This window comes from Rhinolophus hipposideros (assembly GCF_964194185.1).
Source record: "Rhinolophus hipposideros genome assembly, chromosome: 11".
Classification (NCBI taxonomy): Eukaryota; Metazoa; Chordata; class Mammalia; order Chiroptera; family Rhinolophidae; genus Rhinolophus; species Rhinolophus hipposideros.
In genome coordinates this window covers 54,412,673-54,556,173 of record NC_138057.1, presented here as the reverse complement: position 1 = coordinate 54,556,173, position 143,501 = coordinate 54,412,673, and the positions used below count along the sequence as shown (strand labels likewise).

At 42.9% G+C, this 143,501-nt stretch overlaps 6 protein-coding genes and 1 pseudogene across 16 annotated transcripts; 4 read left to right on the top strand and 3 right to left on the bottom strand.

The window, feature by feature from the left end:
- Positions 1 to 467: 467 nt before the first annotated feature.
- Positions 468 to 24,169, top strand: TRIM14 (tripartite motif containing 14; the record flags this gene model as incomplete). The annotated part of the gene is made up of 7 exons (XM_081066699.1): positions 468 to 546; positions 675 to 931; positions 3,815 to 3,910; positions 11,169 to 11,402; positions 14,952 to 15,114; positions 18,344 to 18,436; positions 21,018 to 24,169. The coding sequence occupies 6 exons, from the start codon at positions 468 to 470 to the stop codon at positions 18,418 to 18,420; spliced, it is 906 nt and encodes a 301-aa protein (XP_080922825.1). The 3' UTR covers positions 18,421 to 18,436; positions 21,018 to 24,169.
- Positions 24,170 to 27,386: 3,217 nt separating this feature from the next.
- Positions 27,387 to 48,732, bottom strand: NANS (N-acetylneuraminate synthase). 2 transcript variants are annotated; one of them, XM_081066394.1, is made up of 6 exons: positions 48,518 to 48,732; positions 42,770 to 42,985; positions 33,550 to 33,649; positions 32,571 to 32,725; positions 29,467 to 29,733; positions 27,387 to 27,622 (listed from the first exon to the last, which is right to left on the bottom strand). In XM_081066394.1, exons 1-6 carry the CDS (start codon positions 48,647 to 48,649, stop codon positions 27,413 to 27,415), a joined length of 1,080 nt encoding a protein of 359 aa, XP_080922520.1. In that variant the 5' UTR covers positions 48,650 to 48,732; the 3' UTR covers positions 27,387 to 27,412. The 2 variants fall into 2 exon arrangements, with proteins under 2 accessions (XP_080922520.1, XP_080922521.1); XM_081066395.1 differs by having other exon boundaries at positions 27,388 to 27,622; positions 42,806 to 42,985.
- LOC308504892 (uncharacterized protein) lies at positions 41,154 to 41,683 on the top strand. Its single transcript, XM_081066396.1, has one exon. The coding sequence runs from the start codon at positions 41,306 to 41,308 to the stop codon at positions 41,540 to 41,542; it is 237 nt and encodes a 78-aa protein (XP_080922522.1). The 5' UTR covers positions 41,154 to 41,305; the 3' UTR covers positions 41,543 to 41,683.
- A 6,529-nt stretch (positions 48,733 to 55,261) lies between the features above and the next one.
- On the bottom strand, positions 55,262 to 79,741 carry ANP32B (acidic nuclear phosphoprotein 32 family member B). The gene is made up of 7 exons (XM_081065843.1): positions 79,344 to 79,741; positions 69,985 to 70,134; positions 66,604 to 66,726; positions 61,113 to 61,302; positions 58,908 to 59,032; positions 57,822 to 57,891; positions 55,262 to 55,839 (listed from the first exon to the last, which is right to left on the bottom strand). Exons 1-7 carry the CDS (start codon positions 79,395 to 79,397, stop codon positions 55,772 to 55,774), a joined length of 780 nt encoding a protein of 259 aa, XP_080921969.1. The 5' UTR covers positions 79,398 to 79,741; the 3' UTR covers positions 55,262 to 55,771.
- A 6,054-nt stretch (positions 79,742 to 85,795) lies between these two features.
- LOC308505040 (large ribosomal subunit protein eL15-like) lies at positions 85,796 to 93,959 on the bottom strand (annotated as a pseudogene). The gene is made up of 2 exons: positions 93,944 to 93,959; positions 85,796 to 86,417 (listed from the first exon to the last, which is right to left on the bottom strand). The product of its transcript is annotated as a large ribosomal subunit protein eL15-like (transcript).
- Positions 93,960 to 102,716: 8,757 nt separating this feature from the next.
- HEMGN (hemogen) lies at positions 102,717 to 117,263 on the top strand. The gene is made up of 5 exons (XM_081065842.1): positions 102,717 to 102,790; positions 108,245 to 108,370; positions 110,074 to 110,167; positions 114,121 to 115,142; positions 116,518 to 117,263. Exons 2-5 carry the CDS (start codon positions 108,292 to 108,294, stop codon positions 116,622 to 116,624), a joined length of 1,302 nt encoding a protein of 433 aa, XP_080921968.1. The 5' UTR covers positions 102,717 to 102,790; positions 108,245 to 108,291; the 3' UTR covers positions 116,625 to 117,263.
- A 3,723-nt stretch (positions 117,264 to 120,986) lies between these two features.
- On the top strand, positions 120,987 to 142,413 carry TRMO (tRNA methyltransferase O). Of its 9 annotated transcripts, none has more exons than XM_081067448.1 (6): positions 120,987 to 121,120; positions 126,083 to 126,257; positions 128,461 to 128,618; positions 131,307 to 131,972; positions 135,455 to 135,710; positions 140,704 to 142,413. In XM_081067448.1, the coding sequence occupies exons 1-6, from the start codon at positions 121,045 to 121,047 to the stop codon at positions 140,717 to 140,719; spliced, it is 1,347 nt and encodes a 448-aa protein (XP_080923574.1). In that variant the 5' UTR covers positions 120,987 to 121,044; the 3' UTR covers positions 140,720 to 142,413. The 9 variants fall into 9 exon arrangements, with proteins under 9 accessions (XP_080923574.1, XP_080923582.1, XP_080923578.1 ...); XM_081067456.1 differs by having other exon boundaries at positions 120,994 to 121,120; positions 131,307 to 131,567; XM_081067450.1 differs by having other exon boundaries at positions 121,107 to 121,165.
- The last annotated feature ends 1,088 nt before the right edge of the window (positions 142,414 to 143,501 follow it).

The following is a 143,501-nucleotide window of genomic DNA, read 5'->3' as shown; positions in this document are numbered from 1 at the left end:
AGCCAATTAGGAGTGTGAAAATTAATAAATGGAACCCTCATTTAAAAATGGACACAGGAGGCCAGAAGGGGGAGCCCTTAGACCCTACCTCTCCAAGTCAATCACAGACCAAAAATAGGAAGAATTATCAACTGGGGCCAACTGGAAGAGATGCGCCTTCCACGTGGTAGTAACCTCACTACTCCAGCAAGAGAAAGATTTCCTTCTTGCCCAGCAACTCAGCCAATGAGAAACTCACCACCCTGAACTCTCACTTTCCTCCAAGAGTCTTTCCTTCAAAACGGTTCCTCCCAACTCCCTCCTTTTTCTCTGTAGAGTAACATTCCTCTCTGCTTGTAGGACGTGATGGTATGCTGCAGCTTGCTTGTCCCTAATTGCAATGCCTCTGCTACTCCCAAATAAATGCATTTTGCTGGTAAAATAACTGGCTGTTTTAAGGTCTGCAGGTGCGAGCCCCCACTTCTGCTATGGCCACCTGTAGGCCAGATACAAAGCCGGAGACACCACGCCTGCTAAAAACGGCAGGGGCAGGAGAGCCCCCTGCTAGTGAGGAGGGTGGTGATGACGACGCAGCCCCTGCCCCTCCGCCTTGGCTGGCTGCCCTGCGAGAGCATGCGGGAGCGGGCGGGGCCCAGCCGCTCCGCCCCACCGCCCGGGTTTCGATTCCGCACCAGAGCTCCTCCCTGCGCCGCCGCCGCCCGAGACAGTGCAAGTGAATGGCGAGCGCGGCGGCGATAAGCCGGACACCTGGGGGGGCCGGTCCCACCGAGTCAGAGGGAGCGTGCGGCTGGCGCTGCCACGAGCACGGCGACGCGTGGCCGAGCTCTTCTGTCGCCGCTGTCGGTGCTGCGTGTGCGCGCTTTGCCCGGTGCTGGGCTCCCACAGGGGCCACCCAGGGCGCCTGGCGTTGGAAGAGGCGGCGCACGTGCAGGTGTGGACGCGGGGCGCGCTGGGCACGGGGCTGGGGGCTGGGGAGCCCGGGAGCAACGGGCGAGGAGGAACGTGCCCTGGCTCCAACTGCCAGTTCCCGTTAGACCTGGACACTCACAGGCGGCTGGGTGGTCACCTAGACCGCTGACCTGTGGTAAAGAAGGAGCAGCTGAAGTGTAAGGAAGGGCAAAGGCGAGCCAAGGCCAACTGCTAACCTTCAGAAGAGGTGGGTTTGGGGAGTGACAACTGGGGAGGCCCGGCTGGTACCCAGATAGCCTTGACGATGGCAGGTCCACCACACTGCCCTTGGGCTGGAAACAAATCTGCCTTTTTAACAAATATTAAACCCTCTCCCTATTGGAAAACTGCCGAGTAGCCTGGAAAGCCACGCAAACACCTCTGGATGTTTCTGTATTCTGGAGTTCACAGGAGGGGCTATGGACTGCCCGATTGCGCTGGGAGCAGATTAACTGTCACCTCAACCGACCCTGCCCTTGGACTGGAAGAAAATCTGCCTTTTAACAAAAATTAAAATCCCTCCCCATTAAAAAAACTGCCCTGTAGCCTGGAAAGCCACACAAACATCTCTGGATGTTTTCCTGGAGTTCAGAGAGGGGCTGTGGACTGCCTGATGGTGCTGGGAGCAGCCTCAACTGTCACCTCAACCGACGCCTCTCTGCCCCTCCCCCTCCCCACACTCCCATTGCACGTGCAGAACAACCACCCTGGTGGGAGCGAGGATCGCCATTTTATCGACAGGTGAAGTAAGGCTCTGGAGGTAGAGAGGCAGGCCTGAACCCGAGACTCCACCAGACTGCCTCCCACGGGGCCCATTCTATCCCGGGAGCCCTCATCCTTGCTTTTAATCTTAATAGTGGTGGAGGCTCTGGACTATTGGTCCAGCCTCGGGGCGGATTTGTTCTGTGGCTCGAGTCAAATCCCTCCGCCTCTCTGGGCTAGGCAGGCCCTCCTGTCACTGACAGATGTAGATTTCACCACTAAGGCCTCCAAGAAGTCTTCTATGATTAACCCCGCCCCACAATGAATGACCTTTCTCTTGCAAGGCATGACTTAACACCATCACATAGTGACATCCTTGGAGCTCCAAGGTGAGAATGGGCCCCATGAGGGCCAGTCCAGCAGTTGGAGTCCTGGGTTCAAGGCTGGCCTGTGCCTTTAAGGTCCTCCTTTTCTTATCTATAAAATGGCTGTAATAATAATAGCACCTGAAAAGGCTGTTTTCCAGAATTAAGAAGGGTGCTATCCAAAGATACGGCTTGTGGATCTTATAGGTAAGCCCACCACCTACCATTGGTACCCATTTTCTATCCACACCCCCACCCATTCACCTATTTGTTTATTGTTTATCTGTCATCCATCTGTTCGTTTGTTCATTCATTCATTCATTCATGAAACATCCATTCAGCACATACCTTGTGCCATAAGTCAAGAAATAGATCAATTCTTTTCTGACCTGGAGGAATTATCTGACTGATGGGGTGAGAACAGGGACAATACAGTTTGATAAGTATTGTAACTGGGACACCTGAGGCCGTGTTGAGTGGGAGCCAGATAAAAGACAACGTGAACCACGGACCAGAAGCCCACGAAGACTTCCTGGAGGAGGTGCCATTGGAACTGGCCTTGAAAGATGAGTAGGGTTTCACCAAGTACCAAGATAGGAGGAATACCCTGTGATTGGACGCTACAGGCACCAGGAGGCTGGGTTATCCTTGGCTGAGGGATGAGGGTTGGACTTGAAGACTTAGAAATCACAGTGGGGTAAGGATATGCTCCTGGAAGTTGAGGCTATGGCTTATACTTGGGTTACTATTGTGTCCCCACCCCCACACCCCACCTAGAATAAAACTGCACATAATAGCAAATGCTTGTTGGACATTAAAATAATAATAATAGCTTCATCTACTAGCACTTCCTGTCTGCCAATCACTACACCATGTACTTGGTGTACTTCTCATTCTCAACACCAACCCTGTGTGGTTATCCCCATATTTACAGCTGAAGAAATGAGGTTCAGAGAGGTGAGGTCACTTGCCCAGGTCACGTGGGACTCAGACCAGGAGGTCTCATCTGACTCTGGGGCTTGTATTCATTACTTGCTGAGTGGCTCCACCTCTCCACTTTGAAGTTGGCAGCCCCTGGTAATTCTGTTTGATTCAGCACACTTCTAGGTCACCCCCTGGTCCCTACCGGGGAGCCAGAAATGGAGCAGGCCTGCTCTCAGGAAGTTCCCAGTCAGCCCAGCAGCTGAACATAAGGCCAGTTGAATGAAGAATAAAATGGGGGGTAAGGTCCCATTAGTGGGAGGAAGGATCGCAGAGCAGGCCTTTGAAAAAATAGCAGGAAAGGGAGCCATTTCAGGTGGGAGGGAGCTTGGAGCACGAACCCCACAGAATTCTCACACATGCAGGTAGGTCTTCTGAACCCCAGTCCTGACCAAGGGCCACAGACCTCTGTGGAATGCAAGTTCCACAAGGGCAGCAACTAGAACAAGGCCTAGTATGTAATAGGTGCTCAGTTAATATTCACTCTAAGTGAAGGCTCTTTCCCTGCCCCCAAGCTGCTTGCCTGAAGGTCCTATTTGAGGGCTGGGAAAAGCAGGTCACAAGCAGGGTTTTCCCTGAAAAAGTGGGGGGCATTAAGGTTTGAAGAATCTCTGACATGGGCCTGTGAGGATCAGAGGGGCCCTAATCCCAGCTCATCTTCCAACTTGCCACTTGACTTTGGGCAAGTCACTTCACCTGAGTCTCAGATACCTCAGCTAAAACACAATACAGAGGTGACAGGAGATATGACCCCTGGGGAGACTTGTTATCTTGAAAGTGACAGTATTAAGACTGTTTCCTTAACTCCTCACATACAGAAACTCACCCAAGAATGTTTAAAGGAGCTGGAAACCAAGAAGCAGCAGCAAGTTGGCAACATAAGGCAGATAGAAGGCGCTGCTGAGAAGCTCAAGGCAAGTGGACATTTCTTCCTTACTCTAGTTGAGATGTCCACATTTCTCCTTGGACACAAGGTTCTCCCGAATACGGATGGAGCCAAGGAAAAATAAGAACCAACCTCAAGCAGATCAGGTTTGGTGGGGCCTGGGGCTTCTATAATTTAGGGGGCCCTTTTTGAGCCCAAGAACACAAAATGAGGTGCAAGACCCTGAAGGGGTCGTTGCTAGTGAGGGGCCTGCAGCTACTGTTTCATTAGCTTTATGGTGAGTCTGCCTCTGCCCAGTGCCCTAGCTTTGCCTCGGAACACCTCACAAAATGGAGGACCGGCCTTTTCTCCCACCAGGGCCAAGGCCACCCTCTTGAAGGGACTAGTCCTCCATCCCCCGCACACCTTAAACCAAGCAAAACACTGCTTAAGGAACATGAAAATTGCTCTTCAGGTTTCAGTGCTACGGTGAAAGTAGGCTTCTCCTTTCATCAAGATGTTTATTTAAATGGATTCCTTTGTGGGTTTTAAATGGGAAGTCGGGGCTGCTGTTATCGAGAGCTGCCATTTTGACTGTGAAAAAGTTGTTCAGTCTCTGGGGGCCTTTTATGTGAACTTGGCCAGTCCCTGCCCTTCTGAGCCTCAGCGCCCCTCCTCAAAGTGACGGCTGGGGTGGGACGCTCTCCCAGGGCCTGTCCCGCTGAGAGCTCTATGAACCCTTGACTGACCACCACAAGTCAGGCGGGGAGACCGACTCTGACCGTGGGAGTAGCTGGCACCCAGGTCTTCCTGAAGCCACGCCCACAGTGGGGGGAAGATGCCAAAGCCATGCCAAGCCACAGAATTGGCCTCCTGTTTGTCCAACATCCACTATCTGTAAGATGACTACAGACCCCAGGGTGCTGGGGACAGTTGTGGTTTACACCTGTGGCTCTGGCTTAATTATTAATAGTGTCCACCATGTCTTCAAGAGTAGAATTCCAGTCCCAGCAGATAAGTCAGTCAAAGGTGTGGAAACTGAAAGTTGGCACTTCCCAAAGAGATGGGGGAGGCACTTTGCACTGTTGAGCCAGAAGAACAGGGTCAGGGCACAGGTTCACTGTCTGCAAATCTCTGAGCTGATATAGTGTGAGGGCCCCCAAGACAAGAGTTAGGAGCCATGTGGAGAGCCTAAGGGGGCAGATTTCAGGTTAATCTAAGGTATGCTTTTCTTTCTTTTAATCTTCTCCCCAACTTTCAAACTTTTATTTTGAAATAATTACAAATTCATAGGAAGTTGCCAAGATAGTACAGAGAAGTTTTGTGTACTTTTCACCTGGTTTGCCCCAAGGGTGACATCTCACCTAACTACAGTACAGTTTCAAAACCAGAAAATTGACCAGGTGTGTATAAGTTCTATGTCAACTTATCACATGTGTAGATTCCGGTAACCGCCACGGTAGTCAAAATATGGAACTATTCCATCATGACTGAGATCTTCCTCGTGCTACACACATAATCACCCCGACCCCTGCCCCCAACAATCCCTAACTGCTGGCAGTCACTAAGTCTCTAGCTTTATACTCACAGCATTTGACAATTCATAAAAATGGAACCATACATTATGTGACCTTTTAAGACTTTTGTCAAAGTAATGCTCTTGAGATCCATCCAAGTTGTGGTATGTGTCAGTAGTTCATCTCTTTGTATTGCTGAATAACAATCCAGCAATCTAGAAGCTTGGACATAACCGCATTTGTTAGAACCATTCACCTATTTTGGGATATTTGAGTTGTTTCCAGTTTGGGGCTATTCGCAAAGCTGCTTTGTACAATTGTGTACAGGTCCTTGTGTGGACACAAAGTTTCATTTCTCTGGGATAAATGGCAAGGGCTAGTGCTAGGTTGTATGGTACTTAACATGTTGAGTTTTGTAAGAAACTGCCAAGCGATTTTCCAGAGTGGCTGTGCCACTTTACATTTGCACCAAATGTATTAGCACCAAGAGATCCAGTTTCTCTGCATGCTTGCCACATTTAGTGTTTTCACAAGTCTGTGTTTTTGCTGTTCTGTTAAGTGTGTAGTGATATCTCACCGAGGTCTTCATTTGCATTTCCCCAGCGGCTAGTGATGTTGACATCTATTTTATGTGCTCATTTGCCATCTGTATATTCTCTTTGCTGAAAGGTTCTTCATATCTTTTACCATTTCCAGATTCGATTGTTGGTTTCATTACTGTTAAGTTTTGAGAATTATCTGTATATTCTAGATAGGAGTCCTTTGTCAGATTTGTGGTTTGCAAACATTTTGTCCCATTCTCTTGTCTTTCATCGTGTTAACAGTCTCTTGCAGATTGAAAGTTTAATTTTAATTAAACTTTCAATCTGCAAGAGACTGTTAAATCCAGTTTATTAATTTCTTTTTTATGACGTACTTTTGATGTCATGTCTAAGAACTGTTTGCCCAGCACTAAGTCCCAAAGATTTCCTCCTTTGTTTTTTTCCCTAAATGTTTTATAATTTTACATTTAAGTCCATGATTCATTTTGAGTTAATTTTTGTATGAGATTTAGCTTGGAGTTCTTTTTTTTTCCTTATAGATTTCCAACACCATCACTCTCCACACCATTTGTTAAAAGACCATGCTTTCTTCATTGAATTCCTTTTGTCAAACATCAATGGGCTGTACTTGCGTGGGGCTATTTCTGGGCTCTCTGTTCTGTTCCATTGATCTATGACTCTGTCCCTCTACCAATACCACACAGTCTTGGTTACTGTAGCTGAGAATAACTTTTGAAATAACTGATGCTTCCCACTGTATTCTTTTTCAAAATTATTTTAGCTATTGCTTTTCCTTTGTCTTTCATTTAAATTTTAGAATAATCTTGTCATAGATACAAATGGTAGACTTAGTTGGGATTTTGATAGAAATTGTGTTAAGCCTGTATATCAAATTGGAGAGAATTGACATGACATCTTTTTTTTTTTTTTCTTTTTTTTTTTTGTTGAGAGCCCACTGGCCCATGTGGGAATCGAACCGGCAGCCTTTGGAGTTAGGAGCATGGAGCTCCAACCGCCTGTGCCACCCGGCCGGCCCAACATGACATCTTTATTAGGCTATCTTCCCACATCTTTACTAGGTTATCTTCCAATCCATGAACATGGCATGTCTCTTTATTTACTTAGGTCTTTGTTTTCTCTCATCAGCATTTTGTAGTTATCAGCATACAAATCCTGAATATGTTTTATTAAACTTACATCCAAATAGCCCTCAGAAAGTATTAAGAAAAATATAATTAGTGGCCAGCATTTTAAAGAGGAGTGGTATTTGTATAAAAAGTTAGACGTAGAAAAGTGGGAAGATGTGTCCACCCTAGGTCTACATTTCCACATGGGAGCTGTCAGAGCTGAGCAATGGACACTGTCATCAGAAGGGCTCGTGTTCCCCCAAATCCCGAACCCCGCCTGCCCACTCTCCTCATATGTGACCAGCCTGGCTCCTATTGGCATTTACATTTTAATTCCTGGTCAAGAAGTAGATTTTTTAAAATTCAGCCATAATTCTGCCGCTTCAGGACAACCAGTAGTCACGTTCTGAGATTTCTTTTTCCTGTGTACTATGTGCTTTTATATAGTTTGAGATGTATTCTATAGAGAATTCTAGTGTCAGATCCTCGGTCTGGAGGTGAGGCATGTGGTTCGTTTCCTTGTGTGACTTGTCATTTGTGTCATCCTCTTGCCTGTAGGTATTTTCCGTTGTGTCCCATATGCCCTGGGTTGTGCAAGTGCCCCTTCAGAGCACTGTGGCATGAGCGTCTCCAAGGGACCCACGAGTTTCAGTAGTTCCAAACCGGCAGTTGTCATGGGAATTTTTCAGTTTTGAGGTTCCGTTGTTTGGTTTGTTTGTTTTGCTAGTGACTCTCTTTTCGCCTATGACGGCAAAAAGATGGATGGCAAGTTTCCTTGCCCCGTCCCCAGGAGAGTGGGTAGAGTATTTCTGTACCTAGTTCATGTATGGAGCCATTCTCTGTGACTCTGGCTTGATGCAGGTGGCCAGCCCCCTTCCCACTCTCAGCTGAAATGGGCTCAGTGCCCCACGTGCCCTCCTGGACGAGCAGGCCCCAGTGTGCTCTCTCACACCAGCCCTCCTGGCTCACTCAGCTCAGCTCCTGCCCCTGGCTCTGACATGAGTTCCCTCTTTGCTTTGGGCACCTGAGGATTTCCTTTGTTGTTGTTTGTTTGATTGTGGGGTTGGTTTTGTTTTTGGGTTTTTTTTGAACTTGGTCAGATAATTTTAAATTTTACTCGTTTTATTTTTATGTGTTTGAAGTAGGAAAGGGGATTTTCCATGTCAGCTCCTTCTCCTATATGTGGGTTTTTTGTTGTTTGTTTAAGATCATAGCACATGCCTGTGTCATTGAAAGTTCTTTATCAATGTTTGTATTAGTAGCCATATATGCCATGTTGTGGATCTACCGTGATTCCTTAAGCCATTTTCCTAACGTTTAACGTTTAGATCATTTTCAATTTTTCATTGATATAAAATAACACTACAGTGAACATTTTTGGCACCTTGATTTATTTCCCTCAGGACATATTCCCAGAAGCGATGCATCTAGCTCAAGAGACTCGAATGTTTGTAAGGATTCTCGTGCATTCTGCCAAACTGTGGTAGGCACAGTTTGTGGCAGTGAGGTCTGGAGCAACCATGCTTGCTTGCATATTTGCTGTTCCACACTTGTTTACACAGAGGCAGTAGTAGGTAAAAGGCCATTCCCCTGTCATTTAATCCATAAAACAGCTTTGTAAATAAAGCCAGTAAAGTTCATACATGGTCCAGAGTCTGCTGTTCAAAAGTCAATGACCTGGCTTACCCAACCACTCCTTTTCAGGGACGATAAAAAAGGACTTGGTCCTTAATCCCCAGCCAACCCCTGTTAAACTATTTCCTCTGACATCTGTGTTAATAGGCTGTTTGCTTCCCCATCATGGCTCCTCAGGGGGCCAATACACGCACGTGTAAGGACAAGTCAACACTCTCCTGCTACCCTAACTTTTTACTGTGCATAGGCTGTCAGAGGTAAAAGGCCCTTAGTGATGGGAGCACCTAGGAAGAGGAAATAACTTATCATAGATCACCTAGGAAAGGAGAGGTGGACCTGGGGAATGGCTGTATCCCTCAAGGTCCACCCAGAAAGACAGAGCTACTTTGAGGGTATCAGACATGGCATGAAAGAGGCAGAGAAGCCAACCAGGGTGGCACCAGCAGGAAGCACCTTCATCCTTGGGCTGCACAAAGGGAGGAGGTGATATTAGCAGAGTGCAGGGTCCAGGGCCACCTAGGCAGGAGCTGGACCCAGAGCGGGCCTGTCCTGTGTGAGCAGCGGGGTGGAAGGGACTCAGGGATACAGCCATTTGTGGAGACACTGGTGGGAGGGATACCCTGGCTGTTCCCTTCCCCTCACCCTCTCACCTTACTTTAGTTCCTCCTCCCACTGACCAAACCCAGCCTGAAGGAGGGTCCTGGCCTGTAGAAGTCAGCCCTTCTGCCCTACAGAACTCATCTGGGGAAGGCCAGGAAACAGACATGAGGACATAGGGCTAGACTGGCACCCTGGGGAGTGTATAAACATCCTCGGTTCCTGGCTCTGTGCCTTTCCCTGTCACCCACCGAGTTGTAAGGACTGAACCACAACATGGGGCCGGGGACCAGCGGGAGCAGCCTTTGCCTGCCTGAGACTGGGAAGATAAGGACTCAGCCAGGCCTTGCCGTTGACCATGACGATGCCACTGGCTCCACCACCCTGCTGGGCACAACCATTTCTCTTCCTCCTGCTGCAGGCCCCTGCCACATATCAGAGTGCACAGACGTTATAGCAAATGTGGCCTGGGCAGGGCTGGAGAGTGCACCTCCTTTCCAGGTGGGACCCTTTGCCCCGAAAGGCGTCCATAGCAGGATGGTCCAAAGTCATACTGAGTTTTCCGCAGAACAGAGCTTTCCATTCTCCTCATAGTCTCCTCACCCTCTATGGGACCAGATGGGCCTCCAGGGGCCTGGTCAGAGGTGGATTCACACAGCAGCCAGCACTCCGTGTGCAAAATCCCTCAGCCTGCCATCCCCAGGGCTCGTCACGCTCAAGTTCTTTCTCTCCCACCATCCTTAGACCTTCCTCTGTCAGGCTGTCACTTAGCCCCAGCCCCAACCAGCCATGTCCAAACCCCAGCCCAGTTCAGCCTGGGATCCAGTTTCATTTTGAACGAGTACAACCTAAACCAGACAACATATTTCCTTGTTTCCTTGCCAGAATTCTCTCTTTCTCTTTCCCTCTTTTAATTTTTTTTCATTTTTTAACCATATTACCTAATCAGCTGTGTGTGCTTATAACTTAAGTTTCCTTGTGGGTATTTTCAAACAGTTATAATAATGTGTATTAAGTGCCATTAAGCTTAGTTTGTATATTCTTTACAGAGTGGATCTGTAGAAACTGCTTGGAACATAGCTTGGTTGGGAGGAGATGTAGATAGTTGCTCTCCTGGTTTCTATAGAAAGATCCTCCGTTTTCATATGTTACCTCCAAAATGTGCTTATAAATCAAGGGTTTGGGACACATTTTGTTTCTTCATTTAGTCATTCAACAAAGATATATTTGTGCCCAGGTTCATGGACCCATAGAAACCACACTGTTAATATAGACTAATTCCCAGGCTCACCCAAAGCCAACGTAGTCTATGTGGCATATGGGGATAAACTAGCCTCCGAACCCAACCGCTTGCCTAGAACATTGTATAGGAAACACAGACTTTGGGAGCCCATTCCCTGGATCCTGCTGAACCACACGTTCCTGCCCCACTAAGGAGAGAACACAGCATCCCAGGGCAGCCTGCCTGTCCCCCTGCTTACCAGGTGCCAGGCTTCATTTTCCATGTGAATTGTACAGATGTTTGGGCTGAGGAAAGAGGCTGGCCTTTGTATTGGGGTATGTTTTCAAATGATTTTCTTCCACATATTCAGATTTTTGTTTTATGTCTTTCGGGACAGTTTGATACTTTTCTTTTTCTAGATCTTTACAGTTTTTGTTGGGTTTATTTTTAGATATTTTACTGTTTTTTCCCCACTATTTAAAAAAGGATCTTTATTTCTCTACGCATTTTCCAATTGGTTATGACTGACACTTAGGAAAGCTTGAGATTTTATAAGTTGATCATGTACTTAACTGGCCACCTTGCTTTTTGATTTGATCATAGTTTTTTTGATGTTGATTATTCCCTGGTTGGCACTCAGATAATCTGCAACTGGTTTTCTTTTTAGGCTCATGCAGAGTCAAGTAAAACCTGGCTGGCGGGGAAATTCACTGAACTCAGATTACTACTTGATGAAGAGGAAATGCTGGTCAAGAAATTCATTGATAAAAAAACGGAGCTTACCCTCCAGGTGTACAGAGAGCAAATCCAGTCTTGTGGGGAGCAAATCGACCTCCTGAACAGCCTCTCCAACAAGGTCTGGAGTATCAGCCAGGAGCCCAATCCTGTACAGCTGCTGCAGGTAGGTATGCTGGGGTTTTGCCATCCCAGCTGCCACCGGCCTCCCGCATTTCATCTTGGTTTTTATGTTACTGAACACAGAATTTACACACTGAGTAAATACACAGAGAATTGCCTTGTCAGCACAGGGACTTTCTCGCTCCCCACAAAAGTGGTCAGAAAATATACATTGTTAGGAAGGTAATATACATCTTAGACTAGTGAAATAACATTTGCGGCCACCATTTTTGAGGGACTCTGTGTTCCAAGCACTTTATGTATCTTATCTCTAATATTTACTAAAAACTCTGCAAAGTGGGTGTTCTCACCCCATTTTATGAATGAGAAATTGAGGGTCAGGAAGGTGAAGTGACTTTTCTGGGGTCATACAGCTGGTAGGTGGCAGAGCTGGGATCAGAACCCAGGTCTGTCTGGCTCTAAAGCCATCATTACCCGGCCCTCTACCTGTATAGTCTTCACTGAGACACCCCTCCTGGAAAGGCAGATGTCCTGTCAGCTACTGAGCTGCATCACAGTTTGCTCATGATATTCCTTGGCTACTGGGTTCTGCTGTCGGCTAATAGCCCCTATGATGTTCATGCAATACTTAGTGAAAGTGTGTGTTGTGGGTGGAGTTCCTGTCTTCAGGGAATCATGGGAAAAACTCCTCTCTCCTGTGCAGCCACCTGTGCATTCGGATTGCTTTCCACTCAGGTAACTTCCTGTTTCCTTCTTTGCTATGGCTTCTCGGAAGCTCAGAACCAAATATATTCCAAAGAGTACGGCTGAGACTTTGTGGCATACAGTTTATGCCTCATCTCACTCTGGCTTCCAGATTATATTCTTACTGTGGTTTTCTCTTTGCTTCCTTTTTCTCACTGTAAGGAAAAATCTTGCAGTATTAGGTAACCTTTGTCAGATACCTTAAAGCCTTGTAGGACAAGACAGGTACAACTAAATAAAGGTGGCACTGAGTCTCTCCACAGTTTAGCATAGGCTCTGGCTGGAAAAGAAGACAAATCAGTCAATACAAAACCAGTCAAGCTTGTCCCTGGGGGATATTGCCTCTCTTGTGCCTTTATGTGGCCTTGGTCAACTCTACCTGTGTCTCATTGTTAGCTAACAAAAAATTAAACCTAACCAAAAATTAAACCTAACCAAAAATTCTGGGTAAGGTGCTCTTCTAGGCACAATGGATACTGTACTTTGATGCACAGAAGGGTACATTTGTTTGTTTCTTTTAAATAATGGTACCTTTTAGGGATAGCTAATGGATAGGGATGTTCCATGGAAAAGAAGGATATTCTTCCATCACAGTTTCAAGGCTCTGTCATCTTTTTTCTTTATTCTCTGGTGCCAAAGCTACTGATGGTAATCATTCCTTCCATTTGCTCTTTCATTTATTCATCAATATTCACTGAACAACCTGTTCTGTGCCAGGCCCCAGCTCAGCATGAATAGCTCATGGATGGGGAGACATGCTCAAAAACAGGTATTTGCTACCTCAACTGAGCTAGCAAAAGGGTGTCCAAGAAATGTCCAGCTCTATATAGGGGATCTGGGAAGATTTCTAGGAGGAGGTGACAGCCGGGTGTGGAAGGATGATGAGGTGCTCATTGGGAATATACAGAGGGACAAAGCAGAGAGGACATTCCCGGCAGAAAGGACACATGTGCATGTGAGAGCGTGGCAGGCTGAAGAACCACCAGGGTTCAGCCCAGTTGGAGGCGGGGCAGGGGTACCAGGGAGGGGAAGTTGGGAGATGAAGCTGGATGTGGAGGCCAGGGTTAGTTCATGAAGGGCCTTATGTACCTGGCCATGGTGTTTAGACTTTGTCCTGTAAAGAGATGGGGGCCAGGGGAGTGTTTTGAACCAAGGAATGCATGCTCAGGTTAATGCTTTGGAGAGGTCACTTTGGTGATAGCTTGGAGGATGGCCTAGGCAGGCAAGGACTAGAGGGTGGAATGGAAGTTAGGAGGAGACCACAGTGTCCAGGAGAGAGATGATGGTGGGCTGGACCAGTGAAGAGGCAGTGGAGAAGGGGACAAGAAGGCAGGTTTGAGAGATGCAACAGGATTGGTGATTGGAAGTGGGGGAATCCAAGAGGACGCCCGGTTTCTGTCTTGAGAGATGGGTGGCTAGGGGGCTGTTCTCTGAGTCTACAAAGGCAAAAAGCAGATGTGCTTAGTTTCATTCACTTATTTTAACCTAAATGTTTATTGCGAACCTACTATGTGTCAGGCCCTGGGCTAGTGCTGGAGTTTGGGGTTACCGGGTAGTGGCGTTTGTGCTTCATTGCCATCCTCAGTCCCACCCCACCCACCTGCCCTCTAAGCCACCCTCAGGCCACCCTCTGCCACCCTGGAGCTGCTCCCTGCCAAACCCCTCCACCCCCGCGCCCCGCCCAGTACTCTGACTCCCTGGCCAGCTCCACTCCACTCCTCTGATGTGATCTTAGCCGTGGTTCCCCACAAATTAGTTCTTACCCACCAAAATGAGGGTGGACTGCAGACCCGCAGCTTCCTAGGCTGGACGGGGCTGGGGTACCATCCCACAGCCACTTCCCAAGGTCCAGCATCCTGCCTGACAGGCCGCCTGTGCCAGGCCACCTCCCCCTCCTGACTCACCCATCCACCCACCCTGTCTTGAGCAGCACTGCCCACTAGGCCCTGCTCACCTAAGATAATCAGCCGTCTTCTAACTCTTTGTCCAGGACGGCTCTTCAGAAAGTGCAAACAGGGTTCTTAGCTGCAAACTAGAGAATCCACTCTAACTGTTGTAGGGAAGAAATGAGTTTATGAAAAAGTATTAGGCAGCTCGCAGGATCTCCAGGAGGGCCAGAAAGCCAGGGTGAAGACCAGGCAACAGGAGGGAAGTGCAGGCCACAGCACACTTGTGCTCCAGTGTAGACCCCACTGCTTCTCTGCTGGGCCAGACATCACAGCTCACACCAGCCCGTAGAGCCTCCGCCACCACTGTCCCCAACAGCTACACGCTGTGGTCACTACTTCACCCTCACTTCCACAAGCAAGTTTGGATTGGTGGTGCCTCCTGACATCCCTTCCCCGTGGGTGCAAAGGGGGCTGGGAGAGTGCGTTTTCTAGCTTGTACTTAGCAAAGCCACACTGAACACAGGAAAGGTATTTAAAAGGCAAAGAGGACAGGTCCCCACTGTGGTGGCCACACCCCCTCAGGCAGCATTCCAGCTGAACTTCCAGGGGCTCCTTCCCCTGGAAAACTGACCCCTCACTCTTTTTATCCCCCTGTACCTCAGGCAGACCTCTGTCATATTGCCTGTAAAGCTTCAGGGCCACTTGAGAGGTGATGTGCAACTTAAAGGCTGGGCAGTCAGACTGCCTCCTCCCTCTGCCGGGAATACTAACGCCTGGCTCAGAGAAGACCTCAGTGAACACGGAAAGCAGGAAGGGAGGCTAGCGCCGGCACTAAAGCCAGACGTCCACATCTTCTACCCCAGGGCCTGCGGCCTGGAGTGGGCCTTGTGCTTATTGGCTGGGTTTGTTTGTTCCTGGTGCCAAGGTGGAGCCACCTTGACCCCCGTGTGCCCTTGCAGGAGTTCATAGCCACTGAGCAAGAGATGCAGCAGCAGATGAGCTTGGGGGAGCTGTGCCACCCTGTGCCCCAATCCTTCGAGCCCATCAAGAGCTTCTTCAAGGGCCTCAAGGAAGACATGCAGAGCATGTTACAGAAGCCACTGGATGTTCGCTTGAAGGAAAGTAAGTCACCGTGTAACCAACTTCGGGACCCTTACTCCTCTAGTGCCTTTAGCCCAGAGACGACTGGGAAAATTGTGTGTCTCCCACACAGAGGCCCTTAGCTGGGCAGTCAAGGGCTCCTGGGTCTGGGCCCAGCCCACCTTTCCGAATTCACCTCCTACCTTCCTCAGACTATGCCTGCCTCTTGCAGCCACACTGCTGGGCTCCTGCCCCTCAGTTGCTCCTGGGATTCTGCCCCACCTCCACTTTGCCTGCTCTGGGGTCCCAGCTGAAATGGCCATCTCCCCCACTTCTTCCTCTGTCTGATCAAGTCCCACTATCCCTATGGGGCCAGCAGAGCTGTGCTTACCTGGGAAACCTTTCCATGCCACCTCAGGCTCATTCCCTCTCCCGGCAGTCTCCCCCTCTGCCCTTTCCTCCAGGGTCTGTACCATCTCCTGTCTGGGAGTGTTCATGAGCTGGATTCATGGACCCCGTTCCTGCCTCTTACAGATGCCTGAAGGTCAAGAACCACTTTGGGTTCAGCGCTGAGGTTCCCACAAGGCCTGACACAAAGCAAGTGTCAGAAATATCTATTCATCCATTCAATCATTCATTCATTCATTCATGCATTCATTCATCTCTGCTATTATGATTCATTCAGGACACTTGTGGAGCCCCAGTTATGTGCCCAGCACAGCTCCTGCTTTATGGTGCTTAGTCTTTTGGGGGTAAGACAGACAACAAATGAATATATGTCAGCAATAAATGCTCTGAAGAAAAATAAAGCAGGATAAGGAGAATAGAGGGTGGCTTCCCCATATTTTATATGTGGAAGTGAGGAAGGCCTCTCTGAGAAGGGGATATGTGAACTGACCTGAAAGGAGCCTTCTGCAACCCTCTGCAGAACCGAAGGCCTGGAGGCCTTAGTGGTCACATGCATGACTGGGGGCCAGACTGCCCGGGTTCCCATCCCAGGTCCACCACTTCTTAACCTGCCTAACTTTTCTATGCCTCTGTTTCCAGATCCATAACATAGAGACGATAATATAGGCCCCTCATAGGGTAGTTGTAAGGATTAAATGACTTCTTAAATGCAAAGTGCTTAGAATGGTGCTCTGGCATAATAAGCACTATGGAAGCTTTAGCTATTATTGTTGCTATTGCTGGGGTAAACAGCTTCGTCTTCTGTTCAGAAGGAACAGCATGTACCAAGGCCCGAAGTGAGGGAAGAACTTGTTGAGTTTTGGGCACAGAGAGGGGGCCAGACTAACTGGAGCACAGTGAGGAAGGGGAGAGTGGCCAGAGATGAGGTAGGAAGTTGGAAGCTATCTGTCAGATGGAGGCTGGCAGGGCAGGGCCAGCTCTGAAGATCAAGAGAAAAGGAGAAGGAAAGGGGCGGGAGGAAGCAAAGCAGAAATGCTTACAAGCACCCACTGAGCACCCTCCAGGAAATGGAGAGAGGTGAGGCCAGGCCCTGGCTGCAGAGGAGGCTGATTTCATGAGGTGCGTAGCAAAAGGAGACACAGCCAGGGGCTGCTCGCTCAGAGGAAGGAGAGAGCCATTCTGATGGGAAAAAATAATTACATCTCCTTGATATAATTAAGGAGACATAATTCCTTGGCTCCAGGAAGATTTAGGCTTGTCAGTATCCGGTGAGTGGGCATTGAAGTCTCCCCCCCACACCACCTCTGGCAAGAAGATACTCAGGTGGACCCAAAATGCACTTCACTCATATTTACCTTCTCAGTGGTCCATTCCCAAAGAACTGGCTGTGCTTGTTGAGTGCCTGATAACAGCTAACACTTGCTCTGCCAGGCATTGTTCTAAGCACTTGACACAGATTTATCCAGCAACTAACTGCTCACCCCTACCCTGTGTGGTAGGTGCCTTCATTATCCCGATTTTACTGATGAGGAAGCTGGGGCTCAGAGAAGTTAACTGACTTGCCCTACGTCACACAGCTGGTAGGGATAGAGACAATTCAAACAGAATCTGGTCCCAGGATGTTTTGTGATCCCCTGGAGTCTGCTTCCTCCCAGGCCATCGCCCCTCAGCCATCTTCAGATGAGGCCATCATTCTCACTATCGCAGCTAATACTCAGAGGTGCTGACTCCCAGAAAGGACCCAAGGAGAGAGGGACTAGAGAGGGACTAGCACTACTGCCCTTCCAGTGCCCCGCCCAACCTCTCTACCTGTTTGTTCCAGACATTGCAGGCTCAACAGGCCAAAATGGAATCCAGCATTCCTCCCCACCCCATCCCCCCAATCTGCTGCAGCTCAACTCTAATCTGCTCTTCATTCCCCAGTGCAGTAAACAGTAATGGCCTGGCACTCTGCCACTGCAGTATTTCCTGAGCCCAGCCCCTTCTCTATCCCTGTAGCCCCAGTTCAGACTTGAGCCTTCCCACAGGGCTTCTGCCTCCACTCTCACCCTGCCGGTCCATTCCTCACCCAGAGTTTTGGAAATTCTGCTCATGTCTATCCTCACGCAGACACCTTTCATGGCTCCCCACTGTGGACATGCCACTCCTAGCACCTGCCCTTTAATGTCTTTGCTTTTGCTGTACCCTCTTGTTGGGAAAACCTCCCATCCTTTTTCTGGATGTCCAAATTTCCTCACTCCTTTAGGTGTCAGCGGAGGTGCTTCCTCCTCCATGAAGCTTTCCCTGACCTCTCCAAGCCCCTGAGCCCTTCCGCTTCTCTTCTCTGTGACCTGGAGCACTCTCTGCCTTGAGTGGTAGCTCAAGTGAGCCCATTTCTCATCCCATTTACCTGACTGAGCTGTTGAAGACAGGGAACATGATTTGGGTTTCCGCTGAACTCTCTCTCACCTGAATGAGACCTGACTGTGACCTTTCTGAGGACTCAGCTTTAATTTCTTGTTTTCCATCTTTATTCTGGAATTTGCATTTCTGCCATGAGATTGCCCCCATCCTTGACCATTGAATACATAGTTGATTCTCAGGATGGCCCTGGAGCCTGCCATCTCCTCCCCGTGTTCAGGGCTCACTCACACTGACCTGCCATTGCTGAATTAACTTCAGACCCTGCAAAGTGTTTCTCCTTAGGTTTGAGCATTGTCCTAGGGTTTTCCTGTGGCTGTAAATTTGCATTTCCTACTTAAATTTGCCTATGATTCTGGGGAGAGATTATGTGAATCTCCAGTTTTGTAATATTTTTAGTATGTTTTATAATTTGTGCTGCTTGCATGAGCGCCAGGCACTCATTTCTTACAATTCTCTTCAGACATGAACTGCCAGCTCTCCAGCTCCTCCAGCACCACGCCGGATTCCTTGTTGAAAATAAGTCCCTCACCAGAGTGATCGCTCTTCTTAAAATGTAAGACCCAAAAGTGGAGAGGGTAGGGTGCATGGGTGGGTGGAGGTCACAGAAATGGAGGCCCTTTTTTCCTAAGAGACCCAACTTGTTTTTTTTAACTTTTCTTATTAGTTTTTTTTAATACAGAAATAACGTATGTTCATTGTAGAAAAATTAGAAAACAAAGGAAAGCAAAAATTTTTGCTTTCAATCAGGTAAAGAAAATCACTCATAAATTACTGGAGAGCTTTGGAAATTCTTCTGCTGATGTCTACCCTAGTAGACACGTAGTAATAGATAACTACTTTTATTTGTCCTTATAGCTTTCTTTGGCATATCTATATATAATGTATATATTTTTTACAAACATGGTGTCGTACTATACATACTGTTTCGTAATCTGTGGTTTCATTTACTGATATATTGTGAATATCTTTGTTCCCTTAAAAAAATTACACAGGTAATGCATATTTCTTGTAAAAAATTAGAAATTACAGATAGACAAAAAGAAAACAATTGCCTCCCACAGAGATAAATGCTGTTAATATTTTGGCATATATTCTTTTAGGTATTTTAAAGGCATATATGTGTACAGATTTTTTTAAAAGGATATTATAGATATTCTTCTGTAAGTTTATTTAACAGAATAGCTTGAACAATTTTCTATTTCTATATATTATTTTTAAAGGATGCACAATATTCCATTGAATGAATATGCTATATTTAACCAATCTCATAATGTTGGACATTCAGCCTGCTTTACATTTCCCTTCTATAACAACGCTGCAATAAATATCCTTTCTTATACATATTTGTTGAATTAATAAGTGAATGTATATAACTTAGCTCATTTTTGGATTATTTTTTAGGAGTAATTTCTCAAAGTGGAATTACTGGGCATGCATTTTTTTAAAGTAAACTTTAAGTGAAATATAAAGCACATAAAGAACAGTACACAAATCAAAGGGGGGCAGTTCAATGATTTTTTAAAAGTAAACATATTCTATAATCTCCTTCCGAAATGGACATTTCCAGCTTCCCAGATGCCTTCCTCATGCTGGCTCCTAGTCACTATCCCCCAAGGGGAGTCATTCTCCTGACTCCTAACAATGTAGATTAGTTTTGCCTGTTTTGAACCTTTATATAACTAATCATTCAGACTGTACACGTTGTGTCTTGCTTCTGTCACTCAATATTTGTGAGATTTATCCATATTATTGTGTGTAGCAGTAGTTTGTTCATTTTCACCACTGTATAGGATTCCGTTGTATGACTCGAGGACACTTTATAGATTGAAGGACATTTTGGATTGTTTCCATTTTTGCCTATTGTGAATAATGTTGCTATAAACATTCTTATGCATGTCTTTTGTTACACAAATGTATTCATTTCTGTTGGGTACTTACCCAGAAGTGGGAAAAAAGGATACCCACTACAACTACTTCTTTGCAACATTGTTCTACATGTCTTAGACAATGCCTTGAGGCAAGAAAAAGAAATGAAAGCTATAAGGATTGGAAAAAGGAAAAAAAGGATCACTATTCAGAGATGACATAATTATTTACCGAAAATCTAAAGTAATCTACAGATCAATTAGAATTACTAAGTGAATTTAGAACAGCTGCTGGATGTAATGTCAGTATACAGAAATCAATAATAGTATTACTATGTGTTGGCAATAAACAATTAGAAAATAAAAATTTAAAAAGTTATTTTCAATAACTTTTTTTAAAACTAGGAATAAATGTAACAAAATACATATAAAACCTCTCTACAGAAAACTCCAAAACTATTTTAGTATCTATTAAAATTGAACATCCACATACCTTACCATCTAGACCTTTTTTTAAAAAAATTTAGTGTGTACATATGTGGTTTAATGCAATGAGAACTGTTATTAAGAGTTTAATCACTACCACCAAATTGTCCTACTTGGCAATATTTACCAAAGACCTTAAAAATAATCATCCCCTTTGACCCAGCAATTCCACTTTTAGGAATATATAAATAAATAATCAGATACATAAAGATGTGATCATATTAGTGTTTTCAGAAGTTTTTTTTTAAAGCCTATTTTTTAAAAAAGGGAGGGTTAGGTTTAATTATAATGTACCCATACATCAGAATCTTAGGGTCGCCATTAAAATGCTGTTATGAAAGAACATTAATTGATGTGCTAAAATGTTCATAAATACATCAATAAATTTTAAAAGAGATTATCCAAGAGCATGTATAGTATGATACCAATGTTAAGAAAAGCTATAAAGCGGCAAGTAAAGAAAAAAATTGGAAGTGTGAACAGTGATGGGATTAATTTTTAATTTTGAGAAATGGGCAACATATTGCATGGTTCTAAATTAAAACGGTACAACGGGTGTACGGTAAAATTTCTTCTCCTCTCCGTGGTCCCCAAGCCACGTCCCCAGGGGCAATCGGGGTTAACAGGGTGGCTTTCCGTTTCCCCGGGGGCAATTTCGGAGCTTTACCGTTTTAGGTGGTGAACACCTGAGGGACGGCGGGAGCGAGCAGGGTTGGTCTCCCGGGGGCGGGGCGCCGCCCTGGCCCCGCCCACCGGGCTGCTGAGGTGTCCCCGCCCCCACAGATGCGCGGACGCCCACGCTGGAGCGGACCCGACGCACACGCGTCTGCGCCTCTCCGCCGACGGCCTGACGGTGCGCTGCGCTCTGCTGCCGTAAGCGCTACGACCCCGAGCGCTGCGCCTTCCACGACAGCCCGCGCCGCCGCCTGCGCCCCCGCCGCCACCCCGCCCGGCTGGCGTCTTCCTAGGTTACGAGGCCGGCCGGCGTCCTCTCCTTCCGCGACGTGCCGGCCGGCGTGAACCGCCTGCACACGTCCCGGGCGGCCTCCCAGGAAGCGCCCTAGCCGGCGCTGCGGCTCTGGTCCCCCCGACCCACAGGTGGCTGTGTCCCGCGGGCTCGCTAAGCACCCGCGTCGTCGCGCCCCCCGCCACGCCTCGCGCTTTAATAGTGCCGCAGCCAGGCCGGTCTCCACCGCGTCCTAAGCGCAGGTGCTCATCGGCCTCCCCCCACCAGAGCACGTACATCGCACGGCTTGTAGGCCAGCTTTCTGGACACACCCTGGGGGAGCCCCAAGCATCGCGACCGGCGACAATACGTTATCCCTAGTCTTGGATCTCCCCCTCATACAGCAGCCAGAACCTCCTGACACATCACAGATGCACAATAAATCACGCAGCCCCGACACTATCCAGTGTCCTTTGGATCTGCCACTTCCTCTGCCCTCTACTTCAGCTTGTCCAGGTCACCTCCCTTCGGAGCAGCTTCTAAACAGCTCCTGGCCTGCACCTCCTCCCACCTACAGCCAGAGTGACCTGCCTGCAACCTCAGCCTCAGAACCAGGACAAGGTCCCCAAGGCCCTTAGCGGGGCTAAAAAGCACTCACCTCACCTTAGCATTCAAGGCTTTTCTAGACTGCCCCTAAACCACTTCTCAGCTAGCTCTCACTGCTTCTCAGAGATACGACCTGTGTGTCACATAGTGCCACCTCTGCGCCTTTGGCGCTGTTCTCTCCCTGTGTCCCATACACATTTGCACAGGAAAGCCTCTCTTCTGTGCCTATCTCGGTCTTCCTCAGGGCTAACCCACCCTGAAAGGAAGTCTCCCCTAGAATACCTCACTATCAGAGCCACAAACCTGGGACCTATCCTTCCAAAAAGATTGGAAGCTTTCTAAGGGCAGTTGTGCCCTCTACTCTTCCCCACCCTGAAAAATTCACTGAGTCCCTCCCCCTCCCGTGAGTGCACAGTGACCAGCAGCTGGCTCTCATTGACTCGCAGAGCAGCTGGGCTGGGGGGGCGTCACAGATCACCCAGCCTGACCTTGTGCATTTGGGGAGACTAAGGTCCTGAAAGAAAGTTGCTTCGTCACCCACATCACCCACGGTGGTTAAGAGCTGGGCCACACCCCAGCCCACAGGCAGGGGTCTGATTTGCCCCATGGCCCCATCCTTCAGGGCCAGCCTTCATCCTGGGAGATTTTACTGCTTTTTCATTTCTCAGGGGATGTTGGGAAGAAATCAGCAGGTGACCAATGCGAAGTGTCTGCTGGCAACTGTCTTAGAATAAAAAGGAAAGGAGCTATGAGTGGGATTTGGGCGGCCTAGACACACTATGCTCCTCGGATTCCTTCAGATCCAGGCGTTGCCAAGGCAACCCACAGTGCCATGTGTCCCTCTAGCGCAGGGGTGGAGGCCTCCTTCCAGGGCCTCTGTCTCAGCTCCGAAGGTTCAGCATCCCGAATTGTCAAGTTCCCTAGACAGTTTTTAAGTTACACTGTATTAAAAGTATTTTGTTCAATTCTTGACAGGAGGGCAACAGTAGGGTGAAGAAAATGCAGCTGAATCTCTCTCCTTCAGCTGAATCTCCTTCATGGTCTAAACAGATTCTTAGTGCATTAGTTTGTTTGAACCATAAAAAACTGTGAATTTCCAATAGTTTTTCACCTAAAAATGGCACTTCCATATGGGGCAATGTAAGTAGAATACAGGGCAGAAGGGACCTCCAAAGTGCCTTTACTGCTAACCAAATTATTAAAAACTCGCGCTTGGACAGATGTCTAAGCACTGTGCTCTAGGAATCCTGAGGAAAGGGAACTTCTACTGTGGATGGCCCAGACCTGAATTCAGGCAGACGGCATTCCTGAGAGGAAGAGGGGTACACTTGACCCTACATCTCTGTTCATTCCTGCAAACCAAAACTTGTTCCCAGACCCACAGCCACAGGGGCTGAGGAATAGAATAGCCCTTGCTGTCTTTTGTCAGGTGCTGTTCTAATGTTTTACAACTATTAACTCATTTGATCTTCACATCCTCCCTAGGAAGGAGAAAGTTATCCCAACTTTACACATGGCAAAAATGAGACACACAAGTCAAGTCACACCGCTAATGGTGGCGCTGGGGTGTCTGCTCACGTCCAGCAGGCCACACTGGGCAATTGCTGCTGGTCTCCGGCCAGTACCTGCTCGCTCTAGCTCCTCTCAGTAGGCCAGGGAAGCTTTGCTTTGTTACCTAGTTACTCTGTGGGACCTGAGTCTACATTTGGATCACCTTTCTTGGGCTCTGAGAGGAGGTCTTATACCCAAACGGGTTTTGAGAGGCAGAGACAGAGCTGGATTATAAAGGGAGAAAATTGGGCTTTTATCAAATGCCTACTCTGCGCCAGCCAGAAAACTGGAGTTTTGGCCCACAATCGTGACCTCAGGCCAGTCACTTTTTACTTCTTGGGGCATCATCTGTAAAATGGAGGTAGTGACCCTACTTACCAGTGTTGTGAGGCTCAAGTGAGCCAAAGGATATGAACTTGCCTTAAAAACTGTGCTTTTGCTCAGGGGGCTCGCTCCAAACCCTTTGTAGTGTACTTTTTCTTCTAATAAACTGCTTTTTCACGACTTTAAAAAATAACAAAAGACCAAAAACTGTACAGAGCTGTGCCATGCCAGGATGTGCGAGCATCCCTAGCAGAATTCCTGTTGTGCTTAGTGCTGAGACAACTGATTGTCCTGGCTGCCATCTGCCAGTGGCGGGAGCCTCGTCGAATATTCTCAGCAGAGGACTGAGCTTCCTTGGGGTGCGTGTCTGTAAGGGTACTGAACACTTGCGCTTTCAGATTTGAATGTGTAGAAATTTCTTTATTGGAACAGCAAATTGCTTGCAGATATATTTAAATGAAAGCAATTTTCTAATATGTGATTCAATAAAATATAAGTATTGTCTGTTTTAACCATGGTCTTCATTGGGAGTTCACGTTGCTTCAGGGACACAGCACCTAGGCCTTGCTCATCTCCCACCCCCTCCACAAATTTCTTGCAGTGGTCAGCTGGTCCCTGATTGACTATCTCCAGAGATGTGGACTTCACCACTTCCGAAGATAACTAAGGTCTTGCTTCTGGAGAAACAAAACCTGAACCTCCCTCCCAGCTGTTTCTATCCAAGATAGTATAATGTAGCATTTGGCATTTTTTTTTTTAAAGATTTTATTGGGGAAGGGGAACAGGACTTTATTGAAGAACAGTATGTACTTCCAGGATTTTTTCCAAGTCAAGTTGTTGTCCTTTCAATCTTAGTTGTGGAGGGCGCATGTGGGGACAGAGTCCCAGAGAGCAGTTTCCAGGCTCTTGGCCTCACGTGGGAAGGTGCTGTCTCGGGTAGCAGATGGCCATCAGCTGTAACTAGCTGGCCGTCAGCTGTAACCAGTTAGCCATTGGCCACTGATATAAGTGCTGTGGCTGAGCTAGCAAGCGTGGATTGCAGCTGGCAAGGGGTTGGTTGGTTGGCAGAGAAGCAGACGGCGGATTGCGGATCATGTGGATCCTACTTCGTGTGTCTCGCCCGGCCACCAGGGAGACTATAGTGGTATGACTCCCCTATCTATGGCTCCGTGGGTGTTCCTTTTTGGCCTTACCATATCCTGCGTTCTTATGTGAGGTGCGGGAGCTGAGACCCTGCACGTCACCTTGCATGACAGCACAGCTAAGCTCCAGGTCCAGTCGCTGTTGTTAGTTGCAGGAGGCACAGCCCACCAACCCTTGCGGAAGTCAAACCGCAACCTTGTGGTTGAGAGGACATGCTCCACCCAACTGAGCCATCTGGCCACCCAGCAGCTCAGCGGCAGCTCATTGACTTCATTCTAGTTGGTGAGGGCGCAGCTCGCTGGCCCATGTGGGAATCGAACTGGCAGCCCTGTTGCCCAGAGCTCACAACTCTAACCAACTGAGCCATCCGTCCGCCCCACTTTTGGCATCTTTATGATCATCCTTTACCAACAATGCATACATCTTTTTGCCCTTACTGATTTTTACAGGTTTCAAGAATTCTCCCCTTGCCTATTGTACCATCTCTTCCATTTCTGCAATTCCACTTTGTCAGGAAGCAGGGGACAGTGGTGTCAGCATAGTGGGGGCAAAGCCTAGCAGAGGGCACACAGGTGGGCAGGGCCTGGTGGGCAGGAGTCCGTCTACAAGGAAGGGACAGCGTTATAGACGGGGCGTTAGGAGGGAGGATGTGTGAGAGTGGGGGGCCCAGCTCTGAGTCGACCATGTTCTGCTCAAAAGCCTTCCATGGCTCCCACTGCTTATAGAACAAAGTTAAAACTCAGCAGGCTTTTAAAGCTCTTGTTTCCTTCCCGACCACCTTCTAAATTCCTTCCTTCCTTTCCATGTGGCCATTCCCTGCTAGACCATCACTTGTTAGACCCTGGACACTGGACACTTCCCAAGCCTATGTACCCCATCCCACAATTCCTCTGGCAGTCACTTCTCAACCTGTAAGGTTGAACTAAAGTGCCACCTCCTCCAGGAGGCCTTCCTGGCCTCGCCTCCTCACCCTTCCCCACTCCCATAGCTCCCATGACTCTTGTAAAATATCTCAGCAATTCACACACATGGGATTCTGTTTGTGGATATAACTGCATCCGACAGGCTGTGAACTCTCCGACAGAGACCGTCTGCTGCCTCACTGTGGGCTCAGCACTGTATCTCCCACCTGGCAGGCGCTCAGGGATGTCTTCTAGAACTGAGCTTCCCAACCTGAACGGGCTAGAGGTATGCCGACATCAATCCTTCCACCCTCAGGGCAGTCCCGTACCTTACCCGCACATACCATAAACACAGGCTCTCATTTTCTCTCTGTGCCCTGGTGGGAAGTGTGTTCTACACAATGGCCCTCCTTCACAGTTCTTTCCAACAGTCCTCTACACAAAAGGCAGAGTTAAGATTTGTGACCTTAGGGGCTCTTCCATCTCTGAGCCTCACTGATTCCTGCTGTGTGAGGGACACCCACCAGAGGTTTACAGAGTAGCCTGGGCTGTTCTAACTTTCCCGAGATTCCTATCCCACCCCACCTACAAACAGGAGTGCTTTTCCAGAAACTGTTTGGGAATCGACCTGTGAGAGAGGTTCTACACTCACAAGAAGCTTCAAAAGGCTAATGTATGCATTTGAAAAGAGACTCAAACACTTTGAAATGAGACGAGTTATAGTAAACAAGGTCAGTAAACAAAGGTTAGGAATTGGAAAATACATTCGAAAAGAATTAATCTCTATTGATTCAAAGAACAAAGGGGAATATAACGTGGGATCTCTGTGAAAAGTTCAAGGAAGTAAAAGCGATCTTTTTTATTAGCTGGGTTTATTATTTCGTTATGGATTATAGAAGGACTGGTTTCAGCATTACCACCATATTCAGAGTCGCCACAACCTACAAATACACCAAGCCCCACATTCCCCATCTCCTTTACGTGGCTCTATTTTTCCCCCCCATTGCACATGTCACCTTTATCAGACTGATTTACTTACTATGTGCTTGGTTTATTGTGCACCTGTCCCCATCTGAATGGAAGTTCCATGAGGAAGGGATAGGGGCTATATTCTCAAGACCTAAATGAAGCAGGGCCTGGCACATAGTAGGCCCTCCATATCTGTTGAAATAAGGAATGAATATCATTTCCCTCTCTTTCCTCCCAGAGATATGAGTACTTTGGGCATTTCTCTGCCTGCAAGACCCTTTGACCAACCCTTGCTCTAATACCAAATGATCACCATAGAGCTAACTGGACAGAGTCCCAGGGTGGGCAGGGAATAGGGAATGGAGAGAGACAGCTGGAGGTCTGGAAAGGAGATTTTAGGTCATTTGTGTTGGCTTTGTGGGCAGTTAGAATGAAGGCTTAAAGGAGAGGACTCATACAGCCAGTGCTCGGCCCTCTGGCATCCACACAACTGGAGGGTGATGATTTGCTTTTGAGCCCACCTCCCCTTCTGGGCCCGCCAACCTGAAGCAGAGGTAGTGGTATTTTCTCTTGTATCCCTCCAACAGGTCTGACACAGGGCATGGCCCCCAAATGTCTGCTGTCTATTAGTGGTTGAAAGCCAGGTCTCTGGAGACCACCACTCCTGCCCCACCTCACCCAGACATACCCAACAGTACCAGCAAGGCAATTCAGAATTCAGAGAATGGCACTTTATTTTAAGACTTGATTTTTTTGCCATGATTTTCTACGGATTCTTCCATGATGGTGTCATCTTCTTCTACAGTGACCAGGACCTTCTTGCCCACCAGACTAAAGATGTCTTCAGGAGGGTAGCCTTTGGGCTCACCCACCTTCACAGTGAGCATGTCCAGTGTTAGAATGGTGCCTTCTGGAATTTTCACTTTGGCTACCACAGACTTGCCCAGCTGTGGATAAAATGAAGACTCAGTGCCAGTCTCACAAAAGGAACTAGTGCACATTGCTTTATACCCAAGATCCCTGATCAATGTTCACAAGGTACATTGAGAACAGGGACTAAATTCTCCCCCTCGGTTCACGGAGTAGCATCTCACACTGGAAGGGACTCAGCCAACGTAGGGTGGACTCAGACTCAGAAGAGGGGCCTTCACGATAAAGTGCAAAGGAAAGGGCTCAGATAATGTCACCAAACAGAGTCAGGTCCATATCCCAGTCAGCTGGTCCCCAGCTGTGGCTGGGTTTCTCTGTAAAATGGGAACTAACAGTGCCTCTACTTGTCAGACGACAATAAGGATTGGTAATAATCTGTATAACCTACCTGGAACACAGAACGCTCCTGGTAAGTGAAAATTATGTCATTTACTTTTGTCATCATTTAGTTCATTCAAGATCTCATTTTAAACATGGGGAAACTGAGGCTCACCGAGGGCAGGCACGTTGGCCAAGGCCGCAGGGAGCTGGGATGAGAACCTAGGATTCCTCATTCCTGCCCACTGCTCTCAAGGGACATGAATATAGCAGTCACCTTGCTCAGTAAAATAGGAATATGGAGGGCTCACAGGATGGTAAGTACAACCGCTATTCAGAAGACAGGAAAAGGGGCCTCCTAGGATGGACAGGACAGGCAGGCGAGCAGACTGAAGGATACCTGAAGCTCACGACCAGCATTTCTACGTCTTGTCCGTAATGTTGGTAAATTATCTATTAGATTATGCTACAGCGTCCCTATCAGGGCCAAGGAATCAATTCTGGAATTTAGTGCCAGGACAAAATGTCTGTCCATGGATGATTATCAGATTACGCATCCTGTTATATTTCACTGTTTGCTCGGGAAGCCAGGAGACTCAGAACCAAATTAAACGCGCAACTCTCATCTGGTTTCTGGTATAATTCTCTCCCCTTTTCCTCTATCAAGGAGTTTGTTTCTTTTGGCTATGACTGTAATTTCCTGAGGCATATGCAGCTTTGATTGGAGGGGAGTGAGTGGGTCCCCACTAGGATAAAAGACGACAGCATTCCCCATGCACGCTTGATGGCTGACCTCTGCCTCGACCCAGCCAGCGTGCAGCAGACTAGGCGTGTGCACTCCTGGCAACCCGGGACGCCTGGCTTTATGACTCAGAGGCCAAGGTCCGTCCAGGCCCAAGCTTCCGAGAAGCCGACATGGTTAGTGTGCCAGGCAGTGAGCCTCAGCGTTTCCTCTGTGTGAAGGTCCATGCTACACAGCTTAAACGGCTCCTGAAGGAATAGTCGCATCACCTCCCACCAACCCACCCCCTGCAACAACCCGTTGCCACCAGCCACCAATCAACCCCAAGACAAGCTGCTGCCGCCAGCCACCCACCAACGCCAAGACAACCCACTGCCCCCATTTACCAAGTGCCTCCCCCGATTAGGGATCCCTCGACATATCACAGGCCCTTCTCCCCCTGCCTCACAGAAGCCCTGAATGTTTCTCAAGACTTACCCTACTTCAAGGGACCCCAGACTTGACTTGCGTGCTTCATAAGGCCCTGGACACCACCATCCCCTTACATCTCCTGGAGTCTAGAAACTGGGGCCACAGGCTTCACAGACTTAGTCAGAAATTATAAGATGATCCTAGGTGGTCAGGGGAACTGCTACAGTCGCCTGAAAGGACACGTTTCTCCCGCTGCTAATCTGAGCCCAGAGAGACTCAGCAGGTTGGAGCAGGCCTGGGCTCAGGCAGGGCTGGTCCTGACTACCGGGCAGGGAAGCCCACTACAGCCCCTCAGAGCAGTGGAGCCTGGCACGGTCAAGCGGCACCCACCTTCTCGTTGCAGGCTCTCTCACAAGGCAGCAGCTGCTTGATGGGGGAGCCCATGGCCTTCTCCACGAGGCGCACAGACCGCACCAGCTCAGCCAGCTCTCCAGGCTCCAGTGAGGCTGAGTGGTCACTCCCCTTCCAGGTCTTGTCCAAAGTTATATGACGCTCCAAAACCTTGGCCCCCAGAGCCACTGCAGCCACAGATATTGCTATGCCGGTTTCGTGCCCAGAATACCCTATGGGAATGTCAGGAAAGACCTTCTGATATTCCTTTAAAACAAAAAGAAAAGATTAACTACTGTGGTGCTTGATGCGTCTATTCCAGAGCCAGGCAGACCTGGGTTAGAGTCCAGTTTAGCCGCTCACCATCTGTGCAACTGCAAGCAAGATACTGGGCTCCCCGGGCCTCTCCTCACTGGGGATAACACTACCTGCCGAGGGCTGCTGTAAATTCGTGAAAAGCACTCAGCACACTGTAAATGCCCCCAAAATAATGGCTATTGTTATCAAGAATGCATTTTAAGAATGTTTCACACTGTGCAAACCGCCAGGAATGACAGCAGAGCTATAGGCGAATGCCTAAACTCATCCAAAAAGCACCTGTCACATTTAATTAGCCTGAGCTGCTGAAAGCAAGTGTGTTATATGCACAAATATCACCATCAATAATATATACAGCCCAGTCTCCGAACAATCCTTTGGTGGAAATGGTAAATAATTAATTTGTTATCTATAATTCACTGAATGCAACAAAAGACATGCTAAGTTGAGTGAGCCTTGTCAGTGAGGGTGACCAGAAAGCTTAAGTACAGTAGAAAGACCCAGATGGGGTTTAATAAAAGATGAGGACAGCTGAGTGGCAAAGGTCTTGAAAAGCAGGCTTACGGGACGAGATGCACAAGGGAATGCACGTTGCTGGGTTGGAGGCTTCAAACCGCTGTGATATGGTGGGGTGGGCCCGAGGTGGGGAGGGCTGGCAACTTATAATGCTCACTGTGCCCTGGTATGAAGAGAGCAGGCATGACTGCATGTCGGGGCTGGTGGGGGGAAAGGGAAGGAAAGCGGGACCATGCTGCACAGAGAAAGAAAATCAAGAAAAGTATTTGGAGTCACAGATACTACATTGTTGATTATGGTTATCTCTGTGGGATGGGGTTACAGAGGATGTTTACTTTCTATGTTCCGTAATACAAAGCTGTTTGAATTTCTAAAAATCATTTAAATTTAAAAAATAACATTATTTCGAGGTGGCTAGAAATAGAGAAGACTATCAACTGGGAGGGATAGAAAGTTTAAGCAAAAAGATCTGTCAGTTTTCAAAAAAAGGTTAATTTTTTAAAGTTAAATATGAAGACTTCATAACAACATGTACAAAAGCTTACATTATCACAAAAAATGTCAAATACTGTACTGAAAGGAAAATATGAAACCGGTTAATTGCAATTTCAGGATTATGTGTGTATATGAGGTCAGATAATTAAGTTCACAAACTTAATTGTCACACCTCGTATATACATATATTTAGATTGTCACACCTCGTATATACATATATTTAGAATTACACTAATATTACTATAATGTTTTTGTATGATAATTACATACATACATTCCTAATTAAGTTAAGTTTCAGATGCTACCAGGAGAAACTGATAGAGCTGGCTTGAGCCAGTAAGAGACAAAGGACTCCAGTCCCAGCTTTGCCACCGAGCTACTGTGAGATCCCAGGCGAGTAAGTTCTTTTCCCTTTGGGACTAGACTTCACCATCTACAAACTGATTGAATTTGAGTAGACAAATCCTGGGCAAGGAAAAGCTCCCTCAAGGCTGTCATTCCAACCAGTTCCCTCAAGGCCATCACTGTAACTAGTCTGAGCCTCAGGGATGCTCAGAATTAGAAAATAACAGAGCTGGCACATAACACAGAGCAGAAAAAGCCAGAAGTTTCACAAAGGTCTCCTACAATTCAATATGAAAAAAACCAAAAAGATATTTTACACCAATGTTCCTAACAGCATTATTCACAACATCCAAAAGGTGGACACATCCACAATGTATATCAACTGATGGATAAACAAAATGTGGTATATGTACACAATGGACTGTTACTCAGCCTTAAAAAGGAATGAAGTGATGCCACATACTATATAACATGGATGAACCTTGAAGACATGCTAAGTGAAAGAAGGTGACATAAAAGGACCAATACTGTATGATTCCACCTATATGACGTACCTAGAGCAGTCAAATATATAAAGACAGAATGGTGTCTGCCAGGTGCGGAGGGAGGGAGAAATGGGCAGTTAGTATTTACTGGGTGGATTTTCAGTTTGGGATGATGACGTTCTGGAGATGGACGGTGGTGGTGGTGGCACAACGTGGATGTACTTACCGCCACTGAACTGTCCACCTACACATGGCTAGGATGGTACATCTCACGTTACGTGCATTTTACCAAACATACAAAAAAAGACAATGCACTAAGAAAGGGTGTAGGCCAGCAATTCACAGAAGAGGAACCTCTGATGGCCGTTACACATGAGCAAAGAAAATGAATATCCAAAACTGTAAGATTCCACCTTAAACTCTAGTATATGTGCTGCCGAAGCGAGCACAAACCTTAAACTCTAAACTGTGCAAAATTAAGATTGGTTTTAAGAACATTTAATGAATAATCACCCTCTTTAGAATGTATCTGCTCCCTGAGCTTCACAGTTGGTTCTAACTTGATTGTATAACTGCAAGATTGTCACAGGGTGCTCCAATTAAAGCACGTCAAGGGCGGGGGTGGGGGGGGGTGAGGGATGAGGGTAAGGGGATCAAATATACGGTGATGGAAGGAGAACTGACTCTGGGTGGTGAACACACAATGTGTATTATAGATGATGTAATACAGAATTGTACACCTGAAATCTACGTAACTTTACCAACAATTGTCACCCCAATAAACTTTAATTAAAAAAACAAAACAAAAACAAACAAAAAACCAAAGCACATCAAGGGTGGTCAGAATTTTGGCTGTAGAAAGGCAACATTTTCCCCACAGTACATAGTCCAATAAAAGCCATTTTGCAGCGGCCCAAGGAGATAACGGCCCTCCCGCCAGCTCACCGCGATGATGCGCAGGTTGACGTCCTCTGGCAGGAGCGGGTATGCACTGGTGCACTGCAGGAAGCAGAAGTTGGGGTTGAGGGGCTTCACAATCCGATAGACTTGCTTCATGGTGTCCATCGACTGCATCCCGCTGGAGATCACCATTGGGCGGCCTGAGTGACCCAACACCAACACCACCGTCACTTTCTCTTTAGGGGTTCTGAGTCTCCCTCAAGCACACCCCAACTGCTGGTCTCATCATTCAACTGACCTCCACAAACATCTCTCAAACACTGTGCCAGCCACTGTGGAGGAACAGAGGTGAGCTTGGTGGGTTCCTGCCCTCGACCGTGGTTATTGTAGACGCCCCTCACCCGCCAACACTATCATCTAGCGAAGTGAACTGAATGAAGGAGTCCGAGGAATTTCATACTCCTCAGAGAAAGAGGAGCATCTCGTTGGATTAAGAGGTGGGGTAGGGTCAGTACAGACCCCAGATTAAAGAGCACGACTGTGTGTGAGGCCCACGGCTGCCACTTACTGGCTGTGAGGTCTCAGACGCCTCATCTATGACGTAAGTCTAAAGCATCATAATTATATGAGCTGCTTCAGTCCCCGGTGGTTGTGAGAATCAAATGAGATCATTCGTGTTGTAAAACCACCTTACCAACTATAATGTGCAGACATTAGATAGTACACCTACAGAAGAGTTCTCAAAGACAGAGCTTCCTCTAATACGTTTTATACATAGTGTCATATCCTCAATTTCATAAAATGTGTTATAAATTAAAACTAATGTTTAATTACATTCTTGTAACCACTGTCATCCTTAATTTCTTCCCTTTCCAGTCAGCACATGAAAAAGTAGAAGTACATGTCAATTGAAAAGAGATTTCTAAATAAAGTCTGTTTTCATGAGACTCCTTCAGTTAACACTAAAGAAATAAAAACATGGTTTGGACTCCCCCAGATTTTATGACAACAATTAAGCACTCACCTTTTTTGGCTGTCTTTTCCAGATAAGGAAAATTGTTAGTGTCCCCAGATCCAACTTTGAAAAATGGAACATTCAGTTCATGCAGAAACTCAACTGCCATCTACAAAAATCAAAGGAGCTTTTTTCACCTCTGTTCAAAATCACTGCCCTCAAGACTGGCGAGGAGCCACATAGAAACAGGAAATCCCCTCCTCACACCAGCAAGAGGGACTGAGTGCTCCCAACAACGTTTGAAAGCAGTCCAAGATTTCATTCAAATTCAAACGTTCTTTCATTCACAGCCACCCATCCATTTGTCCAGCAAACATTGTATGCTGGCCCTCGCTGGCTACTCAAACTGGAAAAGAATCAGAACCCTGGCCAGATCTTCCCCAGGGGCCTGGGGCCCCAGGGCCTAGTGAACAAATGCAAACGGGTCAGGACCTAATCTTGACCCAGAAAACCAGGCAGTGAAGGCAAGTGAGAAAATGAACACCCCTCAAAGGCCTTACCCTTTACACAGGACCAAAAGCCAGGAAGAAAGGCCATTTCAGTCCTTGCCAAAAGTGGGAAAAACGGAGCATTTTCTGGCCCAGCCCTGACACAGTGATCCAGAGCTGGCCAGGCCCGTCAAATCCAAGCCCTTTCAGACCTCAAACCATGCCACCCCCGGAAAAAAGGACGCTCAGTCGCTCTTTGCGTTGACATCACATCACGGCTTGAGGTCACCTATCTAGGGCCTTCCACTCTCCTTATCTGGGAGTCATCAGTAAGACTCAGGAGACTGGCAAGTGTCAGCAAGCGCAGGCTGAAGGAAATCGGACCACTTACAGTTTAAAGAGTAAAATCTCGGTTTGCTGGCAAAGTACAAGAACCTGAAAAACTACCACTTACTACTATTTTTAAAAAATTGAAGTTGAAAATCAGAAGTGGAGAGAATCAATGTCCTGGAATGTTCCCACACATCTAAGTTGTTCTATCTATTCCTAGAATACTGCCTAGGTTTCAGAAGTGAGTCTGGAAGACGTGATGAGCTAGGTCAGTGCTTTTCATGCTTTAAATTCAGCACACGAATCTCCCAGGGATCTCATTCGAATGAAATGCAAACTCTGACTGAATGTCTAGGGTAGGGCCCGAGAGTCTGCATTTCTAGTAAGTTCCTGGGCAATGCCAAGGCTGCTGCTCTGTGAATCACCCTCTGAGGAGCAAGGAGCTAGGTTACCATGCCTGAAAATCCAAAGGGCACCGGGGTGTCAAGGAACAGTGTGAGAAGGTCATTCTGCCACAGGCTCTTTAAATCAACCCCCTGGGGCCTGAGCTTCGTCCATCTTCCTAGCAGGTGACGAACTACTCCAATCACGGTGGCTGCACTCAGAAGATAATTTTCCTCCCATGTAAGTCCTGTAATAATGTATCTGTTAGAGCTGCTGGAGATCCATATAGAGAGGTGAACCAGCCGACGAACAGTTCAATGGCAGTTTGCAACCCCCTTTGTCCAAGAGACGCTGACCAGTGTGGCCCGAGCGCCACTTACCTCCAAGTGTGCTAAGCCACCTTCGCTGCAGTTCTTGCTGACTCCTCCCTTCTACTTATCTCTTCCCCTTCCGTATTTTTCTAGCTCACTCTCTCCTGTTTATGTGTCTCACACTGTTAAGCAGCCCTAGAATGGAACTGAAAAACATTGTTTAAATGTTTATTGAACAAAGTCAAATTTTCTCACCCTTTTCACGCTATCTGGCAGATAAAGAAAGTATTTTCTATTTTCAGAGGGCTAGGTCTGAAAATATTTTCAGAGGGAAACCCCTATGTTAAGTTTTCTTCTATATAATTTTCAATTTGTGAGAGGGTGGCTCCTGATGGAAAAGTCCCCAAGGGCATACAGAGATGTATAAGCCCACTCAGGAGAGGTGCAGAGCGAGCAGGGGCAAGGAAGGATCAAATGCAGAAAAAACACTTCATAAAAGCTTACCTATGGAAGTTGTAAAATCCACACTTTTCAAGTGAGGAAAAAGGGGCAAATCCCTGCTGGGAAGCAATAGACAGACTCGCATCATTTTGCAGTCTTCCTGGGGAACCATCCCCACCTAGTGGCCATTCAGAAAACTGTCATTTCAGATTGATCTCTGAAGAGGGCGCCAACTTCAGTCTTGGGGTGATGCTAGCCTTCCCTGCCGGGCCCCGCTCCAGTGGCTGCATCAGCTCCAGTGGCCCCCTTCTTTCTGTGGGCTCCTTGGCTTCCCCTAGAGCTGCCCACCCAGCTGTCCATTCCCTTTCTAGCTAGGGATGCGACGCAGCCAGGCAGCCTCTCAATGTCCCCTCCCACCCACCCCACAGCAAAAGGCCTGAAAGGAATTGGCCCGAAAAGAACTTAGCCAGTATGACCCTCCCTAGGCTTTCAACTGGGTGAAATACACAGAAAAGGGTCCCACCAGAAAACTGGTTTGGGTGAAATGCTACATTGCCAGAGCTCCCTCTTACAGGGTCCCAGTAAATACACTTGTCCAGCTTTTTCTACCCCAGTGTTTCCCAAGCTTTTCAATTCAGAACTCTTGTTTATTTGGGGGGAGGGGCTTTATTGATTCTAAATTCATTAATGAAGATTGACAATGTGTGCCCAGAATCCCCTTTCCATTTCATGTCCTGTGAGAAACTTTGGGGCCCGCTGATCTAAGAGGTAACAGAAGAGAGGAGCTGGGATTTTTCTAAAGCCCCTTCCACTCCCCTTAGTTTTGGGATCTTGTAGGAAAGGAAACAGAAGCCCATGGTGATGACTGGGAGAAGAAGGGGTGCTGGAGAGCTGCTCAGGGTGAGGAATGAAGAGAGGGGGAGCTGCCCTCAGCCCATGCCCTTAGAGTGCACCACGCCTTGGGGGAAGGAGCAGGGAAGGGCGCGGAAGGGGGGCCCACTGCAGTGCTGGGAAAGGAAAGGAAAGGAGGAGGAAAGAGGGTACACTGGAGGTGGTGCTGGGAGGGCAGCTCTCCTAGGATGGGCCACTTGTGTGTGAGGGCAGCGCGTCTTTCAGGGCCACCTCCATGGTCAGCCTCCATGGGCTTTCTGAACAGAACTCTCCACTAACACCAAAGGCTCTGCTCGGTTCAGCCCAGGTCCACATACCCTGTGCAGCTTCTGACCAGGTGTCCTGAGGGTCTGCCACACCCTTACCTTTCCTTAGCAAACAAAGAACACCCTAGGACAGCATGCAGAGTGGAGAAAAGAAGCACTTATGTCCATAAGGAAATTAGGGTGGCTAAATACCCAAAGCCACTTGCCAGGTAAACACGGAACAAGGGACCAACCCACTTTTAACGGCTGGGCAGACAGGACATGCAAGTTCAGCAAAAGGGCCTGGCTGGCAAAGCAAATTAACTCTTGTAAAGGCTCTTAAGAATGCATTTCCCCTCACTGCCTGTGCCCAAGTCAGTCAGGAGACCAGCTGGGAACAAATGGCATTCCTAGGACAGAGGAGTCTCCCTGCCCAGGTCGTGTAGAGCAGAAAAACCCCAGAGGGTTCTAAGTAACAGAAGAGCCATCAAGCAGTGGACGCAGGTCTTGCACTACCCTTGGACCCCACAGTCTTATCTCACTGAATCCTACCACAGCCCTGTGGGTGGGCATCTTTATTACCCCATTTTTACGGAAGGGACGTCTGAGGCTCAGAGGTTACACGATGAGCCCCAGCCCACATAGTAAGTGTCAGCACTTGGACCTGAACTCGTATGGCTGCACAGCACACATTCTATACACCAAACAGAAGTGCTTCCTGGGAAGCCAAAGGGGTACAGGCAAAGAAGCGGCCCCCAACTCCCAACACCTAGGCTCCTGTCGATCTCCTAACTGCTCCTGCTTCTCACCTTGAAGCCACCTGGGAACACATAACCTAAAGTGACTTTTCCTAAGCAGCCTCACAGATGCAAGAAGGTGCCTTCTCTCCTGAGTCCGCATTTGGGAGCTCAGGTGCCTGGGGACATGGACTGAGCAGGAAAGTCCTCACTCCAGGTGTTAAGTCACTGTAGTGATGTCTCCTCTGGTCCTACGATGGCTCAGCACATCAGAGCTGGGAGAGATTTTGGACAGTGGTTTGTTCACATCCATAGGAGGAAATGGTAGGCCCAGAGCAGGGACGGGACTTGCAAGCTCACACTTAGATTAACGTAGAGCAGAGCAGGGCAAGAAGCCAGATGTCCCGACCCTCGGCCTAGGTTGTTTTCCTCAACTATAGCTATTGTTTGCTGAGTGCTGGCTGTGCGCTATGCTTCATAGGAATGCTCACATTTAATCCTCCTAACAACCTTATAAGATGGGCTCAGGTACTAACCAACTTGACAGTTGAAGAAACGGAAGCACGAAGAGGTTCAATAACCTCCACATGACACCACGACACACCAGAATGACAAGCAGAACCTTACTTAAACTCAACATCTGACCCCAGAGTCCATGCACTTGACCAGTGGACAGCACAGCCTGGGGGTGCGCCATTCTGCATGGGGCCCCACGTTTTGGTGTTTACACTCGTAAAAATTACTAAGGACTCTACAGAGCTTTTGTTTATGTAGATTCTTCGTTCTGTAATTATAGTTTCCCACGTAGCTATAAGACATAACACAGACAGATCATAAGTACACTCCACCCAGTAACCCCCAATGGTAACATCTTACAAAACTACCAGGAAAGTGACACCGACAGAGTCCACTGATCTTATTCAGATGTCACTGATACGCGCTACAACATGGATGAACCTGGAAAATATGATGCTGTGGGAAAGAAGCCGGTCACAAAGGTCCACCCAGAGTCTGATCCTATTTATATGCACTGTCCAGAACAGGCAAATTTGCAGACAGAAAACAGGTTAGCGCTTACCTTGGGCTGGGAGAATTAGAATGTGGAATGACTGCTAATGGGTACAGTTTTTCCTTTTGGGGGTCTAAAACTGTGTTGATGGTCACACAACTCTGTGAATATACTAAAACTTTAATTGCATACTTTAATTGCGTGAATTGTACGGTATGTCAATAAAACTGTCATGAGGCAAACAAGAACATACCGCACACCTTTCATTAACCACTGGCAGAGGAACGCTGTCATCACACATTACAGCCCCTGGAAAATGCCACTATACACTTGCGAGAGAGAGGCAGTGAAAAAGGCAAATAACATTTGAGCATCACAAAGATATTTGGGCCTTGGGGACCTTCTGACAGGTCTCATGAATTCCTGAACCACTTTGAGAACCACGGCCATACTCTTTGGTTTGTTTATTTTTTGTTATTTTGGTTTGTTATTGTTTTTAGCTGTCACTGCAGTGAAATTCCCGGATGACGTTTCTTCCATTTCTTCTTACTTTGGACTCAATGCTAGGTATGGTCAGGTTTTAGGAAAACAGTGTCTTGAGGAAGCAACTATATGGTGTGTGTGTGGGGGAATCACTAAACCACTGAGACTAATTATTTTTAACACACAGGTCAGGACTTAGTCCTCCAAAGGAAAGTGGTTCTCAAAGTAATTACTCTGGGAAAGGCTGTACACTTATTCCCAAGACAATACGAGGGGTCCAACTGTACCCTTCCTTGGAAATTCCCTCTAGAGCCCGCTTATGGCTCCTGCAAGACAATCTGTCTCCTTAATGACTCATTAGTAAATCAGTTCATATCAAAAGTTTTGCCCAGGAATTTTAAGTCTACTCACATTTGGCACAAGAACAATTAGTAGTTTCCTAAACCCAAACCTGCCCTGTATGGATGAGGATTTGGTTGTCCCTGAGTGTCTGAGTCCTACAGGCAGTTGCCAAAGAGAAATCCCACAAGGTTCGGAACCCAATGGTACTCAAAACAAGCAAGTAATGAAAACAATGCCATATCCTGGGTATGAACTTCCTTCTAGCAAGGTATTTACTAAGCACATACTATGGGCCGACACTGTGCCAGGATCTGGGGTCACGGTGGTGAACACACAGACCAGAGAGGATCCTGCCCTGAGCCGTGTGCTTTACATATATGGTCTCACCTACTCCACAGGATAAGCCTGCATACTGGGTGTTTTTATTGTACCCCCGTGCCCTTTACCTATGAGGAAACAGGCGTGGAGAGATGCAAGAAGAGTGTGGTCAGGAGGGCAGGCTCTACAGACCACCTGAGTCCACATGGGTCCACATCAGCCTCTGCTGATCAGTAGCTATCAACACCATCTCTGTGCTTTACTTTCCTCATCTGTGAAATGGGGATAACAACTGTCCTCTCTCAAGGGGTTGTTAAGAGGAATAAAGGAGTTGATACACTAAAAACACCTAGCACAGAACTTGGTGTATCAGAAACACTCAAGAAATGTTCAAGATTCTTATTCTTGATCACTCAGCTAGTTAATGACAGAACCAGAAACAACACCTACCTCTTTCTGATCCTAAGACCCACATTCTTTGCTATTTAACCTTTTTTTGACTTACAGATCCTTTCAGGATCTGATAAAAGCCACTAGCTCTTTAGTTTGGCTCATTCATTCATTCTACTACACGCCAGGCACTGGGGACGTGTGGGACTAACAGTCAGCTAGGAAGGAGCGACAGTTAACACATCCTTACAGAAGCAAAGAGCACCAGGAGAACGTAACAGGGCGGTGGCGGCCTGCACCAAGCAGGGCCACAGGAAGAATTCCCGCAGGAAGTACTATGTAAGGTAGCATCAGAAAAATGCCCTGTTCCAGGATGCTTGGCTCCCAGGCCACGAAGCCTGAATTCCATCCTGCTGTCCTCCAGTCGACCAGCACTGTGAAAGAACAGTAGGTCTTTGAAAGAACAATATAGATAGATCACTATTTAATCAGAGGCAAACCTTCTGATTTGTCTGTTAAAAAACAATTCTCTTTCTTTAGAGGACACCGTACACAATCTCAGAAACTCTCCCAGGCTGTGAGTAGCACAGTGACATCCCTGAAATATCTTTTTGGGCTGTCGGTTTTGTTGTGGACACCTACGTGACTTACCCATTCCCTTCTGATGTGTCACCACTTCGTACTGACTTTGGGCAAACCCAGTTCTCAGATTTGGAACTGGACATGGAGTGAGGCCCCTGGCTGACCATTTCAATTGCTTAAAAACCAGCAATAGCTTTAAGCAACCTCTTTAGGTAGGTTTTCCTAAAGAATCTGTCCCTTTGTCCCTGGGGCAGCTCTCAGGCCCAGAGACTATCTAGCAGCTACCAATGTAAGAGCGGCAAAGACAAGAGGGGAAGCCCAAAGCTCTGCTAAGTGCTGGGAAGCCACACACACCAGGACTGACGCCCAGGTGGTAGCTGAGGGACAGTAGAAAGCTGAGCCAGGCTTCACATCTGCCTTCAAAACCCCTTCCCAGCTGTGTGACACTGTACAGACTTCCCAGCCCTTTTGAGCCTCCGTTTCTTCATCTGTGAAATGGGGCACAGCAAGGATAAACCATATTACTGTATGTGAAGACATTTTGTAAACTGTAACATATAATTAAAAGTAGGAAATTATGATCGTTAAACATACAACTGGATCTGAAGAATGTCATGCTTATCAATCCTGTGAATGAAGGAATGAATTTAGACTACAGAACAGAAGCCTAGACTTGTCAAGTTTCCCAGAGGCCCAGGTTCTCTGCCATGCCACCCATTTTTAAACTACCAATGGCCTACGCTAAACTTATGCTTCTTTGGACTCAATTTACAGACATATTTTGGGATTGGAACTGTGGCACAAAGGGTCAGACGCCTAGAGAATGAACTGGGGTCACTTAAAATATTCTGGTTGATTAAAAGAGCCACACACAATGATCCCACCTCCCCCCAGCCTCCGTATGATGCCAGCACCCCACATGGGGGGTCCTCCCATGATGCCAATGATGGGCCCTCCTCCTCCTGGGATGATGCCTGTGGGACCTGCTCCTGGAATGAGGCCACCAATGGGAGGCCACATGCCAATGATGCCAGGGCCCCCAATGATGAGACCTCCTGCCCGTCCCATGATGGTACCCACTCGGCCAGGAATGACTCGACCAGACAGATAAGGAAAGAGGGGAGCCTCTTTCTAACAGTTCTATATGACTTGTTCTATTTTGCCAGGAGCTCACGGTGCTGGGACTCTGGGTTTCCTAATAGCATGACAAGGAAGACTCGCTCCCCCTTTCCTATCAAAGAGAATAGTTTTGGAAGGGTGTAGTGGGACAAAAAAAGCAATTTTCATTTGTATTGTGAAATGTGAAAATAAAATTGTCAACTCTTTTAAAAAAAAAAAAAAAAGAGCCACACAAATGTTCTTAGGTTTCATCTAGTGATCCATTTCTGCAAAGTTTATTATTTATAAGCATAAAAAACTGAAAGTAACCTGCATGTCCAAAAGTAGAGAAATGGTTAGGTACATTCTAAATCTTCAAAATAAATATTACACTGCCATTAAAATCTTTAAGCATGTGGGGAGTTGTATGTCAATTAGATCTCAAAAAAGCTGGAAAAAAAATCAAGCTATGGGTAAAAGCTTGTGGTACAATGTGAACTGGGAAAAGCATACGTGGAACTAAATATTCACAAATATAAAAACCAGGTAATAAAATAGCATATAAAAAGACCTCAGGAGGAAATAAATAAAAAGAGATACCATGTAGGGATTATGGGTCACTTTCCTCCCCTTTATCCTGTTTTCTAAACTTTCTGTGGTATTCTTTTTACAATTAAAAATGTTTTACATTTTAAAAAAAGAGCACATGAAGGAATCTTGAAGGGGCAGGTCACAGAGCAGATGGAACCCGAGACCTGGCACCAGCTAGACTCTTCCAGGATGTCAGCATGGCCATCCTGTGTGCCACTCCCTTCTGGATGACGCCAATGCCACCTCACGCAAATCAGCCAAGGCCATTCAGCAAGGGTAAACACCTGTCAGGACTGACTTTTCCTGACTCCAGGCCACTTCTCACTGAGGGAAAACTGGCCCAGTGGGGGTCTGCCACAAGCTTGAGGGACTCAGATTCCGGAGTGGCTGCGCTTTACTCCCGGACATAAGTTGTTTGGAAAACTATGGTGCTCTTCCCACAAACTCTCCTCGGGCCGCTGCTGCCTCTGGCCTTCCATTTAGCTGGGTGTTTATCTGATTAATGCCATGGGTAGCTCTAGGTCCAGAAAGCACAGAAAAATCTAAAGTGAGCAAGTGCTGGAGCTGGTTCTAAGCCAAAAGCCAGCAGACCACCCGCTGCCCCTTGGGTCTGCTAAAGTGGCCAATGGCAGAGAGACAGAGGGCTCACCTCATCCATGCCAGAAGCAGTAAAGAAGATGCCAACCTCCTCGGCGTATCTCTGCAGCTCCTTGTATTGGGCATGGCTGAATTCCAGGTGGCGTTTGTGCTCCCCATACGTCTTCCCCCAGGAATGCTGCGAAGTATACGGCCTCTCCAAGGCTTTCCGATTAAACTTGTACTCCAGCTCACTCTTCTGGAACTTGGCACAATCAGCCCCGCACTCCTGCAACACAGATTAGGGCTCTTTTCAATGACCTGTCGTGGATTCTCAAAGAGAAGAGAAATGTTGGGGCAACTGCTATGACATCATTATCTTTAAAAACAACACTGATTTACAGAGGTGTTAAGAACCTCCAAACACAAGGAACAGGAGAAGCAAAAAGTCTGAAAGGAAGCAAAGGTCAGGAATGGGGCTTTTCCCTTAAAAGGAAAAAAGGCAATGCGGCTTTTTAGGGAGCTTTGTTTTATGTTGTAATATTAAAAATAATTAATAAAACAATTTAGGAAGCTATTAAGTTGTGTAACTAAGCAGAGGATAGTCAAATGAACCCTGGACTAGAATTTAGGAGAAAAAACCCAGAATCTGTCCCTAACTTTTGCATAAATCACTTCCTGTCTCTGGACTCAGTTTCTTTATCTATACAAATAACTGGTTTGGGCTAGCTCCAGGACCTATAACTGTTCTGAGGAGCCCCTTACCAGGGCAGGAAACAAAGGAATAATTCTGCTTTTAGCCATTTTGCACTTGTGCTTTACTGCATGATATCTTGTTTGAACAAGAGGTTCTGGGGTAAAAAGCAAATAAACGAAACTTAGAAATGCCCCAGCCTGACTGAACAGAAGCTATAACAGAAAAGCTGGATTGTCTAGCTATAAAAGCTATAATTCTATTGCCACTCAGCCTCCAATCTCTCAAAATTGTTTTTAAAAAACACTCAATAGAAACATTAAGGAAACTCCTCTAATATCTCAGTTTCCTGACACTTCTGTACACACAGAGGTATTCATACTGTTCAGAACCTTGACTCCAGAAATGTTTGCGCTAAGAGTGCTGCTTCCACTCCTGGGAAAATCACAAGATGGCATAGTCAGGACTTGACACTGGAAAGCAGTTCAAAGAACCTTAGAACTGAAAGTGACATTGGGTAACACAGTTCTCATTGTCTAGATGAAGATCCCAAGGCTCAGAGTGAGCTGACCAGAGGGCACAATGAGTCTCCAGCAGAGCCAGCCACCGCTTTCCAAAAGGCTGCAGACCATATGTATCCTAGCCCAAGCCTGCAGCCTGGACGCAGGCTACGCCCAGACCTCCAGCAAGCTAAGGTGGAGGTCTTCACAGTGTCCCTCAGGCTCCCTTGGCTGCTCACCTTTATCTCAAGAAGTAAACTTAACCCTCAAGAAGTTAAAAAGCTTGTCTTCATCTGGGCAAATCTTCCCTGTACAGGAAGATGATAAAAGTGAAGGAGCAGATACTACTAAAGACAACATAAAGGTCAGATAAAAGTCTACTACATTCCACAGGACAGCAGGGGTAACCTGAGAATGGGTTCCCCTTTTTCTCTTTTCAGCTTCTTTCCTAAAAATGAGTGATTTCCTTATCTGTATCATGCTATGGTGAATTCCAGATTCAGAAAAACACAATTACTGTCTCTGTTTTACTATTATACTCGTGGTTTCTTTGTTCAAGGTTTTACTTCTCTACTGGCAAAAAAACAAGCAGCAGAACTCCAGGACGAGCCAAGGTGTGATGCTCCTTTTGCATCAAAATTTGAAAGTTAAAAGTATATTCAGCTGGCAAATCTCTAATTATAATAAGCTTTCTTTTAATATATACAATAAGCTTTGTTTTAATAAAAATAATTGAATGAACTCAACTTTTAAAATCGCAAACACATTCATTATATAGCCTGTACATAACACACTGGACAACTAACTTGAAAATGTGACTCCATTTGGCAACTAAGACAAAAAAAAAAAAGAATCCTAAAACATAAACATTTCAAAAAATTCCACTAATTTAAATTTAAAATTTACATATTGTAAAACAAATGAAACTGAAGTCTGGAGAGGAAAAGTCACCTGCCCAAGATTATTCAGCTAGTAAATGATATCTGATTCTTGTCCAGTGCTTTCTACTATAACTTATCCTCAACCTCTTCATTCTTCTCTCCCCGAAGAACAATCTTTCAAAATCAAAAGAGGAAAAGAGAAAAAAATGTAAATTTATTTCCATGTCTTTAACACCTCTAGGTATTTTTACAACTTCAGCATTCAGAGGGTACACCTCAGAAAAACAGGTTGTTCCTTTAATGAAGAGCAGGAATTTCCCCTTAGAAAACAATGTTACAATATAAAACCCAGAGCCCAGTGGCTAGGAGCAAAGCTCTGAAATCCATTATTCACTGGATGTGTGCCCTTGGACAAGTCACTTGTCTTCTCTGAGCCTTTTAAAATGAGACCAACAGCATCCGCACCATTGTAAGAATTAAGTGAGATGGTACATGTAAAGCACTTAGCCCAATTAGCTGATGGATAAGCACTAAAAAATGTTAGCAACTGTTACTCTTTAAAGGTATTTTTATGATTCAGTAGGTGCCATAAAAGCAGTTAGTCCTGAAAGAGTAAGATAAAACCTAATCATGAACAGTTACAGTCATCCAAGGGGATATTTTTTGAGAAATGTCTCCCTCGGCAATTTCACCTTTGTGTGAACAGCATAGAGTGTACTTACACAAACCTAGATGGCACAGCCTACTTTATACCCAGGTGTAGCCCCTTGCTTGCTCCTTGGCTACAAGCCTATACAGCGTGTTACTGTACAAAACAACACAAGAGCAAATCAAGCACAAGATAAAATGATGCAATCAAGAAACAAGATAAAAAAAAACCACAAATAGATGTACGAAGCTGCTGCTGGCACAGCACACGTTTACAGCAAACTTTTAAAAAATAGGTATAAAGAATATGCTCTACAATAATGATAAGAAGTATAGTAAACACAAAAACCAGTGATGTAACCATTTATTATCAAGTATTATGTACTGTACATAATGGTGCTATACAGCTGACCCTTGAACGACATGGGTTTAAACTACGTGGGTCCACTTACATGCAGAATTTTTTCAATAAATATACAGTCAGCCCTCTCTATCCCTAGGTTTTGCATCCACGGACTCAACCAAGCCACAGACGAGGAGGGCTGACTATGTGCATTGTTCCTCCATTTTTAAATAGGGGATGCGAATATCCAGAATGTTGGTATCAGCGGGGGTCCTGGAACCAATCCCCTGTGGATACGGAGAGTCACTTAAGTTTTGTGAGAAGTCAAAAGTTATACTTAGATTTTTGACTGCAGCGGGGTGGGAGTGGGGGACTAACTTCACGTTGTTCAAGGGTCAACTGTACTTTTATGTAACTAGTTGAGCAGGTTTATTTACACCAGCATCACCACAAACATATAAGTAGCATTGCCCTATGACATTAGAATGGCTACAGTGTCACTAGGCAATACGAATTTCTCAGCTCCATCATAAACTCGCGGGACCACTGCTGCATCTCTTTGACCCAAACATCGTTATGTGGAACATGACAGTATTGAACCTCATGTGCCCAGTACTATGCTATGAGCTTTACATGAGTTATCTCATTTGATCCTTACAACTCTTAGGCAAGTACTGTTATTATCAAGTCTGGTTTTCAAATGAGGCACTGAGACTCACAGAGAGTAAGTCACTCGCCTACGTTCACATAACTGGTAAGTGCTGGAGTCAAAATTTGAACGCAGTGTCCCGGCCTTTGAACAGTTCACATTCCAAACACAACAAATGGCAGGGGAGAGAGACCACAGCAACTTCCAGAACTTCCAAAAATTCCGGGAAGTAATTCAGTGTCACTGGAAGATGTGTAAGATGAAAAATGACAGGTAGGAAGGGGCCAGGTCATCAAGGTCTTGAAGGCTATGTTAAAGGTGAGGAAAGTGAAGACAGAGAAAAATAATATGGAGTCATTTTAACCAAACCGCTAAATTATTAGTATTATAAAGGTTGACGCATGAGGAAAATGATTTTTTTTCCTATCTTCAATTGCCTGGGAACTTAAATTTTTGAACTTTCCAGTCCTGCATCAATACCTAGAGATACGAGGTGTGATCAAAAAATACAGTGAATGTTTAAATTACAAACTTGATTACAGTAAAAGACACATTGTAATTAATCCCCCTCAAAATACTCCCCCTCACATGGAACACACTTATCCCATCGTTCTTGCCACTTTCTGAAGCAATTCTGGAAGTCCTCTTTCCTCAGTGTTTTTAGTTGTGCTGTTGTAGCTGCCTCAATGTCCTGAATTGATTCAAAACCTTTACCTTTCATGGTCATTTTGACTCTGGGGAAGAGCCAGAAGTCACAGGGTACCAGATCTCACGAATAGATGGATGAGGACACACTATGTTTTTATTTGACAGAAATTGCTGTACCGGAAGTGATATGTGGCACGGAGCCTTTCCATTGTGATCCCAAAATACGGTGAATGCTGCTGCCAAGGGCCATCCAACGGAAAGGCAGGAAAGGCAGGGATCTTCAATACGGGAAGCAGCATGTCAAACGTTAGTAACAGTGTGTGACAAGTTTCAACTTGTTTGGTGCAGTCAGTCGGGTGTGAACTACAGTTGCGAGAAGGTGTGTTTTAAAGTGTGACATAAATCATCCTCCACCATGACAACACTCTGTGGCACACATCGCTTCTGGTACATGGCAATTTCTGTCAAATAAAAACATTACGGTGTGTCCTCATCCACTTTATTCACCAGATCTGGCACCATGCGACCTCTGGCTCTTCCCCAAATTCAAAATGATTCAGGACATCGAGGCAGCCAAGACAGTGCAACTAAAGACACAAAAAAAGGACTTTCAAAACTGCTTCAGAAAGTGTCAAGAATGATGGGATAAGTGTGCTCAAAATGAGGGGGAGTATTATGAGGGGGATTAATGGCAATGTATCTTTTACTGTAATATTTTTTTTTATTTAAACATTCACCGTATTGTTTAATCACACCTTGTACAGTGGTTCGTTGGGTCAATGCCGACATACATCAAACCTGCAGATAACTCGCTGACTATTCCCTAAAGGATTTAGGACATGACCAGACTTCCTGGCATCCATCACCCAGACAACCTGACATCCAACTGACGTGTCCCGGTCCACGCCAAGTGCTAAGGCTGCAGGACTGATTATTCTCAAGGATGTGACTTTACTATAAGAACCCTTAACTTTCCTTTCTTCTTTGGAACACGTCTGGGTTTTTGCCTAAGTGCGTTTCCAAACTCCAAGACCCTTGATGTATTTGATTTATTCCAAGACCCGTGAATAAATCTTTGTCATTTATTTCTAGCCAAAGCCTCCTGACTCTTTCTGAATACGCTGGAGAAGGGCTACAACTCTACCTACAGGTAATTGGGAGCCACTGAAGGTGCCAGGCAGGGGTACGACCTGATCAAATCTGTATTTTAGGAAGATCATTCTGCCACCAAGAAGGGACGGTCGGGGAGGCAACTGCAAGTCAGGGTGGAGGGATGAAAAAGAGAATTGGAAAGATTGTGAACCGGCTCTGGCAAGCTAGAGGCAGAGGGAAGTGGTCCCGGCTCCCCGCGGCCCCGCCCCTGTACAGAGCCGGGTGGCGGGACCCCCTCTCCCAGGCCGGCCGCCCCCAGGCCCCGCACCCTTCCGGCTTGCTGCTCCTCCAGGGCGCTCCCCTCACCTTGGCCATACGGATCATGCGCTTGGCCACGTCCAGGTCGCCCTGATGGTTTTGGCCGATCTCGGCAATGATGAAGCACGGGTGCTGCCCGCCCACCCAGCGCCCAGGACACAGCTCCAGTTCCAGCGGCATTGCCCCGTTTGGCTCTGGCCGCCGCCGCCTCTGCTCAGTTCAGTCCGCAGCTCTGCAGGCGCTCACGTCGACCGCGCCACGTCAGCCCGCGGCCTCTGCGCAGCCAATCCTTGGGCCCCGCCTCTCTCCCGCCAGCCAATCGGGGCAGGAGGCGGAGCTACCCGTTAGGAGGGCGGTAGCGCGGGAGGAGGGCGCCCGGCGTTGTCTCGGGCTGGGCGTGTTGGCTCGCCGTGGGGAAGCGTGGTTCGGGACCGTCGCAGGATCTAGACGGGTACCGGTGAACAAACATTCCCCGAGGAAGGCTGACGGCTGCCCTCGCGGGGCGTAGTCTAAGTCTAGCTTCCAAGGGCGTGGGGACAGCGCGCCCTACAGTGTAATGGAAAGAAACGGATTCTGGATTGAGAATTACGGTGCGGAGCCCAGCCCAGCCCCTGCCAGTAACCAGCTCTTGATCATGAACACGTTAGTCTTTCTGAATGTCATTTGCCCTTTTCTCTGCAGCGGGAAAATTATATAGAACCCACCTCACAAGGGGAAGAAGTGTAGCAAACCTTGATCACAGTGCTTGGACTTCAGTTAGCTTTCCGTAAGTGGTCGCTTTTCCTAGTATGGGAGAGGCAACAGGTTCACCAAGTTCCCCTTTGTCCAACGTCATTCGGAAAGCCAAAGCGGAGCTGGGGACTAGGACCCTGGATTGCTTCCCAGCCTAGGAACCCAACTATGTTGGGTTGCAGACAACGTTGAGAAATAAAAGCCAGCTTGAAGGAAAAAGTAATAATATTGATTCCCAGCTTGACTTACCAGAACTGATGAGAAAACTAACAAGAAGAGAGGAGGAGGCACCTCTGGGTGGAAGGTGAGAAGGGTAGGTTCTGGACACGTTGATATAAATATGCGGGTGACACTGCCCACCAGGCAGGAGGAAAGGCAGGCCTGAAGCTCACAGTAGAGGTCTGGGCAGGAGAGAGAGATCTGGGAGCCATGCTGAGTAAGGAAAAGACCAAGGATGGGTTGGAGTGCTGAAGGAGAGAGTGTGCAGAGGGATGAGCCTTGTGCAGCTGCCCTGGAAGGAATGGAGAAAGGGACAAGAAGCAGGTGACATTGTGTGCTGAGAAGGGGAGACTTACAGGGTCAAAGGCCCATAGTCCAGGAGACTGAAGAGAATGAGCAAGAACTTGGTGGGACGTGGGGGCCGCTGTTGATAGCAGATTTGGTGGCCAAGGGAAAGTGAGGAAACAGAAGGGGTGAAAACGGATCTTTTCTTGGGAAAGTTCAGTTGTTAAAAGCATACGGAAATGGATCCTGGGCTAGAGGAGGTCTTAGAGTTGAGGGTTTCTGAAGAAGTGCATATTTGGAGGCCAGGTGGAAGCAATCAGTGGAAAGAAAGAGATTGCAGCAGAGTTTATGCACCCTTGTGGGTGTGCTAGACTAGATGGCATGTGCTGTAAGTCTCTCAAGTTTAAATGGCCTTTCACACCTGGCTAAGGCTCAGCAACAGACCTTGATTACGGAGAAAATGAAATCCAACAGCAAAATAACTCAGTCACTTTGGGCTAAAGAAACCATTACGGTTTTGCTTAATGAGTGAATAAGTGGAAATTAAAGGGAAAAAAGGAAAAATTATGCTTAAAAATACAATTATCCCACAATAGCAAGTTAGGCTGATGTTATTTGTGATTAAATAAGAGCTTTCAGTAAATTGAAGTAGTACTGCTTTACCTTACTATATAGTAAGGAGGAAAGATTGCAATTTTCATTCCACTCTTGTTCTTTTGAAAGTCAGTTTCTGGTGCTTTCTGTTGCTTTTCCTGCTTGTATAGTGAATCAGTGTTCAATCTGTCGAAATGCATGAGAGCATGTGGGAAGATCTCTAAAAGAAATTAAAACACCAATGAGGGATTTTTTATTGGCAGGAGAGGGCAAGGAAGAACTCAGCTTTGGAGAAACTAGGGTATCCAGAGTGCTGGGTCACGGGGATCAAGGTAGGGGATGGAGACTCAGTTCTCAGACCTGAGACCCTGGGGCCTGGGGCCCCTGTAGCCAGCCTGACTGTGCTAAGCCTCTCCTGAAGTTGGCTCCTCCAAAGCCTTCTCCGACCAAGGACTCCAGCCTAATTTTTGCCATTCTGTGCTCCAGCTACACTGAACTAGTTTGAGTTCCACTAAAGGATAATGTCCTCTCACCTCCAGGCCTCGGCACAGGCTGTTTCCTCAGCGTGCACACTCCCCATGCCTCTACCCCCCCCACACACTGAGCCATGCTGGGCCACCTTTTGCAGGTCCTTCAGCCTAGAAGTCACTTCCTTTCAGAATCTTCTCTGATCTCCCTAACCTTCTCTGGGCTGCCATAGGAACCTCTTCTTCAACTACTTATTACCCTTAATGGTGACTGCCTCTTGTTCGTCGTTCCCTCTAGATTGTGACCTCCTTTGGGTCAGGAAGCATCCGGAGCACTTACTCAGCACTAAACCCAGAGCAAAGCCCTAGTGATGCAATGGTAAACCAGACAGACGAGGCCTCTGCCCTTACGTGGCTTACAGCCACGTACTGCAACTGTCCTACGGGGCCAGGAGCTCCTCGAGAGCAGGCTCTGCACTGTTTTCTAGGGTCTCCTAGCACCAAGCACAGGATTCCTTCACACTTAGTAGGTCCCAATAAACATTTTCTGAATGAGCAAGTACAGAAAAGACGACAGCGAAGAGTTAGGCCTAACTGACTTCATGTTTACTCCTCCAGACACATTCAATCTCTTAGCGGAACATAACTATTCCCTGAAGTTAGCTTTCTGGAAAATTTCTCTGAGGAAGAAGTGAAGTATTGAAACTCCCCAACCCAAGTGGTAGTTGTCAGCAGTTGCCAGACCCCTAAGCGTTTCATGGTTCCAAACCCTGAAAGCTTTAGCTGGTCTCACTGTGTCCTGACCTCTGCAACCAAGTCTTGTCAGCCAGCATCTATTTGCTCCCAGATTGAAGACGAAGAAACAGGTCCACTCATTTCCTCATCAGTACGGAGTCAGGAGCCAGAAGGCCCTAAGGAGGTACATCTGGCTAAGAGCCAAAACTGGCCGTGGGCAGAGCTGGACTGGCAGTCCCAGCCAGGCACTTACTGGCTACGTGACTGTGTAAGGTCCTTCACCTCTAAATCCGTTTCCACATCTGTAAAATGGGGATTACAGAGTATTATTTTGTAGGGGGTTTGAAGATTTAAAAAGAATCCTCAACAAATGGCCATCTGGTCCCTTCCTGATTCGAAGCAGATATTCATCCCACTCATGCCAATGTGAGACAGTAATGCTACTTCCCAGAATGACTAGTCGGACTAGTAAAGCCAATTTACTATTCCTACTGCAGTTTTTAGAAAATACTTCATTCACCGTCCTGGGGGTGCAGCCCCCACTTAGCCTTGTCCAGATAACTGTAACAGCCTCATTCGTCTCCTGCTACAGGTCTATCTGTATCCTTTTTATTCTGTCAGCCCAAAGCACAGCTGACATATTTCCCACCATATCAAATCCTTACCTACTGCTCCGGAGGGCTGAGGTAACTGGAAGTAGCACCCCTGTTGCTGGTTAGAACTTGGGGATGTACCCCACTCCAATTTATACAGCTGGAACAGAGCTGCATGCTCACTTATTTTCAGATGAGGAACTAGAAGCTCATAATAGGGAAGTGACTCAGGAAGGTCAAACACTAGCCAGTGGACAGGCTAGGGCTAGCTCTCTGGATTGTTTGAGGCCTCCCTCGCAACTCCACTCCTGCTTTTCCAGGGCTGAGATGGGGTGATGCCACAATGAACACACACACCCCGAACTCCTCGTGGCCCAGGGTGAAGCCCTTTAATCAGAGTAACACTAAGGGTCATTTTCTTTTCCCTGTATACCCTCCCCAACACTACTGCGACAAATTATCAAGTACGCGGTCAGATTGTGAAGCTGACCTAATTGGCTCTGGGAAGAACTTCTACACTTGCTGCAATCTTGGTGGTTTTCCTGCAGAGCAACTGTTTGGCTGGCCAAAGCGTAAGTGGGCTGGTAACTTGACTCCCCTCTTCAAACTGTCAACACAGCGGTATCATCAGCCTCATTAAAATTGATGTCAGCACAACTTGACAGGGCTGGAGAGAAGGGAAGGTCACAGCCTGAGGGTAGAACCTTTGTGATGTCTCACCTTTCTCAGGTGGTAGGATAGTGTAGCCCCAATAGAAATGCCAGAAATGGGAAGGATTGATGCTGCTGTACCTATCCTCATGTGACTAGTTAAGAGTCCTGGTGGCATTGAAGGGGCTGGGGGGCAAGCGTCTTACACAAGACGGTCTGCATGTCCATAAGAAGTGTCAGTCAATTTTCAGTTCCAGGGTTCCTGTAGGAGTGAATTCAACGTAAGAGTACAGAGTTGGAAATAGCCCCCGTTTCTAGGCTAGGTTCTTTCACTTCACCAGCACTAGTCCCTCTCCTGTGTCTGTTTCCCCATCTCCACAATGAGCAATGGTTCCAACCTTTTTATTATGAAAGGACAAACAAACGCTTCAAATGCAATCACAATATTCCAACCTACCACACAGGAACAGAGTAATTGCTGTAGCTGAAGGGCAGGGGTATGTGTGGAGATGCCTCCACTGAGCAGGAAGAATCAAGTCAGTACTAGTCATCCAGCCCATCATGGCTCCTACCCGGCTCAGACATTTCGTAACTCAAATACCCATTGCAGAAGCTGGAGGCAAAGCCAGTCAGTGAACGTCTCCTTCAGATGGGAGACAACTCCAGAAATATGACCTGTTCTGTGACCTCATCACCAAAAAGTTTGCTTCTTCAAAAATTTAAAAACTGTCTAGTCAAGAGCAGCTGAGCCTCAAGGACCTCTCCAAGGACAGAATGTCACAGGCTTTTGGAAAACGTAACTTTAAAAGAAAAACATGACAGAAATGAAAATCTGACTTTGTAATTCCCTAGACATCCTCACTGGCTACGTGTAGTAAGTAGGTCAAGCTGACATTTTACAAAGTGAATGTCCAAGGTTTGACCTTCAAGGCCTTTTAGGATGAAGTTCCAAATCATTGCTCACCCCTCACCTGCCATTCGTCTATTTTCATTATCCTCCAGTCAAACTTGCCTGTTTGATTATAAATGTACTCAGCAATTCCCTACCTCTGCTCATGTTCCTCCCTTTCTCCACTGCCATTTCTAAACCTTGTATTTGCATGTACAGCTCAAATACTTTCCTTTCTAGGAAACTTCCCATCCTCCTAGTTGGAAGTCACCTTCCCAGCCTCTGAATTATCCACTTACTGGACCTCTTGTCCTGGGTCCTAGTAAAAATCACCGCTGTGTCTGTTCTCTTCCCTCCTAGCTACTGAGCACCCAAGGGCTGGCCTGTTTCTATTCCAACCCCCTCCCCTTGCCCAGCCAGGAGCCTCACATCCTAGGTGCTTGGCAGATACTGGAAAGTTCTGTAAACTTGAAAAAAAAGGAAAAATAATCATCCAAAGTTAGCTTGGTATTTGACAACATCTACAAAACCCAAGGACACTTAGGCTACAGAAATTACTCTATGACGTATTGAATGTTTGCCAAATGAGAAATAAGGCCTGTGGTTGGGGAAAATAAATACCTGTTAAAAGAGAAATTAAATCCAATTTTTTTGAATTTTCTTTGCAAAAAACAAACTCCACTTTAAAAGACTAGAAATTTCAATTTTAAAGATGTTTTAGAGGTTCTAATGACACTATGTAACTTTTTCTAGACATAAATTCAAATTAGATTCCTATTTTTAACATAGCTTTTACACACACAAAAAAACCCCTCATAGCAGCTTATAGCTAAGATTTACTAAAACAATCCTCAAATCTTCCACTACAAAAATATTGACAATGCAGTCACATATCTATTAAATGGCTGAGCTACTGAATACACAGACTGCAGAATATCTTACCCTTCCCCCGAATCCCTTTAAGATCTGTAAGAATAGAGAAAATTTCCATCCTCTGGAAAAACTGAGCTGACCTCAAGCAGTGCCTACCTACTCCGTGGCAAGGCTTTGCACATGTCATTCCTCAGCATGCCTGTCTTCGTAACAAACCATACTGTTTACCCATCAGTCAAACCCTACATATTTCAGCCTTGGTGCAAAGCCCATTTTTTTCTTTAGACCTTCCAGTCAGTGAGGGTCACAGACCATCAGTACTGGAAGAGACTTCAGAAGCCATTTGGTCACACCCCCTCAATTTTACAGACTGGGTGATCCAGAGGTCAACACAAGGTCACCCAGGAAATCAGTAGCAGGTCCAGAACTAGAACTCAGATCTCCTGGGACTCAGGGTAAGGTCTTTTCTTCTATATTACCCTCTTTTCCTTAATTCATTTGAATCTAACATTTTTATTGGCTTTCAGGGGCTCCAGAGCACTGACTTTCAAACATTATTTTAAAAGTCTATCTCATTTATTCTCACAGTCATCAAGAATGAGGATTAAATTTAAATGCTCAAAAATCATTTACACTTGTGCATTTCCCCTCAATAAATACTAATATAAAAATGCCAAAGAAACCAGTTCTTAAGTGTGTTTTAACATGAGCTTACAATTAAAGTCTAATTTAAAAATGTATGCATACAACTAGGCTTTACCAAAGAGGAACGTGTTTATTTCTCTTAAATTCTTAAAAATACTTTGGCAGTTGTCACATATAATGTCCTAAACATAAAAAAAATTAATTAAAAAGAAAAGCATGAAAAAAACAGACCCAAAATGTTAAGATTTTATTTACAAAGCTTCTTTGTTGTACAGAAAGTAAAAATGCTGTTACAATCTTGGTGTAACTGGTAGCCACAGATGGTTGACTCACCAATCACAGCTATCCACGCTACAGCAAGAGTCTTACACAAAAACCTAACAACGCTTACAATTTTGTTGGGTGAAGTTCCCAAACTTGGTGGTGGATTTCCAAGAGGGACTAAATGGAGGAAGGCGGAATGTCACAGGAACTATTCTTTGGCTCTTTGGGTGGGTGGGTGTCCTGGGGTTTGTATCACAGCTACCTCTTTTTTTTTTTTTTTTTAAACAGCTACCAAATCCAGATGAGCAGTCCAACCAATACTGAACAGTTCTTTTTTTGTAGGTTATTTGGGGGTCTTAATCATCTTCTCCTTCATCATCTGTTTCTCTCTTCCTCTTTTCACCTTTCCCACTTTCTTCTTCCTCTGTACAATAACAAAAACTCAGTTGGAGACAATTGGAAAGGTTATTGCTAAGGGAGGTTAACAACAATGAATTTTTTGATGGTTGGGAGATTAAGGCTTGATCAGATTAATAGACTGTTAATTAGAAGTATTAATTATAAAAAGCATAAATAGTGACCACAGAACGAAGAAGGGCAAAATGCATCTCAAATCACAGTAGTTAATCCAGTTTTCTCAATTGTAAGTTGGCAGTCTTCCAAATGTTTCTTACACTTGGTTGGTCTCAACAATGAGATTACATTAGCAGTTATCAAAATGCACAGCAAGGATTTTGGGGTTAGTGAGCCTGTTTTTTGACCCATGCTTGCTAACAATTGATCTTGGGCAGGCCACCTAACCTCTTTAAGCCTGTTTCCTTGTTTGTAAAATTGGGAAAATGGTACTAACTTGAGAGTGTTATTTGGAGGATTAAGTGTGATAACACCAAGTATTTAGCCTAGAACATGGCAAGACACAAATTGTAGCAAGGGAATATTAACTAAAAAGGATTTCTTAGACTCCTCAGGTTTAACACAGAGTTTAACACCTATACATCTGTTTTTTTCAACTAGTAAAAAATTCATGGCTATTTCTAAGAAATTAACTAAATCTGTGTCAAATTATGCTCTAAAAAGCTCCTTGAAGGTAGAAACCAGGTCGTAAGGATTGTTCTATCAGTGTAAATTTAGTCCAGTGCCTGACACAGAGAGCAGATGCTGAGAAAGTACAAACCAATGGAAAGCAGAGCAAACAACCTGGTACTCTGAAACCAACCAAGCATGGGAATTTGTACTCTCAATGAATAATAAATAAATAGATGTTTCACTGGTATTGTTTGTGGCGGGGAAAAGAATAACACTAGTAAGATTAGAAAAGTACTATTTATGTATCCTGCAAAAAATTATAATCCAATTAAGATTATTTTTTTTTAAATGAAAGAATTCCAAACACAGAAACCTCAATCCTGGCAGTAACCCAAACAGTGGGGTTTAAAAACACAATTCCAGTGTGGGGACTGAGGACAGGGTCTCTTTCCCTCAGGCACCATTAATCACTGTATAGCAGGTGAGCTGTGTAGTCACACAGCAACCTAGCAGTCTGTCCCCTCCAATCTTTCCTTAGGGAAAGGTGACCCTGTGGGATTGTCCCTCATTGGGGTTGAGTTTATACTACCCTAAGTCTCCATGTTTGGTCCTTGTAAGCAGGGTCTGCAGTCAAAGACGGGTAAGATTTCTCACGGGAGAAACAACCTAAGCCAGACGGGACCCCCCTAGGACCCCCATGAGCCAATGTAAAGTTAGGAGGTAGCTGTGCCCCTTCTTCTGAGAAGCTGCTGACACATGCCTCAACTGTTGTCCTTTACCCTCAGGTGTAATGGACCCATTAGAACAATAACATCTCACCCCTCCTGTTTGGCTCATGGGATAATCTTATCTTGTGAGACTTGTTCCCCCAGGGATTGTATGCACCACACCGTGGTCATTTGGGGGATGGTATGCATCGGTTGCTTTGGGACGATTATGGGATTTGGAATGAATGATTATTGTGTGGTGTAAGAGTTTCGCAGACCCTGCCCCTAATCATGTGATGTCTATTGTGAAAAATCAATAAATACCCACGGTGACCCGATTTGGGGCTCCAGTCCCTTGAGGCTGTGAGTCCCTTGGTCCTCTGTGATTTAACTATATTTGAGTCTCTGTCTCTTTATGATAGTTTAACCCTCGCCGCCTCCCTCGCCTTCCCACGGCTTGTGTTGTGCAGGACGCAACAGAGCTGCACCAGCATATGTGCACCGACAGGGCTATACAAGTAAGCGCCTGTGAAAAACACTAGGGCAAAGGGCATTTCATGTTCTTCTCAGTGGTTCTAAATTCTGAATTAATAGACTGTGCCCGCTCCCCCCGACCCCGGCCCGCACCGCCAATTTTCAGCTGAGGAAGACAAAGCGCATGCATCAGACCCACCTTCATCCTCATCCTCGTCTTCATCGTCTTCGTCTTCATCAACTTCTCCATCATGTCCAAATTCCTCTTCCTAAAGAATGGTAAATAGCATACCATTATTAAATTCTGCCACGTTGAGAAGTACAAAAAATATACAATTTCCCAATAAATGTGACAGTCCATCAAGGAGAAAACTGAAATGTTATTTTATCTACTTTGATGTTCTGAGATCGGTGGGTTTTTCTTATAAGCTTAATTTAAAATTTTCTTTAAAAATTGCTATTCAGAAGTAAGCATTTTATTGGCCAGAAGTATTTAATTAGCATACAACTTATAACAGATAACTCAAGAAATGACTTAAAAATCTTGATTTTCAGTGCAGATTTGGACAAAGATTTCTACATTACCATTCCTATAAAAAGCTTCTTTCAGGAATTTTATTTCATTAAACACCTATGAGATTATACAAATGCTCAGCTTCATTTCTGTGCTAAAAAAATAACACGATTTTTGATGACGTCTAACTTTCTTCAGCTGTTTTCACAAACCTCCTTGTGGGTCAAAGTTAAGTCACTCCTTTCTCCTGTTCTTCTGTGGCATTCAGCTCCTCAGAGATACTGTATTACTAGGTGTCCCATTAAACTAGACTACCTGCTCTTTCAGGGCAGGGCCTTATTTTTTACTTAACTCCATCCCCAGCTCTCTAACACAAGAGACATATATTTACCGAATTAAACTGAATATACAAGAACAAGTTCAGACTTGGTAAACATACCTTTCCTTTGAATACAAGAAAGGGGCAGACATACGAGTACCTTCAGTTTCTAGTTTTCTCACCCTACTGAATACATACTCAACTCGTTAGTTCCTCCCAAAGTTAAAGGGTCAAAATGTATGTTGCAGAGTCAAGCACTGTGTCTAGTTAGCATTCAGTAAACATTCCATGTAGTATTTATTAAAAGGGGTACAAGAGCTCAATTAATCAGACTGGTATTACTATGTTTACAAGGACACTAATTTCTTCATAAGGCCTTTTCCTTTTTTTTTTTTTTTAAATCTACACTTTTAAGTTAAATAGGAAGCAGGGCAGCAAACAGCTGCACTGACCTCCCCACTGACTTCATCTTCATCATCTTCCCCTTCCACGTCTTCATCTTCGTCTTCATCCTCTTCGTCATCAAACTCTTCCTCCTCACCATCCTCATCCTCCTCGTCCTCCTCATCTTCTCCTTCTGAAAATAGTCCAAAAGGAATTAATTACATACCCTTGGTGTCCCATGGGCGCACCTGCTAAGGTGCTGGGGAACTAGGGCTTGGTCCATACATAGGACAAGCGCTGGGCTACACCAGTGTCAGGGGAACCATGGACCACAGTCACCCTCTTTCTCCCAAGCTGCTGCAGCTCAGTCCCTTGGTCCAGGAGTCCCCTAAAATCTGGAGCCCAGGACTCCTGGTGGACTAGATGTACCCTACAGTACTTACTGATGAAACGATGCCATGTCTGGGATTCGCTTCTAAGGGAGGAAGGGGTGTATATGTATAAAACAAGATCAGCCATGAACCACTCATTGTTGAAGCTCAGTCACGGGAACATGAAAGTTAGTTTTACTATTATTTCTACCTCTGTCTATGTCTAAAAATTTCCATAGTAAAAAGTTACAGAAATGAAACAAAACAAAAAACCCTCCTTCTCTGAAGTAAGGGTACGCACAAAGCCAGCCCCAAACCTGGGAGCCCCACTAATAACTCTACGGAGGCGGGAGGCAGGACCCCTGCAGCCCGTCTCTACTCCATTTGGTGCAGGCCTCCCCTCAAGCGGCTCTTACCTCACCCAGTCCCGGAGCTTGCTGTTCTCTCCTGCCTCATGGCCTCTGCACGTTCTTCCCTCTGCTCTGCTTGCCTGACACTGACTCAACCTTTGAGTCTCAGTTAAAAAATCACTTCTCAGGCCGACTTGCCAGCTCGTGCTCTCACACAAGCACCTGGTGCTTCTCCGTTACCACACACTTTGCTCACTTGTGATTATTCAGTTATGATTATCGAATATTTTCTTCTTAATAGACAGTAAGCTCCAAGAGGACAGGAACCATGTGGTTCCCCCCACCCCCTAAATTATTTCCCATAATGCCTGGCACATAAGAAATGCTCAAATATTTGTTGCCTTCACCTTCAGGAACTGCTCTCCAACCTCCAAAGAATTTCCTTTATAGACTCCTGCACATGTGGCTGTTCAACTTATTTAAGGTGAACTTAACTAGACAACAAAAGGCACGAAGGGTTTTCAGGAACAAATGAACATGTGGTGAGGGGAATAAATGACGTAAACATTTGGAACAAGTTGAGATGTCCTATTCTGTGTCCACTTTACCACCTCACATCCTGTCTCTTTCTGCCTTGTCTCAAATCTCCTGCAAAACGAAACTGTAAAAAAGCTTCTAGAACACTACACCAATAATTGCACCCAAGCTGCCTGATGTTTTTCCTCCTGCACTTTTCTTGATCACTTCTATCGTGTATTTTTATCTTTAAAGATAACTGGATGTAAAAAATGCTTGACCAAATGTCAAAAATAAAATTTATATTCTAATTCCATGTTATGGCCAGAAAATCATTTTCCTTATTAATGAAAAATGGAATCAAACATATAGTACTTTGAAATCATTACCTTCTTAAACTCTAGACTTATATTAAAGGCAGGACAGCTGTTTAATTCATATTTGGATCTAAGATGTACCAAGTACCTTTAAGTGTTGAGCCCTGTGAATAAAGAGAAAAAAAGCCAGTCCCTACCCAAGAAGACAATCAGAGCATAGTTGGCGGGGACACAAAGAGCAGAGGATGTGAAGTGCTATGAAGAGGTCAGCGAGGGGACGCTGTAGACGCACAGGAGCCGACCCAGATCATGGGTGTCGGGAAAGGCATCCTGGGAGTGCTGCTGAAAGTGAGTTTGTAAGGATAAGGAGGCGGTAACCGAAAAAGGGGAAGAGCTAGGAGGAAGACAGGAGACATGAAACTGGGACCCCTTTAGTAAACCGTAAACCACAAGTACTTCAACGGGTTGAAGAAGCTCATGATCTCTAGGCTCCAAATTCAAGACTGAGTGGCTAACAAACCATTTTGATTTAGAATCATTTAAAGGTTTCAATGTCCCAAGAGCTTATTAAAATTAAACAGAGGTCCTAGCTCCAAATTTAACGGAATGCCTTACATGCATGATATAAATTGTTTTTCTCAATGGCAAGAACATTCAGTAACTTTATCAGGACCCTTGAGAGGCAGAAAATAGGTTCACCAGCTGTGCTGCCCACTCACCTTCGTCATCCTCTTCTTCATCCACACCATCCACCTCGGCATCTGAGTCTGGCGCTTCTCCATCTTCTCGGTCGTAGCCATCCAGGTAGGTCAGCTGCGGCAGCAGCTTGAAGACGCTCTCTCGATAGTCGTTCAGATTAGTAACCTCACAGTTGAACAGATCCAGGCTTTTCAGACATTCCAACTTTTTCTGAAGAAAAGGATAAAAAAACACACCCCCTAAACCAAAGGAACATAAGCAACAAAACCCATCTCCGAAAAGAGGTAAAATTCTAGGCTCTGTATTCAATTAGCTACCACCCAACTCAGTTTTGTACATAGGATAACATTTCAAGTCCTTTGCACCCTTTATATTTGAGGCCGCTGGATTTTCACTAGTCCTTCCTTCCCTTCTACACCTACCCTTTTCAAAGAACTGTTTCTGGCAGCATCAGTCTTAAGAAATATGAATTTGAAAAAGTATTCATTAAAACGGAATCTTTTCATAGTATGAGACAAATCAAACAGAATTTAATAAATTTGGTTCAAAACTAAGTTTAAACATTTGAGTAATCAAATGGCCAATAAGAACTTGCTGGGTATCAAGTATAGTCTTCAATGCTCTGGGGTTAATAGTATGGAAAAAAATTCACCCATTCGACCAATCAACCAACTCAGTCTCAAGGTGTTTGAGATTTCTACTCGGGGACATAGATGTGAAACATCTATAACGGAATATAATAAAGTGCAAAGTGTGGTAATGCAGGTATTTTCTGAGAAGACAGGAGGAGTCAATACAGGCTGGGGCAAAGGAAGGGGGTCTCAAGAGTTCGAACTTCAGAAATAAAGAAACATTACACTCTTTTTTAATATTTGAGGAAACGATTAACACTATTACCAAACTTTTCAGACGTAAAATTCTTCTGATTTTACCATACCTTGAAACTTTGCTGCAATACTTCCTTTGTTTTGACTATCAGTTTCATCTAAAATATAGTTAAGATCTAAAATCCTGGCCTAAGAAAGTAGTCAAAGTGGATTGGAAAATGTCCATGTATTTTACTCAGATCTTCATTTGTTACATCAGTGTATTAGTACTTCAACCCCAGGTCTATTAAGTTTGATCAAGGGTAATGAAGAGACTGGAAGGGCAGAGATAGTATTACAGGCAAGTAGGGAGAAAGCAACAGGAGCAGACCCTCTCAGAGAGGACTGGGTGCAAGCATATAAAAAGCAAACACAAAATGTGAAATCTTATGTAGCCTGGTGCCTTTTAGAACAGGGGCAACAAGCCTGAAGGGCATATGCTATATAGCTTCATAAATGTCACTTTAAATGGTTCTGAAGCTTGGTGTCGTCTAACATAGTAATAATAAAAATATTAAGATCTTTGAATAAAATTGCAAAAAATAAAGGTTGCTTTTTAAAGGCTTTGATGCTTTACTGGGAAAGCTATTTCAACACTCACAAGGATCTCGGAAGAAATGCGGATGAAACAAAACCTTGTCTTCAGGGCTTGAGTTATCTGTGTAATTCTGACGAGTTATAAAATAATTTGAAAATCTTTGGTCTAAAGCAGGGCTTGGCAAAAGGGCCCATTCCAGCCCACAGCCTGCTTTTGTAAAATAAGCTTTACTAAACACAGCCACACTCATTTGTTTATATTATGTACGCCTTCTTTTGTGCTACAGTGGCAAAACTGAGTAGCTGCATGGCTGGCAAAGCCTAAAAGATCTATTATCAGGCCCTTTAGAGAAAAGCGTTGCCAACCATTAAAACTTACAGAATCTTCATCTATCTTCCTGGTCAAAGATGAAGTTCCCACATTTATTTTACTCTCACTGAGCAGCCCTTGGGAACACAAAGTAGGATTATAGCAACAAGGAACAGTACTTCTCCAAATACCAATTGTATGAAGATCCAAAGGTTTGTGCATCAAATAATGTGCTTATGTAAGTCACGCTTCTGAGGTCTTAAGAAAGCTATCCCCAGTCCTTCTCATCATAGGGAGAGCTGCTTTTATGTGTGTAGCTTTAGATTAGATTCCCCATTGGGCAGGCTCTGACCTCCAGAAGCCCAGGTATAAATTCTTGCCAAAGGCGGGGGGGTAGGGGGTCGGGAATGCTGAAATACTACCCCAGAAAACCAGGTAGCATACTGGGAACTCTTTTCTCTTCACAAAAAAGTTGACTCTATAACAGATAAGATACAACCACAGGTAAATTTAGGCAGCTTTCCCAAAGAGGCTCAGTCTAAAAATTCTTTGCTCAAAGGAATGAGCCATGTACTTCTCAAAATTATTCCCTAGGAATAAATGTACAAAAATGCATACAATCCCAGACCTTTAATGCTCTACAGTGCCCCAAGGTCTTTCTCTAGTTCTATTGACTATCCCACTATTCAGGGCCTCCAAGGCTCTGTTTCTGAAACTCTACAAATCTGTGAAGTTTTTGGCTACTACTTGAGAAAGGACCCATTATAATTCGGACATACTAGAAAACCAAGTGAAAGCAAATAAACAATACCACAAATAATTATAGTATCCTAGACTTGTTTAAAGTAGTAAAATTACATTTTGAGGCCCAAAATACACTACAAACAGATCATTCAGGATCCCAAGGTAATGTCTAAATACTGCTTAAAAAAACAACAACAAAAAACACACACAACTCTATCATACCAGAAATTTGGCCTAAAACTAATAGGCTAGCCATAATAAACATTAAACATTTTATTAACAATAATTTTGCTTGCCTTCTTAGAATTTAGAAAGGCTTTGGGGGATGGTTTGGATGGCCCAGGTCTCTTAAAAAAGGTGTCCAAGGAAGTTTGAATTGATGCCTTCTTTGTCTCTCGATTAATGTCCCTGTAGCAAGCAGAGGCATTCACAATCATTGCAGTGACTGTAAGTACTGGGCTCAATGTAGACGGTGCTCAAAATGTATGTGGTTAATGAGGATGAGGATGGTGTTTTTCCCCACTGAAAAATACTTTCAGAAGTAAAAATGGATTCAACATTTCCCCCCTTCACCTTCTACTGTTTTATTTGATTCCATGGTCTAACTTCAGGAGAACTACCTAGCACCGCCAGGAATCTGAGTAGCAAGTTCAGAGAAGGGCAGGAACTCAGGCTTTTCCAGCTAGCCCTGGATGTGCAGTGCTGTGGCTCTGTCATAGGCTAATCAAGTGTGTGACTCTGGACAATGGATGCAGCCTCTCCCAAGCCTCAGCTTCCTCATATGTAAAATGAGGGCCATGCTACTTCTATCCACTTTGTAAAAATATTCTTGGAAGGTTACTAATGACCTAACATATATAAAATACCCATTACACTGTATAATACATAGTAGATCCTCCAAAAATGTTAAATACAATAGTGATCATTTTTCCTTCTTCACTGTCCCAGGGGACTGAGACTTTCACAGCCACCAAAGGGCCCTTATCCACCACTGACCGGACCAGGAACAGCCAAGAAAACAGCTCCCGCACAATTCTTGCTTTTGCTCTGCATCTGTGTGTTAGGGCACTGACAAAGGCTTCTGATGAAGTATCAAAGAGGCCCGAGGTTGCCAGGAGAATTCGGGAATAGCTGGTAATCTTAGTTTGGAAAAATACTGCTTGGTACTCTGTTCTAGAAAAAAGGGGTTCCTGTGCTTACAGTAACCCTGAATTGGCAGGCCTGTCATTAACACATAGACAATAAAGGTTTAATGTAGCCATCTGACTGGGAGGGAGATCATCAGCACGTAATGTGGTGATCCTATTGGAATTCCCAGCTTAGATCAACTTGGCTATGGAATAAATTTGTAGGTAAAAAGAAAACAAGTTCCAAGAGCACTGGAAAGAATGGTGGACTTGGATTTGAATCCCTACTCTGCTATTTGTCCAGTGCCACTGAGTAATTACTTAAGCTTTCTAAAGTCGGTTTCCTCATCTCTAAAAGGACAGTCTTTTTCTCTCCTCTGGATTATATGGGATACAATGTGTAAATGTTAATGGCCTTGAATACAGCAAAACTCATTAAGTGTTTGCTTAAACATTGTAAATGGGGATTAGTTTAGAGGAAGATAGAACTTGTAAAAATGAGGGAGCCTAAGTATCTGAATGTATCTATCATAGAAAAAAGGGGAAAATTCATAGAGCAAAGGGGAGAAACAGGCTCAACATTTATGAGAAATATGAGTTAAGTGTGGTCCACTTAGTGATTCTGCAAATGATTAAATCTACACTGGAGCAGTGGCTCAATTATTCATTAGGAGAGAAAAGACCCTATAATTCTGACAAGAAATCCTTCACTAAAGTCACAATTTAACTCTTATCTTCCCTTGCAAATATCAACAGAACATTCTACACAACTGATGTGAAATTCAAATATTGTAATATATTGTGACATCAGAAAAGACAGACAGCAGAAGATGCCTTACTTATCATGCTCTTGGGTTCTGCTCTTCTGGATCCTGAAAGACGGTTCCTATCTGCTATATAATCTCCCAATTAATGGTTGCAAGTTAAGTCAAATAGAAATATTGACTTTATGTATACCAATAAAAACAGAAAGAAGCTATAGACTTCTTTGTGTAGTATGAACAGATTTGAATTCCATTAGTCTCATTAAAATGGAATTCTACCTGTATGCCAAATTTATAGTATGTCATATTTAAGGAAAGCATCATTTAACAATCATGAATTCATAGAAATTTCCAGATGGCAGCCAAAAGAACAGCCTGGGGGCTGCCCCACACCCCGCAGTAATCCCTGTCTCCAGAAGCTCTTTCCTGGCCACTACAACTTCCACATGGACTGGACCCCCAGTAGCACAGCGTCCCAACTTATAAAGCAAAATAAGTGCATCACCTTTTTATTCTCAGAACTAAGTGAGGTAAGTAAGGCATGGATTACTGTCCCTGCTTCACAAGTAAGGAAACTGAGGCCCAGAGAGAAGAAACAATTTGCCCAATGTCACACAGCAAGTCTATAACCCAATTGGCACTTGAATTTAACTTTCCATAGCTTATCTCAGTATGTAAGACTGAGGAGGATTTTGGGGTTCCCATGCAAAACGTGGGATCCAGCTAGAGCACAAAATCATGAATCAGAAGACCTAAAATTTACTGAACCTGTCTTTGGACTTCTGTTCCACCTACAATTCAGATATGCCACCTAATAAATAGCTTTTTCTGTGAAAGTATAGAATAGCCTGGCCGGTTTGGGAAAAAGTTTTTAAGATAAATTTTTAATTTCATAAATAAACAAAACGCTAAAAAAGACAAAAGAAAAGAATTCCCCTTTGAAGGAAGCCACCACAGTATCAGACAGGAAGAATCAAGTCACAGGAACACACATAACTACAGAGGCCCTGATCTTTAAAACTGGACTACGCCTATAAAAACTATTATAATAAAAAGTCACCACTTTCTCAATTATTATTTCCAATCATTTCCCTCACTATAAAGAAATATGAAAATGAAAATGAATCCAATAAGTCCTGGATTCTAAATTCTCAATTACTTACCAAAGGTTCCAAGGTGCTGATATCTTTCAGTTTATTTCCACTTAAATTTAGATGTGTGAGATTTGGAAGTTTTTCTGCCAACATGTCCAGACACCCATAGATTCTATTGTCACTGAGCTCAAGCTACAAGAGAATGCACACAGCACAAACACAAATACAAAGAGAAACATACATCATTAAGGTGTTCTAAAGAGCAAATATAGTTCTTAAATACTTATCAAAGATCTCTTTTTATCAGGGCATTTATGTTCATTTTGTTTGATTAAACCCAAACAGTTTACAGATCCCAGCAACATTTCACAGGAGAGACAGGATAGGATGAGAAGAGTTGTTTTCTTAACCAGCTGCTAATTATAAGTTTGCTCGAGAACTGGCCCCTGATATCAGTGAATAATACATTTTCTCACCTGAAAAGTAGGTCAAAGCAAATTAGAATTCTTTGAGAAGTTGTTAACTCTATACCTGCCAGGAAAGATAAACGGCCCGGCTTATTTTATGTGCTAAGCAAAACTTGCTATGCCCACTTGAAATCTAATGTAGTTCTGTAAATGCTGATACACTGTGGGGTTCTACATCTGGAAGCCACCAGGAAATGTTGCTTTGAAGTCTACTGGAGTGGTACAGGTCCCAAAACAAGCCCTTAAAAGAAGGTCCATGACCTGAGGAAAAGGAGTGGGGCAATAGCTTCAGGGCTGACACAACCAACTCCCCGGAGGCCACTTTTTGCATAAACCTGGCCTTTATAAGAACCTACTCTAATTTCTTAGCTGCAGGTCAAGTAGCACAGCAAGTGGTGTGCCAATAAAGGAGTGAGCCTTCAGCAAGAAATATTAGAATCTTAGAGTGAAAGAAACTGGAGCCTGAAAAAATTAGATGGTTGAGAGCATCTAATTCAAACTTATCATTTTGCAGATGAGAAAACTTAGGCCCTCATAGCTGGTTTAAATTCCCTATTTTAAATGCCAACAACAATGATAACTGTATCTAATCCTTACATAGTTAAATGCCAGGCACTGTTTGAAGCACTAGAAATACATGAACGCACTTGATTTCATCATAGGGGTAGGTAGAATTATTACCCCCATTGACAGATGAGGAAAATTAAATACAAAGAGACTATGTAACAAGCCCAAAACCACATAGCTGCTAGTGGTGGACCTACGATTTCAAGCTGGGCAGGCTAGCTTCAGAAGAATCCATGCCTTCCCCACTATGCTACGTACCCAGAAGAGCATGAAAACGTCATGAAATTTAGTCTATGGCATGCAATGAAATTAACATATGATGCAGAATAGAGGAACTTTTTAAAAAATATAAATAATTGTTGAAAGAATGAGTTTAAAAACAATTCAGGTCTGCTGCTTAGGTGTTATTAAATATTTCAGAAGAGAAGAACTTTCAAAAGAATTTTCCTTCCAATGGGATATTACAGTCAAATATCTAATCATGATCTGGATTTAAAAATGTAAGTGTATAATCAACAAAGACCTAAGTGTTAGCTTTTTTGAGATATTAGTAAATCAAAATAAAAAGAGAATACTTCTTTTGGTTGGTTAGAATACCACACATATGTAATATTCACATCCTTTCAACGTGAATATCTTAGGGAGTGGAATAGAGATAGCAAGGGAATCTGCCAAAGGATTTAGTGGTATATGTATTTTGAAATAAAAGCAATCTGTAGATTTAGGAAACCTGTGACATGTATACATCAAATTTCTTTCAGATCCTGTTTCTTGTTAAAAAACAACATGTGATCTAGGGTAGGAAGACAATAAAGTCCACATCAGCTGTAAAAACATCTAATCTGCCTTTAAGTTTGATTTATGGATGTCTCCATTCTTCCCTCACTAACCCTACAAGTAACTGATTAAAATAAGACTTCAAAAGGATTTGATAAAGCCTCTGTATCGATGGTCATCAATACACTTCCTTTCTGAATAGGTCTGATAAGTACACGGACCATAGAATTGAGGAAAACGTATCAGGATGCTAGGAAAACACATCACAAAACACATACTACTAGGATCTGCTAGCATCAAGTTTATGTAAATAGATGCTAAAAAGCCATTAGTTGTTTGATGGACTAATCAGAGCTTCCACTGTCACCTATAACCCATGCAAATAAAAAGGATGACACTTGAATCTCTAAAGTAGGTACTTATCAGAAGAAAGGAAAAATTTACCAATTTAAATAACAGGATTCTTTCACATAGGAAGCAGGTCACCCTGAAACTCAAGAGGACTGCCAGAGCATTTATTACCTAAATAAGGCAAATAAGTAAAAAGCACTTCTGGTTTTCAATTCACGTACTTAACCAAAAAATAAGGCCCTCAGGACTCAAAAGCAAGCTACAGAGACAGCCTACCTGCCCTTTGCCTAAGTTTGATGACAGATTTATTTCTATGTGTACCTTTGTTTAGACAAATTTTCAACGTAAATTCCCTAGTATAGCAAACACATGTACCTCAGAGAATTCTACAACCCTTTCCGTATGTAATGGAAAAGGTACTGGGTTAGGTAATAGGAGATATGGGTTCTAGTTCTGGCTTTAGCACTAACCACTTTTGTGGGTGGCTTTAGGCAAATTCTTGTACCTTTCTGGGTCTACTGGTATGTCTGTAAAATAATGGGCTAGCCTAGAAGATCAAAGTTTCTTCCAGTTTTGACATTTTGGGGCTCTGTGACAGTTAAATGTACAAGGACATGAGAAAACACCTTAGGTGGTGGGGGACTTGGAAGGAGGGTAGTGACTGGTTTGTCATTAGACCAATGCAGCACTAACAATGGGTCATCAGCTAAGGCAAGGAAATACAGTAGTTTCCTTACAATGAATACCTGCAGTCGGTCACAACACGTTTTAAACGTCTAGTCATTAAAAATTATACAATGGATTTGAATTATCATAAAAACCACAAATCTGAAAAATCTTTACTATTAAATTCAACCTTAATCAACAAACATAAAACTTGAAGAGTGGTAGGCACCCTGTGGTCCCTAAACCAGAGCATACTAAGAACAAATGTATTTAACATTGTAACAACAAATGTATAACAATTAATAAATGATTCACAAAATAATCATTCATAACTATTACCTACTGAGCATCCAACATGTATTATTTCCAAACATCACAGCAATTCTGTAAGGTCAGGTGGTATCACCAGTTTACAGGTGAGGAAATTGAGCCTTAGAGAGATTAAATAACCTACAGAAGATCACCCATCAGGGAAACGATAGACCCGGAATTCAATCCCAGATATATGCCCAGTTCCAAAGGCGTGTGTTTTTTGCTACAGTACATGTTTCCTTACAGGTAAAATCATGTTTTTCCCTTCCCAGAATGGTTCTCTTTTATGATGAAAGAAAACAGCACTTACCTTTTTCAATTTAGGTAGTTTGGGGAGATTTGAAACTGAAATCAAGCCTACATTTATTAAACTGAGGAACTCTAAGTTCACAAATTCAGCAGTTAAGCCCTCAATTTTCCCATCATTTGATTTGCAATTGTCCAGGACAAGTTCTCGAACCTGTGGATGACAAAGGGAAAAATAAAAATAAAAAGATGAGCTTTCATAAAAACATACAGAAAACAAAGAACAAAAAGAGCACTAACTCCAAACATAAATATCCAGCAAAAACATCCACATATAGGGGCAGCCTCTACTTAGACTTAGATCACAGTTATAAATAAATGAAAAATAATTAAGGCTTTAGTAACAATATACTAATAGATATCAAGGGTGGAATGTTACACCATGGTATAAATAAAGGTTTAAACTCTTTCCTTTCCAGAGACAGAAACTACAGTTCTTAAGATGCAAGATGTAAGTAAGAAACTATATCCCCCATATTCCTTTTCCCAAGTCTGCTCCCCAAGGGGTAACTTTAACTACAAACGCAGAGTGAAGACACCCTCCACCCCTTTCAGGCTGCGTCTATGTCAAGGCCCAGGAAGTTGACACAAAGAAAAGAGGAAAGCTTTACTTTTCCTATTAAGATCAGTAAGAGATTTTTGGCAGCACTACATGTCTCTACTTGTGGTTTTATTAATCTTTACTAAGATTATTTTGACATGAGGAAGGGGTCAAGATGGAAGAGGCCTTAATTGAAAACAAAGATCGATTTGGGTTATATATGAGAAAGATATTTGATATTTCTAGGGGAGAGAACTGTAGACATTAAATTACGTTCCTTTTTCAGACCATAAAATCTTCTTTGGCGGTCCAAAATTCAGAACTCAAATCCATCCAAGGGTATCCACATCTTAAAAATTCTGAATACTGTTTAGCAGTCTACTCTGTGAATATCTACCATCATAATTCTCATTGCCATTCGTGTTCTGTGGTTGACTCTGAAACATGCAACTTTTTAACGCATGTTGATCAATTTATAGTGATGCAAATTAGTTTTAACTGCCAAAGGCATTCTTGCAGTGATCTACCAAATTTAATAGCATTAATCAAGCATGTATGTGGAAGAAAGATGCTAATGGTTCTAAAATGAGGACAGGAGCTAGTAATACAGAATCCAAGGATCCTACTCTAGTGATTGCTATCATTCACGGAGAACCTACTTGTAATTCTTTGTACCACCACACCCTCCCCCCATTTACAGAGAAGGAAACAGATTTATAGGCAGTGATACCCACAACACCACAACTTCTCACTTGCTTCTTCACTACTTCTCACTACCCTGTATACTTCCTTCTCAGAAGCCCTGGTTTCAGTCAGGATGCATGCAGTCCTATTATACCTTTTTACTCCCTCCCTTCCACTTTTCTCTAGATACCTCCACCATTCTTCCCCCTTCTGGTGAAAATAAGCACATCTGAAAACTGAAGAGGTCAAATGAGGAGAGCTGGGCTCTGCCACTTATAACCTGTGTGACCTTGGGCAAGCCACTTTACATCTCTCTCTGTTTCCTCATCTGTGAAATGGAAAAAATAGTACATACCTCATGGCGTTGTTGTAGGGAGTAGTGCTTGGGGCATAGTAAATGCTGAGAAAGTAACCTCAGGGAAAGGGAGGAGGGGAATGACAGAGACCTTTGTTGTTTACTTTATTCATATCTGTACCATATACATTTTTTACAAGCATGTATTTCATTTGTATTTAAAAACAGTAACAAACCATAATAAAAAAGTCAACTGTAATTGTCACCCTCCTAAGTAGTATACAATACAAGGGATTTTCTATGACTATGTATGACAGAGAATCCAAAATTTATATACAGAATGACACTATTATGCCAAAAGCCAAGTGAGGAAGAATTAGTTAGCCATGTTGCCTCTTAAGCCATTTTGGCTCCCAGCTCACTGGGTGAAATAACCTCCTGGACATTTCACTCAACCAGTAAAATTCTACTTTAACTAGTCATCACATACTACCACAGAGCATTCAAATGTGAGTTAGAATATGTTTGCTGACCCAAACAACAGAATGGGAATCAAGAAGAGGAAATTAGGAGAAAAATCATGTTAAAGGGGCTCCATTTCCCCAGTTTACTTGTTGAGTATGGAAGATAATGGAGAGGAATTAAAGTTCTGCTTTAGAGAAATGGGAACCATGTAGCTAGGTGGAAATAAGGAAGGAAAAGCTCACTGAGGGAGAGGTGTAAGGAATACCTCAATGGGTACCAAGTTTAAGATTCCTATGGAATACAGATGAAAGGATCCCCAGGCAGCTGGACACATGGGTCTGGAGTCCTGGGGAAGTCTGGGTTATAAATTCTGTATTGGGGAGGCATCAGGACAAAGGTAGTAGTGAAAGGACAGAATTCCTATGAAGACTAAGGATAGAACCCTGGGAGCTCCTGCAAAGGAGACTTGAGAAGAATCAGGAGTGGTACCCAAAGGTGAAGGATTACTTTGAATACCCAGAAAGGCTTGTGAAATAAGGCAGAAGACGTTATTTTTTAAAAAGGATTGAAAAAAATCAGAAAACTTAAATGCCCACCAACACGGGACTCATTTCCAGGATACACTGTGGAATGAAAAACGTACAGAATGTATAATATGTTGTTATTTATGTAATATATCACACATTCACTTTCTTGTATTTACATAAACTCTCTCAGGAATAGAAAGTGAGTGGCTGGGAGACTTTTCTCTAGAACCTTATTTTATACTTCAATGATGACAATATTAATCTATAAAAAAATAAAGGTTTCAAATATATGGTGATGGAAGGAGAACTGACTCTGGGTGGTAAACACACAATGGGATTTATAGATGATGTAATACATAATTGTACACCTGAAATTATGTAATTTCATTAACAATTGTCACCCCAATAAATAAATTTTTTTAAAAAAGAAAAAAAAGTGGGAGAAAAAAATAAAGGTAAAAGTCAGACTTTAAGCTTCAAGATTCATCACAAGGGCAGGGTCATGTCTATTTCAGTTGCCACTATATCCCATTATGATAAAGAGCCTTCACAATGATTGAAAAGGAAAAAATGGTCACAGGTTTGTCAAGAGTACTGCATAGGGGTTTTCTGTCAGGATTGTAGGGGATTGAGCAAATGAGAAAATCAGAGAAAACTTGGATATAAGGAGAACCTACTTTCTGATCATAAGCATAATCACATTAATGCAAAGCATAGTAATTTTCATCACTATTAATACTTTGGTATTTTATTCATATTTTGGTATTTGGTATTTTTCAGTTTTTCTCTGTACGTTTTAAATATAGGTGAGGTGAGATAAAACTACATTATGTAGCATACTTTAAAGTAACAACCCTGAATATCTGTTAATAGCTAAAGAAATTATAATGTATGGCTGTACCATAAATTACAATCCTCCCTGTTGAATGTTTCCAATTTTCAACATTATAAATAATGCGATGGTACCTTTTCATGTAAAATTTCTTCTGTAATCAGGATTGTTTCCTCACAATCTATTGCTGGGTGAAAGTATATAAACATTTGAGTTTCTGTTATCGAGTTGTGAGTTATTTAAAATGGCAACCAATCCCCTTTCAACACATTTTTGTGAATATACGAAAACTCTAGGTATCTACATTTATTTACCTTTTTCTTGAGGGTAGTTTTTACCCTGAGGAAAAAAATAAACACCCCAAAAGAAAGATTGACCAAAAAAAAAAAAAAAGACAAGCCATAAAAAATACAAAATGTCAATAAACAAATGTCCGACTACAAGAATACAAAATGCATATAAAAAACAAGATATATCTTTCTACTCTTGTTGTAGGTGGGGCACCTCCTCCTGTGAAGAAGCAACGGCTAGGATGAATATAGGTAAAGGTGAGTCTGTAAGTGGGAGAGCGAGAAGTTCAGGGAATGCACATGAGAGACGTGTAATTTTCTCCATGAGTAGGAGGCAACAGAATTTACTGGGGTGAGCAGGGCAGAGGGTTTTATGGCTCAGCTGAGAAAGCATGTCCCTTGACTTTTCCAGGAAGGCTGAGGATGTAGTAAAGAATTGTGCTACTCCCAGAACAGAGCTCCAGAGGCACAGTCAGAGGACAAGCCACTGGGGAATGAGGACAGGTCCGTGGGAATTACTGCAGAAAGCAGAGACCACAGGAGGGTCCCACTTAGTGCTGTGCCTGAGGATAACAAGTCTGGAAAGCCCATCAGCAGCAGCCTTCTAGCTTGTCTAAAGGTCTAAACAGGACTTTTGTGTGTGGGTGAAAAGGTATCTTCTCCTGGGCATTGTGTCAGCAGCATTTGAGATAACTAAGCCTCCCCACTCCCCCATCTCTTCCTGAAATGTGAAGGGATCCAGACTGCCTGGCAAGGGAGAACACAACTGTGGGAAAGAATGCCTGGGGGCATTGCGCAGGTGGGCACACAACCCCAGCCTCCTAATCTAGATCCAGAATAAAGGGAGGTTCTAATCAAGAAGAAAGGGCCCTAGTTTCTCCTTCTCATGCCCCAAATCCTCCCATAGCCACTATCTAAGGCAGGCACTTATACATTTGTATGTAAAATTTAGGGAGCTATTTGGTCCAAGATAGAGTTAGCTGGCCTTCTGCTCAAAGATGGATGGTTTAACTTTCGGGGTCAAATTCACTCTTCTTCATACTTCATTTTCCAATTAAACTAGCCTTTTCTCAAACATCAATTTAAACATTTAAAAACAAAAATCCATTATTTCCTATTTAACTCTTTTGTACAGCAGTCAGCAAACAGTACTGTTTTTACTGAAAAAAATTGAGCTATACTGCAGCCAAGTTCCAGGGACTGGAGCCACAGAGGACATCTAACTCCGATTTCCCTTCCATCCTCTCCAATTTTCTCTCATTTCCCACTCCCCTGGCCACTGTGAAAAAAAGATCAATTTTACCTAACTGGTTCAGTGACCTTCTTCAATTACAACAGTTGTAATTGTTATAAGAGGGCAAAAAAAGTATAGAGGAATTAAAGACCATTTTAAGTTACCAATTCTTTTAATTAAAAAATACATTGTAGTATGTGAAATCCAAAAATGTAGAAAGAAAAAGCAACTCCTGCCACTCTTGCTAACTTCCCTCCTTCTGAGTTAATCAATGTTCAAGCCTTCTACCCTACTATTATTTTAAAAGAAATGTTTTCAAAATGACCATAGAACAGATTTATATTACTGGTTCTCAAATGTGATTAGGTGGCAGAACTATTGGCATGAAGGAAACACCCAAATTCTACTGGTGGGTAAAGAAGGGAATCATTCTAAAAAGCAAAAAACCTTCTAACCACCCCATAGGGACGGTTAAATTATGATCTATGCATAGAGTAACAATCACACTGTAATAAATAATGACAGAAAGATAAAGATGTTTACTTTATTTATATAACTAAATAAATTTAACACACCAGAATGTCTAGATGATAGGATGAGTATGTGTGTGAGAGATTTCTATTTTTAAAATTTTTTACTTATCTGTATCTACTATTTTTTTGGCTTATGGGTATCTAATTTTTCTTCAATGAATACGTATTATTATACAATGAAAAAGCCCAATTAGTTGCTATGCAACCAATTAAAATATCCTGTTGAGCTCAAACTTACATCACAATAGACAACAATAGATGCCCAAAATTGGAGAAAATGTGAGAAAAACCTAATTTTTTTTTTCCAATAAATTGGGACTAAGGAAAGACTTCTTATTTATGGCATATAAAATGTCTTGGTCTTGCAATCACACCCAGTGTTCCACAGGGGCATAGACTGTGAACCACAGGAACTCCTTGGCCTTCTAACTTTGAAGGAAAAACTCAAAAAGGGCTAACAGCAAGACTAGCTGTTTCTAGATGCAGTTAACAAGGTGCTCCTATCAACAATTTCTGTGGTGTATATGGTATGTTTTAGGGCTGTACAATTTGTTCCCAGTGGAGTAACTGGCAATACAAATATTTTATGTAAAATATTCCTATATTTTTAAATGGTTATCACCATTCTTTATGAAGATTATTTTTTAAATCCGTCTTAGTCATTTTTTCCACTATGACCACACCTCTGACATAAGGAGCTGTTTAGGACTTAGAGACACCTCTGACATAAGGAGCTGTTTCGGACTTAAGAGAATATTGAATTACATATATATTTTAGTTCCTCATTAGAGAAATGAGATTACCTGTGTTTATAAACAACAAGGATATGGTACTCGGTGAACTGAACCTATTATCTTGATCTACGCCTTTGGCCAAAGAACACAAGAAGGTAAAATGTTACCAGGGTCTTCTGCAAACCCCAAAATAAAGAACAAAAAAGCCATACACAATACAAGCCCATCTGGTCTTTAAAAAAAAACACCCTAAAAACATTTATGATCAAACCTCCACTTACCCTCCTCAAACACTTAGATCTTACTTAATGACATTAAGGTCGGCCAGGGGTACACTCTTCTGCATTTAAGAGCCTCTTGTCCATACATTCAAAAGACAAGGATTCTTCCTCTTTCCCCAAATGACGAGATTCTGTCGGATCCCAGAAGCCAAACCTACTCCTGGCCCCACACAAAATATAAGGAGCCTATGACTAATTGATTTGGGCTTTAAAGGAGTCATTTTGGAACTTCCCATTTGCCTTAAGGATGATACTGTTCTTCAAAAACACTTTTTAGCTGCTCTTAAATATCTCGTCAAAATCTATAGCATTTTTCCCCAGAAGAGCCTTCAGTTTAAAGTCAGAGAATCCATCTCTTAAGAGCCTACTCCTCCTGCCCTCAGTCTCCCTGTGAATCCCCAGGGCAGCCTGTCCTTCTCCCCCACGTTGTTGGCGGCTCCAGTTAACACTTTCAAGGCCAGTACAACAGGCACCACAGGGGTCAGGAGAGAAGGGGGAAGCTCTCAAGTGCTGTGCACACTGCTTCTCCAGGTCTGTATTCAAACATTTAATACTGGTACTGTTTCCATACTGTTGGTCCTCAAATAGTTACTAAACCAGTGGACTGCTGTAGACCAGTGCTGACCAGTACAATAGCCACTAGTCAATTTCCCTGCGCCCGTGAAATGTGGACAGTGCAACTGTCAAACTGACCTTTTAATTTAATTTTAATTAAATAGCCACAGGACTCTGGCCTGTGTTTGGCAAGAGGGTACGGCCTAAGTGGATTAGGTAAAAAATGAACACTTGCACAAAAATGCATAGTTGTCAAAGAGCAATACATTAGTCATCCCATCTATGAAAAAACTCCATATGGTGGGACCACCAGCCCAGTTGTACTTCCCAGAGGGAGGCAACAGCGATCTTTACCCAGTAAGTACTTTAAGAGTCCTTTAGTTACTGCACGAAGAATTCAAATGCTCGATTTGAAAATACTTGGAAGATCCAAGTGTGGAGTACTTTTCTCTCGGAAATTCTGGCTGACTGTAATTACTCCACATTCTACTGATTTACAACTACTCAGTAATAACGCAAACGTCTGAAACTAACAACGTCTCAAAAAAAAACACGAGCCGAGAACTCGTCGAGTTTTACAGTGGGAAGAGGTTTAACCCTTCAATCCACCAGCACGTGGCCGACACAAAATGTCTGACTGATGAACGGAAGGGACGGGCTTGGTCCCACCTCCACTTGAAAACCCCGGGGATTAGCAGAGACGCCCACGCCGTCGGCTCCCTCAGGGATGCTCGGGGTGGCCACGTGGTGCTGCGCCCCGAACCTCACTCGTGGGGACCCGAGGGGCTCAAAACCTCGTGCCCACCGGGTGAAGCCTGGCTGATGAAGTCCCACAAGTGGGTTACTCGTGCCCACAGCCACCTGACTGCACGAAACGCGCCCACGCTGGCCTGGGGCGCGGTGGGAGGGCTTCCCCAGGGCCCCCCACGCCGGAGCCCGCCACTCACCCGAGGAGGGGGCTGGCAGGCGGGCGGCCGCCCGCGCGGGGACCGGGGCCCTGCACCCGGCCGCGGGAAGCCGCTCAGGCGCGCGGGGTGGAGGAGAGGCGGGTTTCAAAGGCTTGCCCGCAGCTCGCGCCGGCCCGGGTCCGCCTCCCTCGCGCACTCGTGGGGGGCAGAGGCCGCCGAGGCCCGCCCGCAGCCCCGGCTCCTGGCCCGGGCGGAGCCGGCCGCCGGGCATTGCCCTTTTAAGAAGGGGGAGGAGGACAGCAGAGCTCCCGAGCGGAGAGGAGTCGGCGGCAGCGCCGCGCGCAGCTCCCGCCAGTGCGACCGAGCTCCCGCGGAGCCCGCAGAAAGCAAGCCGCGAGCTCGGCTCGGGGAGCGGCGGCCCGCAGCCACCGCCGGGGGCGGACGGGCGGGCTGGGCCGGGCCCGCAGGCCAGCGCTCGCGGCGGCGGGAGACGGGGGCCCGCCAACATGGCGCTGTGTCGGCCTGTGGCGCGCCCCGGCTGGCGCGCGGAGCCGCTGCCCGCCCACACCGAGGGGCCACCCTCCCGGGCAGGGGCCCCGGGCTGCGCCGCCGCGGCGCGGGGGGAGGGCGAAGCCGCCGCCACCGTCACAACGGCCGGCCTGGGCCGACCGGGGCCCGCCCTGGAAGGCCCGGAGTGAGGAAGGGCCGGAGGGCAAAAGGGAAGGGAGAGAACTGGGGGCAGAAAGTTTTATTTTTAGGCTTGAAAAATGGCGGGAACCGCGTCCTTTTTTCAAACTTGGCCTGACGAGGGGCGGCGGTGGCGCCACCTCCGCGGCCCGGCCTCGCCCCTCCCCCGCGCCGCGCGCCAGGCCGCGCCCGCCCGAAGCCCCCGGGCACCGAGGGGGCGCCTGGCCCCCTTCCGAGGCGGAAAGCCCCCTCCTCGCCCTGCGGTTCCTGCCCGCGGTCGGGCCGCGCCAACCGCAACACCAGGCCACGGGAGAGCCCTCCCCGCCCGAGCCCCTCGCCCGGCCGGCCCGGGGCGCGCGAAGCCCGGCCCGCAGCGGGCCCAGCCCCGGCCGGCCGCGCGCCTCCTCCGCAGGCCGGGTCCCCGCTCGGCCGCGCATCCCGGGAGGCTGCAAACATGGCTCCCAGCGTTACACAACCCCCTTGTCCCTCCCTCGCCGTCTGCCACACACACGCGCGCCGCTCCGGGAAGCGCCCCGGTGGGCGAGGAGCTCGAAGTTTGCTTTCCCCCAGCCCACCGCCCTCCTCGGACGGCCGCGGGGGCCCGCGGGCGCCAAAGAGTTAATCCCCGCGCGCTCGCTCCCCCCTCCGCGCCCGCCGGCCGCCTGCCCGGTCCCAGCCCGCGAGTTGCGCCCGTCCCCGCACCGGGGCTGGCGAGCCCGCACCCGGGGCCCCGCAGGTGGCCACCATGACATGCAAGTCATCGGAGACAGAGGACGGCCGAGGGGGGCTCTGCTTACAGCTGCCGGGGTCCGGTTCCTCAGCTCCAGGTGGATCCTCCTCTTCATGTCCATGTTTCCCTCTTCCCCCCTCTTCAAACTTAACTTTCCGCGGCTGGGGCGGAGGGGGGAGAGGCGTCCCGGCCTGCGCTGCGAGGGCCGTCCGAAGGGGTCTGCTGGCGGCGGGGGCCGGCGGCGCGGTCCTGGGCGGCGGGCGGCGGGCGGGCGGGCGAGTGGAGCCCCCGGAGCCAAGTTACTCACGGGAGCCGAGCGAAACCATGGAGGGAAAAGGGGGCTGGAGCGTAACGCTGGTCTCACTACCGCCGCCCCCGGCCGCGGCCCCGCACTGCGCTTAAACCGGCGACGCGGCGCAGGCGGCTGCTCGGCACCACACGGCCCCGAGCGGCGCCGCTCCACTCGGCGGCGGAGGATGAACCCCGGACGGGGCGGGGAGACGCGGCGGGAGGGGCCGAGGCTGGGGGGAGGCGCTGCCGGGGGGACCCGAGCGACCTCCTCGCCTCCGTCCGGCTGCACGTGGGTGGCTGATGTGAGGTCTTCCTCGGGGGCGTCCCCGCCCGCCGCCGCGCGGAGACAGCCGCCCCTGGGGACCCCACCTCGCTGCGCCCAGACGCGGGTCTCTGGCCCGCGCTCGCACGTTGGCGCGGAGGGCGCGGGTGGAGGCTTTACAGTCCCGCTTCGGGGGTGCGTGACACCAAGTCGGTCCGCTGAGACGCGACTAAGCCAGCCCGACGCCTGCCAAGGCGGGAGACGTGGAGCGGCGCGGGACACGGGGCTTTCGGGTTAACCTTCTGCTCCCCCACGCGGTGTGGGCCGGCAGCCCGAATCCTTCCGTATCCTCCGCCCGGTGGTAGTGGGAGGGCTGCCAGGACCCCCGTCGCGAGCGGAATCGCGGCCGGCCGGTGTCGTACCACGTGGCACCAGGAGGAGGTGGCCTTGGCGGCCCGCGGGGTCCGGGGCAGCCCCGGCCGCCAGCCCACGCCACCGAGTAGCCGAGCGTCCCCCAAGTTCTGGAGACTCTCCCTGGGTTTCTAACATTTAAATGTAGGCTAGCAAGGCAGCAATTAGCATTTCTAATGGGGCCTCCGTGTTTTACAGTTTCCCCGCAGACTTTTATCCCATTATTCCTTAGGGGACCCCTGTGAGGTGTGTAAATTCTGGATGGTCTCGGTTTTGCTGAAGCTTGGCAGGTAGCCTTTGTAATAGTCTGGCTCAAGAGAGCACCCTGAGAACCAGGGTTAGAGCACTACGTTTTCTTTGCGGACCTCTGGGGAGTAACGTATGGTTATATTCAACTTAAAATAAGTAAATACGTCATGTGTCTAATCAGATACCATCTTAATTCTAAAATAGACAAGAGGCTCCAAAGATTGGGAACAACTTACCAATAGAGAAAAACACAATGCTATTAGTTAACCTAAGATTTTATTAAAGTGAAGAAAGACCCCCCCCCCATCCCATTTTACCTGTGGCAAACAAAGCCACTTATAACAAATTTTTAAATATGGGATGAATTGAAATTTCAAAGCAAAAGCAAGTTTTAGGATTACGGAAAAGGGCAAAAACTTTCATTTGTTGTTTCCTGAGTCTAGTATTAAAATGTTAGTCTCAGCAGATATCTCCGTGATGGGAAAACGGTGAGGGAGTACTCTTCAGGATGTCACATGAGGTGTGTAACTATTAGGTTATGAGAACCACAGGGCCAGGAGATGAAGAGTTTTACAGAAAACTAGCAAATCAGTTCCATGAGCTAACAAGATTGGGCATCCACTTTTAGCGTTTAATATGCTCTTTCTCATTTAATCCAAAGACAACCCTGTGAAGTACGTTGTATTTTAATCATTTTACAGAAGAGGAACTGAAGCTCAGGAACCCTAAGCTGCATGGCCAACAAGAGGTGTATCTAGGGTTCAAACCCAGATAGGTCTGACTCCAAAGCCTGCCATCTTTACTGCTACACCATCAGTCTAACTGCAATGAAGTCGTTGCATGGGGACCTGATTTGGAACATTTGCAGAGGAACTTTAGTACCAAACAACACGCAGGTACCCTCTTGCAGGTAAAGGACAGATGCTGAAGGAGACTGGAATGTGGTAGCTCTGTGCTAGAGAGAGTGGTAACCTGGTGACCCGCGAGGGAGGTGGTTCTGGTCCTTAGGGAGAAACTAGGCAAATCTTGGCACCCTGTCCTCTATGACAACTCAAGGGTATGAAGGACTCTTTCCTCACAAGATAAATGTGTGCTTTATAAAATTAAACTACAAAGTAATTAATAAACATAGCCACAATGTACAGCAAATAAAAAGAAAGCAAAAGAACCAAAGGAGGAGAGACTACAGACCCGGTACTGTCCCTTCTGACACAGCCGGTGCTGGCATGCACCTCTGTGAACAAAGAGCATGTGTTCCAGTGACATGCTTCTTTGTCAGGGGCTTCACTGCCAGAGGCATAAATAACACAGGCAGAACAGGGTGTGTCTCACTGGCCTGCCAACATCTTCCACTGGACTGTCAGTTCACAGGCCTGAAGGGGCTGTTGTCACAGTGCCCTGGTTTTGACTACTGCTATACTTAACATCATTCTGAGTATGTATCTGGGTGTAAGAAAAGTAGAATATATCATTGTATCTAATCCACAATTATTATCATGTTTATGGATTTATGGATTTGAACAAGGGCTAGAAAGGAACAAGGAAAAGTGAAAACAGCCTATTAGTTTGTTAGGGAGCCTGAACTATGTATGGGTGAATCTTTTTTTGCTTCCATTGATATTAATGTTTGCCTAATAAGTAATAAAAATATCAAATGATGTCTGGTTTTGGCACCCCTTAGAGTCTTAAAACTGCCTGTTTGTTAGAATGTGTAATTTCTGTAAGCTCCATTGAGGTCGAACACTCTAAGCTAGTTTGTAACTCTTTGGACTTACTCTCCACTCCACTGCCTCAGCTCCAGCAGGTCATTCATCAAACTGTCAGATGCCCCCAAGCCTTCCACTCATTTTTTGGTTGGGAACAAACTTTAATAAATCTGAAGATAAGAGGAACCAGCCCCACGCAGGCATTGGTTTAACTGGCTTTGAAACCAATTTGGCAGAATGGTACCCTTTCTCTTTAGTAAAGACAGTACACGAAGATGATGCCTAATACAGGGTGAGGAAATCATTATTCTTTAAATGCTATAATTGCCATCCTTTTCCTCCTCTCCCATACACATGTGCATACAGTAGTAACTGTTTCCTCTGAGCTTCCACAACATGGTGTGTGTACCCGTTATAGCAGTTAGGCAACACATAAGAGTTGTGGAAGGATCTAAAATTTCAACTAGACTATGAGTTCATACAAGTATTTCTGGATGATATAAATGGAGAGTAGGAGCCTGGGCCATCTTTAGAACATAGGTGCTCTGCAACTGTGTTATGCTGAAAATAGTGTCGCCTGTACTCAAGAATAATATTTGGCAGCTGAGATTGTTGAGACAAAGAGGAGAGGCAAATAGTTAGATGAAAATGGGTTAAGGAATGAGATCCTGTAAGTCTCCACATGGTAAAAACAGAGGAGGGGGCAGTATCAGGTGTGTAGACAGCTGCAGGTCCAGTAAGGGGTCCTTGCCAAGGGAACCAGATTCCTTTCTGCTCTCTGAAACAGCTGTAGGTGCTGGGCCTTCCTGGGGCAGCAAGGAAGAGCTATGACTACCAAGAGCCAGGTTTAGTATTTATTAAGCACCATCCTTATGCCAAGTACTGTGCTTGGGACTTTCGTGTATATTGCATTTCAGTTAATCCTGGCAACAGCTCACTGGGACAAGACTATAATCCCTTTTTATTGTTTAGGAAACAGATTTGGAGAAGCCAAGTGGAACTCACATAGCTAGTAAGAATCTGGATTTCTTTGTCATGTAATTCATTCTTATTACTTTGATCCACTAGTCCTCACAACTGCTTCTGAAAAACCTGTTTTTATTTTCTCCGCTTTAAGAAGATTTACATGCTCATTGTGAGGGGGAAAGAAAAAAAGCACAGAAAAATAGCATTTAAAAATTAAATTCCTACCATTGAGATATACCTACCAGCTTTTTTTTTTTTCTATAGTAAACATTTTTTTAAAAAATACTGGGATCAGATTGAATTTTTTTTTTTTTTTGGAAACTTGTGTTTTCTACCTATCATTACACTAAACGAGTTAATACGATAAATATGAGTATTAACTTTGCTAAATATTTTTCCCTTTTTAGAGAAGGACTCTAGTGATGTGGGAATCCTGTTCCATCACGTATTGGCTGTGTGCTTTTGGACAAACCACATAATCTCTCTGAGCCTCAGGCTGCTCATCTGAGGACTGTTGTGAGGATTAGGCATGATCACATGGGTGAATTCCTGCCTGGTACAGTGCCTGGCACTCTCCTCTGTGCCCCTGCCACAGTCACTGCCCCAGTCTCTCCCTTACCCTAAGCAGAGGCCCAGAGCTTTCTGGCCTCCTCAGGGGCTGTAGAAGTTCTGCTGTGGCCATCAGTCCTCCACCTCTGCTCCATGTCCTTCATTTCATGTAGTTACCCTGACCTTTTGGCTGAGGAAGGGCCTCACCCCAAACCAACATAAGTTTTCATTCTCAAAAGGGGTGGATTCCTTTTCTGTTTCACACAATCCTTAGTCTCTCTTCAGGGACTGGGAACATGCTCCTGAACCAGACTGGAAAAGATCTGAGTAGCCCCACAGTGGTGGGTATGTAGCTCCGCCATAATTAGCCAGCATTCTAACCATCTGGACGCTCTCCTACCTCACAGGGATTTCCTTGTCCACACAGAACTAAGACTGCTCCAAGAGTCCTGCTCTTGCTGACTGAACTTTTCCCATCTGTTCTCCAACTTGCTTTGCCTGCTCGGGTCCAGACATGGGCCCCTTGGTGGCCATGCAAGGTAGTCGTCCCTCACTCGAGACTCTGACACTCCTGAGGTGGAATATGTGCTCCCTAATTTGCTAGTCTCTTATTTTGGCAAAGGCCAAAAGTCCCAAATACCCTTACGTTATACTTCTTGAAAAGCAAGGCAGGAGTGCCCTCCTAGTTGCTAGATGGGATGCTGCCCAATTCATGAATCGCTCAATAAAGCCAATTAGATCTTTAAAAAAGGAAGGAAAAAGGAAAGCAGGGCAGCCAGTTTCCTGATTTCTTTTTATGTTTATCTATGCATATACTATAGAAAATCTGGAAACTATATTTAACAAAGAGAAGAAAATAAAAATCTAAATTCAGGGCTAAGCACACACTGATCACGTTTTGGTGTCTATTCCTCCAGTCTTTTCTCTACACACATATGGCACTTTCTCAAGTCTCAGATTGCCAGAAGCATCATCTCATTAATAACAGCTTTTCATGGAGGCAGCAAGGGGGGGACCCACTGCATTAAGTATTCATATCGATTATGAGGCATCTTTATTTCAGAAATAGTAAGTAGAAAAAAACACCTATCAAGTACCTAGGAAATACTATATACGATATTTAAAAAAAAATTTGAAAGTGGGATGATACTGTAACTTGCTTTTTGCAGTTAACAATATATTATTAATATAGTTCCATGCCATTAAATAATCTTCTATAGAGTCCTTGAAGACATTATTCTACAAAATGAAAATAGCTGTTCTTTTTCTGAATATAAAGACAATACATATTCATGTAGCAAATTCATGAAATGCAAAAAAAAGGATAAAGAAGAAAATGAAAGCAAGCCCAAATCTCATTACCTAGCAGCAACCGCTGTTAATCATTTTTGTGAATATTTTCTGAGCTATCTCTATGAAGATGCGTATGTAAAATATATAATATTTTATAAATGTAATCATACTATAACGGTGCATTGTAACATGCTTTTATTTTTCACGTAGCAGTAAGTCACAGGGATTCCTCCAAGACAACAAATATAAGTCTACTTCATCATTTTAAAAGTCTGCATCATATTTCACTGTATGGATGTAGCATAATTTGTTCACCTGGTCTCCTACTGATAAACATTTAGGTTACTTCCAGTTCACCATTATACATAACACTTTTGTACAGTTAGCTCCTAGAAATAAATTCCTAGAAGTACAATTCCCGAATCAGTATGTATCTTTCAAATTTGGATATGCATGGCAAATTGCACTTCTGAGGCTGTACTTTTATACTCCCATTAACAGTGTTTAAGACTTCCCCTCACCTTTGCCTAAACTAGGTATTATTTTAAAGACATTTCTGTCAATCAGTTTTCAATTAATGACAAGGTTGAAAACCTAAGGGAGCCAAGACAATTCAGTGTGAAAAGAACAGTCTTTTAAACAAATGGGCTGGGACTTTTATACGTCCCCATGCAAAAGAATGAAGTTGAACCTCTATCTCACATCATGTACAAAAATTAACTCAAAATGGATAATGGATTTTTTTAACTGTCCTAAATTGTGTATTAGGTACAATTTTACAAACATTACTCATCAGCGGTAATGGTGGAACTGGAGAGTATATCGTGACTTCTCCAAGCCGCACGGGGAGAACCACCAATAGTGTGGTGGAACTTGTGGCCCTTTCTAAGGCCACAGCTCTTGCAGCCTGCAGATGTTAGTCCTCGCATCTCCCTGTGCGTGTGGACTGGATTGGTGATTCACGGGGGGTCAGGATTCCATCTGATAGCTTTATGGAAGGATCAGTCAGGATAATCTCAAAGAATTTGTATGTAGAATCCTCACCAATCCAGTAAGAATTCAGGACTCTCAGAGCCCCACGGTGGCCTCCAGCTCACTCCTCAGCAACAGACTGAAGGCTTCGTGCAAACTTTAGCTGGTTAACACCGTGATGGACAGGCTTGTTATGGGTCGCACCCTTAGGAACTGGGTGTTTCTGGCCACCACGGTGCACACGGATCCGATATATGACATAACCTTGCTTAGCCTTGTATCCCAGCCTGCATGCTTTATTGGGCCCGGTCGGGTTGGGGTGCCCTGTGGAGCGCAGAGAGCTGACGGTACTGTCAACAGTGCACTCTGAGAAGAAACCGCATTACATCGGACTGCTGCTTCCTCCATAGCTCCTGGGTGTACTTGTATGTGCCCACCTTGGCTTACCTGATGGCTGCAGCCAGACGGAAAGGCGGATCGTAGACTTTTAAGAGTTAAAACTGTAAGACTCACAGGAAAACCTGGGAGTAAATCTTTATGACCTTGGATTAGGCAAAGCTTTCTTAGATATGACACCAAAAGCACAACATACCAGAGAAAAAAGAGGTAAATTGGACCTAACCAAAATAAAAAACTTTTGTGCTTCAAATGACACCACGAAGAAAGTGAAAAAACAATGCATGGAATGCATTCGTATTTAAGGGAGAGGCACTAAAAAGTGACTAGGAACTCTGTGTGCTCCGGTAGGTCTTAAAAATTAGTGGGCATCTCTCCATGGTGATCAGGAAACAAGGTGACATTTCGTTGTGAGATCCCCAAATGTCAGTACCTACATAGCTGTAAAGGATGAAATTATCAAGCGATAATACAACACAATTCCTTTGGATTTCCAGATTGAAATGGCCCACCAAGCCATATTATAATGAAATTTCAGAAAGCCAGAGATCCTAAAAGTGTCCCAAGAGAAAAAGAAAAGTCATAATGAAAGGATCAAAAATCAAAATAGTGTGAGACTTGTCAATAAAACACAGGAAACTAGAAGACAGTGGAGCAATTGACTCCTTCTGAGGAAATTCTGAGGAAAAAGATCCTCCACTCAGAAGTTAACATGCAGCCAAACTATCATTCAAGAGTGAAAGTAGAATAAAAATATTTTCAGACATTCACGATCTCAAAATATTAATCTTCCACACACCCTTTCTCAGGAAGATACTGGAAAATACATTCCCACAAGGGTAGCTCTACAGCAAGCCAGGAGAGCAACCCAGTACATATGGAAGAAGAGGGCAAGAGAGCTCCAGGAAGGATGTTGGGAAATAAAAATGAAGACGATCACCTCTGTAAGCACCCTGAGGAGGGATTTTACAGCTCTGATAGGCAGAGAAGTGGAAACAAAAAGATAATTCTGAACTCTAGGAAAAATCAAAAGTTGCACAAGAAATGTAGTTATAGTTTGTTATATGGTTCATCTATAAACATTATGTAGTCATATTAGCATAACTGAACAATACCGAAAGGAGGAGAAAGTCAAAACTGTGTGGGAGTGAGGGTGTAAGAGATCCAAATTCTTATTTTTCATAGTAGGAAGTCAATTAATGTTAACTATTAATGTCTAAAATTAATTTAAAAAATAAAAAATAATATGACCACATTATTTATATAAAAGGAGGCAAACACCAGAGGCAACAGCCAAAAGAATTGAAATTGCTGTCTCTGGAGAATGGGGAGTGAAGTGGGAGGGGTGAGGCAAAAGGCTGTTTTGGTAACAAGCTCTGTAGTAGTTGTAGTTGGTGTTTAGAACTCTGTCCATGTATTACTCTGAAACAAATGAAATTTAAATTAAAAAGCAAGCAAGCTGGCAGACGAGGCTTCTGAGTGTGGGTGTGGACACTGGGCAAAGGTGTTCTGCCTTCCTCAGAGATCTGTTCCCAAAGGGCTGGCAGAAGACAGATGGTATGGGAGGGGCCAACCGCTTTCCTACCTTTCTTCTCAGCCAGTCTGCTCATGGATTGCCAGTGGGTATGATACAAACTCAAAGTGGGTCAGATTTTCTTTACCCAGCTGCAGCATGCACTTTAAAAGAGTAGAGATGTTGCTAAGCCTCTGGCACTACATTTCTGTCAGATTTTGCATGGTGTTGGGAGATTCCTAATTTCCCCATTTCTTCAGATGTGTTTTAGCCAGAAGTTGAGAGATGGCAGGAAGCCATCTAGGACGTCACTGTTTTTCACCAGACATCCAGGTTCTTTGTACAACAGCCTGAGCAGGTTGGCCTCTCTCTCTTTCTCTTGCTCGCTCTCTCTAGTTGAGGAATAATGACATACAGTAAAGCACACAGATGTTAAGCATACAGTTGGTGAGTTTTGACAAAGGTGTGTATCTGTGTAACCAACACCCCGAATCAAGATAGAAAACACCACTGTCACATTCCCTGTGCCCCTTCCAATGCCCCATCAGAGGCAACTCTATTTTAGTCATATCTCCAAGAGATGATTTTGCCTGTTCTTGAACTTCATATGAATAAAGTCATACCACATGTACTCTCTTGTGTCTGACTTCCTTCACTCCACTTAATGTTTTTGACATTTATCTGGGTCGATGGATGCATTGTAGCTCATTTCTTTTTATGGATGAGTAGTATTCCAGTGTATGAATATGTCATAATTTATTCATCCATTTTCTGATCAAGTCTCTTCTTTCTGGTGTTTCTGAGCTGGAGCATGTCTTCTTCGCATGACCCTTTTCACTAACACACAAACAGAGTTGTTTCCACTATGTGGAGTTAAAGGATAAAAACTAGGCTTTTTAAAGGATCAGCAAAATTTACACATATGCCAAAAATGGAAACTGGATATAATACATGCTCATTTAGGTTAAAACTATTTCTGCGACAGGAGACTAATTAAAAGCCTGTGACAGTAACCCACATGTGAGGTAACTGAACTCTAGACCAAGTTTTTTTGCTATGAGAAGAGAAAGGGAGGAATCTTTTATCCTGTTCCTGGTACCGCGTTTCCCTGAAAATAAGACCTAGCTGGACCATCAGCTCTAATGTGTCTTTTGGAGCAAAAATTAATATAAGACCCAGAATTATATTACATTATATATTAATTATAGTATATATTAATTATATTATATATTAATTACATTATATTATATATCATATTATGTTATACCCGGTCTTATATTAAAATAAGACCCTGTCTTTTTTTTTTTTACTAGTTTCAGGTGTACAAGACAAGGTAATACTTAGACGTTCATCATTTATATCCCTCACACTGTGAACCCCCCTCCCCCCAAGACCCTGTCTTATATTACTTTTTGCTCCAAACGACGCATTAGAGCTGATGGTCTGGCTAGGTCTTATTTTGGGGGAAACATGGTAGCTAAACTCTCACCACACACTGTGGGGCTTTCCTGACATTGGGAAAGAACACTGAATTTGAACTTGGTTAGTTTTTCATTCTTTCACTCACTGAGGCTCCCTAAGTCTCAGTTTCCTCATAGGTAAAATGAGGATGAATAAATATGGGGAAGAAGTGGGAGTGAAATTTAGTGCACACCTTTAATTTTAAAACTATGTGAACATATCCCCTGTTCAAAACAGACAAAAACAAAAACAGAACCCTGAATACAATCAAATAGACTATCTCTATGAATGGTTAGGCATTCTAGGCTGCTGAAAGAATGGGCACCAGAGACTGGCTACCTCCTGTCTGTGAGAATCTTAAAGTCTGTTAGCCCAGAAGTCCTGTCACTCTGGGATAGCTGGACAATAGGGAATTATATCAGCTTAATGACAAAAAATAGGCTGCTTGGTTGCAGCGAGAGCTCTGCTGTGCGAGTAAAGAGATCTGGATTCTGGTCCTGGCTTTACTGTGTAATTTGGGTGAGTTACTTACCCTCTCTGTGTCTTCTATTGAATGAAGGAGCAAAACTGTATGATCCTTGAGATGCTTCCAGCTCTGACATGCTAGAATATAATGCTAATTTCTAAGCAACAGAGGTTATCATGATATGATATCGGTAAAGGATTTGCTAGTGGCATTTTTATATCTAAGACAAGAGCAAGGCTGTGAATATCGTGATTATATGTTTTTCACCTTTTATTTTCTTTAATACTGAAGTAAATATCCAAAAGTGATAAGTCCAGTGGAGTGTGTATTTCAGGAAAAGAAACTTAGTTTGTTTCGGTAGTACCCTTGGTGCAATCCCAATGCTGTATTTGCCATTGCTATCAGGGTAAGAGTATATCAGTGAAATTTTATGAATATATGGCACTTTATATGGCTATTAAGGATCTCAAAGATCAAATAGTTCCAATTGTAACAAGACTCAAATTTGAACTTTGGTGCCAAGGAACTCACCTCCTCCTGAGGTGCTTCGTTCCATTTTTATATTGTTCAAATCATTAGGAAACTGTTCCTTAGGTTGAGCTGAAATCTTGACTTCACATAACTACTAGTCCTAGCTTTGCTGTCTGTGGCTACAAACTACACCTGTGTTCTCTCCGGTCGAGGTTGCAAATTGCTGAGATGTGGGCCAGTATTGGACTGTGTCTTGTTGACTCGTCATAGACTTTAAAAATATCTCAATTAATTCCTAACATTAAAACATCATGAGATTTTTTTTTTTTACATGAACTGTTTCTGGCTTCTTTTGAAAGATGAAAAGATCTGTGCAGTTGCCTCCCCAATATAATTCTTCTCATTTTTATAATAATTGAAAGTCTTGTTCTAGTCCCAACCCTTCCTGGCTTAGCCTGTGTGCATTGGAAGAGCCTGATCCCACCCCTTGTTCTAGGATAGGGCGCGCAAACTAGTCCACATTCGTCAGCACAGTCCCACCTCTTCTCACCTTTATTGATGCAAAAATAAGCACGGTTTTACAAATTGGCTTCCCTGGAAACAGAATCCAAGATGGAGAGTTGAGCACAGAAAGTTTACTGAGGAATGCTCTCGGGACATATGCGAATGGGGACGTGAAAAAGACAGGGTGGGTGCGGAGAAAGGATGACCACGACATTAGCTGCAATGTGATAGTTACAACCAAGGCCTCAGCTCATCCCACCAGGGACTCAAGAATGGGGAGGGCTCTTCAGAGTTGCTCCAAATTGAAGTAAGGGACCCAGGTATTTGTATTCTAGTATTAGCTTGTTACTTTCTTCAGGCTGCACCATGGAAGAGGGTGTAAAACCTTGGGGAAAGTGGTTTTCTGAGGCTGAGAGCAAGAATATTCCCAGTAGCTGAGGGATGCGTGTGTCCACCCTGCAGAGGGGATCTGGGCAGAGCCCCACAGTAGCCACCACAAGCACATGACGCAATCTAGTTAACAGAGGTTTGCTAGGGGCTCCTGAGAAAGAAGCTTCCAGAAGTGACCTTTATCTTTCTGGATATGAGTGAGGAGCTCTGGCCCTTGTGGGCAACCATCTCACATCAAAGTCAGCTCTGATGACATTGGTATTCTGCTGAATCAAACCAACATGAAGCTTGAATTACCCTGGACTTTTAGTGTGAGCTTCATTGTTATAAGTCAGTTTTTCAGTTGTGTTTTAGTTACTTACAAATGAACATACTTTGACACATTCTGCCAATGTGTAGCTGCATTTTCTGGCAATAACCTGCTAAGTAGCAGCTGCCTTCTTTTTTGGATGGGTCTCTTAGTTTCCGGTTCACTAGTGCTCACTTAGCTTTTAGGAGTGGTAGCAGAAAGCTAAATCCTAATCTTCTAATAGTAAGAAGTCAATAGGAAAGGTCTAACATGGAAAAATCAAGAAATATCAGCAGAAGCATGTGTTTGTAAATATAGAGGTAAACATCAGAAGAAAGAGCTAAAAGATGTGGCAGTAGTTGCCTCTGGGGAGATCCAACAGGGTGGGATAGGACAAGAGACCGCAGCTGGGTTTTGTGGGGAGCCTTGCGGTGCTCTTTGAGTTGCAGCGCGGTGTACTCCTGTTGAGAATGCATGCTCCAGGGCATCTTGCACTGTGCTCTGTGATTCTCCCATCTCCTTGTTCTCCTGCTTTCCTCAGACAGGCGTTTCCTAAGTGTTGGTTGAATAACCATCTTAAGCTACCCTTTCTCTCTTGATTAACTTATTCGCTTTCTCCACATCTGGGAGACTTCTTTCCCTACTCCTGATCTCTCCCCTTAAGCTCCAGATCCATGTTTCTCCCACAGGATCACCTTGGAGCTCCCCTGTCTTATCGCTAGCTTGCACAAGGAGATAACCAAGGTCCCTCACAGCTCTGACACTCTATGAGATCTAAAACAGAGATGGAAACATTTAACAAGTCATAATGGATCTCTTTCACGTAGTTAATATTATTAGCCATTTTTTTCTTTTGTCACAAGAAACAGACATTTATTGAGCACCAACCATGACATGCCAAGTTTGACACAAGATGCTATCACATGATTTTACTGTTTGAACATCTCTTTTGGCCCTGAAGTTTTTGTTTCCTCAGCTTAAGCACCTATGAAATGTACATAAAAAATTATAAGGATCAAATAAGTCATTTAATCCATAACATTTAAAAGGCTTTACAATGTTTGTAAAAACTTTAAAAAGTACTTAACATAAAGTTATTAATTAGGACAGCATTTAGATAGCTATGTCAGAGAGAGAGAGAGAGAGAGAGAGAGAGAGAGAGAGAGAGAGAGAGAGAGAGAGAGAGAGAGAGAGAGAGAGAAACACTGGACTTTTAGGGGTAATAAGAAAACACTCCTATTCTTAAGAGTCACCTTTTAGGAGAGAAAGACACATTAACAAAAAGTGATATTGTAATGCTCATACAACGTGACAAGATCTCATATCAGGAATATGATATAAGGAATGTGACCAAAGTACTATAAGAACCCAGATTGTGGGAAGGTACAATTCTTCTTGGGGTAGGGCTGGCGGTAGGCCCAGGAAGGCTTCACCAGGGGAGTGTCATTTTAGATGGGCTTGGAAGAATAAGTAATAGCTTTCCAGGTTGACAGAAAGGATATTTCAAGTAGAGAAACTAGCTTAGGCAAAGTCCAAAGAAGTGGTTTTAAAGAGCCTAGCATGTTAGGGGAACGAGGAAAATGTTTCATTACTTTAAGAATTATAGCTTTTGAAAGACCTGGCAAAGAGGAGAACTTCCAGGAAAAAACCCAAGCAGCTTCAATGCTGGATGGGAAGAACTTCTCATGCCATACAATGTGCTAACTTCTTAATTGTCTTTGGTCTTTTTTTGTGGTAAAATTCATATAATATAAAATTCCCTTTTAACCATTTTAAAGTATATAATTCAGTAGCATTTAGTACATTCACAATGTACTAAACCACCACCTCTATCAAGTTCCAGAACACGATCACTCCAAAAGAAAAGCCCATGCCCATTAAGCAGTCACTCCCCATCCTGGTTTGCCCTAGTCCCTGACAATTATGTATCTGCTTTCTGTTTCAATAGACTTGCCTATTCTGGACATTTCATATAAAGTGAATCATACAAGATGTAGTCTTTCAATACTATTAAAAAGTCAAATGACATCTTAATATTACAAAAATAATTTTGATCTATGGACCCCCTGAAAGAGTATCAGGATCCCCAAGAGGTCTGCAGACCAGACTTCAAGACGTGCTGGTCTAGGTCAGCCAAGGTGCGGGGCACCAGCTCCCCATTACAGCTTCTATTCCAGCACAGGGTGATTATCATGTCCCCACGTCCAACCCGAGGCCCCCCCCATCTCAGTGTCTCATCTCCCTTGAAAATTGTCAGCCATTTTCTGCAAAACTGAGATTAGTGATATAGTAGTGGGTTCACATTGAAACTGTTCAAAGAACCAAACAACCAAATGAGGTCAAATTTTCACTTATTAGTAATAAATCTGACTATAGTTAAAGAAAAAACTGTACCACAAATTTATTTCCCATAAAATTGTGATCGCTTCCTGCCACTATCATACATTACGTAATATAATCACAGTAATTACCTCTTACCTGTGATGGGAGCCATGGTGTACTGTTGAAGATCAAGCAGCCGCCATGCCAGAAATTGCTAGCCCCTTTCTCTTCTAATGATCCCAGCTTATTTCATTCTTCAAGTGTTCTTCTCAAAGTAATTATCACGCTTATTATCCAGCATATTCAAATGTTAATGTGCATGCTGTACTGACGCTGTTATGAGACCCATTTTGCTCAGGAGCTAAAATTATGTTGCCATTCTGCTTGGTGCTAGAGGTTCTGTGCTTGAAACCTGTTTCCCACATACAAGGAGCCAAGGTTATTTAATTAGAATGCTGAGCTACAATGAAGAGTCTGACACTTAATATAGAACCTGTAAGCTAAACGGGGTCAGCAAGTGTGAGGCCGACGCATTTTGAATTAACTATCCATCACTGTGGAGACAATCAATATTTGAGCAGACTGGCTTTGGGGCATGTTTAACATCATTCCTCCAGGGTCTCTACTGAACTCTGCCTCTGCAGCTTAAACTGCCAAAAATCACAGTTCTGATCATTGGAAACACTGAGTTGAAATCTACTTGAATTTTCACTCAATGGTTTTGCTCTGCCCTCTGGAGCAAGTCTGCTCTCTGCTTTATGACTGCCCTTCAGAGACTGAGGACAGGGACACTATCCCCCACTGTATGCTCTTCTAAGGCTCAATTGTCCCAGGTTACCAGGTTATATGACAGGTTACCAGGCCCTTTACCACTGTGGTCACTCAGTTTGTCAGTGTTACTGCTCCCTCTTAAAAGTGAGGTTCTCAGAACCTGAAACGATCCAGGTGTGGTCTGATCAGTGTGGAAATAAGATCTCTTTTGGATATAAACATTCTTGTTGGATGATTCTATTAGTGCTTTCCAGGAGTGTATTACCTTTCTGTTATCCAGCACTGATTCGTAATTGGCTAAAACCACCAAGTCTTGTAAACCATATATTGGTACTTCGGCGATTAGCCACTTAGACCCAAATACAGGATCTGAGATTTATCATCATTATATTTCATCATATTAAATTTTCCAATGCTTTTGCCTGTCAAGAGCCTTTTTGTATCTTGAATTGATTCTTTCCATCCACAAATGTAATCAGCCTATCAATATTGCTATTTTTATATAAATCAAAGTTAAAAAACACCTGACAGAAAAGGCCTCAGGATGGAGCCCTTCATCTACTACCCGAGACCTCTAATCAGAGTATTCATTAAACCCTCCCTCTCCATTCCCAACACACGTATCTCCATCTCAACTATTCCATCCTCTAACTCAAGTTGTCAGGGAGGGAAAACATTAATGAATATTCCAGGTCACTAACTGGCTGGTTAAAGTGGCCTGCAAAAGAAACAAGGGAGTGAATAGGGCCTGGTGAAGGGCCAAATGTGGCTGGACAGGATTCTGTGAAACTACTTTATCTAGGCCCAGACATCAGCACAGGTTGGGGCAGTATTAAGCCGGAGTCAAATGGAAGATAGTCCAGGGTTCTGTTGTGATGAGAGAGAGAGGAAATCGATAACCAATCGAAACAGAACCAATGTTGGAATTAGTCCATCAAACTGGAGGGACTAGGCAGAAGAGAACAGAGGCAGGCAAGGGTCACAAAGAGAATGAAGCAAAAAATGAGCATGTGAAATAGAATTGAGGCATGCCAAGTGGGATCCAGAGCTCTGGTGTCCAATATGGCAGCCACTAGCTACAGGTGGCTACTTAAATTTAATAAAAATTAAGTAGAAAATTCAGTGCCTCAGTTACTTGAGCCAAATTTCAAGTGTTCACTAGCCATATGTGATTAGTGGCTATCATATTGGATAGTACAGAAGAACATTTTCATCACTGCAGAAAGTTCAATTGGACACTTCTGCTCTAGAGCATTCTAGGTGTAGTTCTAGGAAAGTGTCAAACTAGGTAGGATATAATTTTAGTGTACTTATTTTTCTTTTGCTTTTCTTCAAGACCCAGCTCAAATATCGATTCTTCTGGGAATTTGCCCTATGCAACCATGTAATTGTATGCCACAGGCAGAGCATTCTGAGCTATGCAGTTCTTAGTGATAATGCATGGATCCAGGGAGAACTTAGAATGGAGGTCCTAGCACAGCTATTTGTCAATTCTTAACCCAAACATGGCCTTTTTCTATCTGGGGAAGGTATCTTCCTTGACAAAGCAATTAGCTTTTGGGGTTAAGACATGTGGGGTAGGAGAGAAGAAGAAAGGAACACTAACCCAGACAGCTACATTTGTTGAATCCACCTTTGTAGCTGTAAAAGTAATTTGTAATAAAACGTTTTGATCTCCTGTCCACAAACATTACATAGGCCATCTTGGCTAGGCAGTCAAGAAATTGAAGTCAAGGTCTGATTTGCTTGATGCAAGATATCTTGTCATCTTACCTGTGGACCCTTACTACATTTTTCAGTCTGCCTCTTTCTCTTTTAATTTCCTGTGCCAGAAACTCTTAGAATTTCTCATACTAAGATCTACCAATTCTACCTTCTAAATCTCTCTAGAATCTGTCCCTTCCTTTAATACCCTCAGTTAATTTATTTTCTCTCCTTTCCCACCCAGCGCCCCCACTGCTATCTAAATGCTCTAAAAACCTTACCTGACCGTGACATTCTCCTTCCTAAAACCTTTCAGTGGCTCCCCATCACATCATAGAGGCCCAACTACCTTTCAAGTCTTTCCACTCCTTGATGTGTAGCACATGTTCCAGCCTCCCTGTTACCCAGAACCAAGGTCCCCTCTCATCTCTGTGCATTTGTACTTGCAGCTCCACCTGTCTGAAATACCCACCCTCCCTTTTTTCCCCCTGGGGAATTTCTACACCCTGTTAAGTTTCCATTTAAATCTCATATCCTCTGAGAAGCCTACCCTGAGCCCTCTGACAGACTTAAGGGATCCATCAGTTGTGCCCAAATACTGTGCAGGCTTTGGTCATAACACACCCTGTGTATGACACTCATGGGTCTGTTTCTCCTACTAGACTGTGAGGTCTCAAGGGCAGGCAGTACATCTGACTCATCTCTTACCCCCAGTTGAAAGCACAGGACCTGACTCATAACAAACACTTGCTAAATGCCTGTTAAATTGAGTGACAATCTGTGCCATTATGAAGTTCGACTGTGACCAAAAACGAAGACCATGAGGCTCCTCTATGTGGTGTGCTGCTGCCATGCTCCTTGGGGTTCACTCACACTGAGAGAGGCCTATGCACAAGTGGCCTGGGTAGTTGAGGATGTGGGGAAAAGCAAGAGGCCTGTTCCCACGGGAAGCCTCACTGCACACTGGCCGTTTCCCCAGCAGGCACTGCAACGGGCACAAACTTATTCCTTGTTTTTTTGTGTGTATGAAAAAACACAGGACCCCTTGGAGAACACTCTTGTAGGGATCCATCTGTAGTTAACTCTATGAAGGGAGTTACAGGCAAGAAGGAGAAACCTCTGAGTAGAATGGAGAGAGATGAAATATTGCTACTCTTACATAGCTAGTGAGGGAAAGTAGAAGCCAATGGCAACACTTTTTATGTTTTAACAAGTACACCATGCCTTATGGTTACCAAGACACTTCCATTTCTATCTTCTTCAGCTTGTAATCCACCCCATGGGGTGGGCGAGATAGAGCTGGGGTTGTTATTTATAGAGAAGGAAACTAATATCTTGACAGGTGAAATGACTTGCCCAAAGTCACATTCCGAGCAACGGCCCATAAAAATGAAGCAACTTTCCCAGGGCCATGAAGTAAGAAACAGACCTATAACACGGGGCTTACTTTAAAAGTGGCCACTGGATTTTCTTTAACACAATGTTTAAAATTAGAAACATTTTCTAGTAAATCGAGTCTGTAGAGGGCTTTCAGGCATCTCTTGGGAAATTTGACTAGATGACATTAAAGATTTCTTCCCGCTATAAAATTCTATAAAATTTAGTGTTTACTGTGTCCCAGGCTCATGTAACTCCATAAAGTATAATTATCAGCTTGCAAGTAATTTCCAAAATAAATAGCTCTCCTGCCCAGCTCAGTATCGTCTGACTTGCCAAAAAGTCTCCAGCTCATTACTTACTTATTCCATCACCTAGTCATCAATCCAGTCTTTTCACTCCTTCTGTTCCCTACAACACGGCAACTCTATTACTTGATCAATTATCTATTTCCTCTGTCAGAAATAACTAGGATTTAGAGCTAGAGGCATAATTTCTCTATAAGACTAGAAAGCAGAACTGTCATCATGTATTATTGAGATCTTAATTTAATTCCCATTAAAGGGGAATTAAATTGAATAGATTAGTGAAAGTTCACTCTATTCATCCCTCCTCAGAGATGACTAAATCCAATTGGGTGCCATATTTGGTAGTGGGATATGGGAATGGAGTTTTTACAGGTCAGGGTAGGTGTGTAATTTTCTAGAAAGGAAAGTCTGCCTTAGTTGGATGGACCAACTTATTTAAGTTTTGTCTGACAAGATTCTACCTAGCCTCCTTGCATGAGAACAAAGTATTGCACACCCAGCTGAACTGGGTAAAAACAGAAGCTAATAGCAGCTCTGTGGAAATAGATACTCTGCCTATCTTTTGATCCAAGAGTCCAGGCTCTATCCACTGCACTACATACTCTGCAGGGTGATAATTGCTCCTACTAGTTCATGTTTCCTGAGAAGTGAAGTGCAGTATCCAATTTTAACGATAAAGGCCATATCAATAATAACATGTAACATCCTATTTTTGTTTTTATCAAGAAGTCCAAGAAGTCAAGAATTATGGGTAATTCTGGGTATTGCTGGCAGTCTTTGAGGATGGCTATTCTGTTGTGTTTTAACTTCTCTCTTGATTACCAAGGACATTACGACACTTAAATGTTAGAGTAAGATGTGCTCTTGCTGATGGGGAGGGGGCTCATTACAAAGTGCTGGACCAGACCTGCCACCTTCTTTTCTTCTAGTGGAGTACCAGACTTTGCTGCATGACTCCCACACAGGTGTCTATCATGCCTGAGTCAGGCTGGTTTCCTAAAATGAGAATGCTAACAATAAAGGTTGACAATACAGAACATAAAGAAGCACAAAGGAAGTCTTTATATTCACATTGAACTTCCCCAGGATAGGAGGTCTGACAGTTAAGTCTGCGAACTTGTTACAATGATGTTGCTAAGCTTTTTTGATATCAGAGGGATTATTCATTATGAATTTGTACCAACTGGACAAACAGTTAACCAAGTTTTGGCAGTGCTGAAAAGGCTGCATGAAAAAGTTAGACAACCTGAACTTTTCGCCAACAATTCACGGATCTTGCATCACGACAATGCACCAGCTCACACGGCACTGTCTGTGAGGGAGTTTTTAGCCAGTAAACAAATAACTGTATTGGAACACCCTCCCTACTCACCTGATCTGGCCCCCAGTGACTTCTTTCTTTACCCAAAGATAAAGGAGATATTGAAAGGAAGACATTTTGATGACATTCAGGACATCAAGTTTATACGACAACAACTCTGATGGCCATTTCAGAAAAAGAGTTCCAAAATTGCTTTGAAGCATGGACTAGGTGCTGGCGTTGGTACATAGGTTCCCAAGGGGAGTACTTCAAAGGTGACCGTAGTGATATTCAGCAATGAGGTCTGTAGCACTTTTTCTAGGATGAGATCGCGAACTCAATTGTCCGACCTCGTATATGCCGGTAAAGTCAGATCTGAGCATATCCTTAGCTCCATCTGTTAAAGGTGCTCACAGCTGCTTAGGAGAATGCTAAGCAAGAAAGACATGGCCATACATTTTCTGCCTGTTAACATAAATACTTCCCTTTTCTCCCCAACCTAAAATACAACCAAAGTGTCACAAAAAAAACACACAAAAACAAACAAAAAATACCCCCCACAAAACACAAACAGGCCTAACATTTTTTGAGCAGATTGTGACAGAATATCAATCAGCTTGGTATGCAAGCAACCCCAGTGCTAACTCACCATGAGGAGACGTGGAGGGAGGGGGACCAGAGAGTGTCGGACAATTAGGGAGCAAGGCAGGCTGTCTCCAAGGGAAAGTGCTGGAGCCAAAGCTCATGGCCTAGTTGACAGGTGAGAATAGTGCAATTGCTGTTGATATCCACCTATAGTGGCAACAATTGTAGCCAGAGGCACCGCTACCTTGATTGGTTCAGGCGATGACTATTTACTGAACGTATGTATGTACTTTGTGCCAGGTGCTCTGGCAGGCATTGGGGGCTGAACCCTGTGGAAGGTTGCAATTTGTCAGCAGTGGTCCTTTTGGGCAGGGACTGATCTCGGTTATTCCATCTCTGAACTCTAAGTCCAGGAGATAGAATCTGCTGGAAGCAGGAAGTTGAAGTTTCCAAACAAACAGGACTAAAGCATCATGTTAAGTTCTAGTACATATTCTATGCCAGAGTAGGTAGCTAAAACTCCAAGGGGTAAAGAAATAGCACAAATAGAAGAGGCTAGTCTTCAACTGGAGGTGTCATTGAGAATAGCTGATATGAGGAACAGTGGCAGGCCAGGAAGTGAGTTGGGTCCTTTGCTCTGTCCCTTCTGAATTATAAACCACCCACTACAAAGGGAAGTTTGGTTTTAGGATAGATTCAGACATGATCTAGAAGTTCTGTGAAATGAAAAGAATTCACTGACGAGTTACACAGGTCTACATTTATCAAGATGTGGTGTGCATTCCACTTGGGGAAGTGCAGATAATTGTAGATGAAACAACTTGTTTTCTAATAGTTCTGTATTTATTTTAATGTGCTTTAGAAGAAATATAATTTGTCATGCCACAAACCTGTGATTTCACAGGTGATATTGTTGGTTTTCCATTTACAACGCTGTTATAAAATTTCCATTTTAAATATTTTTAGTAAAATTTATTTGAAGAAAATATAAATTATATAATAATATAGAAGATGTTATTACAAGAATATGAATGTAAACGATTGGAATGTTTGGGAAATACTTCATTAAGCCAGTTGATGAGGTAGATTGACTTGTAGACAGGAGATTTTGGAACACCAGACAGGTGAAGGGAAAATGGTAGATGTCTCAGAGAATCTGGATTCCAGTTCCAACTGCCACTAAACCTGTGTGACAGTTGCCTCTCTCTGGATCTCCATTTATTTATTCATAAAAGAACGAATGCCTTGCCTATCTTTATTATTTAGTGGTTCCATGTCACTTCTTATTATCATCAAGATTATGAACAATCATAGTAACAGCCAGTGTGTTAAGGTCTGCTGTGTGGCAGATGCTTTCCATACGTCATCATGCTTAATTCTCATTCTAGTCATGAAAGGTAAGTGCTATAATACCCATTCTATATACGAGGGAATTGAGCCTGGAAGATTTTAAGTAACTTGTCCGAGGTCACTCAGAACCTGATTTGAATGAACTTAGATATGACCCCAGAGGTCGTATTTGTTTCCTCTTAGCTTTGCTGTGTCTCAGTAAATTCCTATTCACCCTTCAAAACTATGCTCAAGATCATGTATTCCAGAAAGACTTCTTTGATCCTGTCCGTCCATCTTGGTTATATGTCGCTCCTCTGTGTTCCCTTAAATTTTCTATTATGTTGTTTTTTAACATTTGCCTTTGTATTCCCAGCACCCTGCCTAGTTTTGGTCACAGAGTAGATAGATAGTCAACTAACTGCAGAAAGAGGAAGAGCATGAGGGAGAGAGGAAAAAGGAAGAAAGGAGAGGTGATTGGAAAAGAAAATATATTGCTACCTTATTTTATTAAATATGAAAGAAGTAGAATTGAGAGGTAGGAGAGCAAGGTGGTTAAGCATATGGACTCCTAGATCCAAACCACTCAGTTTTGCCACTTAGTAGGAGTGCGACTTAGGGCACCGGCTCAATGCCCTGTGCCTCAGCTTCTTCTATAAAATAGGGATATCAATGTACTTACATTCAAGGAGGTTGTAAAGGATGCTCAAAATGAATTCTATACTAAGTGCTTAGAACAGTGCCTGGGATATGGTAAGCAGGTTGAATATTGGCTATTATTATTTCTGTGAAATTAATAAAACAAAAAAACTTAACACTATTGTAAAGTGAAAAAATATGTAACACTATTATATACGTACAGAGGCTCTTCATTTTCCTAACTCTACCTGTTGACCAATGCAGTCATTCCAAGATAGTTATGAATAAAGAGAATTATAGCCATAAGATACACAATATATCCTTATCTTTTCACTTCTACGGCAGCAGAATTAAGCACTTCACCTCTACTGTAAGAACATTTGGAAATAGTGGTATTTAAATGATCACACTGTATTATATTCTAAATTTCAGATTTACTTGTCAATCACCCTCAATTAGACTATTTCTTGAAAGAAAGGACTCCTGTTTAATTCTTCTCTATGTCTCCAATTCTTAGCAAAGGGGCTGGCAAGAGACAAATGTTCAATAAATGTTTGCTGAATGAATATTGTAGGAAAATGTGTACACATGAACAATAAAATAAAAAATGATGTGATATTTCCCATACAAGAAGCTCAGATCAAGTGTGCTTATAGCTCAGAAAGGAGAGATCACTTCTAGACAGGAAAAGGTAATAGGATGGATGGTCAGACAGTCTTGGTTTTGAGTCCCAATTCTGGCACTTATGTGCTTATGTGACTCTGGAATAATAACTTCTTTAAACAATAATTTCCTTATCAGTAAAATGGGGATTAACATTAGTTGGAAGAACTAAATAAGATAATGCATGTAAAATGTCAGGTACCCATTATGTGTTTGTAGAATGGCTAACATATCATCATCATCACAGGCTTTGTGATGGAGGCACTCACTGTCTGAAAGGACAGACGCAAGGGAAGAGCACTGAAGAGCCAGGAGGTGTGAATAAAGGTACTGTGAATGTTAGAAGAGTCAAGGCCGAGGACGGAGGGCAAGTAGCACTGTTTAATCTGAACATCGGGTATTTTTAGGAAAGTAATGTTAAAGAGTATTGGGAAGTTGGCCTTAAATGCCAGGCTGAGAAATTTAGCCTTTCTTCTGCAAGTAATACAGAGACTTTACAGGATGCTAACTAAGCAAGATAGTGACCACTTCAGAGCCAGCTATAGGGGAAATCTTCTGGCCGCACAGGATGGCTTGGGGAGGGAGAAGGGAGATGAAAGTGCATAAACCACTTAGGAAGATTGACCAATATGTCCAATGAGAGGTTGAGGCTCCCCTCTCGGCTGCTGGTGTAGGACAGGAAAAGGAATGAGCATGTAGGACCCTGGGAAGAATGAACTCATACAACTGTGTCCAACCGGATATGAGAAGCAGAGTGAGGAGGCCGAGTCAGACAATTCTGAAGGTTTATAACCAGATGATCAGGATCGCAGTACTTGTGTTCTAGCAGAAATAAAGAACAGAGGAGACTGGCTATGAGGGGGAGATAGCCTTTCTGAAGTCCGAGAACATGTTATCTGTATGCGTACAGCAACATCTGTTTTAGCAGAGACAGACTCCTTTATCCTGCATCAACAGACTGTGAGAGAGGGAAACAAGAATTATTAAGAATTTCCCACTTAGGAAAACAAAACTTGATCCCCTCTTTGAAAAGATTTCAAACTCTTTGAAAAGAAATTTAGCAAGAAAGGAATACTAAGCAAAAGAAGTGCACAATATCTTCTCTTTCTTGACTTTTCCACTGAAATGTACTCAAGGAAAATGCCCAGGTACAGCATTAGAACGCTCTAGTAATGCTATTAACACCCCCCAAGTTTATGGCACTTCTCGCTGCGCAGTGCTTTTCATTTCATAAAAAGCTCCTATGATCTCTTTTACTCTCACAGGATCACTGTGAGGTATTACTTTTTCTCCATTTTACAAGGGAAGAAACTGAGGATCAGAAAGAATTGAGTTATGTCCCCCCAAATTATACAGCCAGGACATGGTGGAGTCCCAGACTCCCTGCTGTTTTTAGTACATTCACATGGTCGTCACAGTATAACACTCTGGTGTGGAATGACAAACCAAAGTGTAGCAGGACTCTGATCTCCCTGGTTTCAGGGTGCTATCATGTTATCAATATAGCCTAAAACCACATTACTGTGGGGCACCTTTATCAGGTCCTTTTCACCCCCATGGTCAAGAGCCTTCGGGCAAAAGTTCTTGGCACTGTGCTGCTTCCTTCCCTCCCACGTCCACGCAATTCAGTCAGGCCTCTGACATGTACGACCAAGTAGTCCTCAATACTTAAACCTGCTCCAGGTGGGTCAGGAGGCAGGAAGGCAACTGTCTCCTTCAATATCTAGTTGGTGCCAGTAGGAAGAAGGCCAGACTTGGAGGCTGATGGCTCAGGTTCCAGGCTCAAACTACCAACCTAACTCTGCGACCTTAGTTACATCACTCTATACTCTGGGCACCAGAGTCTTGATCTGAAAAATGAGGATAATAATAGCTGTTCTATAAGCCTGCTGCAAGGATCCGGTGAGATACTTAGGAAAGTAGGGCCCTGTGCTGGGTTTAATTTTCTTCTGTAGCCATCTTGAACTTCTTAATGATTTTTGAGGGCGGAGCTCTGCATTTTCTTTTTGCACTGGGCCCTGCAAATGAGGTAGCTGGTCCTGTCTGTGCCCGTGGCCAAGTCATTTAACCTTGCGGGGCTCTTCAGTCTATCATGAATTACATTAAATTGTTAAGACAATCCTCAATCCTCCTTAGCAAATCCTTAGCAAAAGTTGACACAGTCGATCACTCCCTCCTTCTTGAAACATTTTTTTCCACTTGACTTCTAGGACACTAGACTTTGTTGTTTTTTCTGCTCCTTTGTTGTTTTCTCCCTAACCTATTAGCATGTCTAAAGCAAAACTCCTCCTCATCACTTGCAAGCCTGCTCCTGCCAGTCTTTCTCATTTGTTCATGGTAACTCCATCCTTCCTGTTGCTCAGACCAAAATGCTTGTCCTCGGCTTTGACTGTCTCTCACTCCATATCCAATTTGTAAGCTGCTCCAGAATCGGACCACTCCTTCACCACCATCATCACAGTTCAAGCCTTAATCATCTCTCACCTGGATTACTGCCAAACCTAACTTGTCTCCCTGCTTCCATGCCTCACCTTTGCCCAGTGGTCTGTCCTCCACACAGTTGCCAGAATAATCCTTTAAAAATATAAATCAGGTTGCATCACTCATCTGTTCGAAACCATGCCATGACTATGCATCTCAATCAGTGTTGAATTTCCCACAAGAGGTACCAAGCTACCTCTGTACACCCATCTTCTGCCACTCCCTCACCTCAGGCCATTTGTTGGTGCCTCTCTGCCTGGAATGCCATCCCAGATATCAGCTTGTCTGGCCTCTCACCTCCTTCAGTTCTACTCAACTGCCCCGCCCGAATCAGTCAAGCCTTCCCTGACCACCCGAATTAAAATAGCAACCAGCATCAACTCCTCCCCCTTATCCCCCATCCTTTCATTCCCTGCTCACTTTTCTCCAAAGCACTCATCACCATGTCATACATATCATATTTTATTTATTTGCTTATTGTTTCTCTCTCCCTATTAGAAAGTAGGCTCTGTAAGGACAGGGACTTTGTCTTCTAACTTCTATATCTCCAGCACGTAGGACAGTGTCAGTGAATGACAGAAAGTTCTGGAACAGATGATGGCATTACTATTATTAAATCACAGCTGCATCAGCCCCTCTGAGTGTACAAAGTTCTTTCACAGGCTGCGTGTCCATGAAGCTGGCCCTATATACAGGAGTGAGCACATTTCTGGGGATTTCTGTGGTCCAAGCCTCCCCTTAGACTATACTGCGGAGATAGAAAGGTGAGTGTAAGAGTTTGTAGCTTAGAGGGAGGTTTCACGTATATATGCAAATATTAATAACTCTAGAACAAGGCAGCATTTGTTAAAAATAGCCAGTTTTTAATGCTTAACATCTCACATTCTGGCAATGACTCCAGAGTTTTCTACAGAGAGAAGGGACAAGAACTATGGCTTGTGGCCATGTCTGCCCCAGACAAGTTCCTGCTCTGGCCTGCTTATCACACCCGAGACACCTTGCCTGACTTCCAATCTAGTGCGCTCCCTCCACTGGCCCTCTCCACCCAACATTGCCCCCTACTTAACTGTTAACTTTAGACCCCACCCTCTTATAATCCCTCCACATTCTGCTTCTAGATACAGGGAGCATGAGGCAGAGGTGGGATCAATTTAGGAAGCTTTCAACAGGATATAAAGAATCTAAACATTTCCTTACAATAAAGATGTATATGTCTCTCTATGAGGCTGTAGTACATAGAACTCAGGGACCATATCTGTCCATCTCTGTGGCTTGACAGCCTTGCTCAGTAGTAGGTGGTACAGAGTGACATTCAGTAAAGTTTGCTGAGTCATTGATCTGGGTGTTATAAACTGTAAGGATAATCCTATTTAAGAAGTACGTTTGCATCTTTCGTAAAGTGCCCCAGAGGTATTCTATAAGGTTATTGAGCTATCAATCTAACCAGTAAGAATTAAATCATCTCGAATAAGGGGACCAATATTTAAAATGCAAATTTAAATTATAAGACGCTACTACTTCATAATTTTCAGTTATTTTTAATTTGTATTTGATTTTTTTTAAACCCTTTATCTGAAAATCCAAACATTACCAAGAGATAAATTACAAAGCATGCCTTCCATTTCCTATAGAACTCCTTTGAATAGGACTCCCTGAACTTATCTGAATTTTTAGAGACAGAGAGAGAGAGCCTAATGAGAAAGAATGGGGAACTGAGAAACTTAAAGCGAAAACAATAGGATCTGCTCATTAAAAACCATGTTAAGTTTTGGATTGATACTTGTGTGTTTGTTATGTGTTTGAAAAACCTGCTTCTCTCATATAGTCATATCACACATACATTTTCATACCCAGGCAAGATCAAGCATCAGAAGATAGCCTCCCTTGTAATCAGTAAGAAATATTTACTGATTACATTAGTTATTGCTGCCAGCTGTAAGAAAATTTGGGACAGGTAAATCCTTACTTGGTTCTCAGTTTTTCTATATACAAAATAGGGGGAGGGACTAGATGCTTTCGGGGACCCTTCCAGTTCTAATGCCTTAAAAGTCTAGGGAAGCAGAGGTACTTATTCACATTATAAAAGATTCCTTTCAGATTTTCTGTTTCTTGAGTGCACTTAAACTATGACTTATTTTTCAAAGTTTGGTTACTATATTTTTGTTTTTAATAAATGCAGCTAACAATTAAGTAAATTCAACAAATCAGGCACATAAAATGCCTTATACGGATTATTTGATTTAGCCATCCTGATAACCCCATGAGGTACATACTGCTATTATCCCCACATTGTAGACAGGGAACTGGCTCCATGACTAACTTGCCTAAGGTCACTGAATTATGGAATGTGGCAACACTGGAATTCAAACTCTCTTCAATTTAATCTGTGATTCCAAAACATACTGTTAACTCTGCGTCTCCCAGACTGGCTGCCGACATCAGGAGCTGTTCAGTGTTCCTTCCTTAGTTGAACAACCGTGGATTTTGCCGTCACAAATGGAGTGACCAATGGGAGATGGAATGATTCCTTTGGTTTCAGCTTTATTTCTATGACATATGTGGTGATGTGTTCATTAGGACATGTCTTTTCACCTCCCCTGGATGAGAAACTGTAAATTTCACTAGTTATCTTGAGTCATTTGTGAATGATCAAGTGAGCAGAAAAGGGTTCAAATTCACTTTGAATTCCTAATTTGGTTCTTTATGTCTATTATCTAAGTCTGTAACAGCATAAACAACAAGACTTTATTTTGCAACAGATTAAGGTGAAAAAAATGCCACATGCAGAAAAACAATATAAGAGTAATTTCGCATCTTCATAGCACACTTCATAATTTTCACATTCACAAGAACTTGTGTGATGTGGGCAAATCAGGAATTATTTTTACCCACTCTGCAAATGAGGAAAGAGAGTCACAGAAAGGGCAGGTGACTGGTTCTAGGACATGGAGCTGATTAGTATTCTTTCTACAGTATGCCTCCACCATATGTAAAGTGGAATTTCAGACTCAGGCACTTCTCGTTAGACAGAACCAAATGGCTGCTGTACCAGAGACTGCCATGCTAGGCTGTGGCTGTGGGGCTCCTGTATAAAGAGCAACTGTGCTAGAGGGTGAGAACATAGCAGCAGCCATGCCCCCTACTCACACCTGTGCAGTGTGATAAAGAAAGTAGAAGTAGCCAGCAGCTGTGGCCCCACAGATAAAACTTTTAGGCGGGAAGTCAAGTGACAAGTGAAATCATGTGTGTGTATGTGTGAGTGTGTGTAACTGTTAATTGCTTTTGATATTTTTTTACAAGGTGGTGTGAGGAAGTCAGACGAAATAGCAGGAAGGTACTGCAGCAAGATGGATTTGGGAAAGGACCAATCTCATTTGATGCTCCATCAGACACCTGATCCTCATCAAGAAAAGAACCATGTTCCAGGTAAGAAATGAGACCTTAAGAGGTAGTGGCTACTGGGAAGAATTAGGGCTATGGTTATTTTTCTCTTTTTTATGGATCTGGCAAAAAAAGGGCATGATTGAGGACATTCATATAATCGTAGCTGGGAAGAATCGGGGTCGTATAACTTCCTGAGGTGACTTCTAATGCTAAGATTCTAATAAGCCAGGGAAACACAGGAAATAATAAATCATTAATAAGAAATATATTTAAATGAAAGATAGTGAAAATACTCAGTACCGGATGGTTGTGGTAAAACAAACACACCCATGTACTTCTATGGTAGCAAAAATTTGGTATAACTTTTGGGGAGACATGGCAATAGGTAGCAAGAAGTATAGTGCTTATTCCTTTGTTTCACTAATCTTACTGATTGGATCTATCCTAAAGCAGCATTTCTCAATATATTTTGCAAAATCCTAGGCCTTGAGACAGTGTTTTAAAACTTTTTTGTGCCACGGGTCCCTTTGACATTCTGATAAACCCCTAGACAACTTCTTAGAATAAATATTTTAAATACACAAAATTAAATACATAGGATTACAAAGGAGACAATTATATTATTATATAGTTGTCAAAATGAGAAATTATGTTATATTGTAATATATGCGCTTATTATATATGCGTTAAATAACAAGATCTAATGATGGATCTAATAATAGATCAAATCAAATATATCGTCTAAAATAAATATTTTAAGGTATCTGCAACAACTGTAATGTGATATAAAAAAAATCTGTAATTTCTTTTGGTGACACAGTCACATACTGCTAAAACTACCATGGTTTGGTACCTGCATTCATAATTCTGGAAAATGGAAATTTTAATTAGAGACTGGTAAAAATAAAGGTATAATTTTTCCCCATCCAAGTTCGCCATTACGAACTTTGCGATGGTCCCAGGGGTATGCTCTATCTTTTGGGGGTCCCACTGCAAATTGGTTTTCACTCCACAGGTTCTAAGAAGTTCTACATCAAAGACTCATTAACTTTTCTCAAACTTGGATGATAGCAACAGAACATTTTTTGATGATATCTTTAATATTCCAAAGAACTTGGAGAAACACCATCCTCAGAAAATAATCCAAAAGAAAAAAAAAGCTGTATGCATGAATATGACTATTATAGTTTGATCTACAATGGCAAAAAAGCAACTGGCAACAACCTAAATGTTCAATACAAGTAGAATGACTGGGTAAATGAGAATACGTCAACATGATTAAGTATCATGTAGTCACTAAAGTTATAATTATGAAGACTAGATCATGGAAAATACTTCTGATATTAGGTTAATGATAAAATTGTGGCATGCTATCATCGCAACTTGGTGTAAGGAACTAGATGAATATGAGGAATAAAATGAAAATGGGGATAATGTTAAGGATAACAGAACATGGCTGATTTTTTTCTTTTATGTTGTACAATATGTAAAAATTACTTTGAAACAATTGAATAGCTTGGTAGCACACTTACCTACAAATACTGAGCTTTTCAATTTAAAGTGTTTACTGTTTGCCCCAGGAATTCTTCGGAGATAGAGCATAAATAAAATAGAGACCTTGTCCTCAAAAAGCTGGGAGAAGAACGTAGACACCCAGCAGGGATTCGACCACCTTGCTGTAGGACTCTTGCTGATAATGCCACCATGCCTCACTGTCTCCTATAACTTTCATTTTGATCCTACAGAAGTCATTGGGCCTTGGAGTTTGCGAAACAGAGAGCAACTCAGAAAAAGAAAAGCTGAAGCACAAGAAAAGCAAACTTCACAATGGCAATTTGGGTATGATATCCTTGCAAGGGAAAAAGGAACTGATATTTATCCAGCATGTGCTATGTGCCAAGCACTGATAAGCAGTTTCACACACTGTAGTTTATCCTACAACAATCCTGTAAATCAGGAGCTCTTATCCCTAATTTACAAAAAAGGAAAACAAATATCCAATGGCTTAAATCTCCTGACTAAAGTCACATAGCTAGTAAAGTGGTGGGAACAGAATTTTATCCCTGATCTCTTTTAATTAAAGCACCAGGCAATCAAATTATACTGTAGAGAGGCTTGGTGTTCACCCACTCTGGTAACATAAACACAGAAGCATCTTATTTTGGGGAGCAGGGGACACCATTGAGGAAACCTCTGAGTTTGTTCTCCAAACTTTCTATTAGTAATCCTTATCAAATGAGTGTGATTAACTCTCCATGGAGTAAATTAAAGCATTGTGAGTGAGTGACTGGGGAGTTTGGGAGTTCCTAAATCTCCAATCCAGTCACTTGTCTGTCCTCTTAGGGAGGGAGTACAAGAACATAGTTGTAAATTAGGCAGCATCGAACTGCATCCATTTAGAATGTGACTGTGAAAACAGAGGTATTGCTTTCCTGGAGATGGAAAAGGGGAGCTCAAGGAGCCAAGGCATGCAGCATCCATCAAAACCAGGGTTTCCCCACCTTGGCACTATTGATGCTATGGGCAGCATCTTTGTGGGAAAGGCTGTCCTGTGCATTGGGGATGTTTAGCAGCATCTCTGCCTTCTAGGAATCAAAAGCACTCCCCACTCCCCTGTTGTGAAACCAAAAATGTCTCCAGACATTGCCAAATGTCTCCTGGGGCAAGTGGGGGGTGAACGGGAGGAGTGAATTCAGCCCCTGTTGAGAACCACGGATCTAAGCATTCTTCTTAAGAAAGGACATCTATCCCCATATGGACTGAGTACTGCGTGTTCTGCTACATTAGTTAGCTCACGTGTGTTGGTAAATAGGAGAACCTATAATGTTCTCCTATTTTTCAGTATAATGTGTAGGTTGTGTTGATTCATGATTTTTCCTAGTCAAATGAGCCAGAATAGTGGGAATAGAATTCAAACCATTAGCAGGAAAGGAAAAAGCCGTGAGGTTGGCTGCTGTATAGGCAGGATCCTTTTCGGCCAGCATCTGGGGCTGTTCCCCAAGAGAAGACCACCACCAGCCTTGCACAGCTTTGCACATGCAGCGGGTTGTACTTCCTCCTGTGCCCAACTTAAAGGCAGCCCTGCTGGCTCAGAATGCCACCCTTATTTGCATGATCACAGCAGCTGAAAACCTGCATTTACACTGTTGCTTTTGTGCCGGTTTTTGCTATCCCCTGAGGCAGCCTCCAGTCATGTCTGTCTGTCTGGACTACCCAAGTTATCCCCGGTATCAATAATTGTTTTTGTTAGTGTTAAAAAGTTGCATCGGGAAAAAAAAAAAAAAGTTGCATCGGTTTTGAGTCATTTGCCCAAACTATTTTTCCTCATAAGCTCTGTTACTTTTAGTGTATAATTTTGCAGAAAGTGAGGGTTTTCAGGAATGCTTATATTGTGTTTTAGCAGAAATTTCTATACTCAGGTCCTATGGCAGGTGACTCTGCTAAAGCGTATCCAGTCAGCTCCCTTAATTCCATACTCGCCAAGCAACCTTCTGATCATCACTTGGCTTCCCAATTACTTGCTACAGAGAAACAGTACATTTGTTTGTCAGCCCGGGCATTCTCTGCTGTGTGACTTGGCATTTCTCACTGTTCATTTAAAAATCGGTTTTTAGGTTTACATATCTGTCTCTTTGAGCTGGTTGCTGAGCTCTGCCCCTGATAAATGGAGCTAGCCTTAGTGTGCTGATAGAATTGGGTTTCTATGTTTGCTGGGCTGGGGGCCAAGGCTGAGGGAAGTCACTGAAGTAGATGACACCTTGGTAAGCCTCTTGGCAACTGGCTGGCCTTGCTCTGGTGACACATTTCTGTACTACTGAGGGCTGTTCTCACTACAGCATACCACACAGTGAAACCTTAGTTGTTCCAGAAAGAAACACCAGAGTGTGACTAAGAGTGCAGCTATTAAAGCCAGAATGACTAGCTTAGAAGCCCGGTTGCCCTACTTCCTAGCCATTTGATCTTGGATAAACTACTCAGCTTCTCTGGGCCTCAGTTTTGTCATCAGCAAAATGGAAATAATAATAGTATCCATTTCATAAGTTGATGTGAAGATTATATGAGTTAACAGAATAAGGAAATTACTTTAAACAGTGCCTGGCACCTAGGAAGCATTATACATGTGTTTCTTATATGAATACAAAAGTACTACTTTATATTTGGATAATTCATTCATGTAAGTTATTATATGAAATTCTTATAACAATCACAGGAGGCTGGGTAGATACTATATACTCCCTTTAATCTGTGAAGAAACCAAGGCATGGAGTGATTAAGTGACTTGCCATGATCACATAACTGATAAATTACAGAGTGCAGATTGCATTTTAGGCCACATAGATATTTTTGTATCTTTTGAAAAATAACCAGGAAAAAAAATGGAACATTATATTACTCAGATTCCCTCACATAGAGATCTACATAACAAATTATTTAGGACTGAATACTAGGGAAAAAAATTAGTGTTTCCTGAAGAATTCAGATATACATACCATCTTTTTTTAATCTGACAATAAGTACAGTATAATTTATCTTGTTACTTTGGTACTGGAGTTATACTTCAAATTGCTTAGGTGCCATACCATCATTTTAAAATTATTTTTCTTCCTATATTATTTGTAATATTTAATTTTGACTGATCTATTACATATATACTTTTTCAATACTGACTTCAAACTGGCTTTGGTGAGGCAATCTTTACATTTTTTTTCATTATGGAAAATTTCAAACATACACAAAAGTAGAATAGGGTTTACATTTTTTAAGTGTGCAAGGAACTGTGAGCACTGCACAGATATAAAAGACACTGGTTTTGTCACTAAAGAATACCTAGTTTTCTAAAAGAAATAAGGTTTCTCCAGAAATAACTACAGATTGAGGCAGCCGACGTTCCTTGCCTTCAGCATGACCCTCATAATAAATGCTACAGGAGCACTAAACAGAGAGAACATTTCTGCCCTGTGCTCTGTAAGAGAAGAAGGCTCCACGGGGCAGGTAACATGGGACAGAATGTCAATAGGTTTAGAAAAATGATGAAATGTTTATTTGTAGTACCTTTTTCTACACCCCCCGAACCCATCTGTATTAGGTTATATTTGCAGTACCTAACAATTTGTCATTGCCTGCAATTTCCATGTATATCCTTTCATCTTTTAGATCTTTAATCTGGCTATTAGTTCAGAGTAGGTATGATAGAACTGCTCGTGCCTTTCCACCAGGCTTCTTAACCTCAGTAAATGTTTTTGGCAGCACTGGACCCAGCTTACAGTATATCTCATTTGACACGTATTGTAGCTACTTAGCATTCTGCACACAGACACTGTATTAGATAAGCAAGCCATACACATCATCCACCTGCAGGAGCTATGCCTGGATCGTGGATTTAGAAACGCAACTAGATTAGTCTACCCAGGGCATAGTGGGACTAACTCACACAGACTAAACCCAAAGAGACTAGTGGATAAACCAGAATGCCAATCTGTTCATTTATAACATCAATTACATGTTTTCTGTAACCAACCTTTAAGTACATATTCTCAAACACACATACTATCCTTCCTGGTGAGCAAGGCATCAGAAACAGAAGGTACCTGAGGGACATTTCCTCTCTTGACAGTTGAGAATATCTAGCACTGCCCCCTTTATTTTACAAACAAGGAGATTGAGGCCCCGAGAGATTAAGTGACTTGTTCAAGGTCGTGCAACAAGGCAGGGAGAGACCAGGGCTGTTGTTACCAACCATTTATCTGAATTCGATAGCCCTGTCGCTCACACTAATTCTGATCTCTCCACAGAGAGAAAAAACAAAAGCGACAGAGAACAGGAAAAGGAAACCAAAGAGGCAGAAAGAGACAACAAAATACAGAACTGAAGGTGGAGCTTCGGTCACCATCAGAAGAAGAAATGTTGGAGAAAGCACTAGTACCTACGGAGAAAGAAACTGAATTACCTAGGAATGTAACTGAAGCTCTCCCGCCGGTAGCCTCCCCCCAAAGAGTTGTACCTGAGAAAAATTTCCCTGCACTAGGTCAAGAAAGCATTATACATCAGGAAAATTCTCCTGAGTACCAAGAAATAACAGTACAAAACCACCCTTCTGAGATAGGCCAACATATGGTAGAACCTAAAGTCCTCTCTCCTAAACTGTGCCAAGAAGCAGCTGTAGCCAAAGCCCTACCTTCTAAAACATCTGAAGACACAGCTGACCTAGAAGGATGTTCTCTTGAAGCATACCCCAAACCAGATGTGCCTGAAGGCTACGCTCTTGAGACATACCAAAAAGGAGCTGAGCCCAAGGAATACAATTCTGAACCAGGTCAAGGAATAGCTGAGACTGAAAGCATCCTTCCTAAAACACAACAAGAAATAGCTGTGCCTAAAGAGCATTCTACAAAAACATACCAAGAAATAGTTGAACCTCAAGACTTTTCTCAAAAAGCATATAAAGAAATTGCTGTGCCTAAAGCTCTCTCTCATAACACAATCCAAGAAACATCTGTTCCTGAAGAATATCCACCTGAAATATACCAAGGAACACCTGGGTCTGAAGACTATTCACCTGAAATATACCAAGAAGAACCTGGGCCTGAAGACTGTGCACCTGAAATAGACCAAGAAACACCCGGGCCCAAAGACTGTGTACCTGAAATATACCAAGAAACACCCGAGCCTGAAGACCTCTCTACTAAGACATATCAGAATAAGGATGTGCCTAAAGAATGCGTTCCAGAACCATGCCAAGAACTAGGTAGACCCCAAGGCCAGGATCCTGAAGCACTCCAGGAAGATGCTAAGGATGTCTATACTTTTCCTCGAGGTAGGGATTGTTTATAGGGGATAAGTCAGTGACACTGCCACTTTAATCATGTTCCCATTTGTAATTAGAGCACCAAATAGGTATGTCTCCCACAGAGTGGTGATTTATAGCCTTCTTTGACTAGGTTATCCTAGGTTATCCCCAGTTGTATCAGTGGGTATCATTAATGTCATTGGCTAGTTTTTCACTCAACCAATGTCTGTTTGGCATACTTCCAAAAGAATGAAAAGAAAATAATTGAAAATATAAGTGTGTATAATAGGTACTTGTACATACTATCCATTTTGGGAGGCTTTAGCCGGTGAAGAGAAATGAACCCAATATAGGATGAATTATGTGTAAAAATTTTTAAAAGATAATTAAGTTTAGATTTATAAGAAAACTTAATGACTAAAGTTTTTCTTGAAAATTAAAATTTCCTGGCTAACTAAAGGCACGTAAATTCATGGTTTAAGGTACCAAGGGATATACAAAGGTGTAAAATACGATCACTGTTACTAGGGAACACATTTTTGCAGGATTTATCAAGTTTACCGAGAACCCTTTTATTTCAATGTTTGTTCCCGAAAAGCTTTCTCCTAAGCATAGAATTTTGAAAATAATGTGATCTTTCTTCAATTTGACTTGCCTCAGGGACATACCTGAGAACCTCGATTGTCTTTGTGCAACACTGTGGGCAGTACTCTTAAGAAAATGCACTATCAGACCATAGTTTTCCCCTGGGAATTGTTTTCTAAAGAAATCTCTTTATTTGCTCTTTCTCCTAAAAGATAAGTGCAACAAAAACATAAGGTTAGTAGGGTTCCGAGTAATAGTTTAACAATCTTTGACTATCTACTAGGTTAAAAAAAAAAATTAATTGTTTAAATTTCCACTTTTTTGATGACTAATGCTACTTGGCATCTTTTCTTGAGTATGAATTTGCATTTTTTCTTTTGAAAATTGCCTGTTTGAGTCCTTATTCCACTTTAAATTTGGGATAACTATCTTTTTTGATTGAGTAAAAAAATCTCTTAAATAGTTACTAAACCTTTACCTACATATATGTTGTAAATATTTTCCCAGTTGTTGTTTGTGGTTTAACTTTGTTTATAGTGGGTTTTGTCATATATGACAAAATTTTAATTTTAGTTTTTAGTTATTCAACCTGTCAATCTTTTCCTTAATGGTTTCTGGTCTGTGTTCTGCTTAGAAAGGCCTTTATAATCCTAAGATTACAACATTAATGTTATTTTAATATTTAAATCTTTAATTCTTCTGAAATTTGTTTTTAAGCAAGGTGTGAGATAGAGGGTTTTTTTTCTCTCCAAATGGATGATCAATTGTCCCAATACAATTTATTGAATCTATTTTCATATTTTATTTGATTTTACAGAAGTGAAAGAAAAACCCAAAGCACAAGAACCAGAGATGCCGGCAATTCTAAATGTTCCTCAAGAGAGTCACCCAGAAAATGATGTCTATAGTTACGTTTTGTTTTAACAATGCTCAATCATCATAGTTGTCCAACAAAATACACATCTTAATATATTACTGTGTGATTGTCTCAAAATATTGTAGAAATCTCTACAATCTTCATTAATATTTTAATAGTGTTTTTTTCCGTGTATAGACCATGTCGGGAAGAGAGAACTAATGTGTTTTTTAAGGCTCTACCATGTAGAAAATATCCTGCTAGTGTGTGTGTGTGTGTGTGTGTGTGTGTGTGCGCGCGCGCGCGTGAGCACATGTATATTGGGGTAAAAAACAGTGGTGGGAAGAGACAAAAAATGGAAAAAGGGGCGGGCTGAATAATTTTTCTCCCTAAGAACAAACATTTCTTTGATTAACTATTAAGAGCAGAAAAATTAGTAAGTTTGAACACTTAAAACTTGGGGGAATATATATGTTTTCTTGTAACATTTGTTCAATTATTAATGTAACAATAGCATCAAAATTTTATTCAGGCTTTAGTTGACTTTTTTAGTTAATTTTAACAATGCTTTTCATTCTGGAACTTTTTCAAAAATATTTTGGAGTGTTGAATGTAGTTTACTTGTGTATTTGAGTTTTGATTTTTGATTTTTACTTTTTATATATTGTATTTGTGCAAAATGTATATTAAATCATTATTACATGCTTAACTGTGTGGACCACATCATGGTGAGCATTTTGAGGGTTAGAAGACCTATAACACATAGTCTTTCCCCACCAGGGGTTTAATTTAGTCTCACGGGAAAATGAAACAGAAAACAAATAATTACAAAAGAAAATAGTAAATTCTAGTGCCGCGTGAATAATAGATATAATAGAGAGAACACTCACTATTTTGTTGGAGGGGGCTGAAAAAAATTACACACGAGTGGAGCCTTGAAAGATGGAAAAGATTTGTATTACAGGTGAGGATAACTGCATTATTGTATGTGACATAGAGAGGGGTGAATTCAAGATGTTCAAGATGTTCAGTTAATTCAGGGCCCATGTGGAATAGGCTAGTAGGTTAAAAATTTTATATTATTAGAGCGTACAGAATTTTGCATACTTAACTAAGAAATGTATTACTTGTTAGGGAATGGAGAGCTAAGTAAGACTTGAACAATGAAGTGGCAATTTTAGTATTTTAGGAATATTTATCTGGTGATAATGGTAAGGATTAATTGAAAATGAGAAGAGACTGGGGACAGGAGTAGGAACCATTCTGGGTGAGAAGTGTCTGAACATCTCCCCTAGTATTTCTTTTTTTGGAGGAGTGTTGTTTTCAGTTTTATTTATGTTGTTACAATGGACTCAAAGTAAAGGAGACTTTTACAAATAAAGGTTTGGGTCAGCAAGGGCACAATTGTGCAAGTTCTCTGTATTGGTATTGTGTTAGGTACTAGGCTACAGTGAAGAACAAGATAGGATCCCAGTCTCTCAAGCATTTATGGTGTAAAACAGTGGTTCTCAACCCTCACGGTATATTAGAACCACTGGGAAAGATTTCAAAATTACAGATGCCCAGACACCTCCTTGGGGATTCTATTCACCTGTATAGGGTGATCCAGACATAGGTATATTTCTTTTCAAGTTACTTTTGCTCTAAATAATTTTTGAGCAATAATTTTAGAATTATGGAAAAGTTGTAAAGATAGTACAGGTATTCCTGTGTATCTCTCACCCAGTTTACCCGAATGTTAACATCTTACATAATCATCGTCCATTTATCAAAACTTAAGAAATTAAGATAGTTACGTTACCATTAAACTACAGCTATTATTCGGATTTCATTAGTTTTTCTACTAAGGTCCTTTTTCTGCTTCAGGATCCTATCTAGGACACAACATTGCATTTAGGGTATTTTAAAAGCTCTCTAGATGATTCTAATGTGCAGCTAGGGTTGAGGACCATTGGTATAGCAGGAGGTTACAGAGCTATTTCCCTCCCATTTGTCACAGCCTCCTCCACCAATTTTAACATTTTCCCCTCTCAGGATATATTAATTGTATAATGATTACTCATACCCCATTATATTACTCATGTAATATATTGAAGCAGTCTATCATATGATAGTCCCTTACATCTGGATGGTACTTCAGAATTTATACTTTCAAATATACCTTTTTAAATTCGATCTGCACAAGAGTGTTTGAAATAGGCTGGGCAATGATTACCATTCCCATTTTAGAGATGAGGGAATAAATTCAGAGGCTGGGCACTCACCCTAAGTCACATCTGACTTCCTCAGTGCTTTTCATGATGGTGCTCTATCTTTGGGAATCTTGTCTCAATTTCAAGTGCCAGGATGGGTCAAAATTAGAGAAAAAAAGAGTAAACTGAAATCTCAAGTTCTAATAATGTTTCATTAAGATGAACCTCATGAGATTTGCATATGTACAAGGTTCAGGGGAACAAGGTGAAAGAGTTGGGGAAGGAGATGGAAGGACGCAAAAGTACATCAGAGGAGGAGGGATCTTCTTTTTATACCTTTTAGGACGCTTTCTGCCTACCCTCTTACCCTACTCCCTATATACATACAACCTCTGCTTTCTCACAATTCTCATTCAAACACCAGGGTGCATCTAAATATTTGCCAGTTTTCTTCTTGGCTTAGAACCTGGGGGTCACAGTCAGAATTAAAGTTTTGTTAAGAATCCATCCAGCCCTACTTTGTGTTGCCATCCTCTCAGGGTAAGTACAATAGTTGTTTTTTTAAAAAGAAAAAAATGAGCCATATGTTATTAAATATAAAATGATGTGTGAGGTCCAAAGCTTTAATTGATTGTGAAAGGGATCCTCCACCCAAATGAAAGATTAAGAGTAATATACTGAAAAGTGTTTCTCGAAGTGTGGACAGATGACCACCTGTATTAGAATCATTTACGTTGTTTTTTAAGGCAGATTCTTACATCCTACCTCCAGAGAAAGGGTTGTCCTGCAAACTATAAATAATCACATATAACTCTAGACAGGACAATAAAAACATCAAATTATATAGAAGTGTTACATATTTAAGTTCCTGTTTCCCAAAAAGAGAAATTTTACCTTTAAAAGAAGTAGCCATCTACTTCATCAGTGTCTCCAAATCGACTTTGCATTTCAGTACTTCTCACACTTGGTAATTAAAGTATTTTTTGTGATTATCATTAGATATGATAGCTAAGGCCAGGAGGGCAAATACCTGTCATTTTCTACCATAGTCTGTCCACAAATTAAGCAAGACTATCACTTTCAGCAGCACCACCATCTAGTGGCAAATACAGCTATTACTGCCCCAGTTTTACATGTATAACTGTTGTTCTCAAATTTGTTTCTTCAGCTACACAGAACTGTTTCCTCCTGAAAACAGAATAATAGCATTCTTTTCCAAATTATCATGTGGAAAAGACCTATCAGAGGACACATATATGAATCGGATCAAATTTTAAAGAGATTAAAAAACTCTTTAAATCTTTGGCTCTTTCTTTTCTGCTCATGATCTATTAGTCCGTGACAAATGGACTTGGAAACAGCTTTTTCATGGTTTTTAAAACTGTGGACTTGTATGGTTTTTAACAACTTGTATTGCAGGCAGTATGTATTTCCCCCACCCCCTACCTGAACCAACAGGATAAAGAGCCCAGAAACACAATTATGCAGAGAAACTTAAAATAGGTGTGAGATGATGTTGTTACAAGTGGGTAAAAGGATAGGCTATCCGTGCAGGGATAACTGGTCATCACATGGGATGAAAAAATGATTCTCGTTGGCCCTCAATTTTTCAGAACTGCCCAGAAACAAAACCATACTCCCTTTAATATAAATGGCATGTCGCCTCTCAGTTTCATTCCCACTGCCGTTCCCCTGAGGGAGGTAAGGAGCACAAGGCACTGTCCCCACTTAACTCCTAAGCCCGTATGGGGCTCCCCCATCAATATTTGAAATCAAGTTTACTTGGGGTTCCTTTCTGATAAAACCTTATTACGGAAAAACGGGAGCATACGTAGAAGTATAATCATCTGTGTATTCCCACCACCCAAAGAGAATTTTAAACATTTCCTAACACCTGATCATTTTGCATTCACCGCGTGGTGATTGCATGTGCACATCGTCTTTCTTTTAAAAATGGCGTCATGCGCTGGATATGTAGGTTGTTTATTATTTTGAGACCTCTTTTTAAATCTTCATCGATGTGTCCCCACCTTGGAAAGCGTGGGAACTTGAAGTCGCTGCCTGCCCGGAAAGGGCTGGCAACCGCAGCACATCGGCGCGAGACGACCGAGACACGGGGATCGGAAGAAGAACAGAAGCCAACAAAAGGCTTCTGCGCCCTAGCTGTAACCTTTGAGCTGCCCGCGCGTGCGCCGGAACCTTGGCACCCAGTGCAGCTACTGCGCACGCGCCAGGCACGGAGACCGGAAGCGGAAAGCTCCATCGCGTCGGGTGGGCACCTCTTTGACCAGTAGCCATGCGCGACTTGGAGGAGCCAGGGCCTCGCCCCACAGCGACCCCTTGCGGGTGCGTGAAGCCGGCTCTGGAGACAGGTAACTTCTGAGAGGCTTGCGGTTTCGCACACAGAACGGGCGCAGGTGCGGGAGCCTACTTCACGTCCGAGAAGGACGCGAAATGCGAGCCCTTGAACTGACGTGCGTCCTGATACTGATTGCCAAAGCACGGGTCATATGCTCCTACCACGTGACGCGTCTGAGGCGAGCGGGATGACATCATCTCTCACGCTCTGTTCTTGCAGCTGGGGGTCGGCCGGTCGGCACCGTGGCTGCAACGGCCTTTCTCTTAGGGAGCTTTCGTTCACATACGAGAGAGGATATGTACAGCTGGTATTATGCCGGTTAGGAATTAATAAATTCCCCATGTGAGAAACATCCTGTGCTGTAGGAATCGAGGAGGGAGGAAAGGAGTTTTAAACTGGGTTTGGAAATACGGACATGATTTCGTTTCTCTTTATTTTCACCTCTTTATAGAGAGCAAGGTATAGTAACTTTAGACACTGGAGGAAGCAAATAGAAAATTAGGCAAGCCATCACGCAGAGAAATCCGCTGTTAACGTCTGTTGATGTCTGCAGGGGGCAGAGGTCATACTTGTTTCAGTACCTATAAACTAGAAAATGAGTTGATAGGCGACCCCACTGTTTTAGAAGTTTTGTTTTTAATTTAAGATTCACAAAAATCTTTCCATGACAATAATTTTAAGGGACTGCACCCTATTTTGTTTTATAGATGTGCTGTAATTTATGTAACCAGTTGCCTATTGGTAGACGTTTAGGTTGTTGCCAGTTTTCATCGTTCTAAATGGAAGTTCTTGGCAGTACAATCTCTGTGTATGTTCTAAATGTTTAACTTAAATTTCCTAAAAGTACTGTTACCGGGTCAAAGGTTGTGCTCATTTTAGGAAAGTGTTGCACACTGCGAGGATACAGGTCTAATATTTTGACAGGTAGGAAAAAGCAGGGCGCAGAGGTCTACAGAGCATGGGACAGGGGAGCTGTAAATCCTGAAGTATTGGATGGAACAGGGAGGCTTGGGAACCTTTGATTAGATTCAGGTTGTAGAGAACCTTGAACACCAGGCTAAGTAATGTGCTGTCTATTAACAGTGGGAAACATGGAAAGTTAAAATTAGAGAGTAGCATGACATAAGGAACTCAGAGTCTGGAGGATTAGTGCAGTGTGATTTGAGGAGAAGGGCTGGCAGAGGGGAGACAAATTATAACAAAGGTAAGTGACTAGTTCAGGCAAGAGGTGGAAAGAACCTGAACTTTTCTGTCTGCACAAGGCTTGTAAATAAGCCTTGTATACAAAACCCTCTGCGTTAATAACTTGTTGATTTTTCTTATTACGCAGTTAATACAGTTGTAATATTGTTAAAAGGGAAAAAAAAAAAAAGCCTGAGCAAGGGTTTTAAAAACTGCTCCTTGCTGAGCACCTTCTGTAGTACTAGGAGCTTTACGTATTTTAGTAATCTTACAACTTTTCAAGATAGGTTGGTTATCTTTGTTTTACTATCCTTGTTTTTAGATGAGAAAACTAGGATTCAGAGAGGTAAGCGGTTTTGCCCAAGGTCACGTGTTTTTGTCTTTTTTCTCTTCTGATACCAGTCCTAACCTTCCCATGCTCCTTTAGGGAACCACTTCACCCCATTTCCATGTGGTTCTCATGCCAGTACTACCCTGGCATACTTGTGCTTACCTCTATCCCGTATATAAGGCAGTTTGATTTAATTTGGATTGTCCATCTCTGTCAATATACTGGACACCATTGAGGATGAGAACTGCTTATTTATGTCTGTACCCAGGCACTTAGCACAGTGCTTATACCAAATGGTAGGTGCTTAATGTTTTTTGTTTTTTTATTTTTTTGAGATATGAGGCAAGCCGAAGAAGATCAGGATTCCCTTAGATGGACGTTCTCAAGCCTCTACTTCAAGTAGAACATTCAAGTAGCATTTATATTTGCAAAGTGTTGAGCATTTGTATTTCATAGCATTATAATCCCAAGAACAGGGATACAGATTATATAAATAGGTTCCAGAGGGCTCAGACATATTAGCATATGGCAAATTCCCACTAGGTTATTAAATGGACATTTGATACATTGAGAGTGGTCCCAAACTTTAGGAATGATGTAGTTGAGGGACTCCTACAACATAGCTCCAGCGTATACTTCCAGTTCATTGCTAATCCAGTGTTCTCTTATGTTTTTACAGAGATGCACAAAGAGGATTAGAATACATATAATTGGTTACAGTGTACATTTATCATAGCACATATGTAACCCGTGACTCAGTTTGTTACACACTTGTAGGTCCCAGTCAAATAGATAGGGCAGAAGTCTTTGGCAAATGTCACAGGTATGACATTTCCCATGATGCTAAAACATACTATGAGATTCTCCGCAACAGTTAACTCCACTGTGATAAGAGTTCTTGTTTGTATTTTTCCCCAAAATTTAGCACAGTGTCTGGCAATTAAGACATTTGGAAAGTGTTTGTTAAATAAATAAAAACAGGATACAGGGATCCTAGATGATTAGGTTAAGATCCTTTTTGTCCATTTTTCTTAATGATATTTTAATGAAAACCAGAGAATTATTTGACCTCAGTTTCTTCATCTTTAAGATCTTCATTTACTGTATCTGTTACACAGAGCATAGATGAGGATAAAAAAATTTAAAGACATCCAAAATATACACAATATCCATGGATCTTAGAATTATAATATTGAGAGGGAGAAAGCAAGTCTGAGAAGACAACATTCAGTTTCAAACCAGTTTTTATAGTACTTAAAGACAAAATAAATGAGATATTGTTTAGGCATGTATATGCATGTGATAAAATCAGATTTAAAAAGGAAGTGAATGACAAAGACCACATTCAGGCACCTCAACTCAGAGGGAAAGGAGGGGTGTGGGGGAGGAGAGAAGCAACAAAGAAAAAAGCAAGTTATTGGTAAAGCTCTAGTTCTTGGGCTGGGTGGCGGTTACACAGGATTGCATTATAATTTATGCTTTATTACTTACATATGTGTTGCATATAATATTTTATACGTATCAGTTAATTTCATTTTTAAAGTGAAAAGTAATGAAAGATGCTGTGAGGGATGGCTCTAGGCCTGTAGTCTTATCACCGGTATTGGTAGGATAGATTTAATGGAAGCCAGAAATAAAATGAGAGTCTAAAGTGTCTTTATATCATGTCTTAAAGGAAGTTAATAAAGCCTTCATGAAATGTGAAAGAAAAGTTATCTATAAATTAAAAATGGTAGTTGCAGATACCTTGGACTTTAAACCTGTAGTGATACTACCTGACCAGTTTTTTTCTTCTTGTGAAAGGATTTACTACTTTAAAAAATATTTTTAATGATTTGTGATTTTTGCAAAAATTTCAAATATAGAAATCACAAATAATCCAAATATTTCTCCACCCATTTTAACCACTGTTAACATTTTGATGAACATCCTACCAGATAGCTTTCTAGACATATATATGTACATATTTAGATAGGTAAATATATAAACAAATTTTTATAAGTAGGATTGTTATACTCATTATTCCTCTTTCATTTCGTCACTTTCCATTTTAGTCAGTTAAGACTTACATAGTCCTTTTTCCATGCAACATGAAGTTTTTGAGCACCTGCCCTCTTGCAGGCAAGTACAACTAGACAATGAACACAACAGTAAACAAAACAGAAAATCCCTTGCCCAGGTGGAGCTTACATTCTAGAGGGGCAGAGTGCAACTAGACCAAGCCTAACCTGAAATCTACATAGATATTTTAGTAGTATGATACCATGTACTCATTTTATTGCTTAATCAAACTAGTTTGTTTCATATGTTGTTTTCAATTGAAAGCATCTTTACTTAAATACAACCTCTATATCCTTTCATTATTCTTTGCTTTGTATTTCACACTCCAGCAAATCAAAATAGCTTGTTTCTTGCATATGCTATAACATTTCTCATTTAACTTTGTGCATGTTATTCCTTCTATTTGAAATGCCCCCTTAACCTTAACCTCACATAACTTAGTAATGGTAGTATTGAATTTTCCCCCCCACAAATAGTATCTTTAACAGATACGATTTTTTATTTATATAGGGCTTTATTCAAGAACCTTAGATGCTTTACAGTCATAGCTAATTAATCCCAATAACAATGCTGGGAAGTAGATATTACTCCCATTTTACAAGACAGGGAAACTAAAGCACAGAGAGGTTAAGTGACTTGCCCAAGGTCACACAGTTAAATTCACTGAAGAGCCAGAACCTGAGTGCCTTATCCTCCCAACTCCCAGTTAAATACCTCATGGGAAAATCTAATGGAAAATATCTTTTTTTAAAAAAAAAAAAGATTTTATTGGGGAAGGGGAACAGGACTTTATTGGGAAACAGTGTGTACTTCCAGGACTTTTTTTTTTTTCCAAGTCAAGTTGTTGTCCTTTCAATCTTACTTATGGAGGCGCATCTCAGCTCCAGGTTCAGTTGCTATTGCTAGTTGAGGGGGTGCAGCCCACCATCTTTTGCGGGACTCAAGGAATCGAACTGGCAGCCTTCGGAGTTAGGAGCATGGAGCTCTAACCACCTGAGCCACCGGGCCAGCCTGAAAAATATCTTTAAAGAAAGTATCAAGAGTGGTATGTTATAAAAATGAGGTCTTTTCTGTTGCCATCAAGAAAAGGAAAAAACCTACACTGATGATTAGAGGCAAGCATAGATTTTGAATTACTGTCATAATAGGTTTTCTAGCAATGTCTCCTTTCTTTTTTCTTTCTTAGACCTTCCCAGTAGATCATCTAAGGGGATATAACAATGTGTATATAATGATGAGAATATTTATATGTATACATGAATACTATAAGAATCATGTTCTATAGTTGCATAACACCTAGTAGATTTTAAAACAATTAAATCAGTGCATTGAAAAACACATGTTTTCTTTATCTTTGATGACCATTTGACTAATGACTTTTTATCTACTTTTCTTCTGTAGGCAATCTTTTAACTGAGCCAATTGGCTACTTAGAATCCTGTTTCTCGTCCAAGAATGGTACTCCAAGGCAGCCATCCATTTGTAGCCATTCAAGGGCTTGTTTGAAAATTAGAAAAAGCATCTTTAATAATCCTGAACATTCCTTGATGGGCTTAGACCAGTTTTCTCATGTTTGGTAAGTTATTTTATAGTTAGAAGCAGTACTTTGGGCCAGAGCTTGCCCCTGACTAAAGTACTCCAGTTTATATGCAACCACTGATGGAGGCAACCTTAGAGCCTACCATCCAGATCACTCTTGTCTGTTGCATAAAATTCCTATACAGTGTTTGTGCACATGATTGTATGCACAATTTGGACACCCTCAGGGAGGCTTGGGATCCACTGAGGGGGCACCGTCCATTTGCAGTTGGTTCTAATTGTGATGCATGCCTTTCTGTCAAGCTGAAATCTGTAGACCTTCTCGATTCTGTCCATGGGTCATTATTCTGTCCTCCAAACCAAGGGTCAGCAAGCTACGGCCTGTGGACCAAATCCATTCCACCTTGTTTTTGTAAATAAGTTTATAGGAACACAGGCCCATGCATTCATTTGTGTGTTGTCTGTGGCTGTTCTTGTACTACAGCAGCAACAGAGTTGAATAGATACAGTAGGGACTGGATGGCTTGCTTACCCTAAAATATTTGCTATTTGAACCATTATAGAAAAAGTTTGTGGACACTGTTCTAGACCCATGAAAAATTAAGTCTACTCTTTCTAAAATACAAAAGAGACCTTAGAAACTTGGCTACTTTAAATATAAAGGGTTACCTATATTAAGACCTGTGTTATACTAGTGTTACTTGCTGTTACTTGGAATTCTATCTCTGTCCATTCTTCCTCACCTCAATACCAGCAGTCCAAATTGGCCCAATTTTACTGGTAAAGACCTAAAATTAAGTTTTTATTCTGAAATAGCTTATTTTTCATGTTAATTTGGGGACATGGATAGAATAGAAAGAACATGGGCATTCTGACCTAGTTTGTATGATCTTGGTTCAAATCATTTAAATTCGAAACATTGCTGATATAAAAAAATGGACTCAGAAGTATATAGATTTTTCCTTATCCCTCCTATTTTTCTCCTCTTTCATCCCCACTTCCCACCACTCTTCAGAGATTATCTCTGTTAACAGCTCAGTGTATGCATATCCTGCCAGACCTTTTCTTTCTTTTTATTTTCTGATACACATAGAAGCATAAATACACATATACAGAGTGAATGTGTGTTTTTAAAAATGGAATAGGTTTTCTTCACTCAGTACATATAGATTTAACTTTTTTTGCTTTAATGGCTGCCCTTTATTGCAAAATACATATGTACCATAATTTGACCACTCCCTTGTTAATGGAGAGTTATTTTGCTATTACAGTAATGCTGTAACAAACACCCTCAGATACATAACTTGGGCACTTGTATATTTTTATGAATAGGATATCAGAAGTGGCTGTATTGGGTTAAAGTGTGTGCATATTTGTAATTTTGGACAGCTCTTACCAATTTGTCCTCCAGAAAGTTGAACCAATTTATACTTCAAAGGTATATTAAAATGTTCTTTTCCTACACTTGTGTCAGCACTATATGTTACCTGTTTTTTACATTTTTGCCTGACAGGGATTTTGTTTTTCAGTTTAATTTCTTAATGATTAGTAAGGTTCGAAATATTTTCATATGGTTGTCAGCATTTCTATTTCTTTTGTGAATTGCCTATTCATGGTCTTTGTTTAGTTTCCTATATTGAGTTGCTCTTTGTGATTTGTAGGAACAATTTATATACCACAGATATTAACCCATTATTCATATAGTAAACATTTTCTCCTGGGATGACATTTTTGCAGTATATAAATTTAATGATTTAATAATTTCAAATCTGTTATTGTTTTTCTTCATGGATTCTTGCTGTTGATCTTGTGTAGGAAGGCCTCATAGAGTTATTTAACATTTCTGAGCCTCAATTCCCTCATCCTTAAAATGGGAGATAAATTATACTTCTTGGGGTTGTTAAGTGGATTAAATGAAATGAGTATAAAAATGTGTATCATACTGCCTGGCATAAAGCAGGCATTTACCTAGTAAATGTTGTTTATTCAAGCATTTGACAAATGTCTGTTAAGTTCCTGCAATTTGCCAGTCATTATATTAGGGGTAAGGAGATAGAGGTGAGACTGTCTTCCATCAAGAAACAGGAATGGTATTATTTTTTCCCCCACTGATTATATTTTAATACCATTAAAAGCATTCTTTCTGTTTTAATTTGTGGGGATTAAAGATTTCGCCCCCTCCAGTCATTATGATAAATTAACTTATGCTCTTTTCTTACTGAGTGGTTTGTTTTCAATAGGATTTTGTTTGTTTTTCACAAAAATGGTCATTTGAGCTGCAAGGCAAAAGTGCAGCCTCCTAGGCTGAATGGTGCGAAAACTGGAGTTTTCTCCACAAGGAGCCCACATCGTCCCAATGCAATAGGACTGACCCTGGCCAAACTGGAAAAGGTTGAAGGTAACTCACTTCATTTTTACTTATACCTTTTTTTCCTTAACCAAAAGAAGTCTTATCAAATCAACATAGTATTCAGCACTGGCTATGATTCAGACAACTACCAGTGGTGGTAACTCCTGAGAACCACCAAGACATTGAAGAAAATGAAATGATTAAAAGAATGTTAGCATTGAAACACTTTGAAATAAGCTCTCCTAGAGTGCTCTGAGTTTGTTTATATCATTGCATTTATCAAAATTTTTAATTATTTAAAAATAACTCTTAAGAATTTATACTCATTAAATTAGTAACCAAATTTTCTCTGATGTGGAATGCAATAAATACAAAATTATTCAAAAATAATTGTACACTTTCAAAATTTAACACACAGTAACTGGTTGTACATGCATATAGGGTAGTGTATCATTTCTTCCTTGCAGCCTTGAAGAAATGACCTTGCATCGTGGCTACAGTGCAGCCATGAACGATGATGTGTGGCAGAAGGTCTGGGAGGAAGCACACTGTAGGATCCAACAACTGTCAGATTGTGGAAGTACCTGTGTAGAATACACAGACTAGTTTTAACTAGTGTTCATCTATAACCTAGTTACTAAGCCATACCCTTTCTTGAATCACTCTGACCTAATCAGCACGTTTGTTAGAGAAATAGCAGATAGATTAGAAGTCAGGAAACCAATCCAGACTTCAGCTTACTTGTTTGTAAAGTGGGCAAAAGAGAAGGATCTGCCTTCTCTGGGATTCCACAGGATATTTTAAAGGCTCTTATGATACAAAAGCTGTAAGTACTTTTCAGGCTATTGGGTGCTAAAAAGACAAGAGCAGTTTTTTGCTTATACTCTCCCAAAACTTGAACTCCCCTGCTGGACTGTATTCAACCAGGTCTTGGGTATGTTTTCTGGAAAAAATGTATAGCTGATCCAACTTAACTTTTACCGATTTGTGATGGCTAACCAACTTGGCTAGCAGTACTGGAACATTTTATGATCATTCGTACAACCCACACATATTTTCTGAGCACTGACTATGGGCCTGGCATTATTCTAGGTGCTGGGGATATAGTGGTAAACAAGTCAGATAAAAATCCCTGCCCTACGGATGAACTTAACATTCTAATGGGGAGATCAAATCAGAAAGGTGGAAGGCAAGAAACAACAGTACTATAGACACTCTTACTAAATAAGTATTGTAGTGACTACCTGTGTTTGTGTGGTGTTTAAAGTTTGTAAAGAGCATTCATGTGTGTTATCTCACAGTGGCTCTGTGCATTTGATAGGGTAGCAGTCTCCATTTTATAGATGAGGGCACTACAGCATCCAGCCAGAGGATTGTCTGACTCCAAATCTCATGAACTCTGACCTATGCTACAGTGCCTATCTTCTGCAGATACTGTGAGACATAACCACTTACAAAGTCCAAAATCATCTTTGCAAAGTTCCAGGCTCATTCACAATAAGCAAAGTTCTTTGTCCATGCTGTTTTTCTCAAATGGAGACAGAAGCAAATGTGATCACATGCAGTGTTTTGATTCTCATTTCACCGGTTTCCCAAGGATCAAGTTAGTAGACTTTGCACCAGTAGCAGGAACTGGACAGCAATTGTATAAGTGAGACAACAAGAGACCTGTCCTTAATATTTGACATTGGTGACTTTTGTTCTGCTTAATTGTTTGATGTGTCTTAATGGTGTGTTAGATTTCTATTGCTGCATAACCAATTATGCACTTATCAGTTTAAACAACACACATTTATCATGTGTTTGAAGCATTATTATGTTTCTGGGGGTCAGGAGCTGGGTTCTCCGTTTAGGGTTTCACCAGGCTGCAATTAAGGTGTCAGCTGGGATGAGTTCTTATCTGGAGGCTTGACTGTGGAGGAATCCGCTTCCATGCTCACTCAGGTTGTTGGCAGAATTCAGTTCCTTGTAGTTGTGGGACTCATGGCCTCAGCTTCTTGCTGGTTGTTGGCCGGTGGCTTCCCTCAGCTCTGAGCAGCTGCCCACAGTGCCTAGAGACTGCCTGCAGTTCATGCAACATGGGCTTTCCCTATGCAGCTGTGGATTTCGTCAGGCCCACAGGGAGAGTCCCTAGAGTGAGTCTGCCAGCAAGCACAAGAATGTTAGGTAACATATTTTAGTCACTGGAGTGATATCAAGTCACACTCAAGAGGAGGGGATTGTACAGGTAGGTCTTGAACACCAGGAGCATATAGGGCCACCTTAGAATCTGTTTGCCACAATGGAAACCCTTATCGGTCTCACAGAGATATATTGAAGATACTGATGTACCTGGCACAGAGTTAGAAACCCCAGTGACCCAAAGATGAGTCGGCCCCACCCAGTGCTCAAGGGCTCAAGGGCTGACTGGTTAGGCAGGTCATTGTCAGACCGCATGAAAAAGGCTCTCCTAAAAGTTTGTATACAGGTTTCTCTAGAACCCAGAGGAAAGAACGTGTATGTTTGGAAAAGCCAAAAAGGCTTTGTAGAAGAGGTGCTATATGAGAGCCTTGAAGAGCAAGTGGGAGTTGGACAGGTAAAGAAGAAGGTGGGTTTCCGGTGTATGTCGGCACCAGGTGTAAGAGCCTGGTGTGTAAGAGAATTGTAAGTTTGGTGAGGCTAAGTAGACGGTGTTGGTTCTCTGTTTGCACTGTCCTTCATTGTCAATATTTCTAAGAGGTGTTTTTCATACTACAGGAGGAGCTATATACCTTTCTGGAATTGATATGATTCATGGCACACCTGTACTGGACATAAAGCCCTACATAGCTGATTATGACTCGCCACAAAATCTGATCGAGCCTTTTGGGGAATTTAATTTACATAGTAACCAACACAAACCAAAAACCGTGTCCTGGTCTGATGGCAAGACTGACACTGGTGCCCAGCAGCACCTCTCAGGGTGTGATGAACCACAACCTTGCAGTCGCATGGAGGAGAAACCTAAATGTGCCGAAGGTAGGCCTGCGGGACAGAACGACATGCAACATGACGACACAGCCAGAAGCCAGCAAAGCTCGCCTAAGCACGGGGAGATAGCAGCACACTTGGGCTTAGAATCAAGAAGTGGTCAGGGTCCGAATGTGGCAGAGCAGCAAATCGGCCCGTATCTCTTGGAGAAGAGTCTTTCAGAGGAAGGTACAGATAAGAGGCTCAGGAGAGGGCAAGCAGCAGTGGTACCACAAGGAGACAGCGTGGAAGTGAAGCCCGTGGCTCTGCACTGCCCTTCTAGCATGGCTGACACAGCTCACGGCAGTGTGGTTCCCGCCTGGGTGCGAGAGGCCCCTGTGGCCACCTTGGAAGTCCGGTTTACTCCTCACGCAGAGATGGACCTTGGGCACCTCAGTTCAGAAGGTGATCCAGGTACTTTCCATTTCTTATTTCTGAATAAGTGATGAGCTTTTACTAGGAGATTTAGCCAGTTGGTATTTCTGAGGGCAGTTACATAGGGGATTTGTCACGATGACTGGCAAAGAAATCTAGGAGTATAAAGTAATATTTGGGTAGCGCCATCCTCTGATGATTTTTGTTCGACAACTGTTTATGCAGCATAGTGAGTCCCAGGCGCTCGTAAAGCGTTTGCTGAGAATGGCTCCTGCCTCACAACGTGGCCTCATGTCTACCTGTCATAATGGTCCTTGGAATTTTCAAACAGCATTCAGAAGATAAGTTGTGCATGTTCTATACTTACGCAGATTAAGTCTTTTTCATCTGTTTTACTAGCTGACTAGAGAAATGTCCCAGGTTATTCTGTCACGTGGCTGATAGCACACCCTCTGGCACAGAGCCCAAAAGAGGGAAGGAGTCTTTCAGCACAGAAATTGTCCCCATAAAGTCCCAGCACTAAAGGCATACAGTTTACTGCAGAAGCAAGGCCACAGGACTTTTACTTGAAACTTGTTTACGTGAAAAACACGTGGTTTTTAACAAACATTGTTACCTGGTTTCTCCAGCCACAGCAGATCCGCAGCAGCTATCTGTTAGATTGCTGCAAAAGTAATTGCAGTTTTTGCAATTACTTTTAACCTTTCAAACCTCAATTACTTTTGCACCAACCTAATTGAATGAAGGAAGGGGCTGTTAAGAGGTGGGTGCAGTGGTTCCAGTAAGAAGGAACCGGTTAGTTGCAAAGGAGATGTCAGATTTCTTCTGCCACGGGAGGGTTGTGCTTCTCATTCTTGCGTAAGGCTATATGTTTAAACAAAGCACTTAATTTTAAAGTGATCTCTTTATTTTAAAAGTTTTATTTATGAAGGTTGTTTCATCGCTATATACAGTTGGCAGGAGGAGGGAGGTCAGTTTTAAAAGGGTTTTGTGGTAGAACAAAGCAGTGCTACCTGGAAGGCACTTTATGTTTATCCTTATCCCTTGTCTTATGGTTATTGTTGAATGCTTCGTACTTTGGAAAGTTTCATCTTTTTCAAACTACAGTGTTGCATGCCTGAGAGGTTACAATATGCTTTATTGATTAAAAAATGGTTAAAAAGAAAAATTTTGTATTATAACTATAAAACAGGGACTGATTTATGACAGCAGGATTTAGAGCCAGTGCAGAAAGTTTAGAGTGTAGAAAAGATGAGAGACGTTGCAGTTGGGAGGAGCTGGCACTAGAATAGAATGCTGTGGGCACATGAGGGAGAGAAGCCTGACGGGGCAGTGGGAGGCCTAGACAGGCTTCCTGGAGCTCACAAGGCATTTGAGCTGAGCCCAGAAAGGTAAGTAGACAGGGCACCTAACGCCATGTGAACAAGCAAAGGCCTAGAGCTCCTACCAGACAGTCTGTTAGTGAAGGTGTGATGGTTTTGGCACTCCTCTTTTTTGGGTGGCCTTAGAGTCATTTTATGAGCCACGCAGTAAAGGCGTCTTAGCACTGCAGAATTGATCTGTGGTTTTTGACCAAAAATTGAACTTCATAGCTTTACTTACCAACTTATTTATTAGATATAGCCCAGAGTGAATTTTGGCTGTTTGATAACAATTGAATTTATTTTCAGAAAGATAAAGACCCACCACCACTGCAAACGCTATTTTGAACAGGAATAACATTGTTTAAAGCACATGCCTTCCTGGAAGGGCCTGGCCTTCATTTGGATGTATATTGTGTTGTAGCTATTAAATATTAGGTCACAGTTAATTTTTTAAGACTGTATTTTTAAAAATTAAAATATCCATAGTAATGTAATAAAGGAAGTTTTGCCACTTGACAGGGTAAAAATCTATTTACCTGACATACACACCTGGGTGGAATGGGGTTGACTGTTCTCTTGATGGAGTTGAACTTTCTCAGTGTATCCGTTTCAGTTTTCACAAGGACTCTTTCATGTCCTTGTTCCTTAGAAAATGTGGTATTACTTAACTGTGGAGCTGTGACACTGGCTCTCTCATGCACCTTCCCTTGCTTATAGCTAGTGCTATGGGTATGTGTGGTTTATGTCTTCTTTTTTGTGGCTTTCTGAGAATGCTGGGACTGTCATGCATCTCCCTGCCCATTCCTCCACCCTGAGAAGAAAATTACAAGGAATTAAAGTCCACATTGAACATACAAAAGTGACATTTAGGTTGCCAGAAAATGGAAGGTCAGCTCTCCTACTTAGGAGACTAAGGAAAAATATCACCATGATTTTTTTGCTCAGAAAATATAAACTTATTTGGGTATATAAGTTTAATCTAATGACAGTAAATACCACTTGAAGGTGACGTTCTCTGCAATGATCGAAGAGATTTCCAAACCCTATTCATTTCAAGTGGTATTCAAGGAACCAACCAAACTCCTCATTGAAGTTCACGGTAATGAAATTTGACCCGCATGATTTAAAAAATTTTTCAATCACTGCTGACATTCAGTATTATTTTGTATTAGTGTCAAATGTGCAGCATAGTAGTTAGACATTTATATAATTTACAAAGTGATTCCTATAAGTCTAGTACCCACCTGGCACCATACATACCCTGTTTTCCTGAAAATAAGACCTAGTCGGACACTCAGCTCTAATGTGTCTTTTGGAGCAAAAATTAATATAAGACCCAGTATTATATTATATTATGTTATATTATATTATATTATATTATATTATATTATATTATATTACCAGTTCTTATAGTAAAATAAGAGGTTACAATATGCTTTATTGATTAAAAAATGATTAAAAAGAAAAATTTGTATTATAACTATAAAACAGGGACTGATTTATGACAGTAAATCTTACAGTAAAATAAGACTTGGTCTTATATTAATTTTTGCTCCAAAAGATGCATTACAGCTAATTGTCTGGCTAGGTCTTATTTTCAGGGAAACACAGTAGTTAATACAATATTATTGACTATATTCCCTATGCTGTACTTTACATCCCCGTGATTATTTTGTAACTACCAATTTGTGCTTCTTAATTCCTTCACCTTTTTCACTCAGCTGCATCAACGCCCCGCTCCCATCTGGCAACCGTTTGTTCTCTGTGCCTGTGAGTCTGTTTTTGTTTTGTTTGTTCATTTGTTCTTTAGATTCCACATATAAGTGAAATCATACGGTATTTATCTTTCTCTGACTTACTTTACTTAGCAAAATACTCTCTAGGTCCATCCATATTGTCGCAAATGGTAAGATTTCATTCTTTTTATGGCAGAGGAATATTCCATATTATATATGTACCACCTCTTCTTTAACCAGTCGTCTTTTGATGGGCACTTAGGTGGCTTCCATATTTTGGCTATTGTAAATGGTGCTGCAATGAACATAAGAATGTACATATCTTTTCGAAGTAGTAGTTTGGATTTCTTCGGATAAATTCCCAGAGTGGAATTGTGACCTGCATGATTTTGAGTGTTAAATTGTGTTGTTTTCATTGCAGATGTCGGTCAGGCTTCATTCAAATATTTTCAGTCAGCAGAGGAAGCAAGGCGTGCCATTGAGTCTGTGTTGTCAGCTGACCCTCGGTCTGTGTATCGACGGAAGCTCTGCCAGGACCGCCTTTTCTACTTTACTATAGACATGGCACATGTCACTTGCTGGTTTGGGGATGGCTTTGCAGAAGTTCTAAGGATCAAACCAGCTTCTGAGCCCGTTCAGATGACTGACCCTGCAGAGTCCTTGGTGTCTCTGGGATCGTAAGTAGCCTCCAGCATATCTTTAAGATAGCCTAACTGACTTCCAATTGGCTGGTGGATTTCCTGTACAAGTTGTGTCTTCTTTGCAGAGCTCACTGCTGTGATTGATTTGGGTTATTCAAAATATTTATTTGAAAAACACATATTTTAATAAACCAAGAGATAAAATTGAGAGAAATTGCTGTATGCTTTTTGATCAGTTAATATTGAAGAATCCAAAGGTGATGCTGTCTCAGTAATTCCTGAAAGAACCTGACTGTTCGTGGCACCCGATAAAATTGGGCAGAGACCATTCTAGCAGGGACTTTCAAGCTGAAGGGATCCTGTTCAACAATTCATATTGGTTTTCCTGTCTGGAAAAGCTTGACCTCTCCATTTATTCTAATTCAAACTGAGTTACTGTATCTGAGGAAACCAACAAATCAGAAACAAGTGTTTATAATGATTTTTAGAGATTAAACCCATGTTTCAGAAACTTTGTCACACATGTGTATGTGTGCACGTATGGATGTACATTTAATCCTGATTTCAAAATAGAGACTCTGAGATGTCTTTGTATCAAAAAAGAAAGTCACCCCCAGAAGTACAAGAAAATAACTACTAGTTTATTTCTTATTTATTCTATAACTACTGAGAACCTACTATGGGTTAGGTTTTGGTGCTAAAATGAGATAAACGAGATGCAGTTCTTGTTGCAAGTCATAGTTAGTGAAAGAAGAAGATATAAGGACATTATTGTATTACAGTTAGATAAATATAGTAATTAAGTGTGTACATGGTTCCTGTGTAGTACCACGTAGAAAGCTGTTGTAAGAATGTACTCACATTGCCTGTAGGTGATTTTAATGATGTGATCCCAGATAACTGAAGGTTTATGATCAGTGTAACCAAATTCAACACCTGTCAACATGACATCGCTTCCTTATCACAATTATAAATCTTACAGCTGATTGTTCATGGTTTTGAAATGAGCTCTGCTGCCTGTAGATACTTGAACAGAGTCATTTGTGGCTGATGACACTTCAGTCTTGAATCAAACTGGGTTGTCTTTGAGGTTACTTAGAACCTCTTGGGGAACTATCTTTAATTTGATTTTTAAAAGCTTTTTATTTTGAGATCCTAATAGATTCACAAGCAGTAACAAAAATAGTGCAGAGGTCCCTCGTCCCTTTCACCTAGCTGCTTCCTGTGATAACATCTTACATAACTTGACTGATATTTTTCTCTTAAAATTGTTTTGAAACCCAATCAGGACTTGAAGGACACAATGTTGATATTTAATATGGAAATAATAATGTTGAGGACGATACCAACCAGCCCTCCAGTAAGAGGACTGTTCAGTAGTTTGGGGTTTTAATATACTTTCTCAGGATTTTAGAACTGAAATCCTAAACGTAACCCAGCTTAGTTCTCTGCCAGCTTGCTCTCCAGTCTCTTCAGTATTCCCAGTGTTTGGCTCTCTGGCTGCTGCTTAAACACCTCAGAGATAATCCTTCACCCCTCGTCCTGTGTAGTCATTATTTATGGACAGTGCCCATCATTAAAATGTTCTTTATATGAGATAAGACCTGTTTTCTGATAACTTCATCCTTTAGCGGGGCCACAGAGCGTAAGGCTGATTGTACTCCCATGTTAGCTTGTCAGATACTGTTCCAGCTTCCCACGCTTCAGTCCTCTCTTGGCTGAGCACCCCTATTTTCTTCAGCTGTTTCTCATATAGCACGTTCTGAAGTCTCTCCCCACCCCAGTCCTTGAGTTCCCCGTGTGAGCTTTTTTTCGTCTGCAGGGATGTATTTTCAGTGTTCCGTTGTGAGGAAATTTGGATCCCTCAGAAAGAGAAATAGTTTGAAGCAAGTCATATCTCTTTTCATCTTGGAAACTTTTTCAAAAGAAGAAGAAAGGGACATAGTTCTCTGTACTATGCATAAATTATATCCACCTTAAATTTCAGGCTTTCCTTTTTGGTGCCTGCAGGGGGAGCCCTTGGTAGCAGATTATTTTCACTAGTTTGGAGATAAATTCCAGGAGTTCAAACTGTTCAGGTAATTTGGCTTTTGGCCCTCCTGCCCTGTTTTCAGAACAGTAACTTCCACAAGAAATGTTGATGCTTGCCAATCACATGTAGGAATGGATTAGAAGGATGAGTTCCATTATTAAAATTTTAAATTGTAGCTTGGCTTTAAGGGGTGGGATGGATTATTCTAGCATATGGAGGCTGTGCACAACCAGGCAGACTCATTAGCCAAACCCATGAGCATGCGTGTACGAGGCGTTCACTCTGTTCATGTGTTTCTGACTTGCTTTGGAGAGAAGAAAATGAAGTTGAAGATAGAAATCAACTTCATGTTTATAGGTTTCTTTTTATAATATGGTCCCAAAGAAGGCAGATGAAAACTCAATAATAATGAAATCTGTATCAGTTCCTGAACTTTTATCATGTCGTTGGCACTGGGCTGTGTGCTTTTCATATGCTGATCCGAGGTTTAGTCACATGTTCAAGCTTACACAGCTGATCAGCGTGCAGCGAGGATTTCACCCCACCCAGTCTGGCCCCAGAATTGATTCCCTTCCCCCCCTGGCTCTACTGCCTCTACCGGTGCAGATGTATATGCCCAGCAAACCATGCTGGTTTGTTTGAGGGTCAGCCACTCCATATGCTTACAAAGCGCTGGACACTTTACTTAGAGTGGTATTCATGGGAATCAGGCCACTACATGAAGAACAGGGCGAGGAAAACGTCCATTCCCACCAGATCTTCATGGAACCTCCTGGGAAGCAGGCTGCGAGTTTGGCTTTGGAAACTTCGAGTGTTGTTGTCAGTTCTGCCCTATGCTAGCTGTGTGACCTTGGACTAGTCACTGTACTCATCTCCAACTCCCTGACCTTACAGAGTTGTTACAAGGATAAAGCTTGGGAGTCTATTTTCTAAACTCTTTAATGGTCTATAAACTTAGGTAATATTTTTATTGTGATTGTCATTATTGACCCCCTTTCTCTGCCACTCTGCCCTGACTTACCTGACTGGACAAGCAGACTCATGGGAATCAAGGGGTCCCCAAAATCCCAAAGTATGGATGCCTCTGTTTTCTTTTTTTATTACAGAAATGTTTTTAAAAATTAGAAGGACTGCTTTTAGCAAGTTCTAGGACGTTTTGCTAAGGGAGATATCAAATTGCCCACATCTTAGGGATCCAGTTGACATTAGGCCACATGCCCAAGGCAGCTTTTTCCTCCCACGTGCCTTTCCCTTCTGGGGTTGCACAGGTGTCGCAAGCCACCTTTACTGCCCATGTATGCAGTCACCCTCTCCATCCCTTTTTCACACAGGGTCCTCTCTAGCACCCTTTCTCTCCTACGTTCCTGATTCTAGCCCATATATTTCAGGAAAATCTCTGCATTTCTTGTATAGAAAATAAAATGATAAGCATGGTGTGAAATTATTAAGGTAAGTTCAACCCCTGTGACAGAAAAGAGGTAAGTCATAAGGATTAAAGCTCAATAAACTATAATGGGGATTTTTTAAATTTTTCATTTTTTTATCATTGTTAAAAATAAGATTCCTAGTCTAGGTAGTCACCAAATGACTCTCCAGCATCCTGTCTATTCCACTCTCTGCCACTTCTCTGCCTTTGTAAGTTTCAGCAGCTGTAACTCACAGAGGAATCAAAGTTTGGGTCAGTGCTGTGTCTGTGCATGACAAACACAAGAAAAGCCTTTTCAGTGCCCACGGGCTTGGGGAGGGAACACAAACTTAATGATACTCTCTCTGCTTATTGATGGAGGGGGCCATTTGGCCGGTGAACTCACAACTCACAAACCAAATTGGAGTCAATGTGTGTTTATGTTGTACTGTGGAAAAAGTAGGATTGGAGGTAATACAGCATTATCTACCTCTTCTGCCTTGTAAATGACTTGAGCATTCTATTCAAATTCTTCACTAATTCTTCATGCAATTCAAAATATGGAAAACTTTGTTATTCAGTATTAACAATTTTTATTTTTAAAAATTACCCACATGCTAACCACTAAAGAACTGTAATAATTCTTCACATCAGTATAGATATTATGGTTTACGAAGCAATTTTAAATATATTATCCCATTTGGTATTTTAGCAACATTATGGGTTAATTTTGCTTCTGGAAGCTAAGCTGGGGGCCTGTTTATAACGGGTCAGAAAACTAGTCTGAAGGCCAAGTTCAGCCCACAGCCTGTTTTTGCACAGCCTGAAAGCTAAGATTGGACTTTACATTTTAAAAATATTGCAAACAGAAACAAAAAGTTCCAGAGAAGTACACATCAGAAACTGTGGCCTGCAATGCTGAAAATATTTACTGATCTGTCCCCTTACAGAAAAAGTTTATTGACTCTGATTTAGAACATTATTCCTCTGAAAAGGTGTTTTGACTTCCTTCCAGAACGGTTATTTACAAATTAAGCTTTTTGGTTATCACATGCTTCTAAGTCAGGAACGATCTATATTTTGAAGGGATTTAGTCATGTATCTATGTGAGAAAACATAAATATGACATAAATAGTATGATTATATCCTATTCATATATGTAAAACAAGATTATAAAATTCCATGTTTACACATATGTAGAAAATTTCTAGAAGGGGTTGCCTCTGGGGCTGGTCTTTGGGGGCTCCTTGGGGAAGGGAACTGTTCACTTTATTCTCTTCAGTGTGTTGTGGATGTTTTTTTTTCTAATCATGAGCTCACATGAGTAAAATGTCCTAATTTAACAAATAAGTCAGATTTATATATCTAAATATATAACTACATATCTGCCTTCCTTCCCTGCCCAAAATTTTGTTGGTAAACATCGTTAGAGACATTTTACGTTCTTCCTGGCCCATCACGTGTGGATCACAAAACCAGGAACCATCCAGGTCACACATTGGCTGTGGAGCTGAGCCAGTTCAGGGCAGGTAAACTGGCTGGGCCTGGGCAGTTTGTCCCCAAGGATACACTGATGTTTTCTGTTCTTCCAGAGACAGTTTTGGATAAAGCATTGTTCCTCGGGGCAGAAGATGTTGGCCCATGCTGATGACGCTGCTGGCGGAGGGCGGATCCTCCAAGAGCACTTGAGGCCCGTACTGGCCCAATCCGGACTAAGATGGGTCTGTGCTTGCAGCCTCTGCTCACTCATCAGCTCCACCCTCTGCTTCTTGTCTACTTGCATTTAGTGAACTGATGGGCCATGTGACAGTTGGGGATCACTCTCCTGTATCCTCAGAACTGGCTCTTATCCGCTGTCAGAATGGAACTCAGCTCAGTGAGCAGGAAAGGAGAGGCTTGGAACTGAGGATCAGCTGTGTCCGTTGGGTAAGGGGGCTCTGCTGAAGTGGAGGTAGGGCAGACTAGAAGGAAGGACAGGCTGGCATGTTGGTAAGTGGCAAAGCAGAGCTTGTGTAGGGACATAGAGCAGGGTTGTCAACAAATTTGGAGACTCAGGCTTTGCCCAGGTTGCGGGGAGAGGGAGTTGAGGTCTGAGAGAATTGGCAGAGCCAAGGCAGGACCGAGTCCCAGAGGAGTCAGGCATGTTATCCAGGGGACCTCAGGGACTCACACATATCGGAGCTAGAGATTTTTCTTCCTTCTTGCCTAATAGCCTATATTTGCCAAGATAAAAGTTCACATTCAAAGATATCTTCAAAATAGTAGGACAGCATGAGTAAGGAGTGCTTGCAAATGACAAGTTGAGGGGTAAATAATTGACATAAAATGGGTTGATTAGTGCAGCCATGCACAAAATGTCCACTGGGCCATAAGGTGGGAGGAGCTCAGTCATCAGAGATTGCCCTCTCTTCTTGGGAATCCTTCCAGTACCACATGAAGAAGCCTCAGTTAGTTGCTGGATGATTAGAGATGCATGGCAGCGTCTCAGCTGACATCGAACCAGTCACCAGACAGCGAGGCCATCCCTATATCATCCAGCTCTGAGTTGGCCTAGACTAGAAATATTGCCTCGCCAACACACACAATCATGAGGAGAAAAAAGTGTTTGTTATTTAAGCCACTAATTTTGGGGTGGTGTGTTATAAAGCAAAAGCTAGCTCACACATTTAGCTACCACACTTGTGAGCAACGGAAAACTAGAGTTTATCTAACAGGAGGGGTTGACATGAAAAAATCCTTACATGATAAAATCTTTAGGGCAGGATAGATTTTTATAATGAAAGTCATGAAAGAGTAATAATAGTTAACATTTATCAATTAGTGCAGGGCAACTCTTAGCATGGAGCTAAGAGTTTTACATGGATTATCTCATTATGAGGAAACATACTGTTATTATTTCCATTGTACATATGAACAAACTGAGGCTCAGGGATATTAAGTTACTTTATAAGATCATGTAGCTAAGAAGGGGAAAGGCTTAGGATGTAAGTCCCAAGTCTGTCAAACTGCAGAACCAACATTTCTTAAACAAAACTTGAAGGTTTCTAGCCTAGGAGAATTTACAAATGGCAGTTTCATAAATACAAATGCAAGAGCCAGAAAGCAGAACTAAAACAAAGTTTACCACCTCTGTCCCTCAAGTCACATCTCTGATTTCTAGATAAACAGAGAGTGAACCCATGCATTTGTTTCTGCTGCCTGCTAAAATCCCAGTAAATGGCAGCAGAAAAACAAAAACAAAACAAATTAAATCCAAAGTAAACAGAAGAAGGAAATAGTAAAGATCAAAGCAGAAATCAATGAAATATAAAACAAAAAAGGAAATCAATAAAACTAAAAGCTGCTTTGTAATGTCAATAAACTTGATAAACTTCTGGCCAGACTGATTTGAAAAAGAAGATACCAATTAACAATATCAAGAATGAGTGGTGACACCTCTGTAGATTCTACAGATATTTAAAGGGAATATTATGAATAACTTGATGCCAGTAAGTTTCTTTTTTTGTTTGTTTGTTTTTGTTTCAAAATTAGTGTTTATTATTAAAAGTTATTATCTTTCAAGTCTTTCATTTTTTTAAATTTAAATCTACATTTTATTTTTCAATTACAGTTGACATATAGTTTCAGGTGTACAATATAGTGATTAGACATTTATATGCTTTATGAAGCGATCACGCTGGTAAGTCTAACACCCATCTGACACTATGTATGGTGATACATAGTTATAACAATATTATTGACTATATTCGCTATGCTGTACTTTACATCCTCAAGACTTTTTATAACTGTCAATTTGCACTTCTTAATCATTTTCAATTTTTTCACCTGAACCTCCCAACTCCCCTCTCATTTGGCAACCATCAGTTTGTTTTGTATATCTTTGAGTTTGTTTCTGTTTCTCTTGTTCATTTTGTTTTTTAGAGTTTTAAAACTTAGATGAAATGAATAAAAAATATGAAAGTGTAAATTACCATAATTCGCTCAAGAAGAAATAACCTGAATAGCTCTTACATGTATTTTAAAAATTGAAATTGTAGTTAAAAACCCACACAGAAAACTTTAGGTGCAGATGGCTTCAATGATGAATTCTATCAAACATTTAAGGAAGGAAAAAAAAATTCTAAACAGACTTCAAAAATATTGAAAAGAAGAGAAACTTTCCAACTTATTTTATGAGCCCAACATTACCTTGATACCAAACCAGACAAAAATATTACAAGAAGGAAATCTACAGACCAGTATCTCTCATGAGTATGGTTGCAAAGATTCTAAACAAAATTTTAGGAAATTTAATCCAACAATATATTAAGGGATAATACATCATGACCAAGTAGGATTTATCCCAGTAATGCAGGGTTGGTCTAACATTCAAAAAATCAAAATAACTCAC

Excerpts from the sequence above, each read along its gene's own strand:
- TRMO (XM_081067448.1), top strand. The coding sequence starts at position 121,045 with ATGCGCGACTTGGAGGAGCCAGGGCCTCGCCCCACAGCGACCCCTTGC. Across the intron at positions 128,619-131,306 it reads CAAACTGGAAAAGGTTGAAG|GAGGAGCTATATACCTTTCT; the intron begins GTAACTCACTTC and ends TTCATACTACAG. Across the intron at positions 131,973-135,454 it reads CAGTTCAGAAGGTGATCCAG|ATGTCGGTCAGGCTTCATTC; the intron begins GTACTTTCCATT and ends TTTTCATTGCAG.
- LOC308504892 (XM_081066396.1), top strand. The coding sequence starts at position 41,306 with ATGATCCCACCTCCCCCCAGCCTCCGTATGATGCCAGCACCCCACATG.
- NANS (XM_081066394.1), bottom strand. The coding sequence starts at position 48,649 with ATGCCGCTGGAACTGGAGCTGTGTCCTGGGCGCTGGGTGGGCGGGCAG. Across the intron at positions 33,650-42,769 it reads CTGCTTCTGGCATGGATGAG|ATGGCAGTTGAGTTTCTGCA; the intron begins GTGAGCCCTCTG and ends TGATTTTTGTAG. Across the intron at positions 29,734-32,570 it reads TCAACCTGCGCATCATCGCG|GAATATCAGAAGGTCTTTCC; the intron begins GTGAGCTGGCGG and ends TTTGTTTTAAAG.
- ANP32B (XM_081065843.1), bottom strand. The coding sequence starts at position 79,397 with ATGGACATGAAGAGGAGGATCCACCTGGAGCTGAGGAACCGGACCCCG. Across the intron at positions 57,892-58,907 it reads AAGATGAAGTCAGTGGGGAG|GAAGAGGAATTTGGACATGA; the intron begins GTCAGTGCAGCT and ends ACCATTCTTTAG. Across the intron at positions 55,840-57,821 it reads AGACGAGGATGAGGATGAAG|AGGAAGAAGAAAGTGGGAAA; the intron begins GTGGGTCTGATG and ends GTTATTGTACAG.
- HEMGN (XM_081065842.1), top strand. The coding sequence starts at position 108,292 with ATGGATTTGGGAAAGGACCAATCTCATTTGATGCTCCATCAGACACCT. Across the intron at positions 108,371-110,073 it reads AGAAAAGAACCATGTTCCAG|AAGTCATTGGGCCTTGGAGT; the intron begins GTAAGAAATGAG and ends TTGATCCTACAG. Across the intron at positions 110,168-114,120 it reads ACTTCACAATGGCAATTTGG|AGAGAAAAAACAAAAGCGAC; the intron begins GTATGATATCCT and ends ATCTCTCCACAG.